General features: G+C 41.5%; 2 non-coding genes and 1 pseudogene across 2 annotated transcripts; 1 reads left to right on the top strand and 2 right to left on the bottom strand.

Annotated features, from left to right (window-relative positions):
- Positions 1-3,276: 3,276 nt before the first annotated feature.
- On the bottom strand, positions 3,277-3,383 carry LOC122095089. The gene has a single exon (XR_006145030.1). It is a non-coding gene; the product is annotated as a U6 spliceosomal RNA (small nuclear RNA).
- A 79,292-nt stretch (positions 3,384-82,675) lies between these two features.
- LOC122095052 lies at positions 82,676-134,040 on the bottom strand (annotated as a pseudogene).
- Positions 104,091-104,253, top strand: LOC122095075. Its single transcript, XR_006145023.1, has one exon. It is a non-coding gene; the product is annotated as a U1 spliceosomal RNA (small nuclear RNA).
- Positions 134,041-144,179: the final 10,139 nt, after the last annotated feature.

Here is a 144,179-nt window from a genome sequence, read left to right as displayed (position 1 = left end):
TTAAGGGACGTTGCATTTAGTTCTTTCCCATGTTTGATTCATGAAAAAGAAATCCTGAAGTGTATCTGTAAAACAAAAAGCTCGAGTTACCCAAAGAGAAATAATCACATGATTAGTGGGTCAGATGATATTTCATCTTTGCATTTCTTTAGAAAAATGCATACTACTTTCTACAACGAGAATATTAACCTGTATTTTGACCAAGAGAGTACAAAATTTCCTTTTCTCCACACTCTCACAACATTATTACCTTCTGAGTTTTTTAAAGGGCAGGTTTTTACTATGAGCAGTACCCCAGACTGGCCTTAGAATCAAATCCTCTTACTCCAACCCCCTAAATGCTTGGAATTACAAGCCTTTACCACCACACCTGGCTTCTTTGATTTTTTTGATAAGAGTTATAATAATTATGAAGTAGTATCATAGTAATTTTGAGCTGCATTTCTCTAATGACGTCTGTTCAGAAAGCATTAAGCCAGCATAGAAGTGGTATTACACACAACTTTGTGATTTTCAGGGCTTTTTGGAAAGCATGTCTATTCAGAACTTTTGTCCATTTTAAATCAAGTTTCTTATTAATCTCATCTTTAATGTCTCTATACAAAATCAATACTTAATTCAATGTAGTAGAAAGGAAAAATTAAACAACGCCTAACATTTTTCAATTTTCAATAAAATGATATTGCTTAAATCATTTTCTGTTTATGCTTGAGACTATATAACTCAATTTGGGTAGACCTTTTACAAAACTTTATGTACATTATTTATTTTATGTTGATTGCTCTTTCCAAACCCTGCATGTCTAATTTTGGTTCTTTCAGTCTCATGTAGTTGATTTCAAACTGAAGAATAAATGGAAGGAAACAAACAAAAAAATAGAGTTCCTCTCATCTGATGATGCCTCTACAAGAATGAGGAAAGAGTTCATCCTGCTAAGGATCTATGATAGGATTTCAAAAAGATAGTTCATTCTTCTAGGTTTTCCCTATCTTTGTGATGTACCTTAAATTATGTAAACCAAAATATACTGTTCAGATACGATTATGTTTTATCAGTTTTGTACATTTTCATATGGACTTCACATCTGTCTACAACATTCCTTCTTTATAATGTCCCTGATATTTTTACACTATCAAAACATAAGATAACCATTTTGATTTACAGCATGAGAAGTTATCCACCTGGGTTCCTTGGAAGCAGAGCATTGTCAATAGGTAACATTACTTCTGGTTGCTCACTACATGTAATGGTTTCTGTAATACATTTTATTTAGTATTTAAAAAACTGTTGGCTAAACTCAAAGCTCATTCATAGAAGTTTATGTTAAATTTTTCACAAGTTTTATTTCTCTTAATTCTTAAGATAACATTTGCTATAATGCTAATGTTATTACCATTTTAGTGTTGGGAAAATTGTAATTAAAGGCACTAAGTGAATGGCCCAAAGACACACAGTGAGGAAGGAAATGAATCAAAGTTTCCAAAAATCTTTCATCAATTACAGAAAAGGTAGGTAAAATCTCACCATTCTCTTACACTCTAAATTCAATATTCATATTGCCCAAGAAATAATAGCATAGCAATTATTCCCCATGATGATTTTTTCTGTCACAATTTGACTTCAGCACAGACTGTGTTGGCGACATTGCGTTATCATGTACATAATTGAGCTTATAAATTGATTTTCAAAGACAGCCAAATTTCTTCTGTCCTACACTTCCATTTTTCTTTTAAAAAAGTACCAAAACATTTAAATATCATCACTTTCTGTCTTTTAAGAATCCAAAAGAGAAATAAATTCACATTTAATTTAATAAATTCACATTTACTTTTAAAGCAAAGTGCTTTAAAAGTAGGAGATGATAATAACAGGCCCCCATGAAGTAAATTTTCTTCTACTTTTAAAATTATTCTGACAGCCTTGTGCTGGTTGGTCACACCTGTAATCTTGTCTACTTGAGATATCTACTCAGGAGGCTGAGATCTGTGGAGAACAATTGGAAGCCAATCAGGGCAAAAAAATATTTGAGATTATTTTTCAAAAATTTTAATGAACTAGCAAAGAGCCAGGAGTGGAGATGTAGCTCATATAATAGCTCACCAATCTAGAGAGGAAAGGCCTAGCAAGACCTTGAAGCCCTGAATTCAAATTCTGATCACACCAACACGTGTGCACTCATGCACAAACACACAGATTTATTCATAATACCTTCATGTCAGTGTTTTGCATTAATTTATTTTTTAATGATATTATATGGGTAAAATAAGGGAAATGAACTCTTCAATCTCAGAACATTTTTATACATTTTTTTATTTTAACAATACTGCACAGAGGGGTTACATTTACATGAGCAAGGTAATGAGTACATTTCTTAACAAGCATTGTTACCTCCTCCTTTGTTTTTCCCCCACCATCCCTTCTCTCCCACCTCCACAAGTACACTCCACTCCTCCTCTCCCCCTCCCCCTGCCTAAATTGTACAATTCATTTTTCAACATAGTGTCTTGTGCATCTCATTGTTACCAAAGGTCAAACCGTATCCCTATTTAAGCATTTTGTTTTTTCCTTCCCCTCCCCAAATTAAAGAAACGTATATACAAGATGTAGGCACACCAACTTCAAATATAGTGAAAAAAGGGGTTATAGCATGGTTGAGGAACATACAAAGAAACAAAAAAATCACATCATATAGTATTTGTATGTTAGAAATAATAACAAGATAGAACCACTTGTGTCCCTATCTTGGGGTTCATTTAGCTTAACATCATCTTATCTGGTCAAATGCACATAGCTTTTGACATTTTATGATAATCCGGGACATATATTAGTTATTGAAAATAAGAGAAACCATGGGACCTATGTTTCTTTGGAGTTGGCTTATTTCACTTAATAAATTTTTTTCCAAGTCTTTCCATTTCCAAACAAATTGGGCGATATCATTCTTTCTGATGGAAGCATAGAATGCAATTGTATATATTTACCACGTTTTCTTGATCCATTCATCTACTGAGGGGCATAGGGGTTGGTTCCATATCTTAGCTATGGTAAATAATGCTGCAATAAACATAGTTGTGCTGGTAGTTTTAGTATGGTCTTGTTTGTGATCCTTTGGGAAAATGAACAAAAGTGGGGTTGCTGGGTCATAGGGGAGCTTTATGTGGAGTCTTTTGAAGAAACTCCATACTGCTTTCCAAAGTGGTTGAACACGTTTACACTCCCACCAAAAATGGAGTAGGGTTCTCTTGTGGCCACATCCCCTCCAGCATCTGTTGTTGTATAAATATGGATTGCCTCATGAATTTGCGAGTCATCCTTGTTCAGGGGCCATGCTAATCTTCTCTGTATCATTTCAATGTTAGTAAATGGGCTACCAGATTAAGCACAGAACATGTTTTTTTTCCGGGGGGTCCGGTCGTGGGGCCTGTACTCTGGGCCTGGGCGCTGTCCCTCAGCTCTTCAGCTCAAGGCTAGCGATAGCTCTACCACTTGAGCCATAGCGCCACTTCCAGCTTTTTTCTTTTTGTTTATGTGCTGCTGAGAAATTGAACCCAGGGACTCAGGCATGCAAGGCAAGCACTCTACCACTGAGCCACCTTCCCAGCCCAAGAACATTTTTTATATAGAAAGTGTAATTGATTTTCTTAAACTAGACAATTCCACAAAAAGTAAGTTCAAAAGAATTGTCATGAAATTTTAGAATCATGCATTTCTTACATAAGCACACATTTTTGATGTTGGCATCATTTGTGGAGGGGAAGGGAAAAATATTTAAATAGGGATACAGGAAAACCAATTGCAGCAACGAAAGGAACTTTACAACTTTGGCATCTCTACTATGCCATACCTGCAGATTGTAATTTGATTGCTTATTTTGAGGTAGTATCACTATGCTGGGCCTGCTTGGACTGTAGTCCTCCAAACACAAGCAAAACACATTGCACCCAGCAAATGGTTAGAGTTTCTGAAAAGTCTTTTTTTGTTTGGGCTTGCCTGGAAATGCAATGCTCTAATCTCTGTTTTCTAAGTAGATAATATTACAGGATTGAGCCACTTTATCCAATAAAAGTATACAATTTCAAGATATCTTGATATTGCCTATATTTGTGCTTAACATATATAGCTAACCTTAATTTTCTCCCTCTTTTGTTGAGTAATCTGAGTTGAAAATATTGATTTTCTTGATATACATGGCTTTGTTTTGGATGGAATCCCCTCACAATTCAAAAAATCTCCCAAAAAGTTTATGTCAAGAATCACGGAAAAGAAGGCTTCAGGTTGGGAAAAACCCCACTGATCCTTAACTTATAATTGCAGTATATTTATAGTGTTAGTCAATGCTTTTGAAGAATGAGAAGAGAAGGAAGGCAGAAATGTGAAAGATGTCAGGTCTCTGTAGAATTTCTGTAGTTGTCACTTCATGTTATCTTCTTCCTTAAAACTTGATTTATTAAGACCCTCTGGGTGGATATTGGTTGGACTGATTGGTAAACTTACCCAAGAAATGAAGCTGATTTTAGAAGGTGATGATTTGGTAAATAAAGGAATGATGAGAATGAGCACAGATATTGTCACAGAATGAGCCGGCAAGGTTCAATTGCTGAACAGCAAAACAAAGCAGCTTCAAGTCCGATGATCGACATTGAAACATATATAGATAGATGCATATATGTATACATATACACACATATGTGAAAAAGTAAATATCCAGTAGAATACAGAGAAACTTGGTGTGACAAGTATTAAACTATATCAAACTGGTTGTAGGAAAGGTACAGTAAAATATCAATTGTTTAGCATAGATTTTGCATAGATTTGTAAAGGATGAAAATTTTTCCTTCATTTTCTACTTTACAAATATCCTTAGTATGTTTTAAGTTTTTTTTTTTTATATTGTAGTTGGAGCATCTATACAATGTTGAGAATCGGCATTACATAAAGTATGCAACATGAATACGACAGCCTGCATAGGAAAGTTCATTAGATTCTTATTTCCAATTAACCAACAGGAGAAATGGAGTTCCAGGTCAGATTTTATGTAGCGCACTGGCCTTGAACACAAAAGCACCATTCAGGCCGTGAGTTTAAGCTCTAGGATCTACAGAAACAAAAACACAAAATACAACTTGGAGTTAGATATTTTATAATGAAGCATTTTTATATACTTTACCTTGTTAGAAAGACTAGATTTCTGTGTTAGCTTTATAACCTACCATAATAAGTGATATTGTCCATTTAATAAGCAGAAAGGCTTACTCAGATTTATAAGTTTGAAGGTTTGAGTGTATGTTCAATTGGTTTTATGGCTTTGGTGGCCTATGACAAGACAACGTCAAGGTGGGGAGTATGTCAAAAAGAAATGTTTTTGACCTAGAATGATTAAAGAGAAAAGAAGAAAGTAGATGACAGTCCATGTTCTCATAGGTTTCACTCTGAAGAACTTAATCTCCAAAAGAACTATTCAGGTATTCTCCACAGTCTGGGAGGAAATGATAAGTCATTTTTCTTTAACACATAGGTCTTGCTGGGGCATTCTAAATTCAAATGGCAACACCTTCACCAATGATAATGACTTGTCCAGGGGTTGAAGCAACTAGATATGTCTACAAATTCTAATTAGATCTCAGCAGACTAAATATCTTATGGAATTCCTATTAAAATATTTTCTTGCATACTTACTGGGTCTTCATACTACACATGTGTATATCTGTGTATATGTGTGTATGTGTGTGTTTGAATAAACTAATATAGCATTGTAGCAGATAAAATATTAGTGTGGCCTTTTTCTTCTCATACCATGAAAACCTGCCACAATTCCCAATCAAATTCCATCCAAGATCAACATTAATGCTGTTCCAAAAGTTCTGTATGCAAACCCATGTACATCTACTTCATTTAAGACGGCAATGGTGCATGAAAATGTTAAGTCTTCCAATTACATTGTCACCAAGGAAACAACGTACAATATTTCCTTTAAAAATATCTAGATTGGCTGGGCGCTGGTGGCTCACACCTGTAATCCTAGCTACACAGGAGGCTGAGATCTGAGGATTGCGGTTCAAAGCCAGCCGGGGCAGGAGAGACAGTGAGACTCCTATCTCCAATAAACCACCAAAAAACCGGAAGTGGTGCTGTAGCTCAAGTGGTAGAGCACTCGCCTTGAGCTGAAGAGCTGAGGGACAGTGCCCAGGCCCAGAGTTCAAGCCCCACGGCCGACAATATATATATATATATATATATATATATATATATATATATAGAGAGAGAGAGAGAGAGAGAGAGAGAGAGAGAGAGAGAGAGAGAGAGAGAGAGAGAGAGAGAGAGAGATTGTAGAACACTTTAGCCAGAAAATTGAAGGAGTATACTTCATAGGATTTAATTTAAATATTTAGTCACTGAAATGGATATTCAATATCCACAACTTAGAGCCCTTTTAAAATACATAATTGCAAACCTCATCTATTACCATCTTCCGTGAAGACAGTCCTTGCTGAAAACGAACCAAATGTGGTAAACCAATTAAAATGTACGCCATTGTCAAATGCTGTTGTTTTAAATCATGGAAGTGACAGAGCAATTAATGCCAGTGAACAGCTGGTTCTAAGGAGTATGGAAAGTGATTACTTTGTACTCTAGGTGGAAAACTCCACAGATATTTCAGATTGTGCTTCGTTCTAGGCATTTGTGAGATACATTTTGGAAAGCACAATGAATGAAAGCATGTTGTTTTATAAAGATTTGCTGGCTGACAAACCAAGGAATGAAAAGTTATTGAAATATTTCAAATGAGAAGACTGACAATAGGGTGGGTAAGATGTGATATGCAGCTTTAGATACACACTGAAGCAAACCAAAGAATAGGAATTTTTTTCCTTAACTAATGCTTTCTGGGTATATTGTGCTATACACTATAATGATGAAATGATCATTTCTTTGGAAAAGTCAGGAAAAAAAACATTGTCACCTGTTGAATTTCTTTTTAAAGTGAATCTTAAATAAAAAGGATGAAGAAATTTAAATATGTTAATAAAACATTGTCAAGTTTTACTTTAATTTTTCAGTAAAAATTAAAACAAACTAACAGACTATTAGTCCATTAAGATTTATAAGTTTCCTGTCATATTTTATTTTCCTTTTGTTCCTCTTTTTTGGGTGATAAGATTATTTTTTTCAGAAAGGCAACCTAGCCTTAACCATTACCCAAAAAGTTTATGCTGTCATAGAATCAGAGAGTTTTATTTATTAAATTAAGACAAAAGTAGGCTCATTTTATGCCAACTGAAAATATAAACACCAAAAACATTTTTCACTAAAAAACCACTCATAAAAAACCATGAGGATTTGGGGGAAGATGGAAGACGAAAAGCTGGAGGGTAAACAAGCTCTTGCATAGAAAGCAGTTAGTGTGCCATCACAGTACAGAGAATTTGGCAAGAGAGGGAAAATCCAGGCAAGATGACAGACCTGAGCACTTGCCAGTAGCCACAGCTGTGGCATCAGTAGGGACAGCGCCAGTGGCTATAGCCACCATATCTACAGAGAGAGTCCACAACAAAGGCCCCAGATGAGGCCGGTGAGCATATTCTACTCAACACCAGCAAGAACTGACAAGGAGCAGATATCTTCATCCTGCAGATCACAGACCAGAGACGACCCAGGAACCAACAATCCAGCATGAGTAGAATCCTGACATCCTCACTCCTCAGGGAGCAGAGGAGGGAAGGCCTCCCTTCCCCCACCACCAGAGATCTCCATCTATGATACTGTGCTACTCAGGGCTGAGCAGATAGCTCCAACTCAGGCTTTGGAAGAAAACAAAAGAGTCATTTAGCAGGTCATAGGAAGTAGACATGACCTGCCAGGGTCAGCTCCACCCAGGGGAATGTCACCCCACCCAGCCAGTGGTAGCTGGGTGTCCTCAGAGGAGTGATTTCCTTCACAGGGTAAACAAAACTAAAGGCTGCCCCTCATTAGAGTAGCCTAGACAAACAATTGAAGCTCAGTAACCATAAACCCTGAGAATGGGTTCCATGAGTATTTCAGGAGTTGCGCCTCAGGGAAAAGCTATTGTTTCCTAAAAGGCCTCAACCCTACCCAGAACCTAGACTCATCACAGCATCTTCACACTGGAGGAAACAGCCATCTCCCTCTTTTGTGATACTCAAAGCAGATCTCCCTCCCACTGAAATAGCCTGGGAGGAGGATCACAAAATCCTGAGTAAAGCAGAGCATTTTTCTGCCTGCCCAAAAATACTAACTTAAGAAATCAATCAAGCAAAACGAAAACCAAACACCACAAGCACACAAGCATAAGCAAGCATAACCAAGTGACTGGATATGGACACAGGGGAGATACAGTGTCATCCCATTACCCCCACCCAAAAAAAAAAAAAATCAAAGAACTCTATTTTAACCTTTTTTTCAATTTTTATTTTTTTAAGTGTTTGATGTTAATTTTTTCTCATATTTTTTATTTTTGGTGTGTGTGTGTGTGTGTGTGTGTGTGTGTGTGTGTGTGTGTGTGTGTGTGTGTGTGTGTGTGTTTAATCTCTTCTGACCTTTTGGTCCTTTTTTATTGTTTTCATTTTTTTCTCTCTTTCTTCTTTTTTTGTTTGAGTTAATTGCCGTTCTGCTCATCCCCAGATATTTACCTGTGGTCGATTATTAGACCTTATTCCCCATTGTGTTCATACTTAATCCAGAAATTTATTACTCTATTCAAAACGTCTTAGGCTTAACTTCTTTAATAGCAGTATTATCTCTTTATACCAATATAATTTTCAAGTAACTAATTTTAAAACTTTTAACTTTTTAGTTTTTCATGTTTCCTTTCTATCCGTCCTCTCATTTCATCCTTTCCTTTTCTTCTCTCAATATCATTTCTTTAAATTTACATAATTTTTAAGTGTTTCACTTCTTAAATTTAAATTTTTGTTTATCCATTTTTTTCTTTAGTTTTTAAAATCTCTCTCCTATCATTCTGTCCAATCCATTTCCCGCTCAGAAATTAGGACTTGGTTAAATTCACTCTTCTCTTACCTCTCCACATCCCTCTAATCCCATTTTTCTCCACATTTCTCCCTAAACCTAATAATTTCTGGTGTGTCAAATCCTTTTTGCATTTAGTAGCCCCTTAGTTCATGGTTGTTTGATGTTGAATAGATTGTATCTGATGAACTAGATTGTATCTGCAGACATTTTGACTGTGCAACTACAGAACTCCAGTTGATGCTTGCCTTAAAATAGTGTTCTAGCACAAATTGGTTTTACCTTCATACCAAATGGGCAAAACAAGCCAAAAAAACAAGAAAAATGGCAAGTCTGGGTATACGAATTCCCACTCATGATAATCAGGAGACCGATTAGTTAATGAATAATGCAGAGAAGAGTTCCCAAAAAGCTCTACAAACACTCCTTGTAAACATGGTGAATGAATAGATTGAAAACTTGCAAAGGACTCTGTGAGTGTGATAGAGAGCAACAGGGGGCGAACCAATGATTAATACAGGAATCTTATGAACATGAGGAAGCTACTCAAAGATTAATACAGGAATTGCATGAACAGGTAGAGAACAGTGAAAGCGAAATACAGGAATCGCATGAGAAAGCTGAGATCAGTCAAAGAGAAAGACAGGAATTGCATGATTGTGAGGAAGCTAATCAAAGAGTAATACAGGAATTGCGAGAGAGGGATGACAATAGACTAAATCAATAAAGGCATTGATGGAATCTATGAATATACAGTTGAATGAATTCAGAGGGGGGAATGCCCAATGGAGCCCAATAAAAGGAATGGGAGTCCTAGGAAACCATAAGGAATAATCTAAGTGATTTGAGAATAAAAACTGAACACCAAATTAAGGAAGTAAAGTTCATACAAGACCTAAAACAAAGCTCCAACAAAGAATTTGAATCCATCAAAGCCAAACAATTAGAAGGAAAAGAAATAAAAAACAAAGTAGAAAATCTTGACAGTCAGTTAGACCATGCAGAAGATAGAATCTCAGGGATAAAAGACAGCCTAGATATTATAGAGAAAGAATGTATAACTATCCAAGACAAATCCAAGAAATATGATAGATCTATTCAACATTTGGAAGGCACCATCAGAAGGCCTAACCTGAGGATAATGGGTGTAGAGGAGCACCTAGAGACAGAAGTTAATGGTTTAGAAATTTTATGTAACAGAATCTTAGTAGAGAACTTTCCAAACATGCAAAAAGATAAGCCTATGCAGATACAAGACGCTTTTAGAACCACCAAATCAGACTTACAAAAGATACTTAAAGATGTCCTACACATAGAAAACCAATAAGACCACAATAAAGGCCAAGAAACAGCATCCAAGGGAATAAAATTAGAACTCAACACTAAAAGCCACCAAAGAAAAGTCCTGTAACACATGGAGGCTGAACAACACACTGTTGAATCACCAATGGGTCATAGAAGAGATTAGAAAGGAAATGCAAATGTTCGTGATATTCAACAAAAATGAACACATAAATTGCCAGCTTCTCTGGGACACAGGAAATGCAGTTCTCAGAGGCAATTTTGTACCTCTGAGTTTCTACATCAACAAATTAGAGAGATCTGAAAACAACAATTTAATTAGACATCTGAACCTTCATGAAAAAGAGCAACAAAATAAACACCAATCCAGTAGATTGAAAAAATAATTAAATTTAAATCAGAATTAAACTAATTAGAATCCAAAAAAACCTAGAAAGAATCAACAAAACAAAGAGTTGGTTCTTCAAAAAGTTAACAAAAGTTGACAGACCCTTAGCAAATCTTATCAGAAGAAGAAGAGCACACAAGGAAATAAACTCAGAGATGAGAATGGAAACATCACCACAGAAACAACCAAGATACAGAACATTATAAGGGAATACTTCTCAAAGCTTTTGCTAATAAGTTTGAGAATCTGGTAGAAATAGACCTTTTCCTAGCAAATATTGACATGACAAAACTAAACCAAGATGAGTTAAACCAACTTAACAGACCCATATCAAGCATTGAAATAGAAACATCAATAAGAGTACTCTCATCTAAGAAAAACCCTTGACCAGATGGATTTACAGTGAAATTCTACAAGGACTTCAAAGCAGAGCTCACACCAATACTCCTCCAACTTTTCAATGAAATTGAAAGAGAAAGTGCACTACTGAACTCATTCTATGAAGACATCATAACCCTCATCCCAAAACCAGGCAGGGACTCATCAAAGAAACAGAACTATAGACCCATTTCTTTGATGAACATTGATGCAAAACTTCTCAACAAAATTTTGGCCTACCTACTTCAACAATTCATCCAAAAATCATACAACACGATCAAACAGGATTCATTTCAAGGTTGCAAAGCTGGTTAAATATATGCAAATCAATTAATATAATTCATCACATCAACAAGAGCAAGGATAAGAACCACATGATTATCTCAATAAATGCAGAAAAAAGCATTTGACAAGTTCCAAAACCCCTTTATGATAAAGGTTCTGGAAAAATTAGGAATCCAGGGAACATTCTTCAAAACAATAAAGGCTGTATATGACAAACCTACAGCCAGCATTATACTTAATGGTGAAAAACTAAAGCCATTTCCTCTTAAGAACGAAACAAGGATGTCCAATCTCTCCACTTCTCTTCAATTTAGTATTAGAATACCTAGCTACAGCAATAAGACAAGAGGCAATCATTAGAGGATCCAAATAGGTAAAGATCATGTAAAACTCTCCCTCTTTTCAGATGATATGATCTTATATTTAAAGATTCTCACAGAATCCACTCCCAAATCACATGTGGTCTATTTTAGAAAACGTTCCATGTGCTGCTGAGAAAAACGTGTATTCTGATGCTGCTGCGTGAAATGTTCGGTAAATGTCTGTTAAGTCTAGTTGATCTATGCAGCTGTTTAGATCTGCGGTTTCTCTGTTGAGTTTTTGCCGAGTTGATCTATCTAGTGGGGAGAGTGGTGTGTTAAAATCCCCAACAATTAATGTCTTTGGATCTATATGGGATTTGAGGGAAAGTAGTGTTTCTTTGATAAATTTGGGTGCTCCATTGTTTGGCGAATAGATATTTAGAATTGTAATATCCTCCTGAAGGAGAGATCCTTTAATTAGTATGTAGCGACCTTCTTTATCTCTTTTCACGAATTTTAATTTGAAGTCTATTTTATCTGATATTAGGATTTCAACTCCCGCCTGTTTATGGGGGCCGTTTGCTTGGTAGATTTTGTTCCAGCCTTTAACCTTGAAAATGTGTTTGTTTTTACGGGCAAGATGTGACTCCTGCAGGCAGCAGATAGAAGGGTCTTGTTTTTTAATCCAACTAGACAGTCTATGTCTCTTAATTGGAGAGTTCAGTCCGTTAACATTAAGAGATAGGACTGAGAGGTATTTGGGAGTTCCTGCCATGTTATCTACCTTCTTGGGGGCTGCGAAAACTGGGTTCTTCCTATGGTTCTTGGATTCTCAGTTTGGGTGCAGTTTCTTGGCCTTTATTGCGGTCTTGTTGGTTTTCTATGTGTAGGACATCTTTAAGAATCTTTTGTAGGGCTGGTTTGGTGGAGATGTATTGTTTCAATTTTTCTTTGCTATGGAAGGTTTTTATTTGGCCTTCAGTTATGAAGGAGAGTTTAGCTGGGTACAGTATTCTTGGTTGATAGTTGTTTGTTTTTAGGGCATGGCATACATCATTCCAGGCTCTTCTTGCTTTGATTGTCTCTGCTGAGAAATCTGAGGTGATTCTAATTGGTTTCCCTTTATAAGTGATTACCCTTTTCTCCTTGAGAGCTTTAAGGATCTTTTCCTTGTTCTGAGTTGATCCTGTGTGGATTATAATGTGACGGTGGGATGTCCTATTCTGGTCTGGTCTATTTGGGGTTCTAAAGGCTTCTTGTATCTGGACAGGCCTATCTTTTTGCATGTTTGGGAAGTTCTCTGCTAGGATCCTGTTAAACAGATTTCCTAGACCATTAACCTCTGTTTCTAGGTGCTCCTCTACACCCATTATCCTTAGATTAGTCCTTCTGATGGTGTCTTCCAGGTGTTGGATAGATCTATCATATTTCTTGGACTTGTCTTGGATGATTGTATGTTCTTTCTCTATAATATCTAGGCTGTCTTCAATCCCTGAGATTCGATCTTCTGCATGGTCTAACCTGCTGTCAAGACTCTCTACTTTGTTTTTTTTTTCTTTATTTTTTTTTTGTTTTTGGGAAGGAGAGAGAGCTGGGAAAGAGAGGAAAGAGCTAGAAAAGAGCAGAGAGAGGGGTAAGAACAGTAGCACTCACGTGGTATTCAGGTAAGGGGTAGGTTTATTCAGTGGACCTGCTGGGACCAGGCAAGGTTGGCAATCCATGTGGCTGGGAAAGAGAGAGGGAAGAGCTAGAGCAGAGAGAGAGCTAGAAAAGAAGAGCAAGAGCAAGAGCTAGAAAAGAACAGAGCGAGAAAAAGAGCTCTACTTTGTTTATTATCTCTTTTCCTTCTAGTTGGTCAGCTTTGATGGCTTCAAGTTCTTTGTTGAAGCTCTGTTTTAGGTCTTGTATGAATTTCTTTACTTCCTTAATTTGGTGTTCAGTGTTTGTCTTCAAATCACTTAGTTGATTGGTTATGGTTTCTTTGGGCTCCCATTCCTTCTGTTGGGTTCCATTCAGCATTCCCTTTGTGGTCTCCCTGACTTCCTTCAGCTCTTTTTAATGGATTCCATGAATGCCTTTAGTGATCTTTTTGTGTTCTCTACCTGGTCTCTCAATTCCTGTATTACTCTTTGATTAGCTTCCTCCCGTTTGTGGATTCCTGCAGATCTCTTTGAGTGTTCTCAGCCTGCTCACGCCATTCCTCTCTTTCTCTTTGAGTATTCTCAAGTTGTTCACGCAAATCCTGTATCAGTTTTTGAGTAGCTTCCTCACGCTTATGATATTCCTGTATAAACTTCTGGGATGCCTCCTCTCTCTCCCTATCACGCTCATACAGAGTCCTTTGTACGTTGTCAAACTTTTCATTTATCATGTTTGCCAGCAGTGTTTGTAGAGCTGTTTGGGAACTCTCCTCTGGATTATTCATTATCTGTTCTAACCCCTGATTATCAGGATTGGGAATTGAGATACCCGAATTTGCCATTTTTCTTGTGTTTTTCCGGCTTACTCTGCCCATTTGAGATGAAGATAGCACCAGTTTTGTGCTAGATCACTATCTTAAGGCAACCATCAACCAAAGTTTGCATTTGTACAGTCAATAGTCTACAGATACAATCTAGTTCAACAGATACATCTATTCGACATCAAACAACTTTATGTTAAAGGACTTCGAACCGCAGAGAAGAATTTGGAAAACCAGAAATTATTAGGGTTAGGGAGAGATATGGGTAAAAAATAGGAATAGATTGGTGTGGGGAGGCACAGGGAGAGTTAACTATGTCCTAATCACAATGCAGGAAATAGGTTGGGTAGGATGTAAGTAGAGAGAGAGAGAAAAAGAAGAAAGGGAAAGGGGAATGAAAAGAGACCAGAAAATAAAATAGAAACGTAAAAATTAATGTTATTTTAGAGATTAAAAGACCATCTATTTATAGAGGAATATGAATATGTTGAGAGAAAGGGAGGGACATAGAGAAGATGAGAAAAACTTTAAAAAAATGCTTAAAATATTATATAGGTATAAAGAGGTAGTACTGCTATTAATGAATTTAAGTCTCAGAGGTCTTGAATTGAGTAATAAGTTTGTGGATTAAGTGTGTACACAATGGGGGATAGGGTCTACTGGTTAACTACGGGTTTATCTGAGGATGTGCAGGACAAGAGTTAAGTCACATAAAGATGAACAAAGAGGAAAAGATGGAAAGGATAGGAAAGTGAGAAGAAAAGATCAGAAGTTCAGTAGAGCTAGAAAAAAAAACAAAAAGATAATTAAGAATGAAAGAAAAAGAGAAAGAAGACAAGAAAAGAAAAGAAAAGACACATTCACGTATTCCTAAAATAAAAATTATAAGAGGAGAAAAAAAAAAAAGTTAATGGAAAACAATTATTTTTTCAGAAGAGGCAAAAATTAAAGATTAATAAAAGTTTTAGAAAAGCAAAAAAAAAATTTATATATATATAAGGTAACAAAAAAATGAAAAAAAACAAAACAAGAAAAAGAAAAAAAAGAAGAGAAGAAGAAGAAAAAAAAAGTTCTTTGATTTTTTTTTTTTTTTTTTGGGAGGGGTGGGAAGAGTCCTGTATCTCCCTTTTCTCTGTAATCAGAGTCTGGTTGGAGTCTCTGGTCAGCTTGAGGTCCTGTGGCTTGATTGGTTTCTTAAGTCAATTTGTTGGAACAGGCAGAAAAATGCTCTGCTTTACCCAAGATTTTGAGATCCCCCTCCCAGGTTAGTTTACTGGGAGGGTGATCTGCTTTGAGACTCACAAAAGAGGGGGATGCAGTGATGAGGCTAGGTTCTTGGTAGAGTTGAGGCCTTTCAACAAACAGTAGCTTTTCCCTGGGGCTATTTTGTGAAAAAAAAACTCACAGCACCCAGCCTGGAGCCATTCTCAGGGTTTCTGTTTTTCAATTGATTGTGGTGGCTGCTAGAGGGCGGGGCAGCCTCTGGCTCTGGTTACCCGGTGAGGAGAGCCACTCCAATGGCTGGCGCCTGAGCTGGGTGACTTTTCCCTGGATGGAACTGAGTCTGTGAGGTCACTTCGCCATTAAGTTCTTGTGACCTGCTAAATGACTCGTTTTATTCCAAGGCCTGAGCTGGAGCTAGCCGCTCCTCCGAGCTTTGTCGGTATCCAAGATGGAGATCACCGGTGCTGGGGGGGGAGGGGTGGCCTTCCCTCCTCTGCTCCCAGAGAAGGAGTGAGGAAGTGGGGCTTCTACTCACGCGGAGTCTTGGATCCCTGGTCGTCTCTGGTCTGCAAAATGTAGGATGAAGTTGTCCACTCCTTGTCGGTTCTTGCTGGTGTTGAGTAGAATCCGCTCGTCCGCTGCGTCTGGCTCCTTCATCCCGGACCCCAAAATTTTCTTAATAGAGACCCAGAAACACAACAAATCAAAGAAAGGTTAGACAAATGGGATTGTATGAAATTGCAGAGCTTCTGCATGGCAAAGGATAAATCTAGCAAGATCAGTAGAAAACCCAAGGATTGGGAGAAGACCTTCACTAGCCATACAACGGACAAGGGTTTCATATCCAAAATGTACCAGGAATTCACAAAAGTAAATCTAAGAACAAATCCTCAAACAACTTCCCAATAAATAAGTGGGCTAAAGACTTAAAGAGAAACTTCTCTGAAGAAGAAAGAAGGATGGTCAATAGACACATGAAGAAATACTCAACTTCCCTAACCATAAAAGAAATGCAAATCTAAACAATATTGAGATACCACCTCACCACAGTTAGAATGGCTATAATCAAGAACTCTAATAACATCAGAAGCTGGAGGGGATGTGGACAGAAGGGAACCTTACTGCATTGTTGATGGGAGTGTAAATTTGTTCAACCACTTTGGAAAGCAGTATGGATGTTCCCCAAAAGACTCCACATAGCGCTCCCCTATGATCCAGCAATCCCACTTTTGGGCATTTACCCAAATGATCACAAACATGACGATACTAAAGCTTACCAGCACAACTATATTTATTGCAGCCTTATTTACCATAGCTAAGATATGGAACCAACCCAGATGCCCCTCAGTAGATGAATGAATCAAGAAAATGTGGTATACTTACACAATGGAATTCTAGGCCTCCATCAGAAAGAATGGCATTGCCCCATTTGTTAGGAAATGGAAGGCCTTGGAAAAAATTATATTAAGTGAAGTAAGCCAGGCCCAAAAAATATAGGTCCCACGGTTTCCCTTATTTGCAATAACTAGTATATTTGTGAGACAAGCAGAAACGGTCAGATAAGTTGATGTTAGATGAAATGAACCCCAAGATAAGGACTCAAATTTTTTTTTTCCCTCTTGGTATTGTTTCTAGCTTATTTATAAGATGATTTCTTTGTTGCTTTGTATGTCCCTCCCCCATGGTATAATCCCTGTTTTCACTGTATTTGATGTTGGTATAATTTGTGGAGGAGAAGGGAAAAACAAATTCTTTAAATAGGGATACAAGTGGACTCATTGCAACAATCAGATGTATAACACGTTATGTCAGAAAACAAACTTTACAACTTTGGTGCATGGGTTGGTTTTGGGTGGGAGGGGATGGGAAGGGATGGGAAGGGGAAACAAAGTAGGGGGCAACAATGCTTGATAAGAAATGTAATCTTTACTTTTCTCATGTAATTGTAACCCCTCTCTATGTATTTTCACAATAAAAATCATGAAATAATAAAGTAAAAATCCATGTCAATTTTTTGTGTTGTTGTTGTTGGTCGTGTGGCTTGAACTCTGGGCTTTGGCGATATCTCTCAGCTCTTCAGCTCATTGATTCCACTGAATCACTTGAGCTACATTGTTGTTTCTACTTTTCAAGTGGGTTATTGGAGATAAGAGTCTTACAGACTTTTCTGCCCAGGCTGGTTTGGAACCACCATCCTCAATCTCAGACTCCTGAGTAGCTAGGATTACAGGCAGGAGCCCCCAAAGCCCAGATTCAAGTCAATTTGTAAAGAGCAAGCTTATTGAAACTTCTGGCTTTTTCCAATAAACAATCTTACTTTTTAGCATTAGTTTATAACTATGAGTTATTTTTAGATGTAACTGTAAAGTTTTTAATAGAAACAAACATAATTTTTACTATTGCTCATTATCACAAATCCCTTGTAATTGACTTTCCCCAAAGTCAATTATTATATACTAAATATCTATATATATCTATACTACATATCTATACTACATACAGTGTGAAGCAAAAATAGTTTGGACCATTTCATATAAATTATTAGATGGTATTTTAGCATTATAAATTTGCATCTGTGATTTTAAAAGAAGGAAATTGTAAAAGGGTAGTGTGTCCTAATTAATGCAAAATTTATAAGTTCATACAGACAAAATTATTTTCTTTCCACTAAAGGCTTTGAAGTAATACTATTGGAAATAGTGAGGCAAAAGGAGGAAGAATTCCAATCATGTCAAAGAATGTCTCTGTTATTCTGCTACCCCTTCCACTAACAAAACCTACCCGGTACCAGATGTCACAAAACTTCAAGTATCTCTCTTAGAAATCTATTTGGAAAAGTTCTAAATCACTGATTATTTATGTACTTTCTGTTATATGAAACAAAATATAGACATATAACAATTGAAATAAAATGCACACATACGTTGAAGTCACCACAGCTGGAAAAACAACCAACAAAGTAGAACTCCCCCAGGAACAAAAACATGTTGTGTCCGGTTGTTTTGAGTCACAAAATCCTCAAATACATGTTACCCTTGAGTAGATCCATAAAGATAACTGTGTCTCAGAAGTACGGTTGTGTTAATTAGTAATTAAATTCATCTAGATGAACCTAATATAGCAAATCACGTGAATGGATCAAATTGTTTAAAACAAATGTGACTGTATGTGGAGTGAGAGCTGCACATATTTAAAAGAATAAAATAAAAATCATCACATACTTAAAAAATTCAGAAATGCAACCAATAAGTCCAATAGTATCCATATTAAGACCTAAATCCTACTGATTTAACAAGAACAAAATATGCAAATAATAGAATCTGAGCAGTGTACCTGAGTGTACATAATTTCAAACTACTCCAAATTACACGTCGTAGAAGACTGAATGTGGGTTAATTAAAGGAAAACATCAACCCATGATATAAATGACATTAAAAATCTCATGAAAAGAGAGAAGTAGTTTCTGGAAAATACTATTTTAATAAGTGGTGGTCAAAATCTTTCTAGTGCAGACAAAATTGCATACCTATTTAGTTAGATCCAAAAAAGATCCAAGATACTCAAAGTGATTTGAAACTTTGGCAAAATAGCAGGATACAACTGTAACATTATTATGAATGTTGACTCTGGCATGGAATTAATTTCCTCTTTGATCTGACAAATGATTATATGAAAGAACAGAATTTCAAATAAATATCAAGACATAACTAAACATATAATCAGAAAAGTCATCATGCAAGCCGTATTGCAACTGGGATAAAAGAAATACCAGTTATGCTGATTCTGTGTTTACTGTAAATGTTGATTTTTTCATAAATTATTTCCTTTAGCTTGCATTTTTAAAATACTGTGTTAATAATGTATATCTTGGTGACTAATTTTGGATTCCTCCTTCAATTTAGTTCTGAGTTTAATGTCTAACTTCAGTTCCTAACCCATGAAATGATGTTGATTACAAAACAAATCTAATAACCCTGTTTTATTTATTTATTTTTTTGGGGGGGTCCAGTCGTGGGGCCTGAACTCTGGGCCTGGGTGCTATCCCTCAGCTCTTCATCTCAAGGCTAACGCTCTACCACTTGAGCCACAGCACCACTTCCGGCTTTTTTTCCTTTTGCTTATGTGGTGCTGAGGAATCAAACCCAGGGCCTCTTGCATGCAAGGCAAGCGCTCTACCATTGAGCCACCTTCCCATCCCACCGCTGTTTATAATACACAAAATCTCATAAGCCTGACACCAATAAGCATTGGTTATCATTTTGATATCATGGTCTCATGACTGATGAGGCTTACCTGCATGAGTATAGTTGTACCTAGATTCCTCAGCCTAAATTTAGCCACTGTTAAAAAATGTTTATATCTTTATTTGTCACCCATCGGAGATTAAACCTGAGTATAAACCTAAGAAAAATGATAAGGTGAGAATTTATCTTTTCTAGATATAAAGTAAACAAGATTCAGCATAGAGTAACTCACTAGTTTAAAGTCAACTTATTTCTCCAAAACTTTCTAAGCATTTCCTTACAATGTGTATTATTCTCAAGGGAATGAGGAATGTGAGAAGAGGACTAACCTAGCATTATCTTTAAATGCACATAATTTGGATTTACCTCTTTATTTTGCTATAGGCATGTTTGATTTAAAAAACTGTTTGAATAATTGATTTCCAGGTCAGGTATAATATATCCTTGTTGCATATTCCAAAGTACATTCAGAAAATTCTATATAGCAATTAAGTAAAGAAAGTCCGGGCAGAAAATATGGCATCTCTATACTATGTGACACCCAATACTTAGGTATTTCATTATGCCCCCATTTAATGAATGTGATTGTTTAAATCTTCATCAAGTATTAATTAAACTCAATCAGTGTCCTATAAAATAATTGTGTATAATTTTATCCTAGAATCATTCAAGAACTGCCCATTCAATCATGATATACATCACATTCCATTAGTATTCATATGGATAGGAATGAGTTTCTTAGGATCTCCCACCTGCCATTTGGAGGTGGCAGGACCAGGATTCAAACTGTGGGCTCCAGCTCCCACCACTTCAACCTGAGGATAGGGAACTCACTGGTCTGTCCAAGAACATCAGCAAGAGCAGTGATTAGGCAGGTACCAATGGCTCTCAGCAGTCCTCCTTGATACTTACAAGGCTGTGATAGGAGGATCATGGTCAAAATCACCCTAAGCAGAAAAGTCCTTGAGACCCCTTTCTAACTTCAGTGCCAACAAAGCCAGAAGTAGAGCCGTATGGCTCCAATGGCAGAGGGCTAGCCTTGAGCAAAAGCAGGTCATGGACTGTGCCCAGATCCTGAGTTAAAGTTCTGGGACTGGCAAGAAACAGACATACACAACAATCTGTGCAGCCATCAAGCTAAAGCAGGTCACCCTTTTGTCCCCAACTCAATTGGACAGAGTTCCCTGTGAAAGGGGCTAGGGGGCCACTGTCATCTTGACTCCACCCATTCTGCGTGCATCACAGGATTCCAGCCACACCCCCATTATTTCATGGTTCTTTCTGACCAATGGGATACAAGAATTGTTGCCACGCCCACATTCCATGCTGTCTGATAGATGGACTAGGCTCTGTTAGCACACTTGGAGGCTGAGATCCACAGGGGGAAAATCCGTCAACAGGAGCAGCAGGCCCGCTGTAGGCACCCGGGCCACCAGGCAGCTCAGTGCCAGACTAAGCTGGAGCCACAGGCCCTCTCCCCCATGAGCTGTCACCACAATATGTGTGGGGATGGGATGCGGGACATATGGGTATCTAAGAAGAAAATCTGCTTCATCCATGACCTGCCTGATGAGGTGGACTTCCAGAGTCCAGCAAGTGAGCTCCACCATGGATACAGCCAGCTGTCAGCACACATCTGAACCATCGAAGAGTCCCTTTTGGTGTGTAAAGAGCAGATGTTGGTCCTGCATGAGCTGTGCTGGGAGAAAGCCGAGTGTTTGCAGTGGCTGTCCCAGGAGAAGATGGAGGAGAGTGCTGCGGGAGCTGCAGTTGCTCCCAGCAGGGGAAGCCACAGACAGCAGTCTCCAGATGCCGGTACAGGCTGGTCCCCCCCCCCACCAACACTGCTTCAGATGCCTCAGGGCCTGTGGTGGGTGAAATGAGGGAGGAGCAGAAAGGTTTTGAAGAATTGCAACTTGAAGACAGCATGGAAACTGCCAGAGGAGAGGTCAGGGTTGCAGACCCCATAGTGGACTCCCTCAAGGAGCTTATCCTGCCCAAGATGCCCCACATCCAGATCCACCCACAGCTCCCAGGCTCAGGTGAGGAGTGCTCCCTCACTTTCTTCTGTAGATTGATGCAGATAATGACTCTCTATGTGACATACTGACTCTCAAAAGCCTTGGCAGCCACCAGAAGTAAGTGGCCAGGTGCCCTTCTCTCAGGACTCCATCTACCAGGTGATGGGAAAGTTAAACTGGGGGTCGGGTAGGGCATAGGCTGCTGGGAGTTGGCCCAAATTCAAGGGACATCTAATGGCCCATTGGTGGCCAGGAAAGAGGCCCATGTTATGCTTATCGCAATTAATAAATTGTTTACAAAGCAAAAAAAAAACCCTCCAAGAACGATTTATTCTTCTAGTCCTGGGGCTTGAACTCAGGGCCTGTCCACTGTAACTGAGCTCTTTTTTTATTATTGTAAAGATACTATAAAGAGGGTTACAGTTACATGAGTGAAGTAATGAGTACACTTCCTCTTGAACATTGTTACCCCCTCGATTGTTTTCCCCCTACCGTCCCCTCCCTCCCTACCTTCCTTGAGGTTCTTTTTTTTTTTTTGATTGTGATTAAGTGATTACATAATTTCCGGAATTTCACAGTATTGTGGAATAATGATGCTCATTTAAAGTCACAAGTTCATTCTAACTTTCCTGGAGCAATTGTCTATCACAGTCTGTAACATATAACGGTGTTCACATGTTATATACCATATATGTGATCAGCAGCATGGGGATATTTAGTAGTGGTTCAACCAGATGAGTGGGAGTTCTTTGTTTCTTAAGTCCTGTTAGTTTTGTCGTATCACCTAACATTTTGGATTTAGCATCCACTTATCAGGGAGACCATGTACCATTTGTCTCTTCGTTCTTGGCTTATCTTGCTCAACATGATTCCATCTAGCTCCATCCATTTCCCTGCAAATGCCATTATTTTGTCCTTTCTAATGCCTGCATAATATTCCATTGTGTATAGATACAACAATTTTTGGATCCATTCAGCTGAGGTCGAGCATCTGGGTTGTTTCCATATCCTAGCTATTGTAAACAGTGCTGCAATAAACATGGAGGTGCACGTGTCCTTGTATATTGGTTCCTGTTGTTCAGGGTAGATGCCTAGAAGTGGTATGACTGGGTCATAAGGGAGGTCAATCTTTAGCTTTCTAAGGACCCTCCAGACTGCTTTCCAAAGTGGTTGTATAAGTGTACATTCCCACCAGCAGTGTAATAGGGTTCCTCTTTCTCCACATCCCCTCCAGCATTTGTCGTTGGCTGATTTGTGGATGTGGGACATTCTGACTGGGGTAAGGTGGTATCTCAGGGTTGTCTTTATTTGCATTTCCTTCACCACCAGGCATGATGAACATTTCCTCATGTGTTTCTTTGCCATTTTTATTTCTTCATCTGAGAAGTCCCTCTTTAGTTCCCTTGCCCATTTAGAAATTTGTTTGTTAGGTTTGGGAGGGATTAGTTTCTTGAGTTCCCTGTATATACAGGATGTTAACCCCTAGACTGATATATAGCTTAGTTGCGATAGATTTAGCTGTGCAGAAGCTTTTTATTTTAATTTATTCCCATTTGTCGAGTCTCTCTCCAACTTGTTGTGACCCTGGGACTCTGTTCAGGAAGTTCCTTCCTGTGCCTATTAGTTCAAGTATCTCTCCTACTCTGTCCTGAAGTAGTTTCAGAGATTCAGGTTTAATGTTTAATCCATTTTGAGTTGATGTTGGTGCATGGTGATAGGCTGGGGTCCACTTTTAGTTTTCTGCATGTGGCAGCCCAGTTTTCCCAGCACCAGTGGTTGAAGAGGCTGTGTTTCTTCCATTGTATGTCTTTGGCTCCTTTGTCGAATATTAGCTGGCTGTAGGCCTGTGGGTTTATTTCTGGATCTTCTATTTTGTTCCATTGGTCTTCGGGTCTGTTTTTGTGCCAGTACCATACTGTCTTTGTTATTATAGCTCTGTAGTAGAGTTTGAAGTTCGGCATGGATAGCCCTCCCATATTATCTTTATCCCCTAGAATTGATTTGGCTATTCTAGGTCTTTTATTGTTCCATATGAATTTTTGGACTGTTTTCTGTATTTCAGTGATGTACGTCATTGGGATTTTAATAGGAATTGCATTGAATTTGTATATTAGTTTTGGCAGTATTACCATCTTCACTATATTAAGTCGTCCTATCCAAGAGCATGGGAGGTCTTTCCATTTCCTAGTGTCTTCTGCAATTTCTTTCTTTAACTTTTTATAGTTTTCATTAAATAGTTCTTTTACATCTTTGGTTAGGTTAATTCCTAAATATTTTATTTTGGGGGGAAGTTATTGTGAATGGGGTTGCTCCCTTTATTTCCCTCTCTTCTTGTACATTGTCAGTGTACAGGAAGGCAACTGATTTTTGTGGGTTTATTTTGTATCCTGCTATTTTGCCGAAGTGATTTATGATTTCTAAGAGTTTTGGGATGGAGTTTTTGGTATCGTTAAGGTTTAGTATCATGTCATCTGCCAAAAGGGATAGTTTAACTTCTTCTTTCCCTATGCGGATCCCCTTAATGTCTTTTTCTTGCCTTATTGCCCTGGCTAAGGTTTCCAGGACTATATTGAAGAGGAGTGGAGACAGTGAGCCTCCTTGCCTTGTTCCTGATTTTAGGAGAATTGGTTGTAGCATTTCCCCATTAAGTATAATATTGGCTATTGGTCTGTCATAAATGGCTTTTATTGTTTTTAGAAATGTTCCTTCTATTCCTATTTTCTCCAGAGCTTTTAGCATGAATGAATGTTGAATTTTATCAAAGGCCTTTTCTGCATCTGTGGTGATAATCATGTGATTCTTGACCTTGGCTCTGTTGATATGTTGGATTACATTTATTGACTAACGTATGTTAAACCATCCCTGTGTCTCTGGGATGAAGCCTACCTGGTCATAGTGTATAATTTTTTTATGTGTTTCTGGATTCTGTTAGCTAGAATCTTGTTAAGGATCTTTGCATCTGTGTTCATCAAGGAAATTGACCTGTAATTCTCCTTTTTGGTTGTGTCTTTGCCTGGTTTGGGGATGAGTGTGATATTGGCTTCATAGAATGAGTTTGGGATAGCTCCCTCCTTCTCTGTTTCTCTGAAGAGCTTGAGGAGTATGGGTATTAGTTCTTATTTAAAGGTCTTATAGAATTCTGCTGTGAATCCATCTGATCCTGGGCTTTTTTGTTGGAAGACTTTTGATAGCTTCCTGTATGTCGTTACAGGATATTGACTTATTTAATTGGTTAACTTCTTCTTTGCTCAGTTTGGGCAACTTGTATTTCTCTAAAAATGCATCCATTTCTGCCGGGTTTTCTTCCTTTAGAGAGTATAACTTTTGTATTTCTCTAAAAATGCATCCATTTCTGCCAGATTTTCTTCCTTTAGAGAGTGTAACTTTTGAAAGTAGTCTGTTAGAATTGTTTGGATATCATGGGTACGTGTTCTGATGTTTCCGGTGGCATCCCTAATCCTATTAATATGGGTTTCCCCTCTTCTTTTTTTAATTAATCTTGCCAACGGGCCATCAATTTTGTTTATTTTTTCAAAGAACCAGCTTTGTGTTTGATTTATTTTGGTTATGATTTTCTGATTTTCTAATTGGTTAATCTCTGCTCTTAATTTGGTTATCTGGCTTCGTCTAGTAACTTTTGGTCCCATTTTTTCTTGTTTTTCTAGCTGTTTTAATTGCAACATGAGATTATTTACTTGGTCTGTCTCCATTCTCTTGATGTGGGCACTGAGGGCAATAAATTTGCCCCTCAGGATTGCTTTTGCTGTGTCCCACAAGTTTCTTTGTGAGGTGTTTTCATTTACATTGAGTTGTAGGAAATGTTTTACTTCTTCTCTGATCTCTTCCATTACCCAGGCGTTGTTAAGGAGTGTTCTGTTCAATTTCCATGTATTAGAGAAATTTCTGCGGTATGCTTTGTTATTGAAAGCTAGCTTGATTCCACTGTGGTCAGATAGGATACAGGGGATTATGTTGATCCCTTTGTATTTGCTTAAGTTCCTTGCATGTACTATGATATGGTCTATTTTGGAAAACGTTCCATGAGCTGCTGAGAAGAATGTGTACTGTGTTGTTTTTGGGTGAAATACTTGGTAGATGTCAGTTAATTCCGCTTGAAGTATGGCCTCACTTAATTCGGTATCTTCTTTGCCAATCCTCTGGTTGGTAGACGTGTCCTTTGGTGAGAGTGGTGTGTTAAAGTCTCCTAGTATTATCGTATTGGGATCCATTTTATTCTGTAAGTTTGAGAGCATTTGTTTAACATATCTGGGTGCACCAATATTTGGGGCATATAAGTTGATGATGGTTATATCCTCCTCTTGGATTGTTCCCTTTATTAATATGTAGTGTCCGTCCTTGTCTTTCTGTACTGATTTTAATGAAATGTTTATTTTGTCAGATATCAGGATAGCTACACCTGCTTTCTTACTGGGGGCATTTGATTGGTAGATCCTTTTCCACCCCTTCACACTGAGTTTGTATATTTGGCCTAGAGGTGGGACTCCTGAAGGCAACAGATGGATGGGTCTTGTTTTCTGATCCAGTTCTCAGTTCGTTTTCTTTTAATTGGCGAATTCAGCCCATTTATATTAAGAGAAAGTATAGAGAGATGCATTGTTGTCCCTGCCATTCCGTTTTCCTAAGTTTTTCTTCTTTCCTTTCCTCTTGTGCTTGCTCAGTTAGACTTTGAGTAATGCCTGTTTGGGGCAGGTCCCAGTTCCCGGTTGCTTTCTTCAGGTTGTGTCCCCCCTCTTAGAATTCTTTGTAATGCTGGCTTAATGTTTATGTATTCATTTAGTTTTTCTTCGCATTAAAAGTTTTCAGTTCTCCATCGAATGTGAATGCTAGCTTTGCTGGATATATCAGTCTCGGTTGGCAGTTATTGGCTTTCCGGGCTCGTATGGTGCTTTCCCAGGCTTTTCTTGCATTCATTGTTTGTGTGGAAAGATCTGCAGTGATTCTAATTTTTTTCCCGTTGTAGAATAGCTCCTTCTTCATTTTCATGCAGGATTGTTTCCTTATGATTCAGATCTATCATTTTTACTATAATGTGTCTAGAAATGTTTCTCCTGGGATCTTGCTTGTTGGGTGTTCTATACTCTTCTGTAATGTAGGTAAGATGCCCTTTTTTGAGGTGGGGAAATTTTTCATTGATTATCTTGTTGAATAGGTGTTGCTTTCCCTTGCTCTGGAATTCCTCATCTTCGTCCACTCCGATTATATGAAGGTTAAGTTTCTTGGCATTATCTGCTTGCTCTTGAATTTCCTTTTGGTTTAATTTGAGTGATCTTTCCATATCTGTCACTTTTTGGTCCAGTTGGTGTATTCTGTCTTCTGTATCTGACACTCTACCTTCCATTTCATTCACTCTGTTGACCGTGGCTTCTATTGTGGTTTTCATGGAGGAAATGGATCCCTTTATGGATTCAATGTTGGTTCTCATAGTACTGATCTCAGTATGTATTACCTCTAATTTGGCGTTTATCTCACTTCTTACTGAGGTTTGTGCAGCTTCTATTTTTGCATCCAACTCTTGTTTGATATCCTGTATCTCTTTTGATAGTTCATCCTTGTGCTCTTTCAAATTCTGATCAATTTCTCGCTTTATTTCTTGAGTCATTGCCTCCAGCACCCCTTGGATATAGCTTTTGTCTTCCATTCCTGCTTTGCTCCCACTCGGGCTCTCCCCTTCGTGGCTGCTGGCTTTTGAGGTGAGCTTGCTGTCCTGGGTGGTGGTAAACCTTATGATTTTTCTCTGTGATTTTCGCATGGGGGTTCAGGAGACTGCTCTTCAATTTTGTTTTGGTGTGTCTGTCTTTGCTTGGTTGCTGATTCTGTATTGGTAGAGAGAGTCTGTGCCTGATCTGGGTTCTGTTGAGAGCCTATTTCCAGCTGCTGTTCTGACCTACTTAGGATTCTTGGCTCTCTGCTGTAGATTGCTGGCAATTCCCGCCTTTGGAAGGGTTGAGCAGCCTAGACTGCTTGTGTTTGCTCCTACGGGTACTCTTGGGAAGATCAGATGCTCTGGATGCACTCTCCCAAATACTGGAGTCTGCTATGGGCTCCTGATGTGTTTTTGTTTGTTTGTTTGTTTTGGGCTGGTTGTGGGCTTGAACTTTAGGTTTGTGTGCTGTCTCTCAGCTCTTCAGCTCAAGGCTGGCACCCTACCATTTGAGCCACAGCACCACTTCTGACCCTTTTTGCTTTTGTGATGCTGAGGAATCAGATCCAGGGCCTCATACATCCAAGACTATCACTCTACTGCTGAGCCGCCTTATCAGCCTGAGCTCCTGCTTAGTATCAGGTGCTGGCAGCCTGTGTTGCCCAATTCCCAGCCTAGGGTATATGGGTGGAGTTTTGGTGGGGTTTGGGCTTCTCTTGTCCTGAGCCTCCAGGTCTTTTGTTGTCACAGGCGTGCTTCCCGGGGAGTGCTGTTTCCTGATTTTCTCCCCTCTGTTGAGGCATATACTCAGCTTTTGGCTTCAGTTGGGAGGAGTTAGTTGTGTTGTTCAGGCACCGGATCCCCAGGCCTGGTTCAGGACCCCGCCTGGAGAGTGCTCGTTAGACCTGTGCTGATGTGTATACCACCTAGGTTATGCAGCCTGGAGGACACAGTTCAATTTTCTACTGTTGGTAGTCTTGACCCAGGGGCGCTGTTCCTGGCTTGGGCATTTAAGCTCCCTTCCAGGGGCACTCTTGCTCTGGCCTGGCCAGCGGAGTGTGCTCCACAGGCTGGTGGAGTTCTCGAACAGTTCCCAGTTTTAGTGGGTCTTGTGGTCCGGGTGTTGGGGTAAGGAGTCTAGGTCAGCATCTGCGGATTCCCTCCAGCTCTGGTCTCCCTTGAGGGATACACTGTCCCCTGTGGAATACTCACTCTGGAGCTGGTTGTTTCTGTGTGGTGTAGGTCTTCAGTTGCTGTTACAATCCGAGTTCAGTTGGGGTGGTTGTGGGCTGGGCTTGGGCGGTGGTGGCTCTGTGTGATTCTTTTCTGTCTCTGCCTCCATCGAAGCTGTCGGGTCCACAGTGTCCATGCTCAGGCGCGGGTGATCTGCAGGCAGCCCCCTGTGCCTCTGGGATCTGGGCGGCCCCTGCCGGGTCTTTGCGATCGTGATCGGGAGGGTCTATTGCCTCACGTGGCTTTCGCGCGGGTGGTCTGCAGACAGGTCCCTTTGTCGCGCTGCCGGTGCCAGGCGGCCTTGGCCGGATGGAGCCTCTCTGCTTGGGTGGAGACTGAGGGGTGGAGGTGGGATCCTCATGGAGACTCCCGGCTGCTAGGTTTCTCTGTTTGTGGCTATCAGCTCTTCTGCAAACCGGTACCTCAGGCGGCTTCTGCACCGGTGATCTGCAGGCGGCCCCCTGTGTCTCTGGGGCTCCGGCAGCCCCTGCCAGCTCGGCTGGCCACGGCTTGGCACACTGCCGCTCGGCCAGTAAAGGTTGGGGGAGGGGTCTTCGCTCTTCTCTGTTCTGAAATTCTTCTTTTCTTCTCTTTCTTTTTTGTTATTTTCCATCTCCTGTTTTTCTCTGAGTGTTCGTCTTTTTGTTGTTGTCAGTTTCTTGGGGAGATTAAGCGTTGGAACTCAAACTCTCTTTTTGGTTGGGGAGAGCTGTGGAGTTTCCCTACTGCCCCATCACCATCTTGGTCCCCGCCCCCGAGCTCTTTTTGATCAATGCTGGCCCTCTACCAGTTGAGCCCCACCTCTCCTTCAACATTTTCTGTGTGGAATCGAACCCAGGGCTTCAGGCATGGTAGGCGACCACTATAACACTGAGCCACATGTTCCGCTAAGATGATTCTCCCCCCCTCCCAAACCCATATGGCCATTCCTCAGATAAATAGGAAGTAGGGGCTAGGATGAATATGAAGCACAAGTCTGGTTCACAACAAAATACTCCCCCGCCCCCTCTTCCCACACCCTTAGTTGAAGTTTCTCTTCTAACATTGAGGGATGAGAAAGGGAGAGGGGAGTCCTGAGAGAGTACCAACAACAGTGGCCCCCTGAGTCCTACATCCTCTCCCACACGTGGTCCTCCAGATTCTGATCTTACCTGACTCAATGTGGAGTCTACATTGTCTCCCCACCACTGCAAGGGTCAGGATGAACTAAATGTCAGCCCTGGCCTCAGCCCACACCCAGGGTGGAAGCTCCTAGTCCCAGACCCACTTCCACCTCTGACTGCTCCGAGTTAGACCAGACCCACCACTCACCACTATGTTGGCAGTGATGACCTCATGCATGGATTACAGGAAGACGGTCTATGGCAAAGAGCAGAAGCAGCAGGGTGAGAAGGGCAGAAGGAGGTGGGACCTTCCTTGGAGCCCTCCCATCTAGCCAGAGCCATGCTGACCCAAAGCATGGACAAGGCCAAGGGGTGAGACCAGATGGAGGAGCACGGGACTAAAGCAGGTACTGTTTTGTCTTGGAGCACTTGAAAATTCCAATTATATTTGTCCCATGCCAATCCCAAAGCCAACATGCAATGCCTCTCCTTGTTGTTGTTGGCCATGAGCGCTGTCCCTGAGCTCTTTTTCTCAAGGCTGGCACTCTACCACTTGAGCCACAGTGCCACTTTTGTTTACTGATGGTTCATCAAGGATAAGAGTCTCATACATTGTCCTCTCCAGACTCACTTGGCACCATGATCCTCCAGATCTCAGCTTCCTGAGTAGCAACGATGCCAGGCATGAGCTACCAGTGCCCAGTATATGATGCCTTTGGAGGCATCTTGGCAAGTCTGTAAATGAGCCCCAAAGGGCCTGGATAGACCATGACCCACTCAAGGAGCTGGGATGGGGGAAGGCTGACCTCCTAGCAATTCTGTTCCCCCAAAATTAAATATGTCAGGTGGTATATGCATCAAACACCTAGGCCAGCAGCCACCAGGCTTAGTGGGGAAAAAGTAGACAATACCCAAAGATTGTAGTGTAGAAATTTCTGATTTTGTATGCATGAGGTGTGTGTGTGTGTGTGTGTGTGTGTGTGTGTGTGTGTGTGTGTGTGTGTGTGAACTCAGGGCCTAGGCTCTATCCCTGAGTTTTCTTGCTCAAGGCTAGTGCTCTGCCCCTTGAGCCACAGCACCATTTGCTTTTCGATGTTTAATTGTAGGTAAGAGTCTCAAGGACTTTTCTGTCTAGGGTGGTTGAAGCATGATGGGGGCCCCAGGGAAGCAAGAGTAAACACAACTCGTAGGTACAATCTCTATGGTGGGCGACTCCTGCTCCCTGGTGGCCAGACGCTGAACATGCGGCCCCATGCCATCATCCTCAAGAGTTCAATTTGGGGAAGTGACCAGGGCCAAGCTGAGTTTTGCTCACCCTGATTGCTGATGCTAGAGCAGGTCTGTTCCACCCTAGGCCAAGAGAGTTCCAGGAGGCCCGGCTTACCAGGGACACAAGGAAGGGAGAGGTCAGCTCCAGGCTGAGCTAAGAACCTTTGCCCACGGATACCCCAACTTGGTCTTACCACCATAAGACCTGTCAAAGAACAACCCCACAAAACAAAATGGGAGCTGTGCCTCCAAGTGGTAGAGCTCTAGCATTGAACCAAAGAGCTCAGGGACAGGGCCGCCAAGCTTTGAGTTCAAGACTCCCAGCTGACCTTTCCCCATAAAACACAGGTTGGCTAAATGTGAACTAGTAGGATTTGTGAAGTGTTTCTGAAGAATGTTGATACTGAAGAAAGCACCCTAATTCTAATGACAGCTGAACTTGTGACATACAGCTATGTTGTGAGTCCTTCAAAAGGCACAATTTCTGGGTCCTTCCCGCATGGGGGTTTTGTGCTGAGTCCTCAAAATGGTGCTGTTTGCTGAGTCATCCCAAAGGGTGCTATGTGCTGAGTCCCTGAGAAGAGTGGGCTGTCCTGGGTTTTTCAAAGGGTGCTGTGTGCTGAGTCCATCACACAACGTACTGTAAGTTGAGTCCTTCAAAAGGTGTGGTATGCTAATTCATCCCAAAGGGTCGTGCTATGTGCTGAGCCCTTGAGAATAGAGGGATGAGTTGACCTTTTTGAGTGCAGTGTGCTGAGTCCTTTACACAGGGTGCTCTGTACTGTCCTTCAAATGTTGCTGTGTGCTGATTTCTTCCACAGTGTGGTATGTGTTGAGTCCCTCAAAATTATTCTATGTGCTGAGTTTTTTTGTTTTTTGTTTGTTTGTTTTTTGGGGGTCCGGTCATGGGGCCTGAACTCTGGGCCTGGGCGCTCTCCCTCAGCTCTTCAGCTCAAGGCTAGCACTCTACCACTTGAGCCACAGCGCCACTTCTGGCTTTTTGCCTGTTTGCTTATGTGGTGCTGGGGAATCGAACCCAGGGCCACCTGCATGCAAGGCAAGTGCTCTACCACTGACCCACCTTCCCAGTCCATGTACTGAGTTTTTGAAGTGTGCTGTGCACTTGGTATTTTACACAGGGTGCTTCATACTCAGCCCTTCAAAGGTTGCTGTGTGTGGAGTCTTAACATGGTGTGATGTGTGGAGTCTTAACATGATGTCCCTGGGAAACAATGTTACGTGCTGAGTTTTTCAAAGCATACCATGCAGTGAGTCCTTTACACTGTGGGCTATGGACTCCCTCCTTCAAAAGGTGCTGTGTGCTGAGTACTCTACCCAGCGTACTGCATATTGAGTCCTTCAAAGGGAGTTGTGTGATGAGTCCTTTACACAGGGTGCTTTGTGCTGTTTTTGGAAGTGGGTTGTGTGCTGAGTCATCCCAGAGGGTGCTATGTTCTGAGTCCTTGAGAGGTAGTTATCCCCAACAATCACACACACACAAACACAAACACACATACATGCATGAGTGTCACCATGCAACTGCTTGGTGTGTGAAGTGGAGGAGGATGGAGGAGAGTCTCCTCCAGGGATGGGGCTGAGGGGAGATTCAATCCCCCTGGCAGGTACTGGGGTTGGGGGGAGTGCTGAGGTGAGGTAAGGCTGCAATTGCTATGGTCTGGAAGCCTCAGGGCCCAGTCAGGTCTGCAACTGTGGGTGGGGGACGGGGCCCAGGGGAGGAGGGGGCCGGGCCCAGGTGCCCACTTTGGTGGCAGCAATGGCCAGGGACCCAAAGGGTCAGGGTCATGTGTGCAACAGGGATGGGGTGGCCCAGGAGAGGATTGTTTGGCCAAGAGAGAGCAGAAAGAAGAGTGAGCATGAGCTCAAGCACCAGTGGAAATGGCTTCAGTGGTGGTGGCCGCCCAGATCATAGCGTGGGATGCTGAGCCTGCATGGCAGGCACTTTGCTGGGTGCAGCCCCTCAGAGGCACGGCAGCCATGGCGGCATGGAACACAGCAGAGCAGAGGCTACAGAGGTGGAGATGGAGACGGTGGCGGAAGCCACCTTCACAGGGCAGGAGGCCACTGAGGCATTGGTGGCGGCTGAGGAAAAGGAGCAGAGGCTGTACACAGCCCCACCACGCGCCTGCAGATGCCTCCTCCTCCTCCCAGCAGCACCGTGTTTCAAACATGGCGCTGACAGCTCCAAAACTCGGAGCCTCTTGCAGGCACTTAGGGGAGATGGTGTGCCCCTGGATTGCTTGTGGCCCTGACTTGGTCCAGGCCTGTGGTCCTCATACTCGGGGCACGCACCCAGAGTCACAGCCTACAGCTTCTCCCAGCAGCACATGTGAGTGGCTACCCTGCATGCCTGCACCCCACGACCCCTGCACCCTGCAACCCCCCTACTCTACCCTTCCACCCACCTGTGAGGACCCGGACCCGTTCCTCTCACCTCCCCTCTCCATCCACCCCTGGATATCCCCAGCGCCCCACAGTCCACACTGGCTTCGCCACAAATGAACTCCAGGGGTGGGGGGTGGATGTGGGTGTCTACCCAGGGATCCCACCCTCATCCCTAGTGGCCAGTGTCCCAGGAAAAGGGAAGCTGCAGGGATGGGTGGAGAGGGGGCACCACAGAACCCCTGGCCTGGAGCAGTGGGAGCCACACAGCCACGCATCTGCACCCTTCCCTGGTGAGAACCTGGTGGCTTTAGTCAGAGGTGGGAAGCAGCACCTCTACACCTGCTTTCTAAGGTCTTTTCATTTTCACTGGGAGGGGGGTGTTAGATGCAGAACATAGGCTCCTTTGATGTGTGAACCCTTGTCTTCTGTGCTCAGTCACCCTTTCACCTGAGGACATTCCCAGAAGAGCCCACTAGAGAGGTGAGGGCACTGGGGTCAGATAGAAGGTGGATATTTGGCAGAAAAACACACCCTCTCTGACAAACATACACCTGGCCTGTACCCCCAACCCCAGTTGTCAACAGTTCTGACTGGGTGATCACATTTCCCAGCTCTGCCAACCTCTGCTAGTGTTCCCAGGCCATCTAGTCTCCTTGTCCTACCCAAGAATCCACCAAGTCACCCAGAAGTATCTAAGCTGGAAGTAGGGAGTCCATCCATATATATAGCCTTTAGGACCCCAACAAAGTCCCCAACAACGACTCCACCCCAGGCCAGACACTTTTGTGTAGGCACCATGACCCCTACTTTGTTTTCTGTCCAGGCTCTGAGGAGCCACCTGTCTCCAGACTCCTTCACCCAGCGTCCTGGCCTAGGGTTTTGGTGAATGGGAAGTCAAGGCTGGTTGTTGCCAAGGGGAAGGGTCTGGCCCTAGAAAAGGGGGGAGGCAGGGTGGTTCTGCATTATTAGAGCATTGATTCCCTTGGGTGGGAGCCCCTGGTTCTGACAAGGGAACCCCCGTGCTCGAGCTGGTACATGCCCAGATGAGAAACCAACAAACTCAGGAGAGGCACTGCTCTGAGTCTGTATGCTTATGTGTGTGAGTGAAAGAGAGAGAGAGAGAGAGAGAGAGAGAGAGAGAGAGAGAGAGAGAGAAAGAGAGAGAGAGAGAGAGAGAGAGAGAGAGATCATCTTTCTCATGGTACAGCCTGTCTGTGCTCAGGTGAATAATCAGTTGGCAAATTCCAAGTGCTGCATGGATAAGTCTTCTGTCACTAGATTGGATTTTTGTGTTTGTGTTTCTGTGTGTGTGTGTGTGTGTGTGTGTGTGTGTGTGTGTGTGTGTGTGTGTGTGTGTGTGTGTTGGGATAGGAGGGAGATGAGAACAATGAAAATATATTTGTCACCGTGTCTAAAAAGAGCAAGAGCATTTTATTTGTTGTTCTTTAATCATTAATGTCCAGTATGAGCCCAGCCACAATTTTTGTATTCTCTTTCACCATTTCATGGCTCCTTTAGGGAAGGTTTCAGTAGATGTTCCTTTCCACCTCTTTCTTCCCCTTTCTTGCAGCCCACAGTAGCTGCTGGACCTGTGTGGGTCTCCCTTAGGAGGCCTGTGTGAACCGCAGACCAGAGTGGACACCTGCCCATCTGTCTTCAGCCAGAAGGCTCATGAGGCTACTGTGACCACAGCTGCACTCTTCCAGCCAGACAATATGCTCTGGTGTGTATAATTGGAGCTAATTCAAAGTTGGGAATGTGTCTGCCAAACATAAATAGGGAATGAGATGGGGGGGGAGTAGGGCAGTGGCTGTGAAGCTAAGAGGGTCTGGGAAGTGTCAAACGGTGTGACATGGCAGATGGTTCACTGTGACCGAGAATGAGAGGGGAATCTTACCCAGGCGTTGGCAGTGTCTGTGGGCATCAGGGAAGGGGGCTCCGGGCACCCAATGGTGGTGTGGATACCCTCCCTGGGCAGTGCACTGGTGGGCAGTCCTCTCTGGAGTTCTGCAGACTCCAATCTGTGCCCTCCTGGGCTGTTTCCAGCTGGGCAATGGTAAGCAAGTGTGTTCTCCATGCTGGAGCGTGCTTGGGATCAGGACATGGCAGTTAGCTAAGGCTCTCTGAATGCCATTTTCTGTAACCTGCTGTAGGCTGTCTGCAAGGAAAAGGGGTCTACTGACTTTGGAACCTTTTAAGTTTGATTGGGACAAGTGAAATGCCCGATTTTCCAGGGTTGTTTTTCTTGAAGCTGGCAATTTCTACTAATGCCTGGGATTCTGGGATGGTCAAATTAGATGGACCATTTCAGCCACCAAACAATGACGTTCAAAGTGGCACAAGCAGAGTTCCCAAGCCAGATGGTCTCCTGCTATGAAGGTCATGCCTTGACTGCCTTTCTCTGGCAGCTGCTGATTCTCCTCTGGCTCTCTCTAGGGTGACCACTACAGTTGAGGATGTCATGGGGAGCACAGACTGTGACCTCCCCATCCGCAGCCTGCCAGCTGTGAACAGAGACAATACCCAAAACCTGTACTGGACTCTGGGAGATTCAGAGACCCGGGATGCCTCAAGGATCCTTTCTCTGCAACATGAAATTTGGGGACCGGATATGGTGGACCATCCTTTCTGGCCCCAGAGAGTGGAGAAGAGGGCTCTTGAGCCTGGCATTCACTTCACAGCAACCTTGTTCACACCTGAGTAGGGAATTGAGTTCCACAGAGCTGGTCAGTGGCTGGATAGAGATCTTTGAGAAAATAGGCATCCCAGAGACCCCGGAATCCAGTGAGTACATCACGGCTCACATCCTTGGAAACAAAACAGTTAAGTGGGTGGCACCAGGAGGGTGGGAATGGAGGGAGAACAGTGGGAAAGCTACATCAGGCTTTTCCCCCACCCAGGATGCTTACCTGAATTGCATGGGACTTTTCTGTAGTATTGTTGTAGGCAGATGCTCATTTATTTATACAACAAACAGTTACAGTGTGCGCCAGGGCCGGGAGGGAAGGGGGCGGCATAGACAATGAAAGGTTCCAGTGCTGGTTCCACAGCACATGAAGAAATCTTGGTTTGAGTTGGATGCCGGTGCTTCACACCTGACATCCTAGCTACTTAGGAGGCTGAGATGGGAGGATTGAGGCTTAAGGCCCAGGCAGGAAAGCTCGTAAGACTCTTATCGCCAAGTAACTACCAAAAAGAAAACGCCAGAAGTGGATGAGTGGCTCAAGTAAAAAGTGGATGAGTGGCTTTGAGTAAAAAAGGCTCAGGGACAACACCCAGGCTCTGAGTTCAAGGCCTAGGAGTGACACAAAGAGAGGAAAGAGAAAGAGAGGAGGAAACGATGGAGGGAGAAAAGGAGGAAAGGAAGGAAGAAGGGAGCATGCAAGCCTTGGTTTGGAGTCCCTGGATCAAGGGAGCCAAACATTCACAATCTCTGTGGGGTCAGTTTCAGAGCCAAAATCCAGTATGTAGGACCAAGTCACAGACCCCTCTGTGACTTCATGACATCCAGAATCTGTGTGGTCGCTGACTGCAGAGGGAAACAACCTCGGGTAGACCATAGGGTTCAGGGTGGGTCACAGAGTTTCAATCTCCCCTGTCTCACCGAGTTTGTTTTCCTGTCAGATAAGAAGAAAGTGTCCAATGGCTAGGGAGGTATAGAGTGAAAGAGTGTCAAGAGGCGTTGTCAAGGGATAAGCATGAAGATGAAGAGGGAGGACGAACCCAGATCAGGCGTGTCAGGCCATTGGAGCCATGACCTCACCTGACAACCTAGACCATCAGTGATAGAGCTTTCGACACAGCCACATGGCTATTAAAATCCTGGCACTCTGGGTTCACCATTGACCTGGTTGTCGTTGGCTACAGGATGCCTGTGCAGTACATCCTTGGGGACTGGGACTTTTGCTGGCTCAATCTGAAAATGACACCCGCAGTGTTCATTCCTGGTCAAGAGACAGAGGTAGACGTGCCACTGGCACAGGACAGCCAGGAAATGAGGGCGGGAGTCAGACCCGTGTTGCTCTAAGACTTCTTCTAGGGAACTCTAGGGCCCCGTGACTGCCATTCTCAGAGGTAGAGGTGGGTCTCTTTGCTGGCTCAGCCTTTATTCTAGAAGACAGATGTGGGATTCAGAGAGGGCTGACTGAAGGTCGAGGCTGGTTGGAAAACCAGAGGCACTGGGTTCTGAGCAGGGTTGTTTCTTTGAGGATACTCAAAACCCAAGAACATTCCTGGGATGGACCAGCCCGTTTCTCCTTCTCAAGAGAGAGGGACCTAGAGCTCTCCAGTCTGCATCCCTTGGCTGAGAAATCTAGTCATTCCCATATCCTTGGTTGGATAACTAGACCTCAACTGACTGCCCAGTGTCGAGGCAGGACAGGGAGAGATCTTGAGTCCTTGATGAGGTCATGGTCAGTATGAGATTCTACTTGAACGTCCTGTCTTGGTGCATGGTCAGTCCCATCTAAGACTGTCATGATCTAGGACATAGAATCTAGAGAATCAGAGCAGGATGGGGTCTATTCTGTGAGTCTTGAGTATTATGTGTGAACTTTGAGCTCCCGTGTGCTCACCTGCTTTCTTTCTTGGGTGGGTCTATGCTAGAAAAAGCTTATAACTAGGACCTGTGTCCCATCCCTTGTTTTATGCTCAAAGCTATCCCTCTACCATTTGAGCAACAGCTCCACTTGCAACATTTTTGGGTGTTTAATTGGAGATAATAGTTAATGACTTTGCTGCCAAGGGTGGCATGCAACTGCAGTCCTCAGATCTGTCTCCTGAAAGGATAGGATGACAGGCATGGAAAACCATCTTTGGCTGGGTGCCAGTGGCTTATGGCTGTCATCCTAAGTATTCAGGAGCTGAGATCTTAGGATCATGGTTCAAAACCAGCTTGGGCAGGAAAGACCCTCAGACTCTTCTCTCTAATAAAGCACCAGAAAACCCAAAGTGGTGCTGTGGCTCAAGTAGTAGAGTGCTGGATTTGAGCTGAAGAACTCAGGGACAGCACCCAAGCCCAGAGTTCAAGCCCCACAACCAAGTAAAAGAAAGTAAAACATAAGGTTGAGGTATGTTTGTGTGTGTGGGGGGGGGTGGTAGACATTTACCGCCCCGCTGAGTCATCTTGTAGATGGATTGTCCCAAACTCTTAGTCAAGGGCAGGTGATTCTTGACCACAGGTGAAGCTCTGTGTTGGATATCGACCATCGGACCTCAGTCTCCTCACGGGACAATTGTGAAGAAACAAGGGACTAATACAGAGGGATCTCTGGAGCAGGGCCAGGCATAGAGGGAGAATCTGTCAGATATGGTTCTCAACAATTCTGTGAGCTATGACTGGAAGTTACCCTGAATGGGCTCAGATGAGGTCTGCTATTTATCAGGCAACAGGTGTGGGATTATGAAACAAAACATGACTGTCTTTCATCATTACCCTATCCCCATGAGGAAGGGGATCCTTCACTGTATTCACTTTTGCAGCTGAGGAAAACAAGGCATGAAGAAGCCAGGTGACCTACTCATGACCCCAGTTGACAGGAAGCTCGGCCTGACTTCTCTGCCATGCTTCCTAGGATAGTGGGTGTTATTCAGTCCACTTCTTGTCGTGGGACATCCACTTCCTGTCATTCGTGGGGCTTCAATTCTGGGCCTGGATGCTGTCCCTGAGTTCCTCAGGTCAAGGTTAGGGCTCTACCACATAAGCCACAGCATCACTTCCGGTTTTCTGTTGGTACTTTGAGGATGAGTCTCACCGATGTTCCTGCCAGGGGCAACTATGAACCATGATCTTCACATCTCAGCTTCCTGTTTAGTTAGGATTATAGGCCTGAGACACCAGCACATGTCTTAAGTGTAATCTGGACCTCTTTCTCTCCCTTTCTCTCTCTCTCTCCCTCTTTCTCTCTCTCTCCCCCCCCCCTCTTTCTCTCTCAGGAACTGGTTGAATGGGTACTGTAGGAGGTGGGCCAGCATCCCCATGTGGCTGGAACCCAAGGTGGCACTCTCATTCTGGAGGTGGGCTGTGGGTCAGGAGCTTTTTTGCTCAGTCTGTTGAACCAGCTTCATGAGGTAAGCCCCTCTGTGCCCCAGCTAGACTCATTGTAAATCCCGTGAATTCTTCCCCACATCCCTCTGCTACACCGTTGAAGGAAAGTGGATGAGGAGGTGTTGCCTTGTCCCCCTGCGCAGCCCAATCCCGGGCCTCTGACACATACCCCACCTATCTGGCTAGACCCTGGCTATAAGACAATGAAATTTCTCGGTGTCTACTACCCTTTTCTGGGGAGTGTCATTTCGGTTAGGGGAGCGAGGTGAAGAGGAAAAGCCCCAGACGTGACACCTCCCAGGGGACATTTGTTCTTGTGACAGAGCCCAGTCATTGCTGTGGATAAAGAGGAAGCCACCATCAGAATCACCCGGAACAATGCTCAAAGATAGGTAGGCTGTTGAAGTATCAAACTCACTCATGTCTGCTTCCTACTCCCAACAAGGTGGTGCAGTGTGGGTGGCCCAGCTCTGGGCCGAAGGGATTATAAATGGATGGTGGCGGTCAGGAGCTCATGGCTCCTACCCATCATCCTGGCTGTCCTGGAGGCTGAGGTCTGATGGTCATGACTCAGAGCCAACCCGGGCAGGAAAGTCTGTGAGATTCTTATCTACCATAAACCACCTCCCTCCCCAAGCCCACACACAAAAATGCCAGATCTGGTGCTGTGACTCAAGTGGTAGAGACTCAGCCTTGAACAAATGAAGCTCAGGGATAACACCCAGGCCCCAAATCCAAGCCCTAGGACTAACACAATCATAAAATAAATGAACAGTGTACACCTTTTATCTGACTAGCAAGAAAGATGGATTCAGTCTTCTCGCTGGTAGTTGTAGCCAAAGATAAGGGGCTCCCCTTGATGTTTCCCTAAACCTCTTCTTCTCTCCTTTATCTGTCCAGGCTTCAGTTGCAAGACAGAATTCAGATCATCCCCCTGGATGTGACCTTAAGTACCCTCCCCCACCCACCTTCCTTGGGGTCAGGATCCTGGATGCACTCCTTGCTGGGAGGATGAGGCACCACAGAGATGAGGGTAGGTATCCCTGACACTTACACACACACACACACACACACACACACACACACACACACACACACACACACACACACACACACCCCTAGGCCAATTCAGACTAGGCTTTTACAAAGACACTTTATCTCCTTGGATTAACTGACCTAGGTGAGGAATCTGATCCCCTGTAACTGATTATTTTAACTTGGGCTTGTTAGTTGACAGGAGATAAACGGGAGAAAAAAAAAATAAAGCCTTTGGTGCCCATCACCTGGGGCTCAGGCTCATGCCTATCATCCTGTCTACTCAGGAGGCTGAGATCTGAGGATCACAGTTTGAAGCCAGCCATAAGCTGGAAAGCCTGTGAGACTCTACTCTTCATGGAACCACCAAAAATCTAGAAGTGGAGCTGTGGCTCAAGTGGTAGAGCACCACTCTTGAGCAATAAAACTCAGAGAGACAGCTCCCAGATTCACAGTTCAAGCCTACACACACAAAAAAATGGCTCCATCTTTTTCCCCAGAGATTGCCCAGGCCTCGAGCCCACTGTCACGGAGTGTGATACAACACCTATCCCTGGGTGGTGTATCAGGAACTTCCGAACTCGGTGGTGGAATCCAGACCTTCCCCTTCGTGCACTCTCAACCCACACTGGCTGGAAGGCAGAGCGTGACAAGGCCAGCAGCCTACAGAGTGGAGAGGCTCCAGCTCTGCCAAGGTGATCGGAACGGGCTTCTTGGAGGCAGCACTTGAAAAGGGGGTCTTGCTTACCAAGGAGGATCTGATAGGAACCAAAGAGAGCAAAGGTGCTGCAGATGATGGACAACATTGCAGAGTATGTTCATTTCCAGGCAGGGCTGCTGGTGAGAGACTCAGTATAGATGTGTGAGACTTGGTATAGGTGTGTGAGAATTGGTATAGATGTGCGAGACTGTCCCAAGGCAGGCCTGAGGGGATACAGAAGAACAGCTATCCAGGGCTGGGATTGAGTCTTAGAGGTAGAGGGCTCTCCTACCATGCAGAAAAGCACTGGTTCGATTCCTAGGTCCTGCATACACAGAAAAAGCTGGAAGTGGCACTGTGGCTCAGGTGAAAGAGCACTCCCCTGGAGACAAAGAAAGTCGGGGACAGTGCCAGGGCCCCGAGGTCAGGCCCCAGGGCTGTCACTATAAAACAGTTCGCTCAGGGACGTTGGTGACAAGTTGATGGCTATGCCCTGAAGCTCTTAGTAGAGCCATCCATGATTTGTGTTTCCTTTGGCAGAGGGGAGCTGGAGACTCCTTTTGCCCTGGGCACTCCTTTACCTGGCTTTCAGCAACCCTCCCAACGTCTTCCACCGGGACTTGGAGCAGCTGGCCCCAGAAATCCTCAGGTAACGGTTGGGTGGGCAAGGGTGATATAGGGCAGGCCCCAAAACTCCTAGTGGGTCTGATCTGCCCTGGATGAAAAGGAAATCTGGAGGAGGCAGATGGGAGGTTAGAGAGGCCTAGTGATGTGGAGGGGGCCCTTTAATCCACACGGCCCCAGCCAGATTCAGAGCTAACCTTTGCTCTCCCTGAGGGAGGTAGAGGGGGTGTCCAAGTGGTAGCATCTAGAGGACTAGGTGGAAATTCTGAAGGACTAGACACCTTAAGCCATGAGCTGGTTGTTCACACCTGTCATCCCACACCTGTCATCCTGGCCACTCGGGAGGCTGAGATCCAGAGGATCTCATTTCCCAGCACAGGCAGGAAAGTCCCACGAGAACCTCATCTCCAATCTCCAACCAGAAGTGGCATTGTGGCTCAAGTGGTAGAGCACTGGCCTTGAGGAAAAATTGACGTCAGGCACAGTACCCAAGCCCTGAGTTCAAGCCCCTCAACCAAAAAAAAAAAAAAAAAAGAAAGAAAGAAAGACACCCCTTCCTTGCTTGCAAGAGATGGTGAAATAGTGAGGTTGCTGTGGTTGGGAGACCAGATGATGGTCTCACTGTACAGACATTTCTAAGTACTACCCAAATTTGCACCAGTGTGAAGCCATAACAGGGTGGGTGGTGCCTTACCAAGAATTCCAGAGGTCGTGGCCTGTGGCAGGCAGGGAGTGGGTGAATGGGAGCAGGGGTGGGATGGTAGTGTCAATTATATGCTCTCCATCCATGGAAGAATGGTTTTGGATGCTGGTGACAAAGTCTGAATTGAAGGGTTGCACGTGGTTTGTGGCCTGACGAGTTGGGTTTCCCCTGTGTCTAAGAAGGAGGCTGAAGCCGGTTGCTGCCAGTGGCTCACAACTGTCATCGTTGTTACTCAGGAGGCTGAGATCTGAGGATCGCGGTTCAAAGCCAGCTTGGGCAGGGAAATTTCAGAGACTTTAACTCCAGTGAACCACCAGAAAGCCAGAAGTGGTGGTAGAGCGCCCACCTTCAGCTGAAGAGCTGAGGGACTGCGTGCAAGCCCAGAGTTCAATCCCCATGACTAACAACCAAAAATAATGTAGCTGAGTTTTCTGCATAGTGGTGTGTACGTTTAGGAAATGCCAAGATGTGTTATGAGCCATTCCAGATGTGTGAGATGTCCTTAGTTTTGTCTACACTTGGTCTGAGGACGGTGGTACCATCTTCTTAGGGGTGGGATATTCAGGGTGCTCAGGGACTGCTGAGGCCTTGGGCTACCCGTGTGTGTGTGTGTGTGTGTGTGTGTGTGTGTGTGTGTGTGTGTATTTTTCTTTCATCTTTCTCTGTCCCCTTCCTGGGTGCCTGTCTGCCTCTTTCTGACCTTGGATGGTGCCCCTCCTCCACACTGACCTTGCCCTTTAGCCCCCTATCACAGTCTACAATGAGTCCTAAATTGCCAGAGGCCTACATTCCAGCTTTTGTTTGGGACCCAAGTCGGGCCTGTCCAAATATTTGGGCGCCTCCAGGGGATTCTGGGTCAGCATGGTCAGCTGGCATAGGGTCTCCCCTGCCTCTGGGGGAGCTCAGTTATGCGATGTACTGTCCTTTTCCTCACCTGGGTCTCTGGCTGCATGTGACCTCCCTGCATGCTTGCAGTGGAGTGGAGGAGGGAGGGTTTCCGGTGGCCCTAACCAACTCAAGCTTGATAGCTGTCTGAAGGCCGCCCAAGCAAGGAGGATCCGGGGATACATGCGAGGTGAGACCAAGGTGGCTTGGAAGTATCCTTCGGTGTCTAGGAAATGTCAACATACCTTGTCCCAGGAAAGTCTGTCTCCTCCACCACCGCCCTCCACCCCCAGCTTGGCTGCTCATGTCCTTCTAGATGATTCTGGATGCCCAGAATCCAGATGCACACACTTTAGATTCTAGGTCCAGGGAACTAGGGGATGTATGGCCAATACCTCAATGTTCTGGGTCATTAGCCTTGACTTGGCTATGCCCCATTGTTGTACGTTCACTTCTTAATCCAGTGCTGGCCACACACCGGCCACTTGTGGCAGTGCTGTGAAAGTGGCAGGAGTGGAAGTGAGATCCAGGGTGACCAAAATCTGGATTTATGGCCTGATTGGGGGTGAGGTGGGTCAAAGGGTGTCAAAAAAATCTTAGAGCTGGAACTCAGGGCCTAGGCACTGTCCCTAAGCTTCCATTGCTCAAAGCTAACACTCTACCACTTGAACCACAGCTCACCTTTCATCTTTTTTAGTAGTTTAATGGAGACAAGAGTCTCATGGACTTTCCTTCCTGGCCTGGCTTCAAGCGGCCATCCTAAGAGCTTAGCCTCTTAGATAGCTAGGATTGCTTGTGTAAGCCATTGGGACCTGCTAAGGATGTTTTTGTATGTGCTTGTTTTTGTGTGTGTGTGTGTGTGTATGTGTGTGCGTGCGTGTACGTGTGTGCGTGCCTGTGTGTGTGTGTTTGTGTGAATTTACCAGGGCTTGAACTCAGAGCCTAGGTGGTATCTTTTAGCTTGTTTACATAAGGTTGGTGCTCTATCACTTGAACTACAGTACACTTCAGCTCCCAGCAGCCCCTTACTGTGTGGAGAACATAAAGCTCAAACCTGGTCCTATTTCTTTGTCCTCAGGGAGGGTATGATTCCTCTGAAGCCTGGAGGAGTAAGGATGTGGTAGGAGGGGTAACTGTAGATGGGTGCTAGTCTGGGAGAGAGGTACTCTGTCTTTAGCCAAGAAGGATAGCAATAGCTCAAGCTCTCATATCCCTAGCTACTCAGGAGGCTGAGATCTGAGGATTGCCATTCAGAGGCAGAGCTAGAAAAGTGTTTGAGACTCTACTCTCCCAATAATCATCTGAAAGCTGGAAGAAAAGCTATGGCTCAAGTGGTGGAGTGCTAGCCTTGAATGAAAAAATCTGAGGGACAGAGCCCAGGACCTGAGTTCAAGACCTAGTACGAAGATGCGCCCATACACACAGGAAGGTGGTAATGATGAGCTGAGCCAGAACTGGGAGCAGTCCTGAGGCATAGTCATAGTAATCTCTCAAGCCAGATCAAGTGGTTTCTCCCCAAGTCCTTCTTGGGCTGAGGGGTCTGCGCCATGGCAGTAAGTTCCAGGGAACCTGCCCCTCCATCCATGCATGGGGCCACAGGGCCAAGGGAAAGAACACTAAGGATGCTCCTTTGTAATTGGCCCACGATTGCAGACCTTCATTTATCCCCAAGACCTGGTGAGGAAAGAAGGGCTCTGAGCCCTGGGACTCCAGGGATAGAGACTGCTAGAAGCAGCAGTCAGCTGGCTGTGATTTCGTGAGCCCACAAGTCTTTCATGAGCCCAACTCAATACCTGCCCGAGGTGTGCTTGACAGATTAGCACTCTTCTGATACCTGCGTGAGTGGGCATTACCTGCCATGCCATCTTGCAGCTTCTGCCCCTCCTGGCCCAGAACTGTGGTCTGAGACATTGATTTACTGCTCAGATTCACATTGCATCCATGACAGATGCCATTCAGATGATCGGGCCAATGACCTCCATGCCCCAAGGCTCGACACTTCTCTGATAATGTGGCCTGCTCTATAGGAAACGGCCTCCCCTGAGCTACTCTCAAGACTTGTAGAACACCTAGACATTGGGAGAAACTCAAGGGCCCACTGGAAAGTACTCTGCCTAGAGCCAAAGGGTGAGTTCCAAACTGGCCAGGGGAGTTGGTCATGGGAATGGAACTCTGGGCCTGGGCACCGTCCCCTCAGCTCTTCAGCTTACTGCTTGAGCCACAGCACCATTTCCGGTTTTCTGGTGGTTCCTTGGATATCAGCGTCTCCTGGACTTTCCTGACTGGGCTGCCTTTGAACCACGATCCTCAGATCTCAACCTCCTGAGGAGCTTGGGGGACAGGCATGAGCCACCGGCACCCAGCTGCTCTGGCCTTTCACCACAGTGGACTAGGAGCTCCTGAAAGCTTTTCTTTATTATTTTCTATGGCAATACTGGCCTTGAACTCAGGGTCTGGGCTCTGGTCTCTTAACTTTTTCCCTCAAGCCTGGCACTCTACCACTTGAGCCACAGTGCCATTTCTGGCTTTTGGTAGTTCATTGGCAAGAAGAGTCCCACTAACTTTCCTCCCCTGAACTGGCTTTGACCCAAGATCTCTGATCCCAGTCTCCTGAGTAGCTAGGATTTAAAGGGGTAGAGCCACTGGTGGCATTGGACTAAAGGGTTTTCTTAAGCAAGAGTTCTTCCCTGCATTTGCGCTGGCTCCTCAATGCAAAGGAGGCCTGAGGGTCAGGAGCTGTGAAAAATATGCTTCCAGACACAGAAAATGGCTGGGTCCATGGTGAAAAGTCAAGCTAATCTTCCCCCTGGGGCCCATTCTGGGACCCCAACCTCTTCCCTACCTGTGACTCAAATACAAACCTTGACCCAGCCTTGAATGTACTGCTAGACTAGTCTGAAGCCACAAAACCTTCATTCCACCCACATCACCTGCTCTACACCACACCTCAGGACATTTGCCCATGCTGGACCTTCTGCCTGAGGCTCTCTGTCCTTTTCCACATTTTAGAACTCCTGTGGAATTTTGGCACTGCTTTTATCACTTCCTGGAGCAAGTCTTTCCTTCCTTCTTTCTCTAGAGATGGAACTTGTGCAGGCTAACTGGAAAATGCTCTATCTTGGTGTGTGTGTGTGTGTGTGTGTGTGTGTGTGTGTGTGTGTGTGTGTGTGTGTGTGTGTGTGTGTGTGTGTGTGTGTGTACCATTCCTGGGTTTTGAATTCATAGCCTGGACGCTATCCCTGAGCTTTTGTGCTCAAGGCTAGCATCTACTATTTGAATCACAGCTCTACTTCTGGCTTTTTGGGTGTTTAATTGGACAAAAGTTCTCATATAGACTTTCCTGCTTGTAATTGTGATCCTCAGATCTCAGCCTCCTGAGTAGCTGAGATTACAGGGGTGGGCCATCAGCACCTGCCCTCTACCTCTTACCTCTAACCTTGGCCCTCCTGAGTCCCAGAAGAATATGTCTCACCAGGCTCACTTTTTTTTGCCAGACTTGGGGCTTGAACTCAGGGTCTGGGCATTTTCCTGAGCTTCTTTTGTTCAAGGCTAGCCACAGTGCCACTTTTGGCTTTCTCTGTTTCTGTGGTACTGAGGAATCGAACCCAGGGCATCATGCATACTAGGTAAGCACTCTACTGCTAAGCCACATTTGCAGCCCAAGACTGACTTGTAACAGGAGTTATGAGGGTGGGATTTATAGGTTTACCCCATTCGACATAGAAATCACTGACTATTTCATATCTTTGCCAAGATTTGGGACCAGTCTGTGACTCGGCAATGAGGATGGATGAATAAGTGAGAGCTACCAGGCCCTAGAGGTCTAGGCTCACATACTACAGAGGGATAGAGAATATGGATCCAGAACCTTTGACCACTCCTACAGCCTAGGAACTCTGAGGGCTTGTCCCAGCTTGCCCAGGTTGGGTGGGCTGAGCATGGGCAACCTGCTGAATGCCCATCATTCACATATCATCCCTCCATACACAGAGACATGGAGTTATTGCTGCCTTTTTGTTGGAGGAGGGGGCAGGTCTGGGGTTGAACTATGAACCTAGGCCCTGTCCCTGAGCTCCTTTTGCTCAAGGTCAGTACTCTGCAACTTGAGCTACGATCCCACTCATGGTTTTTTGTTTTCTTTTTTTCCTGTGATCTCTTAGAAATAAGTGTCTCCGACTTTCCTGTCCTGGCTGAATTCAAATTGGCATTCTCTACATCTTAACCTCCTGAGGAGCTAGGATTACAGGCAGGAGCCGCTGACACTTGGCTTTCTTTTCTTCTTGTTCTTTTTATAACTGTGACAATCTGAAATCTTCACAGTGTCATTTCAATGGTTTGTATTCGAAGTAAACTACCTTGGAGTTCGATTGCTAGGATTGCCCCCCACAAATGGAGGAAGATCCTGACAAACTCATTCCTATTTGTGTGAATTCTAATAAAATATTATAAAAGTAATCATTAAATTTGCAGTTAATTCATGGTTCTACTTAAGAATGCCACAGAATATTATTGGATTTATATCTTCAATTCTAGCACCATGGTATGATTCCCCTAATGGAAGGATATTGGCTAATTTTTAATTAATGCTTTTGTATGTATTCAACCATGCTACTTCATTAAATGGTGGCATAATATAATAACCAATAATTGGTATAATATATATAATTTAATATTCTCACATTCCACCTCTCTCAGTATATATATGCGTATATATACACATATATACATACATATACATATCTATCAATGTATATATTGGGCACTACTGTGGCTTGATCAAAGGTCTTCAGAACTTCCTGGCAGCTCAGTTTTCTGGAGGCTGGTGTGCTAAGACTGTGACCCCATTTATGGATTGGGCATTGTAGGCCATGGGTTGAAATCCTAGCATGGCCAAAAATTTAATCGTGGAGTAAAAAGCGAACTTTGACACATTTTTTTCCTTCTGTGTGAAAGTCCTGGGTCTCAGTACAATGTATAATCCATATGCAAATATAATCTAGGTGATATGATGTAATAAATGAAGTTTTATATGTGTAATAATACTAAATAAATAAGGGTAGTAAATGTCATGCTCAGTAAACCCATGTATGTAAATAGATCTCATATATGAATATTATTTTTTCCAGTGCTGAGGCTTGAATTCAGGCCCTGAGAACTGGTTTGAATTTCTTGTCTTCAAGGATGGTGAGCTTCCTCTTCACCCACAATGCCACAGAGTTACCCAGACCCTGAGTTCAAATCCCAGGCCTGCCAGAAAAAATGGTGCAAATTCCAAGCCAGGGCCTTATTATTTATTTATTTTTTTTGGCCAAGCACGGGGCTGAACTTAGGTGTTGGCACCTCTGAGACAGCCAGTCCTGGGATCCTAGAACCCGAGTCCAAATCTCGGGGCTGGCAAAAAAAAAAAAATTAGGAGAAGGAGAAGGATAAAACTGAGAAGTTCAAGGAGGTGGTTTTACTATTTTTTTCCTTTGTGTTGTGACCATCCTGGGTCTAAATGACAAGGCCCAGAAAGTGCACATGACCTTGCATTGCTGATGTTTGGTGGGCTATTAGCAAAGCCATAGCCAAAACTGGTAACTTAGCCCTGGAGGTCAAATCCAAGGACTGCCACTAACGAATGGTGGGAGGTTCTAAGAGACTTATTCTGATGATACATCTGTACAAATGGAATGTTATAAAAATAACAATTAAATTAGTAGTTAGTGTATGATTTTCATACTATAAAATTATACACAATTATACTACATTGAGTAATTTTCAATTAATACTTTATTATGTATTCAATCATGATACTTAAAAAAGGAAGAAATAATTTAGTTGCCAATAGTTAGTAGTAATATCGTATATGCAATTTCATAATATACAGACATCTCTCTTGCTTTATACATATACATCTATCTATCTATCTGCCTATCTATTTATCTATCAATCTACACATTTATCTGGTTATACAGTTGTCACTCCTGGGGCTCAGTGGTAGAGTGCTCCCCTAGTACGTATAAAGCTCTGGTTTCTATTTCTTACTACCACATGCACAGAAAAATCTGGAAGTCGTGCTGTCGCTCAAGCAGTCGAGCACTAGCTTTGAACATAAAAGCTTAGGGACTGTGTCTAGACCCTTACTCAAGACCCAAGACTGGCACCAAAAAAAAAAAGAATGTCTGAGCACAATGATATAAGGATAGGACTGTAAATATCACACAGCAAGCTGGGAGTCTGGTCCTGATAGCTGCCATCTAACCTGACTTAGCCAGAGGTAAACCATTTCAACCCAGCTCCATGGAACCAGATGCTGCTGGCTCATTCACCCCTGTCATCCAAAATACTCGGGAGCTGAGATCTGACACTTGTGGGTTTAAAACCCAGTCCTGGCAGGAAGTCTGAGAAACTGAGCTGTGGCTCAAAGTGTTAGAGCTCCAGCCTTGAGCTAAAGATCTTAGGACAGTAGCCCCAACCCTTGAGTGCAATACCCATGGCTAACTCCGCCCTCCAAAAAAAACCCACTCCTCTAAACCATTAGATGTGAACTTTGTGCAGTTTGTGACATGTTTCTGAAAGAATGGTGATACTGATGAAAACACCCTAATTCTAACGATAGCTTGTGGGATACAGCTATGTGGTGAGTCCTTCATGAGGTGTTGTGTGATGAATCCTTCATGGGTGCATTCTTTCATCTGGTCCTTGTAAGAGCTCCACAAGTAAGATGATTGTGCACATGAGAAAGTTGAGGCTCAAATATGTCCCCATGTCAGGGCCAACATTATGTATGTATTGAATTCTAATGAGTTGTCTCCTGGTTTATTTTTTTCGGATGTGAATGTTGAACTCAGGGCCAAGGCACTGATCCTTCCCTGTTGGGCTCATGGCTAGTGCCCTATCATGTGGAGCCAAAGACCCTAGGCATCTGTAGCTGAGGTCTGTCATCCTGCCTACTCAGGAAGCTGAGATCTGAGGATCTGGTCAGATCTGGGTTCAAAACTATCCCAGACACAAAAGGTCCCATGATACTATTATCTCTTACTCACCACTTAGAAACTTGTAGTGGAAGCCAGTGCCGCTGACTCGAGCCTGTCATCCTAGCTACTCAGGAGGCAGAGAGCTGAGGATCACATTCCTAACCAGCCTGGCAGGAAATTCCTTGAGATGGTTATCTCCAGTGAACCACCAGAAATCCTGAAGGGATGCTGTAGCTCAAGTGGTAGAGCTTGAGCTGAAGAGCTCAGAGACATCACCCAGGCCTGCCATGGGAGGTGGCACAAATGAAGGCTTCCTGTCAAAACAGCACCGGGGAGAGAAAGAGCTTGGGGTACAAAGAGGCCTTTTTCTCCTGGAATTCAGAGCCCACCCACATTCATCCTCAAAAATTGCCCCCGGATGAATTATTACAAAGCTGTACAGGAGTGAGACTTTTTGTCTGCCTGTTCCAACAATGAGGCAGACTTACTCCAGCAGCCTGGAGTGCACAGAAACACTCAGGCTACACTGGGAACAGTGAAGGGAGCCCCGGACATGCACTGTCTTGAAAGCACTCTCTATGCTATGAAATCATTCTATTCAAAGCAAATTTCCTAGCTGGGTGCTTTTCTTCATAGAGAATCTGGATGTTCACCAATAGAAATACATGCATACATACACAGACACATGGAATTACTGGCTCTTTTTGTGTGTGGCAGGTCCTAAGGCTTGAACCGTGAGCCTAGACATATTCCCTGAGCTCTTTTTGCTCAAGAAAGCATTTTATTGTGTCTTAAACCATGATTACTCTAGGCTGGGGTTTAGCCTTTACACCCACAGATGATCCAGGGATCCTAGGAACCAAGTTCAATTCCCAGCACTGGCAAAAAAACCATGAAACCAACACAAATGGAGGAGGAAAAAAACCAGGAAGTTTTTTTTTTCTTTTGTCTGGTCGTGAGGCCTGAACTCTGGGCCTGGGCGCTGTCCCTCAGCTCTTCAGCTCAAGGCTAGCGCTCTACCACTTGAGCCACAGCACCACTTCTGGCTTTTTCTTTTTGCTTATGTGGTGCTGAGGAATCGAACCCAGGGCCTCTTGCCTGCAAGGAAAGTGCTCTACCACTGAGCCACCTTCCTAACCCAAAACCAAGAAGTTTTACACAACCGTTTTACCTTTGCTTCCTTTGCACTGTGACCATCCTGGGTCTCAGTGACTCAGCTTGAAGATTGAAAGTGACCTTGCATGGCTGAAGGCTGGCAGGCTGTTAGTGAAGCCCAGCTCACACACCTAGGCCCTGAGTTGTATTCTGGGACTGGCACCTACACACTGTTGAAGATCCTAGGAAACTCGTTCCTATGTATAGGAACACTAATAGAATGTTTGAAATGTACTAATTGAATTACTAATTAGCTGGTCATTCTATAAGTTTGTATGCAATAAATACAGGTCACTGATTAATATTTATGAAGCCTTGTACTGAGATTAATTAATGGAGGCATAATTTTAGACCAAATAATTGGTAGTATTAGAATATATTAAAGTAAGATATAGACATTACTTTGTTTTTTGTAGTTGCCCTTTATTTTATTTTATTTATTTTTTATTGTAAAAATACTGTACAGAGGGATTACAATTACATGGGCAAGATAATGAGTACATTTCTTATCAAGCATTGTAGCCTCCTCCTTGTTTCCCTTTCCCATCCCTTCCCATCCTTCCCCTGTCTCCCCACCCAATCCTCTCCACTCCCCCTGCTGCCCTCCCCGCACCAAACTTGTAAAGTTCGTTTTCTACATAACAACTTGTACATCTCATTGTTGCAATGGGTCCACCACTATCCCTATTTAAATGATTTGTTTTTCCCCTTCCCCTCCACAAATTACACCGAAATCAAATACAGTGAAAGCAGAGGATATTAATTTTTATATAGAGATATACACTAGAATCTACATAAATGTCTATCTGTCTCTGCATACATTTATGGATGCATATACATACGTAAATACACACACACACTGCAATCTACATATCTATGTGTTTATATATTGGCCACTCCTAGGGCTTGATCTCAGGTCCTCAAATTTGCCTGAAAACTTCACTTGCATCTGACTGGGGTGCTAACATTGACCCATTCATGAAGTGGGCCTTCTATGCCCGGAGTTCAAATCACAGAACTGCCAAAAACTTAATCCTGGTGGAAGAAGCCAATTGTCCCACTTATTTTCCTTATCGGTGAAAATCCTGGGTCTCAGGAATGTTGTATAATATATAGGCAAATCTGTGTCCTATGTAATAGGATGTAAAAAAGTTATATGTGTAATCATACACACTAAAATACAAAATAAATAAAGAAAACAAAATAAAACGAATAACTACACTAACTGCAATATGCAGTAAACATGTGTATGTAAATATAAATCATGTATTTAAAATGTATACGAATGCTAGGACTTGAATTCAGGCCCTGGGAACAGTCCTGACTTTCTTGTCTTCCAGCACGGTGAGCTTCCCCTTCCCCCACAATGCTGCAGATTTACCCAGACCCTGAGTTCAAATCCCAGGCCTGGCAGAAAAAAAATAGCATGAATTCCAAGCCAAGGAGCCTCAAAATATTTTAGATATTTGTAATGTATGTATGTGTGTGTGTGTATATGTATGTATGTTTGTATATATGTATATATGTATGTATTTATGTATATATGTATGTATGTATGATGCATTTTTATTTTGTCAAGCACAGGGCTTGAACTCAGGTCGTGGCAACTCTGCCTCAGCTTCGATCACTCTAGGCTAGGGTGCAGCCACTGGACCCACAGCTGAACCTGGGTTCCTGGGCCCCAAAGGCTGACAGGAAAAGAAAAATGACACAAGAAAAAAAAGCCCAGCAACTTGCATATGGCTGCAGGTTTTACATTTGTTTTCTTTGCAAGGTGACCTTCCTGAGTCTGAATGACATGGTTGAAAAGTCTTGGTAACCTAGCATTGCTGAAGGCTGGCAGGCTATCAGGGAAGCCATAGGCCAACACAGCAACATAGGCCCTGGGTGCAAAGCCCGGTCCTGGCCCTTACCAATGGCAGGCAATCCTAAGAGTCTCCTTCCTATTGATAAGAATACAGATGGAAGGTTATGAATGTCAAGGTTGAATTAGTTGTTCCTGAATGATACTACTATAAAATTAGAGTGATTTCAGGAGGCCGATGAATTTTAATGAATATTTTTGGCACATTAAAAGAATACTATTAATTACATGGATGCAATAATTTCAGAACAGTGGTTGATTTAATTAATAATTCATTAAGGATGAAAACAATATTAATTACATGGAAGCATAATAAGTACCCAAGAATTGGTAGAAATGTAGCATATATAACTTAATATTGTATAAACATCTCTGAAACTCTATAAAGATCTATACTTATTTGTGTACAACCATCTGCATGTCAATCTGTTACTATTTTGTCAAACGCTGAGGCTCGATCTCAGGTGCTGGGAACTACTTGTGGGCTCAATATGCACCAGGCTGGCATGCTGGCATTCACCCATGCATGCATTGGGCCTTGAAGGCTGTGAGTTCAGATGCCAGCACTCACAAAAATTGAATTGTGGAGTAAGAAGCCTAATAATAGGTAGTGACACATGATGCATAATTTAATTATATATAGACATCTGTCTCATTCTATAAAATATGTATATATATGTTTATATGTACATATATGATAAACAATAACAGGATATTGAGTAATTATTAATTAATGCTTTATTAATTGTTCAACTGGGACACACCATTAAATGGAGACATAATTTAATATCTAATAATTGGCAGTAATCCCTGAAACTACTGCTACCTCCTTCTTGCCCTCATCACTGGCCTGTCAGTGCCAAAAAAGGCCTCCAGGAGAACCCCTCCATCCCTGCACCAAATGTATCCTGTACTTCCAGTGACTCCTGGTGGTCAGTATGATCTACATGACTACTAGAAGAGCATGAGGATAAATGTTACACACAGATATGAAGAACTAGTACGATGGCTTGACTTTTACCTTCATGGCCTCTGAAAATGGAGGTTTGACCTGCATAAATTTTGCTTCACTATGAATTTTCTATTTACACTCTGAACACCATATACTTTCCTTGTGCTTCATTTATTGGTTTTTGTCTTATACTCTCCAAACAAGTATATTATCATGGGCTGATACCATGTCTCTCGTGATGGCACCAGCAGACTCAAGTGGAAAAGGAAGTGGGACATAGAGTACCCATCCTTTCCACAAGAGTCCACCACAGGTCAGAGGAGCAAATCTTAGGAGAGTGGGCACAGCTGCTGCCTCCCTTTCTGAAGCATGGCTCAAGTTTGGAGAGGGATTTCAGGACATCTGAAATATTGAATTATTGAAATATTGAATTATCTCCAGGACGAAAGAAACAACCACATCTAGTAATTGAGCTCACAATTATACCATGAAGATCCAGTGAAAACGATCACTCAGATGAAGATAGGACACTGTTTAAAATACAGAGAAAGAATAGGATTGGCACTAGAATAGGCAGGAACAATTTGTGTGCAGAAGATAGGGCCAAGGGAGATGAACTGCAGTTGATTGACTAGAAAATGGACAGTGACAGAGAAGAAACCAGTAAAGGCAATGAATGTGAAGATGGAGAGGGTGCCATGGAAATCTCAGATGGTGTTTCTCATGCAAGTAGTTATTCTTTGGCAAGTGATAGTAGGAAACCTGAGCTTCCTAAGGCAAGACCTGGCTTTATTACCTAGCTGGACTAAAAGTGAATCTCCTCCTGCCTCACATTACAGAGTTCTAGGATTACAGTCATGCATTCCACATTCCTGTTTGAAACATTTAACTTTCATGGTAGATTATTTCTTTTTCACCTGTGGCCTTTATAAGCCTTACTTCGACATTTTTGGACCTTGTCATGAACATTTGTCTGGATTATGAGAAAAGAATAAGTATTCCAACAGTTTCCCATACTGAAACTCCCACTCCACGGGTACCTGTCAACTTACTGTGTTCATTTGGCCTGTGTGGAGATTGTCCATTTTGCTCTGGTCCTTAAGAGTTCTGCCTGATTCTCAGCTGTGTACCAGAAGAACACAGAGAAAGAGGGTTTTAGATAGCAATGAGAAAAAGAAATTTATTTCACTGAAACTCTGTTATTTGCCTTATTTTTGCCTGTCATGTTTACCTTGCTCACAGTTTACATTCTTTTTATGGTATAATGAAGTAATAACATTTATTTTCCTCAGCATTTAAGTTTAGTTCCTTGTTTTCATTGAGACAAACTTCTGAGAAAGAACAACTAACCTCATGCTCATTTCCACAAATGGATGTTTTTATTTTCATATTCCCTTGTGAGACAGTAATTCTTGGTGTGGAAAATCAGGAAGTAGAAATAGATTAAAATTTTAAACATGATGCATTTATTTGTGATGTCAGTAGGCTTTGGATTTTTAGTCACTAAAATGTGTGTGACTACTACGTTTACTCTTGCCCACTCTGGTGAGAGCACCCTTAATTACTAAGTTATTAACAAGTAAATGGATTGCCAGACAAACTTTGGAAATTTTTGTTTTCTTGGCAGACCATTAAACAATTCTTTAGAGGAAAAAAATATCATACTATTTCTGCTCTTCATAGAGTCTACTATACTTCAGTTAATTCATCTGTAACCGTTAGCATACAACCGAGTGTATTTGCTTTTGGGTTTATTGGAGCATTCTAGCAGCCACAATAAGGGAAACCATTCAGCTTGTGTTCTCCAGGTCTGTATTACTTCCCATAATATAATGCTTTCCAAGTCTTTCCACATTTTTACAAATGGTAGTCTATCATGCTCTCTGATGGATAAGTGGGATATCTCTCTGTGTTTGTGTGTGAGTGTGTGTGTTTATACATACATTTATATATATATATATATGTATATATGTGTACATATACACACACATATATATGTGTATATATGCATATATGTATATAAATGTGGTATACATATATGTAACCTCATATATACATATATATATATATGTAACCTCATACATGTATACCACATTTTATTCATCCATTCACCATTTGAGGGTTTTCTAGGTACTGGAAAGTGAGAGACATGAGCCTTATCCCTCTGTTTGTGGGAAGACATGAGCTCTTATAGCAACAGTCCTGAGCCTTGTTAGCCTTTTTTATCACCTGAAGTCTTAAAAGCTGATCAACAATTTGCAATTCCTGGGGCCTGAACTCAGTGCCTGTGCACTGACCCTAAGCATTTTTTTGCTTAAAGCTAGCATACCAACACTTGAGCCACAGCAACACTAACGGCTTTTTCTGTGTATGTGGTTACTGAGGAATCAAATCCAAGGCTTCATGAATGCTAGGCAAGCACTCTACCACTGGGCCAACTTCCCAGCCCAAGATTTTATTTTTTAAAAACTAACATGTAAAAGAACCAACTATATGAAAAACTGTATTACAGGAGGCAAGCTCCATGACTAGAACCATGACTTCCCTGGCTAGAAACCTGGGAGACCAGGCCTTTGCCACAAGTCTCCTCTGTGGTCAGCTTCCAATCCCTGAGCATCGTATCATTGGCCTGAAAGGAAGGAGAGTGTTGAGATGTGAAACATGATGCAAGCAGACATAGTGGGCCTCATCCTCCAATGTCAACACTAAGGATGGGTACTCACAAACCCCAGATCCTGTGGCACACGTGCTAGTAGACACTAATTATGAATTGTGTGGAGTCATGATCCAATGGGCAGATGGGCTGGGCTATTATGAGAAAGACATAACCTCATTCAGAATCATATGGACTCCAAAAATGTGAACTAGAAAAGGTCTATTTTGTGTTTGAGGTTATTTTTTTTAACTTCCTTTATCTGCACTCTGTCCTCTAAAGCCAGCTCCCATGTGTGAACTCTTCTTATGCAGTAAAATGAGCCATAAATAAGGCCAAGTAATTGGTAATCTTATGGAAGTAAACTAGGCATAGAATGGCTGTCTGGGGTTCCTTCTCCTATCTGAGTTATGAAAATGACTCGTTCCTGAGACACAGAGCCCATGTACTAATGGGCTAATATATATATATATATATATATATATATATATATATATATATATATATATATATATATATATATATATATATATGAGACAAAAAAGCCAGGACTTTCATGTTCCCAAAATTATTGCCATGTTAACTGAGTCTGACACATGAATTTGCATGTCTGCATGGAGGAAGTGAACATATTTCGTTTTTAAAACATGTAGTATTTTATACAACAATACATGCTTGTACAAATTACACTGACTTTAACTTCATCCCAGGTTGTCATTTTGGTTTTAGAGGAAGGTGTCTGGATTTCACCATTCCAGTAACAGGCTCACATATGCTCATGCAGGGTAAGAAGGGGAGAATGGGTCAAAGTGATGACTTCCTTCTGTGTTTCTCTGGAGGTGCCAAAAACCAGACCCAGAGCTTCAGGGGTTCAGGTAAACAAACTGTAGGTAGAGACTCCCTTCTCAAGAGATGCAATCTTCATGAAAATTGCCCACAGTGATCTAGTGCATACTAGAGTTGCCAGTGCTTGTTTACTTCTACACAGTGTAGAGAACACACAAGTGACTGCTGGAGAGCAAAGATGTGGCTGATTCGCCACAGTTCAAGAGAGGCAAAGGGATGAACACAGTGGCAGGGAACCTGTTCCTCAGCAGAAAGCCTTGCAAGATTCTGAACATCACCCTAAGTGAGGCTGGCATTTGAGCACAGTCTTGGACAGGTCATGAACATCTGAAAAGTGTGGAATGTTCTGCTAAGCCACAGGTTGACTAAGCAGACTCTCCTTGGGGGAAAAGGGTCTTCTATAAGTAAACACTTATCAGAAATCTCGCTAAACCTTATTCTTTATATTAAGTCAGTTCTTCAAGGCAGACAAGTGAGAATGGATAAAGGAGAAGGGCCCTAGGACCACTGAATTTTCCCATCTTAGAGCATCATTTTCTTTCTCAACATACAGTATGGAAGCCACAGCCTAGTCCCACTAGTCAATAGAAGTATATGCTCAACACAGTATATGCCAACATGTTGAGGTCCAGAGAACTTGGTAATAGAGGTTCTGCTCTGTTCTCTCAGTCACTTTTCTTCTCTTTTTTGAGATAATGTCTAATCTAAGTTGGACTTTGGGCTAAGCTCCCTGTGTATGCAGATCATAGGCATGTACCACCATGACTAGCCTCATTACTTCTTTTTGTTTTCTGCCCTTTGAAGGTCAGCCAATAGCTCTAACATGGCTGTCTTCCATTTACATTCTATTCATGCCCATATCTGGTTCTCTCCATCTTGTCTAAGTGGAGCCATCTGTCTCTAGCCAGCACACTGTCATGGTGGTCCATCGTCCTTCTTCCAAGCTAGCTCCATACACATCTGTTTGTTAGTAGGGAGTCTTTCCTGACTTGTGCTTTTCACTTTTCCAAATGGCTGGATGTGCAAGACAATGAAAGGAGTTCCTGAATTTTGCCAAAAGTATGAATGACATGACGGATTCAAGGCTGTTAACCGTTTCCCACTTAAACACACAAGCAGTGGGCCAGGATTGGTGGCTCACACCTATAATCTTAGCTAATAAGTAGGCTTAAATCTGGAGGATTGTGGCTCCGAGACCAGCCTAAGCAGAAAAGTCTTGAGATCCCACCTTCAACATAATCACAAAAGAAGGGCTGGAAGTATGGCTTACAGTGAGCATACAATCTGAGCAAGAGCTGTCATAGTATAGGTCACTTTTTGCTGCTTGTAGCACAGGCTCTTTAGTCCCAGGTCTGAACTAATAATATCTCTTCAATTCCAACTTTGTGTATATGTGTGTATGTGTACAACTTCACATACTCATGCACTTGTTGTGTACACTGATAATATTAATCAAGGTGCACGTGCTTATGTTGCAGAGACTTCAAACCAATTTGAATCTTTCCAAACACAATGAACCATCAAGAATTCTACCATTGTCAACATTCACTACAAAGATTCCACTTCCAAAATGCCATTTGGTTAAATGGTGTTTACCTATCTATATTTACTTAGTCTTTCCTCTAGTTGACCCTCATCCTCCCATACCATTGCACCTCCACACATTCCCCAGATTATGGTTTACAATGATCTTAACATTTTCCTGGAAATAAGGATTCTTTAGTGGTAGAATTAGCATTTAATTGTTAGCAAGTCACCTTCTTCAGTAATAAATCACAATGAGCTTAAAGATCTACCCTTAATCAGGTAGGGATAGGTGGACACAGCATAGTAAAATGGACAAAACAGCATTTCAATGCCAGATGGAACACTATGGGACCTGATCTGATACCATCATGTGCTAAACATGGACCTCCCAGGTGATGGCAGAATACTTCTTGTGCTGGTGGGACTCCTGGATATCAGGAAAATAGTAGGCTGAGACTGAGTCCAACCCTTACTCTTCTCAAATTGCTGGAGAAGTTTCAGAAAAACTCAGTAATCTGAGAAATCTGAGGAAAGTATGCCAGGCTACAGATGAAGAAAGACAGGAGGCTAAAACGTGGCATGGAATTTCTGAGAAGACACATTCGTACTTACTAAGAACTTATGGGCTTATAGAAATGGACTGGATGTGGTCGTGGTCAGACAGTGTGGGCATGCAAGCCAAGGAGGGGATAGGCCACTTCTTTACAGTATCATCCTATAGTGACAACAAGAAGAAAATAACCCCAAATGACACTGCACTGGTCATCTACTTGATGTCAAAGTATTGGGTCTGAACAGTACTGAGTGTTAACCTGGAATGCTGGTCAGAGAGCTGGAAAAGTATGGAGTAGCATGTGAACTGAATGATAAATTGAGGGATGGGTTGATGGAAAGGATTGTCAACTTCAACATCACATTCACATCTACCAGAGATCTCTCATAAAGGGACAGTACAGTCAACCATATGAACCCATTAGCACTGGTCATTCTTGTTTGCTATCCAATCACTTCCTGACTTATCAGACACACACATACACACACACACACACACACACACACACACACACACACACACACACACACACACACACCAAATGGCCATGGTTTGGTGGACACAGAGGGCTAGAATATAAATGTCAGTGAATGCCTGGCATGTTAGCAGAGAGTATCAAGGTTTAGCCAACCTGCACTTTTCATTCCCAAGGTTCTCTGCCTGTTAGGTCCTTGTTGCAAACTCAGTGCTCCAATGGGAACAGATGCTGCCTCCAGGCCTACATATCTTGCTCTCCAGGTCTCAGAAGTCCCCAAAAGGCTGGTCTGGAGGTGTAGGGAACTAATGCAGGAAAAGCCCAAGTGTTGGCGGCTCCAATTCATAGCAATGATTAGGTGCTGCAGAGCTCTGGATTGTGTTGTGCCTCCAAGGGAAGGAGGCACTGTTGGCACATGAGTGCATCAGGGCTTCCTGATCCTCCCTGCCCAACAGCAGCTGTTCTGGCTTGAGCAGCACACAGGGATGGTGTATTAGGCACCCTGGGGACAATACCCACCAGTAGAGGGACGGATAGGGCAATAAATCTACAGAGAACAGTGCCAGTACTGGGGAGTTTTGCTCTTTTATCAACTCCACATTTCACTTTTCAAAAACAACTTAGACTTTAGAGTAAGTTTCAACCAATGGAAAATTTACACAAGTGTGTTTCCCTGACTGCCCTAGCTCTCCCTCGATTCACATATCATAAAACATATTAATCAAAGTCAGAACATTTCCATTGAAGCCATATTAGTCATTAAACACAAACCCCATACCAACCTCAACATTGCCTCTTTCTGCCCTTTGCTCTCCTCCCCTTTGAGGGGCCAAAGTTTCCACCAAACTCCATCTTTGGCCATCATGAGGGGTTCTGCTCATCATTTGCTGTCTTGGTAGGCATAGATTGAGGGATGTCGATGGACTCTTCCTCTTTGGCAGGAGACCACAGAGCAACAGATGCTGTAGCCATCTCAGTGAATCACACTGGAACACCGAGGTCACCATGCTTACCCTTGTTCATAGTACTCATGTTAGAACTCAGAGCATTGTACTTGCTAGGTAAGTGAGCTATACGCCTATTTTGTGCTGGTCATTTTTTAGTTATGGTCTTGCTTCCTATCCAGGTACATGCCTGGGCCTGGACTCACCTATTTTAAGCTTCCTGTTGTAGTGAAGTTGATATTCATTGCTAGCTTAAGAGGAGATGTCACCCAGTTTTTGGCCTGGGCTGGCCCTGAATAATGATCATCCAAATCTCAGTATCTTAAATAGTTAGGATTACACATGTGACTCCCAGATCCAATGTGCCTTCCTTCTCAACCCTACCAACTCAGCAGTGACTGACAGTTTCCTCTCCTCAGTTACTCTTACCTTCTGAAATTTCAGAGAGGAGACACACATTTTCTTCTTCATTGTACTCTAATTGCTCCCAAGATTGCCTGAAATTGTACTATCTCCCCTCATTGTAGGCTCCCCAAGGATATTTCTACACGAGGAGGTAAACTTAGCTGTGAATCACAAAGGGAGATTCTGTTACTTCAGCTGTGGGCTGTCAGTTCCTTCAGCAACTTCCTCAGCTACAGTCATTCTCCATGACACAATGGTCTTCCTGCATTCCCCACCCTGATGGGTACAAGACAGCATTATGCCAATTGGCCAGGTCAAACTACGGGCACTCAGTGGTGGAGCTGGAGGAGTTACACTTGTCCCCCTATCCAATCTGACATCCAGTCCCTCCCTTCAACAGAATTCAATCTCTGTGGATTCTCCTCTCTGCCAACTCCCTCAGTCTGTCTCTAGAACTAAGGAACAAGGTATATGTAATTGAGAAAACACAAACACAATCTCTCATCATGAATGGACTAATTTAAATAGTGAAAAAATGAACCACAAAATTATACTGAACCTCTCTCTCCATTTCCTTTATTTGTGCAAGTTTGCTCCCTAAATGCTTTTGTGTGTTTGTTGGAGAATGTGTATGGGTAAGTGTGCAGGGGACATTATGGATAATAGGACTTGAACTCAGGGCCTTTGGCTCTTAACCTGGCTCTTTTTGTTTAAAGCTGGCATTCTACATTCCAGCTACTGCTCCCTAGTGGCTTTTTCCAAGCTAACTGCAATAAGAATCTCTTGGGTTTCTCTCCCTACACTGGCTTCAAACTGCAATTCTGGTATCAGCCTCCCAAAAGGCTAGTATTACAGGTGTGTGAGAGCCACTAGTGCATGGCCTCTCACTGCCACTTTAAAAGGGCAGCTTTTAAAGTGAAGTAAAAGAACAATTCTTGATATAAAATAGGGTATCAGTGTGATTTAGGTAAATCTGGAGGCTCCTCATGGGAGGAATGGCCTTCTCCTGGGAAGTATTACAGCATTACATGAACCAAGTAGGTTTGATGAAATGTCCCCAGAGAACACACAGGATACCCTGAGTGGAACAACACCCAAAGCACAGGTTCTTAGGACATTGTCTAAAATAAGTTTGTAACCAAGCCCCTTACAGATGTGCCTCCCATAACCTTGGGAAAGATACCAGTAGAGCAGCCATCTGGATCCTGTCCTATTGGGGTACAGGGTGTTTGGAACCAAGCCTTTTCCTTGGTCCAAACCACATCAAAAAGAGGCAATATGGATGTTCCTAGTCCAATGACTGGGCCCTTTATTGCTACAAAATTAAGCTTCTTAAACTGAATGAAAGTATTCACTAAGTTTCTAAAGTTAAAAGAAATACACACGGAACAAATAAAAACATTGCATGTATAATCAGATGAAAAAAATCTATTCTAGATTGGAAGTTTCCAAGCAGAAACTGTGCAAGTCATAAAAACTAAGATTTGTTTTTTTTTTTTTTTAAAAAAACCTCCTCCCAGAAAAGGTAGACTGTGGATCTACCTGCTGCAGGTTGTAAAGGCTTACCTAGAGCCTAGATATCACACATGTGTGGCTGCTGCCCCTGGTTGTGGGTGACATAGCCAGAACTGCTTTCCTATTTACAGTGGCTCTTGGCAACTCTGCCTATTGCATATAGCATTTCCAACTTTCTCTCTTTGAAAAACCAAGGATCATACTGACTTTAGGGAGTTCTTGTGTCCAAGAAAAGGGAAAATTCAGAGTGAACTTGGCACTAAGATTGTCTGGTACTGACTGAAGGGTTATTGACTAAGGGATATAACCTGCCCCTGCAAGGAGACTTTACACATTGAATTAGAAACAGGTATTTTCTAAGGTCTTATAAACTGGACTAAATTAACTTATGGACAAGGAGATAAGCTAATTTAAGACATAAGGTTGGAAAGAAAGATCACAAGCATCTCAATGCCCGTATCCCAGTATGTGTTGGTGGATGATACTGCCACAGGAAACTGAAGAGCAAAGCAGGCATGGGGGAAGGTGGCCTTTGCAGGGGACAAGAACTTGCCATAAAACACAGCCAATGCTGTGCTGGAGTTTATTTTATAGGCTTTGTAGTTCCAGGGAGGTTGATACTATACTATATAGGGAACCTGCTTATTCTTCCCCACCATACAGCTGATTCTGGTTTCAGAGGTAATTTCTTGTTCTGATTTCACACAGTAGAGCAAAGCATAAACTTATACCTACATACATATAAAGTGATTCTTTATAGGTAGTTTGAGCCTGACCATTGAAGAATAAATACAACATTTCTTTTTTTTTTCCTTTAAAAAATTTTTTTAATTGTAAAGGTACTATACAGAGTGGTTACAGTTACATGAGTAAGGTAATGAGTCCATTTCCTATCGAGCATTGTTACCACGTCTTTTGTTTTTCCCCTACCATCCCTTCCCTCCCCAACTCCTCGCCCCACCAAGTTGTAAAGTTCATTTTCAACATGTCTGTATGTCTCATTGTTAAAATGGGTGAACCTGTATCCTTGTTTCAGCATTTTGTTAGTTCTCTTCCCCTCCCCAAATTAGAAAAATGTATATACAAGATGCAGGGCACCAGAATCAAATACAGCAACAACAGGTGTTATACCATGGGGAACGAACATGCAAAAGAAATTTAAAAATCATATAGTACATTAAAAGCAACAGTGACAAAGAAAAATACTATTGTTTCCCTATTGTGGGGTTCATTTCTCTTAGCATCATCTTATATGATCATAAGTACATAACTTTTGACCTTTTTTGCTTGTCTGGTAAGATTATCCTAGAGTATACTAGTTATTGCAAATAAGGGAAACCATGGGACCTATGTTTCTTTGGGCCTGGCCTACTTGACTTATATTCTTTTTCCTTTTTTTTTTTAATTTATTTTATTTTATTTGTGAACATAATGTACAGAGGGGTTACAATTACATGGGCAGGATAATGCGTACATTTCTTACCAAGCATTGCAGCCTCCTCCTTTGTTTATCCTTCACATCCCTTCCCAGCCTCCCCTCTCCCCCCCCAGTCCCAATCCTTCCCCCCCCACGCACCAACATTGTAAAGCTCGTTTTCGACATGACAACTTGTACTTCTCATTGTTGCAACAGGTCCACCTGTATCCTTAAACGACTTGTTTTCCCCATCTCCTCCACAAGTTATACTGACATCAAATATAGTGAAAGCAGGGGTTATATTGTGGGGGAGGGACATACAAAGCAACAAAGAAATAATCTTATAAATGCATTAGAAACACATTCATGAAAGAAAAAAACATTAAAATACATATCTAAAGGCTCATTTTCCTAACATCACATTATCTGACCTTTTCCGCTTGATTCATACATATACTAGATATTGCAAATAAGGGAAACCATGGGGCCGATGTTTCTTTGGGCCTGGCTTACTTCACTTAATATAATTTTTTCCAAGTCTTTCCATTTCCTAACAAATGGAGCAATGTCATTCTTTCTGATGGAGGCATAGAATTCCACTGTGTATATATACCACATTTTCTTGATCCATTCATCTACTGAGGGGCATCTGGGTTGGTTCCAGATCTTAGCAATGGCAAATAATGCTGCAATAAACATAGTTGTGCTGGTAGCTTTAGTGTGGTCTTGTTTGTAAACATTTGGGTAAATGCCCAAAAGTGGGATTGCTGGGTCATAGGGGATGTAAACTTGTTCAACCACTTTGGAAAGCAGTATGGAGGTTCCTTAACTACAACTTTTCATATACAGAGTTCTAAGGCAGGGTGTGACTGACAACAGCTATTGAGGCACTTCCTACTAGTTCCCCATCCTCTGAATACTATCAGATGGAATATAGTGCTGCATCTCCCCTCTCCCCTTCCTCCCCCCACACTTGTGCAAGTCGTGCAGTTAAACTCTGGGCCTTCTGCTTAGTTGGTTGGCACTTGAGTACTTGAATCACACTTTCAGTCCTGTTTGTACTAATCATTGGAGGCTCAATTTTAACAGACTTTTCTAATTGATCTGGTCTCAACACAAGATCCTCTAGATGGCTCTCAGACTTTTGAGTAGCTAGAATTACAGATGTGAGTCACTGCTTCCAGCTAGATTATATTGTAAGGAGGGAGGTTGGGAGGTTTGTAAGGAACACAGGAGAACAGGGCTTGCAGATGGAGATTCCAGCAATTGGTGTGAGGTGTAGTCCATGAGGTGAGGTCGACCTCATCTCAGCCTTGCCAATTGCCCCCAAGGTAAGTAATGTTTTGCATTATACAAGAATTGATTCCTTTAAATGAACAAGCTGCAGTAATATCTAAGGTTTCTAAATGAGATGGCCCAAGGCATTGTGCAAAAGCTCACAATGGGGTTTAATGATAAAGCTGTGGTACATGAACACATAAGAATAAAAAACTGTCCACGATTCCATGCTTCTCCTATCATATATTTGTACTTATATAAAAATTCTGGTCTCAAGCCCAAAGAAACATAGGTCGCATGGTTTCCCTTATTATCAATGACTAGTATATGTCTGAGACAAGCAGAAATGTTCAGAGGAGTTGATGTTAGGCGAAATGAACCCCAAGATAAGGACTCACATATATTTTTTTTTCTTGCTATTGTTTTTAACATATTTATAAGATGATTTCTTTGTGGCTTTTTATGTCCCTCCTCCTCGGTATAACCCCTATTTTCACTGTATTTTATGTTGCTATAATTTGTGGAGGGGAAGGGTAAAAACAAATTGTTTAAACAGGGATACGGGTGGACCCATTGCAACAATGAGATGTACAAGATGTTGTGTCGAAAAACGAACTTTACAACTCTGGCGTGGTATGGGGAGAGAGATTGGAAGGGATGGTAAGGGGAAACAAAGGAGGAGGCAACAATGCTTGATAAGAAATGTACTCATGTGGGCTGGGAAAGTGGATCAGTGGTACAGTGCTTGCCTTGCATGCATGAGGCCCTGGGTTTGATTCCTCAGAACCACAGAAGCAGAAAAAAAAAGCTGGAAGTGATGCTGTGGCTCAAGTGGTAGAGTTCTAGCCTTGAGGTGAAGAGCTGAGGGACAGTGCCCAGGCCCAGAGTTCAGGCCCACGACCGGACCCCCCCCTCCCCCAAAAAAAGAAATGTACTCATTACCTTGCTCATGTAATTGTAACCCTTCTGTACCATATTTTCAAAATTTAAAAAAAAATCTGGTTTTAAAGTCTATGAGGAAAATCAATACCAGGATTTCAATAGGATTTATACATTGTTTTATAACTGCAATTTCAATTTTTGCCTGGAATGATAATAATGTCAAATTAAATTATGTTTCTATTTCAGGGGTCCATGCTGATTTCACTAGCAGCCCTGCTCAGAGGAAGGGTGCCGTGATGATGTGTAAACTCATTTTTAAACATGAGTTGAACAGAAACTCAATTTGTTAAAACACAGCCACCCACAAAGCTTTGTAGAAATGACCTGTCAGGATAGACCTCCCCAGTCCACAAAGCTGCAGTATCATGAACTACAAAAATCCAGCGGCAGTGTGGCTAGTGGTAGGAGATCATGATGGACCTAAAGAGGAAAATGTGTACAGTTTTGTTAAGTATACATACGGTTTTGTTTACTAGCCATGGGGCTTGAACATAGGGCCTGGGCATTGTCTCTGAGCCTCTTTGTGCTGAAGGCTAGTATTATACCAAGTAAGTCCCAACACCACTTCCAGCTTTTTCTGATTAGTTTATTGGAGATGAATCTCATGGACTTCCTTGTCTCGGCTGACTTCAAACTGAAATCCTCAGATTTCAGCCCCCTGAGTAGCTAGGATTACAGGCATGAACCAGCAGGTTCTGGGTTTTTATATGTATCTTTTAAAACTTCAAATTAAAGCCCAACGGGGCGCTGGTGGCTCACGCCTGTAATCCTAGCTACTCAGGAGGCTGAGATCTGAGGATCGCGGTTCAATGCCAGCCCGGGCAGGAGAGACTGTGAGACTCCTATCTCCAATAAACCACCAGAAAACAGGAAGTGGCATTGTAGCTCAAGTGGTAGAGCACTCGCCTTGAGCTGAAGAGCTGAGGGACAGCACCCAGAGTTCAAGCCCCACGACTGACAAAAAAAAAAAAAAGAAATTAAAGCCCATAAAAAGGTGTACATTAAAAGGTGTACAATGCAGTATACTAAATTTGTATTTGTTCCCACTGGATCATCTGTGAACTGAGTTAAAAGCTGTCTTAGATATGAAAGGGAAGGAAAGATTTTCCACAAAGTTAGTTTTTGAAGACATTATTATTCAATAGAATTCCTTCTGAGAAGACACTTGACAAGATCAGATGTTAAGTCAAACCCTCATGGAAGGGTGTAGGAATTGTCTGGGAAAACCAGGCAACAAGATTTGAATTAGGAAGTAGTGTGCTTCCTTCCTCAGCTTACTCAGCTTTATTATCTGATTAAAGGAATGAGTGGGAAGAGGTCAAGTTCTAGGGCCAGTTTATTGGCTTGTTTTGTTCTCTCTCCAAATCCTATAATATCAGAGTGCTGAGTAATAGCCTTTTCCTTTGGAAAGTCCCCACATTATCTCACTCTATCATGAGAAGAGACCTCACTTCTGTGGAGATGAGCTTGCTCTTGGGTCCTTCAGACAGATAGTATGCAGACATCAAAAGTCCAATACTATAAAGGGAACCCAAGATACTCAGTTTTATCAATGATATAAAGGCCATTTCATGACAATGAATCTGCAAACTGGCTATCATCAAGTCCAATAGTGGAAATAGCAGCCCTGGACAATTGACGATGTAACATGTTAGTTGATCTCCATTCTCTCTTCCATTCTGAATATTTATGACAATGAAGATCTTTTCCCCAAAAAGTTTAAGGAATTTGAGTCATGATACCACAGAAACAAGCAAAAAATCTGTACATAGAAAGTTTGTTTTATGTAATGTCCCTCATAGGCATATGAAGTTAATTTAAATTGAGTAAGTGAAAGGTTAAGTGAAACTGCTTTAAATAATTATTTTTTTGATTCTCCCATATTCCATTAAGAAAAATTATCGCTGATAAAATACATTTACTCAAAGCAGCAGCAATGCAGGTTTCACAGAAGCACAATGTTTCTGTTTCCTATAATATCAGCTGAGCCTTCTGTGGGATCCAGGAGAAGGACATGGCTTTGGGAGGCTGGGAGAAGAAATAGGAGTCAGGATCTGATGAATACAAGCATCTAAAATCACCTAAAAGTGCAAGAGATGAGGTTTCTACTTAAATATCTGTATCTATCTTTTCTCTTTCTCTAATCCCAGTACTACAAGCCTCAGCCACTGTCAAGATTAGAGACTGGACACATGAGGAGGAAGCAGACTGGAGAGAAGTAAAATTGGTAAGAAAAGCTCTAAGATGCACAGGAGAGGACTCAGGTGGTCTCACAGAAGATGTACAAAGTCACCACAAAAGACAATGGTTTGTGTGTGTGTGTGTGTGTGTGTGTGTGTGTGTGTGTGTAAAAAGTGAGGCTTAAAGTCATGCAACATATCCTGAACTATGATTTAGCAATGAGCGGTATCCAGACATTGATATGAGGTGCTGATAGTCTAGAGCAGAATTATGTCCACTGATGAAGGTTTATAATTTCAAAGAAGGCAGTGCCTTCTAGCACCACAAAACTCCAATTAGAGAACCCAGAATAATAATGGGATTATAACATTGCAAACCATAGGTATGTTATTCTGGGGAATAACAGAGATGGGGAGGACAGAGATCCAAGGCTAGTCTAGACAAAGTGTTAGCAAGCAGACCTTATCTCCACAAATACTTCTGGCTAAGGAGTTTATTCCTGAAATCCCAGCTCTGTGGGAGGTATATGTGGGGGAAGAGCAAAGCCCAAAAATTACTTAAAATACTTAAAGCAAGAAGCGGGCAGGAGGGTGGTAGAGTGCATGCCTAGCATGTATGAGGTTTTGAGTCCAATCAAACGATAGTACTATCAAAACAACCCAACAGATGTAGGATGAGCTCGTTAGCTGGATTCAGATACTAAGGCAAAGAAGTCATTAACATATGGCTTCTTTCCTCTCTATTAGAAATATTTAGAATTCAGGGAAGCATAAGAGAAGTGTACAGCACAAGTACCATGCAGCTGTACATTATCTATACAGCACTCTTAGCCAACATGCCTGAGCACTTGCTGGGTTTCAGTTATTGGCCTCTGATAAGCAGTCATTTATGTCAGACCCATAGAAAGAGCAGATGAGTTAATTGAGTCAATTGAGTTAAATCACTGACATTGAAGCCTATGCAGGGCTGTGATCTTCAGTGCTAGTACTTGGAAAACTAACCCCAACCCTGATGCAAACACATTGGCTCCGCAAACCTGATTGCATCTGCCATCTTGGTCTATGAAGTAAGTTAAGTCCAGGCCACAATAGAAGACGCTGCCCAGTGCACTGAGATACACCTGCTGTCATCGGCAGTGACTGTTTTCAGGGCACTCTGGACTTTTTTTTATCACCTGGAACTCACCATAAGTTCCAATGATAAGGACCACTTTGGGTATAGAGTACTATAAGAATTTTGCTAGTAGACAACCAAACTACAGAAAACTCATGCTCAGCCTGATGTGCTTTGCTTTGCATAGAACAAAAATAAACAGTCTGTACATTTCTTATTTTCTGGAAGGAGAGACATATGTGCTGGGGACAAACTACACTGTAACTATGAAACAAGAGGAATAGCATAGGAAAAGAAAGACCCCTCTGTACGGTATTTTCACAAAAATAAGAAGAAGAAGAAGAAAGCCTTTGTTTCTCTGCAGGTTACAAGCAATGGGTATTTCTGCAGTTTTAACAGCAGGGGGCACTTTTAACTACTTTACAAGTGAGTCCAGTCAGTCTGTTCGTTGTTGTTTTCGTTATTGTTGTTGCTGATTTAATTTAGGATAGAAACCTAAGTGAGATGGTGAGATGGCACAAAATCATTTTAAATGATCTTGGAAACATTAAAAAAAACCTCACAAGTGAACAGATTAGTCTAAAAATGTACCAAAAATCAAGCCCTGAACTGCTTGGTCTGGGTGAGTGTAGCTAACACACAGACCTTCCGTAGGTAGCCTTCCTTGTCTGGAGCAACCTACTAAAGCTGTGTACAAAGGAAAAGAACCAACACTAGAACTTAAAATTTGGAAATGCCTGGTGCAAGTTGAGATGTATGCAATTCTAGAGGCTTTCTAGCATTGGGGGCTTTTGAACAACAATCTCTTCAACAACAATCTCCCTGACCTTTGCAAGCTGCCTTTTCAGGTACTAGTCAATATGCATGCATAGAAAGCCCCCTTGCTGAGTTCTCTGCAACAACGCTAAGACCACCAGTGTTGTAGGATGATGGGGAAACTCCTCATAGGACAGAATGTGGCCATTGTTATGTTTAGCAAATAATTAACTTGTCAAGCTGGGCACTAGTGCCCATGACTGTAAACCTAGCTACTCAGGAGGCAGAGATCTGAGTATGCCAGTTAAAAATTCGCCTGGGCAAGAAAGGTCTTGAGACACTTATCTCCAAGAAACCACCAGAAAACTGGAAGTGGCACTGTGGCTCAAGTTATAGAGAGCTAGACTTGAGCTGAAGAATGGAGAGACAGCTCCTAGGCCTAGAGTTCAAGTCCCAAGACTGACAAAATAAAGAAAGAAAATAGGAAAAGAAAGAAGGAAGGAAGGAAGGAAGGAAAGAAGAAAGTAAGAAAGAAAGAAAAAAAGAAAGAAAGAGAGAGAAAAAAGAAAGAAAGAAAGAAAGGAAGGGAGGAAGGAAGGAAGGAAGGAAGGAAGGAAGGAAGGAAGGAAGGAAGGAAGGAAGGAAGGAAGGAAGGAAGGAAGGAAGCAAGGAAGGAAGGAAGCAAGGAAGGAAGAAAGAAAGGAAGGGAGGAAATTGAAAGGAAAATACCTGTCACGATGAGAGCTATGGCATAGCTCGAGCCACTGCTGATAAAGACATCCTGACCTGGGAGATGGCTCAAAGACAGAGGCACTGTTAGCTTCTCCTGGTAAGAGTCAAAGCTCCCACTGGAGCCCATACCACTAGAATGGAGCAGATGCCCAGCGCATGCCTGCAGCCCTAAGTCAGTGTGGCCAGAGTGATTAGCAGCCAAGCTACCAAGTCCCCTTTAATTCCTGCCTCCTGGGCACATTGTGGGCCAGCTCAGTAGGAGGTTTCAGAAGAGCATAAAGAGCCATGAAGCAAAGCAGTCATATAGAAATGCAAAGCACATGACTCCCACCTCTGGGTTTACAGAGTTCTTCTCAGATTATTTTGTGGGTAACAAGATGTGGGTGAATCGTCTTGCTTCCTGAAAAATATCTCTGTATAGGTAGGCACTCTTTGCCTCACACTGAAAGGCAACCACTTGTCCAAAGGCTGGTCTCATCTGTGGCCAATAAATTTCCTTTTCCCAGCCATCTCTCCTTTAACAGACATCTGTAGGTTGGCTGAATGGGGATGTACCTGAGAAGGGGTTGAAATCATAGTGGTCCATGATGCCCTATCACCATTTCTCTCCCACTGTCATTTCAGAATTAGACCAGAAGCTGGTTGCAATCACAGCACATATCAACACAAGACTGTCAATACCAGAACCTTGTCAAAGTCTACTTCAAAGATACCTTTCAGTTTCAATCTATGTCTGACAGAATGCCCACCCCCTACTTTTTTGGTCTAGGATATGTACAGCTATAAACTGGGAGACTTTTAGAGAATGAGATTTGAGAAAATGGGTCTCCTGGACAGGATATTCTATAGGTATGACAAGTTGGAAGGAAAAAGGAACAGCATAAGGAAATACCATTAACAAGGCCAAAGTGGTCAAAAGACACGTCTCCAATGCAAGAAAGCCCTTCTGACAAACCTGTTCTTGTTGGGCCATGGCCTGGTATGGTGGTGCCACTTTACACTCTGGTCCCATTAGAGTAACATACATGTCATGGCTTCTTCCTCCCATGGCCTAGGCTGACTATCAGAGGTCCATCCCCTGTTTCTACCTCTGCTTTCTAAAAGGGTACACACATCAAGGGGCTCTCTTCTTTCCCCCTACAAACATTCTACCTGTGTTCCCTCAGGACGTAACTTCTCAATGCCAATCTGGGTGCTGTTTTTCTATGAGTCCTAATGTATCCTCTCCTGAGCGTAACATTACTTGACTTTCCTCTCTTTGGTGCTGGGGACTGAACTGAGAGTCTTGTGCATGCCAGGCATGTACTCTACCACTGAGCTGTATCTTCACCTCTGAACTTTGCTTATCATGCTTGTCAAGAACTCTATTAAGTATTTGATACAATTACTAAGGTACGTGAAAATAAGGGAGATGCTGCACTTTGCAATTGGACAAAAAATCACCTATCTATAGGAATTAATTCAACATTAGCTTGTGTGGCAATGAATGCAAAGCTCTGGCTAAGAGAAAACAAAAGCCATTCCTGAGAAATTCATGGTGATCTACTGGTAAAATTATCAACAGGAGTTTTCTAAGATGTGAGGCATGAGTCATTAATTATGAACCATAACTACTTCTTCAAAATTGTAAAGAAATAAGCCAAAGCCACCAGAAAAGACTCATAAATGGGTACTTAAGAGAAAACAAAAATGTTCTTAGTCAAACACTGGTAGATAGGCTGGGTGGTGCCTCCATCACAGCTTGCCCTCAATCCTTAACCCACTGAGGGATGAAAGTGCCTTGGCCATGCTTGCCTTCAGTTCTGACCCAGCAGCCTTAGAAGATTTGGGGTCATCCGACCTGGTCAGTTCTAGGACTAGAGACCCTGAGGTGTCAACACTTACTCCTTAGGACTCCCACAATGGAAGCTATTTGCACTTTGATCTGCCCTGGGGCAAGGACAGAAAACAACCTGTTTCTAGTCACAGATCACCCTCTGGGACAGTTTACTTTCTAATGAGTGAGGCCAGCTTGGCTTAAAGATCTCTATCCCATCCCTTCCCACCCTCCCCCAACCTCATGCCTGGTAAAGGAAAGCTTATGGAACTTACCATCTCCCAACTTTACTAGCAGCGAGGGACTTCCACCTCATCCAGTAGTACCTTTTCCTTAGAGCTTTCTATAAGTTGCAGTATTCCCATAGGTCCTGTTTCTGAAGAAAAAGGGATTCTTACAGGAAGAATGCTTGGCACAGACAACCTGCCGGGAGCCTCACTGAGGGAAGAGTGAAAGATTCTGGCAAAAAGAATCAGTGACTGATTTGGCTTCCAGTGAAAACAAAAGTCTTCAATCTCTTCCTGGCCATTGTAGGTTCTAAGCAATTGAGATTTCTGTCTCACTCATGTAAAGTAAACATACCCAACAGGCTAGATCCATCCATCCTTTACGTCCTTACAACACCCTGTGGGCCTCAGACAGCTTTCACTGCTGGAAAAATGAACATTAGTATGGGTCATTGGGAGAGGCCATGTCTCCCCTCCTCTGTTTGACTTGGAAGTACTCTGTTAAGCAGTTCTTGATACACTATGGGACTGGTCAGCTTCTCAGCCTCTCATTCCCTCAAACAGCTAGAGTCACTTCTGTACTTAAAGTTGCCAGATGCCTTGAGAAACTATCCTGGCAACCAAGAACTTGCACTCATCCTGTGAGTGCTGCTTCATTGCCAACTGAACTCTAAACACAGGGATCAGTGTTCCTGATATTGTTTCTGGAGAATGTGATTGAAATCCCTCTGATGGATAATGAGACAAAAACCTGTGGCTGTCTGAAGGAGAAGTAGCATCTGGATCTAGTTTTCTTTCTCTTCAAACTGCTTTTTGCTACTGGCATGCTTTTGGGAGATTGAAAACTATAAAACTGGGCCAAGGAGTAAAAACAACAACATTGGCTCTTGTCATCCTCCTCTTCAAAATAGCAGAAACACCATGAATTTAATACTCCTCTTGAGCACCAGTACTATATTGCTAAAATTAAATCCTCCTGGCCAAATTTATATTTCAAATACACTGAAAGAATAAAAAGGATTCTAAAGAAGAATAAGGGCTCAGGGTATAAAATGTATACTTCTTGGGGTTCCGGGAAGATGGCGGAGGAGAAGTTGGAATCTGAACAAGCTCTCCCATAGAAAGCAGTTTTAGAGTTCCAGTGAACAGTCCTAAGCCAGAGAATCACACCAAGTGTGCCATCACAGGACAGAGAGTTAGACAAGAAAGGGAAAGCCAAGGCAAGAAGACACATCTGAGCGCTTGCCAGCAGACACCGCGGTGGCGGCGGCAGCAGGGTCGCGGCGGAGACCGCAGCTGGGGCCACACCTGAGCGCTCACACAGAGAGTCCGGGAGGAAGGAGCCAGACGCAGCGGGCGAGCGGATTCTATCCAACACCAGCAAGAACCGATTAGGAGCGGACATCTTCATCCTGCAGTTTGCAGACCAGAGACGACCCAGGATCCAAGACTCGGCGTGAGTAGAAGCCCGATGCCCTCACTCCTTCTCAGGGAGCAGAGGAGGGAAGGTCACCCCTCCTCCCCCAGCACTGGTGATCTCCATCTTGGATACCGACAAAGCTCGGAGGAGCTGCCACCTCAAACTCAGGCCTTGGAATAAAACGAGTCATTTAGCAGGTCACAAGAACTTAACGGTGAAGAGACCTGCCAGACTCAGCTAAATCCAGCGAAAAGTCACCCAGCTCAGATGCCAGCCATTGGAGTGGCTCTCCTCACTGGGTAACCAGAGCCCGAGGCTGCCCCTCCCTCTAGCAGCCTCAACAATCAATTGAAAAACAGAAACCCTGAGAATGGCTCCAGGCTGTGCGCTGTGAGTTTTTTTTCACAAAATAGCCCCAGGGAAAAGCTACTGATTGTTGAAAGGCCTCAACTCTACCCAGAACCTAGCCTCACCACTGCATCCCCCTCTTTTGTGATTCTCAAAGCAGATCAACCTCCCATTAAACTAATCTGGGAGGGGGATCTCAAAATCTTGGGTAAAGCAGAGCATTTTTCTGCCTGTTCGAACAAACTGACTTAAGAAACCAATCAAGCCACAGGACCTCAAGCTGACCAGAGACTCCAACAAGAGGCTGGTTACAGACAAAAGGGAGATACAGGATTCCTCCCACCCCTCCCAAAAAAATCAAAAAAAACATTAAAGAACTTTTTTTTTTCTTCTTCTTCTTTTCTTTTCTTTCTTTCTTTTTTTTTTTTTTTTTGGTACCTTATATATATAAAAAGTTGTTTTTCCTTTTCTAAAAATTTTATTAATCTTTAATTTTTGCCTTTTTGAAAAAATAATTGTTTTTCAGTAACTTTTTTTTCCTCTTATAAATTTTATTTTAGGAATACGTGAATGTGCGTTTTCCTTTCTTTTCTAGTCTTCTTTCTATTTTTCTTTCTTTCTTAACTATCTTTTTGTTTGTTGTCTAGCTCTACTGAACTTCTGATCTTTTTTTATCCCTTTCTTATCCTTTCCACCTTTTCTTCTCTTTTGATCTTTATGTAACTTAACTCATGTCCTGCACATCCTCAGATAAACCCGGAGTTAACTAGTAGACCCTATCCCCAATTGTGTACACACTTAATCCACAAATTTATTATTCAATTCAAAACCTCTGAGACTTAAATTCCTTAATAGCAGTACTACCTCTTTATACCTATATAATATTTTAAGCATTTTTTTAAGTTTTTCACTTCTCCTCTATGTCCCTTCCCTTCTCTTAATATACTCACATTCCTCTCTAAATAGATGGTCTTTTATACTCCATAATAACATTAACTTTTACGTTTCTATTTTTTTCTGGTCTCTTTTCATTTCCCTTTCCCTTTCTTCTTTCTCTCTCTCTCTCTACTTGCATCCTACCCAACCTATTTCCTGCATTGGGATTAGGACATAGTTAATTCTCCCTCTGCCTCCCCACACCAATCTATTCCTATTTTTTACCCACATCTCTGCCTAACCCTAATAATTTCTGGTTTTCCAAATTCTTCTCTGTGGTTCGAAGCCCATTAACATATAGTTGTTTGATGTTGAATAGATGTATCTGTTGAACTAGATTGTATCTGTAGACTATTGACTGTACAAATGCAAACTTTGATTGATGGTTGCCTTAAGATAGTGTTCTAGCACAAAACTGGTGCTATTTTCATCTCAAATGGGCAGAGTAAGCCGGAAAAACACAAGAAAAATGGCAAATCCGGATATCTCAATTCCCAATCTTGATAATCAGGGGTCAGAACAGATAATGAATAATCCAGAGGAGAGTTCCCAAATAGCTCTACAAACACTGCTGGCAAACATGAAAAATGGGAAGTTTGACAACTCACAAAGGACTCTGTATGAGCATGAAAGGGAGAGAGAGGAGGCATCCCAAAAGCTTATACAGGAATATCATAAGCGTGAGGAAGCTCCTCAAAAACTGATACAGGATTTGTATGAACAACTTGAGAATATTCAAAGAGAAAGGGAGGAATGGCATGAGCAGGCTGAGAACACTCAAAGAGAACTGCAGGAATCCCACCAATGGGAGGAGAGAGAATTACAGGAATCCCACGAATGGGAGGAAGCTAATCAAAGAGTAATACAGGAATTGAGAGACCAGGTAGAGAATACACAAAGATCACTAAAGGCATTCATGGAATCCATTAACAAAGAGCTGAAGGAAGTCAGGGAGACCACAAAGGGAATGCTGAATGGAACCCAACAGAAGGAATGGGAGTCCAAAGAAACCATAAACAATCAACTAAGTGATTTGAGAACAAACACTGAACACCAAATTAAGCAAGTAAAGAAATTCATACAAGACCTAAAACAGAGCTTCAACAAAGAACTTGAAGCCATCAAAGCTGACCAATTAGAAGGAAAAGAGATAAAAAACAAAGTAGAGAGTCTTGACAGCAGGTTAGACCATGCAAAAGATCGAATCTCAGGGATTGAAGACAGCCTAGATATTATAGAGAAAGAACATACAACCATCCAAGACAAGTCCAAGAAATATGATAGATCTATCCAACACCTGGAAGACACCATCAGAAGGCCTAATCTAAGGATAATGGGTGTAGAAGAACACCTAGAAACAGAAGTTAATGGTCTAGGAAATTTGTTTAACAGGATCCTAGCAGAGAACTTCCCAAACATGCAAAAAAATAGGCCTATTCAGATAAAAGAAGCCTTTAGAACCCCAAATAGTCCAGACCAGAATAGGACATCCCACCGTCACATTATAATCCACACAGGATCAACTCAGAACAAGGAAAAGATCCTTAAAGCTCTCAAGGAGAAAAGGGTAATCACCTATAAAGGGAAACCAATTAGAATCACCTCAGATTTCTCAGCAGAGACAATCAAAGCAAGAAAAGCCTGGAATGATGTATGCCATGCCCTAAAAACAAACAACTATCAACCAAGAATACTGTACCCAGCTAAACTCTCCTTCATAACTGAAGGCCAAATAAAAACCTTCCATAGCAAAGAAAAATTGAAACAATACATCTCCACCAAAACAGCCCTACAAACGATTCTTAAAGATCTCCTACACATAGAAAACCAACAAGACCGCAATAAAGGCCAAGAAACTGCACCCAAATTGAAAATCCAAGAACCATAGGAAGAACCCAGTTTTCGCAGCCCCCAAGAAAGTAGATAACATGGCAGGAACTCCCAAATACCTCTCAGTCCTATCTCTTAACATTAACGGACTGAACTCTCCAATTAAGCGACATAGACTGTCTAGTTGGATTAAAAAGCAAGACCCTTCTATCTGCTGCCTGCAGGAATCACATCTTGCCCGTAAAAACAAACACATTTTCAAGGTTAAAGGCTGGAACAAAATCTACCAAGCAAACGGCCCCATAAACAGGCGGGAGTTGCAATCCTAATCTCAGATAAAATAAACTTCAAATTACAATTCGTGAGAAGAGATAAAGAAGGTCGCTACATACTAATTAAAGGATCTCTCCTTCAGGAGGATATTACAATTCTAAATATCTATTCGCCAAACAATGGAGCACCCAAATTTATCAAAGAAACACTACTTTCCCTCAAATCCCATATAGATCCAAAGACATTAATTGTTGGGGATTTTAACACACCACTCTCCCCACTCGATAGATCAACTCGGCAAAAACTCAACAGAGAAACCGCAGATCTAAACAGCTGCATAGTTCAACTGGACTTAACAGACATCTACCGAACATTTCACCCAGCAGCATCAGAATACACATTTTTCTCAGCAGCACATGGAACGTTTTCTAAAATAGACCACATTTTAGGCCACAAAGCAAACTTGACTAAATTCAGAAACATTGAAGTTATACCTTGCATCCTCTCTGACCACAAGGGAATAAAATTAGATCTCAACACCAAAAGCCACCAAAGAAAGTCCGGCATCACATGGAAGCTGAACAACACACTGCTGAATCATGAGTGGGTCATGGAAGAGATTAGAAAGGAAATTCAAATGTTCATGCTATTCAACAAAAATGAACACACAAATTGCCAGCTCCTCTGGGACATAGCAAAGGCAGTACTCAGAGGCAAGTTTATAGCTCTGAGCTCCTACATTAACAAATTGGAGAGATCTGAAACTAACAATTTAATGACACATCTAAACCTCCTTGAAAAAGAGCAGCCAGATAAACCCCAATCCAGTAGGCGGAAAGAAATAATCAAAATTAAATCAGAATTAAATGAATTAGAATCCAAATAAACTATAGAAAGAATCAACAAAACAAAGAGTTTTTTCTTCAAAAAACTTAACAAAATTGACAGACCCTTAGCAAATCTTATCAGAAAAAGAAGAGAACACACCCAAATTAATAAACTCAGAGATGAGAATGGAAACATCACCACGGAAACAACCAAGATTCAGAACAGTATAAGGGAATACATCTCAAAACTTTATGCTAATAAGTTTGAGAACTTGACAGAAATGGACCTTTTCCTAGCAAATATTGACATGCCAAAACTAAACCAAGATGAGTTAAACGATCTTAACAGGCCCATATCAAGCATTGAAATAGAAACAGCAATAAGAGACTTCCCAGCTAAGAAAAGTCAGGGACCAGATGGTTTTACAGAGGAATTTTACAAGGCCTTCAAAGCAGAGCTCACACCAATACTCCTCCAACTCTTCAATGAAATTGAAAGAGAAAGTTCACTACCAAACACATTCTATGAAGCCATCATAACCATCATCCCAAAACCAGGCAGGGACTCATCAAAGAAAGAGAACTATAGACCCATTTCTTTGATGAATATTGATGCAAAACTTCTCAACCAAATCTTGGCCATTCGACTTCAACAATTCATCCAAAAAATCATACACCACGATCAAACAGGATTCATTTCAGGGACGCAAAGCTGGTTCAATATACACAAATCAATTAATATTATTCATCACATCAACAGGAGCAAGGATAAGAACCACATGGTTATCTCAATAGAGGCAGAAAAAGCATTCGACAAGATCCAACACCCCTTTATGATGAAGGTTTTGGAAAAATTAGGAATCCATGGAACATTCCTCAATACAATAAAGGCTGTACATGACAAACCTACAGCCAGCATTATACTCAATGGTGAAAAACTAAAGCCATTTCCTCTTAACTCAGGAACAAGACAAGGATGCCCACTCTCTCCACTTCTCTTCAATCTAGTATTAGAATGCCTAGCTACAGCAATAAGACAAGATGCAGACATAAAGGGGATCCAAATAGGGAAAAAAGAAATAAAACTCTCCCTCTTTGCAGATGCCATGATCTTGTATTTAAAGAACCCCATAGACTCCACTCCCAAATTACTCAAGCTGATTCAAAACTTCGGCAAAGTAGCAGGTTATAAAATTAACCCCCAAAAATCAATGGCTTTTCTGTATGCCAACAATGAGAAAAGTGTGGCTGAAATTAGGAAAGCAACTCCATTTTTAATAGCCCCACAAAAAATAAAATACCTAGGAATTAACTTAACCAAAGAAGTGAAGGACCTCTATGATGAAAACTTTAAAATCTTGAAAAAGGAAATCATCACAGAACTAAAAAAATGGCAAAGCCTCCCATGCTCCTGGATTGGAAAGATTAACATCGTGAAGATGGCAATACTTCCCAAAGCTATCTACAAATTCAACGCAATACCTATCAAAATTCCAACCTCATTCTTCAAGGAAATAGAAGAGGCAATCCAAAAATTCATATGGAATAATAAAAGACCCCGAACACCAAAAACGCTCCTCAACGGAAAGAACACTGCTGGAGGAATATCAATACCAAATTTCAAACTCTAGTATTAAGCCATAGTAATCAGAACAGCTTGGTATTGGCACAAGAACAGACCTCAGGACCAATGGAATAGAATTGAAAACCCAGAAATGAACCTACAGGCCTATAGCCATCTAATCTTCGATAAGGGAGCTAAAACAATAGAATGGAAGAAAGACAGCCTCTTCAGTAAATGGTGCTGGCAAAATTGGTTAACTACATGTAGAAAACTAAAGCTAGATCCTTATATATCACCCTGCACCAGAATCAACTCCAAATGCATCAAAGACCTTGAAGTCAAAGCAGACACTCTGACAACATTACAGGATGGAATAGGAGAAACCCTAGGTCTCCTTGGCTCAGGCCGAAAATTTCTGAATAGAGACCCGGAAACACAACAAATCAAAGAAAGGTTGGACAAATGGGATTGCATGAATTTGCAGAGCTTCTGCAGGGCAAATGACATAGCTAGCAAGATCAATAGAAAGCCCACGGATTGGGAGAAGAACTTTACTAGCCATACAACGGACAAGGGTCTCATATCTAAAATACACTGGGAACTCAAAAAATTAACCCCCCCAACAACAAATCCTCAAAGAAACAACTGCCCAATAAATAAGTGGGTGAAAGACTTAAAGAGAAACTTCTCTGAAGAAGAAAGAAGGATGGCCAATAGACACATGAAGAAATGTTCAACATCCCTAGCCATAAAAGAAATGCAAATCAAAATAACATTGAGATATCACCTCACCCCAGCTAGAACGGCAAAAATCAAGAACTCTAACAACAACAGATGCTGGAGGGGATGTGGACAGAAAGGAACCTTACTTCATTGTTGGTGGGAATGTAAAGTTTTTCAACCACTTTGGAAAGCAGTATGGAAGTTCCTCAAAATACTGCACATAGAACTCCCCTATGACCTAGCAATCCCACTTTTGGGCATTTACCCAAATGTTTACAAACAAGACCACACTAAAGCTACCAGCACAACAATGTTTATTGCAGCATTATTTACCATAGCTAAGATATGGAACGAACCCAGATGCCCCTCAGTAGATGAATGGATCAAGAAAATGTGGTATATATACACAATGGAATTCTATGCCTCCATCAGAAAGAATGACATTGCCCCATTTGTTAGGAAATGGAAAAACTTGGAAAAAATTATATTGAGTGAAGTAAGCCAGTCCCAAAGAAACATAGGTCCCATGGTTTCCCTTATTTGCAATATCTAGTATATGTATGAGTCAAGCTGAAAAGGTCAGATAATGTGATGTCAGGAAAATGAACCCTTAGATATGTATTTTAATGTTTTTTTCTTTCATGCATGTGTTTCTAACGCATTTATAAGATTATCTCTTTGTTGCTTTGTATGTCCCTCCCCCACAGTATAACCCCTGCTTTCACTATATTTGATGTCAGTATAACTTGTGGAGATGGGGAAAAACCAGTTGTTTAAGGATACAGGTGGACCAGTTACAACAATGAGAAGTACAAGTTGTCATGTCCAAAACGAGCTTTACAACGTTGGTGTGGGGGGGGAAGGGGGGGAAGTAGAAAGATTGGGATTGGTGGGGATGGGGGAGGCTGGGAAGGGATGTGAAGGGTAAACCAAAGGAGGAGGCTGCAATGCTTGGTAAGAAATGTACGCATTATCCTGCCCATGTAATTGTAACCCCTCTGTACAGTTTGTTCACAAATAAAATAAAATTAAATTAAAAGAAAATGTATACTTCTTTATTTATATAAATAGGGTTTTTAAACAATAATATTTTTACATTCACCGTCAGTGAATTCCTGACAGGGAAGACTGAGCATGATGATACATAGCAAGGTCCCACTGCAGGACAACAGTAGCTCAGTTAAGCACCATTCATTTGAGAAGCAGTAGGCAGGCTCTGGCATTCCTGTTGCACTGCTGACAATGGGAAGTCTTAGTCCTTTTCCTCCACAAGACTTCTTCAAATTCCCCCTGTTCATCAGCAGTGGCATCTTGGCACTGCTGATACTTGGACACCAGGTCGTTGATGTTGCTCTCAGCCTCAGTGAACTCCGTCTCGTCCATGCCCTCGCCCGTGTACCAGTGCAAGAATGCCTTGTGCCGCAACGTGGCACTGAACTGCTCTGAGGTGTGCTTAAAGGGTTCCTGGATGATCGTGTTGTTGCCAATGAATGTGGCCAACATCGTGAGGCCATGCGGGGGGATGTCACACACAGGTGTGAAAGCAGATGTCATACAGGGCCTAGTTGTCGATGCAGAAAGTTTCATCTGCATTTTCCACCAACTGGTGGACAGACAAGATGATATTGTAGGGTTAGGTGAGGATGATAGGGTTAGGTGGATAAAGGCTCAGCCCAGAACTGGGAACTAGAGTGTTTGGATGTTAGGGAGGAGGGGTGCCTGTTAGCCATCTCCTATGGACTATGATGACATACCAAATATGAAGTTGTCTGGTCTGAAACTCTGGCCAAATGGTTCCGATCTCACTGAGTCTAAGGTGCCAGTGTCCAACATCTTGGGCAAGGGATGACCCTGAAGGTGTTCATGATTCTATCTGGGAACTCCTCTCGGATCTTGTTGAGAATCAGGGTGCGCATGCCTGACCTGGTGCCACCTCCCAGGGAGTTGGCCTGCTACAAACCCTGGAGACAGCCACACCTTTCCACCTCACCATTTCCAGCACTGATTCCAGCAGCTCGGCTCCCTCTGTGTAGTGGCTGTTGGCCCTGTTCTGGCCTATCAGACACAAAGACATGATGAGACACATACTCCAGGAATAATGACTGTGCTATTTGCATTGTGAAGGCTATAGGCTCTTCTGAGCAACTTTTGCTATTATTTTAGATACACTTTGGTGGAATAAAGAAAATGTTTTCTTTTTTGGGGTCCAGTCGTGGGCCTGAATTCTGGACCTGGGCGCTGACCCTCAGTTCTTCAGCTCAAGGCTAGCGCTCTACCACTTAATTCCTGAAGTCGTTCCCTGTTATTGCCAGGCATTTGAAATCGCCATCAGCGCTGAAACCTTGTTGGAAGCTTTCCTTGTTCGCTGTTCATTCCCTTCAGAGGCTGCTTGCAGACTGGCATTTATCTGTGCTGATTGAGTGGCCAGGGACATGATATGACTGAAATAAGTGGTTTAGGTGAGGATGATATCTAGATGGATAAAGGCTCAGCTCACCACTGGAAACTGGAGTGCCTGGATGTTAGGGAACAGGGGTGCCTGTTAGCCATCTTCCATGGACCATGATGACATACTAAATATGAAGTTTCTGGTCTGAAACTCTATGGTTCCGATCTTACTGAGTCTAAGGTGCCAGGCTCTAGGTCCACCATGATGGCCCGAGGAACATATTTGTTGGCTGTGGGAACAAGAGTTGACTTAGGCCTATACTTGACAAGGAACTTAGGGGCAGAGCTTATGATTCTAAGTGGCTCTCAGCATTCATTACAGAAATTACAACATTTCAGACATGGAAACAGAAAAGATATCTTGAGCATGAACCCCCATGCAAGAGGCTTCAGCAACTTTAAGGACGTTGGCAGTTGTCTATTTTCATGAATATTCATTCCTTTGCTTTGGGCATGGTGGCTGAAATCTCAGCTACTCAGGAGGCAAAGATGAGCATCAGGCTTTGAGTCTAATGGGGCAAAAGAAAGATGACAATATTTTTTTGGTTCATCATGGGGCTTGAACTCTGGGCCTGGGCACTGTCCCTCAGCTCTTCAGCTCAAGGCTAGCACTCTATCACTTGAGGCACAGTCCCACTTTCGGTTTTCTGAGTTGTTTATTGGAGATAAAGGTCTCAGGGACTTTCCTGCCCAGGCTGGATTTGAACCATGATTCTCATTTCTCAGCCTCCTGAGTAGCTAGGATTACTGGTGTAAGTCACCATTGCCTATCAGCAAGAACCTTTCTCTTTTTTTGTTAATTTTGTTTTTATTGGAAAGGTGCTGTATAGAGGAGTTACAGTTACCAGAGTAAGGAAATGAGAACATTTATTGTCGAGCATTGTTACACACTCCTTTGTTGTTCTCCCACTATCCCTTCCCTTCCCCAATTACCTTTCTCAAGTAAGTAGCTAAGTGCTGAGCACCAGTGCTTCATGCCTATAATCCTAGCTACTCTGAAGTTAGAGATCAGAGGATCGCTGTTCAAAGCCAGTCTGGGCAGGGTAAGTCTGTGAGACTCTTATCTTCAATAAACTAACAGAAAACCAGAAATGGAACTGTGGCTTAAGTGGTAGAGCTGCTTGCCTTGAGCTGAAGAGTTGGGGCACAGTGTATAGGCCCAGAGTTTAAGCCCCACTGCCAACAAAAAACAAACAAACAAACAAACAAACAAAAGAGCCAGGTGTAGCTCTTCAGCAAGTAGATGTAGGGGGAATTCAAGTATAATGCTTTCCTGGGAAAAATACATAAAATACATATTTCTTGTGTTATAATGTTTCAATAATTGTTATCAAATAGCACATTTCCCTGTATTCAAATACTCAGAGCAACCTTGGACAATTACTTGCAATTTGCCATTTAACCTGATTTGTCAAAAGGGACATCAGTTAAAATGATATAAACATCAGTTTGAGATTGTCCCCTTTCCTAAACAATCACATGAAGAAAACTGGCCATCCTATCCTGCCTGATACACAGGATCTAATAAAGACACAACATAAAATACTGTTCATACGAGTGACACAATCCCACACAACGACTGTTAACCAAGGAACCACAAGATTAAAGTCATATATCTTACTTAAACTATATTAACACAAAATACCAAGGTGAGGACACCCCAAAATGTAGATCCATAAAACTCCAATACATTAAATAGCTTTGTCCTTTTGTTTGCAATTTTTCATTGGTTTATTACACAGGAGAACCAATTATCTACGATTCTGTTTGTATACAATAATGTAGAATGGAAACTCTTTATATAAAATTAAATGAATTTCACATTGACTGTTACAAAAACTGAAAATCTACTCTGTAGACTTCAGTTAGGTTGTTTGTATTAGGAAAGACAATATGAATCATTTAAAAGCAATGTTTACACATTATTATTGGGTTTTTCTACATCACAGCAATGTTTTTTACTTTAAAAACTTTAAAAAGAATTGGTTGTTGGCTAAGTATTCATATTCAAAATGCTCAAGACCAGAACTGTTATAGATTTCAGGGTGAGACACTTTATGCTTTGTGATTTGGACTATTCATATATATATTAGTGACTGAACATCCCTCTTTAAAATTTTAAAATTTTCAATTTCAAAATGATTTTTAGAAATTTAATCTGTATTTTAAAGAGGGCAATGCAACTGGGCTCTGGTTCCTGAAGGGTGTAATTCTAGCTACTCAAAAGTCTGAGATCTAAGGATTGCAGATTGAAGCCAGCTGGGGCAGGAAATTCTGGGAGACTCTCCTCTCCAAGAAACTACCTGAAATATTTGGTGCCATGCCACCTCCTGCGGAATCTGCATGAGCTATCACCTTAGACAAAGACCTTCAAGGAAGCATGCCTGCAGGAAGAGTGTGTTGGTTCAAAGCTTCCCATACACTCGGCTGCACCTTTATATCCTCTACCTTTATTCTTACTTTATTCTTACCTATATTCTTCTTGGCTGTACATTCATTGCCTTTATTCTCGTTTTGGCTATTTTTCTATTGATCCACGAACAAAGCATGTTGTTTCTTTCCAGCCCAATAGAGATAGCTTCTCTAAATAGTAAAGACTAGGACCAAAGATTAAATGTGGGCGATGCCCCCAATCAATCTATCGTCTGATGTGATGCTACCTCCAAAACTCCTACAACTTCACAAGTGGTTTTGTGGCTCACGCATAGTAAATATAAAAACAAAATTTCCAGATATGTTACAACAAGCAGAATTAATGAATTAAACTAAGCTAGAAGGAGTTATCCCAGAAGCTCAGAGAGTTCTAAAAAAAGGAACCCCTGATAATAAAAGGAAAAGAAAGATTCCCCCAACAGTTATGATTAAGTTTAGTCCAGCTTACATTATAGGGGATAGATGGTGGTTTCCCACAAAATATAAAGTTAGTGACATCACATTTCCTGAACCGACTGATGAACCATTGCCTTATACAGGAGCTGATAAAGATGTAAATAGATAGATTAATGTAAAAGACAGAAAGGTATTTTGGAACTCATTAGATTTTGTGCAAAGATTAGGTAGATCTAGACCATTATTGTGTTTATTATTAAAATGACAATAAGATAGTTTAAATTAATAATTAGAAATTTATGTGAACAAATATTGGGATTAAAATTATAGAAAATGGAGAATGTTTGACTCAACCTGGAAGTGGTTTTTAGGATAGTTTCAAAGGGACTTAAAAATATATGAAAAAAATAAAAAGAGTACAATATAAGTACAACCCTGTCTTAGGTTTGTTAATTAGTAAACATAAAAAGGCTGAATAGATGACGCATTCTATTTACCTATATGCTAGACTTATTTCGCATCACTTAGCTTAAACAGTTGGTGGGATAGTCATCAATTTTCATGTAATCCATCAATGCTTTGCTTTTCTTAAAAATTGATTACGTGCTTAAATAAACAAAAAAATCTATGTCACAATCTCACACTGTATAAAAATGTTAATTCTCCTCAATAAAGATACACTCAGATTCAACTCTTTTGAGTCTGTGTTTGTCACTTCGTAGACTCCTTGCCCACCTGTACCGAGATCTTTGTCCCACCGGTCCCAGTGCTCCGGCCAAGCTGGTCTTTCGCAAGTTGGTACTGGAGATGTGGCTTAAGTGGTAGAACGTTAGCCTTTAGCAAAAGAAGCTCATGGCCACTGCCCAGGCCTTGAGCTTAGAAGGATGACTAGCACACAACAAAATGGAATTGAATGGTATTTAAATTATATTTTATCAATTGTTTTAGAATACATATTTAGGCAGTCTCATTTTTAATGATGTAAAACAGGCTCATGCCTGTAATCATCACTACTCAGGAGGCTGAGGTCGGAGGATCACAGTACAAAGCCAGCCAGGGCAGGAAAAGACGGCGAGACACTATCTCCAATAAACCACCAGAAAACCAGAAGTGACGCTGTTGCTTAAGTGGTAGAGCTGCTTGTCTTGAGTTGAAAAGATGAGGGAAAATGCCTATGCCCAGAGTTGAAGCCCCATGACCAAAAAAAAAAAAAAAAAAAAATCCAGGTGTGGCTAGTCAGCAAGTATAGGTAGGGGGAATTCAGTAAAAGGATTTCCTGAGGAAATTCACAAGAGTATACTCAAAAATTAAAACAAGATATATGGTGGAGTGGCTCAGGTGGATCCAGCACTTGGCTTACAAGATCGAGGCCCCAAATTCGAACTACAATACCACCCTAAGAAAGGCAGGAACTCCTTCCTTGTCATTAGTATTCCCCGGGGACCTATTCCGCCACGGTATTGGAAGCCAGAGGGAGACACTCACCAGCTGCCTCATTGTAATACACCTCGACTCTCTGCAGCTGTACGCTACTTTCTCCATAGTAGTTGCCAGAGCCGTCAATGTTGTGCTCATCGCTTAGATTTCCCAAAACTGAGATGGAAATAGAAGTGTATTATGGCATAGAATGTTAGCTGTCCAAACAATGGATTTTAAAATAACAATAAGAAACCCAAGTCCTGTTGACACAAATATTTTTGGAAAAAAAATTAGATTTTCTAAATTTAAAAAAGCACAAAAATTGATGGTATTTTAGTTTTGTTAATCTCTTTGCTATCTGGCTGAATAGACACCATCTAGGTTCTCCTATGAGTATTCCATCTTATGGGATACCATATTCTGTTTGGATTCTATGATGAGAACCTGGCCTTACATGGATATGAAATTGCCAAAGCAGTAACTTGAAGACTCAGCTAGAAGGGTCTCCAGAACCACAAGGGTCCTCAGAGCATACACCGACAACCACTGATTTAGAAAACACCCAACTTAAGAGAGCATGAAAACTCAGAGAAATTTGCATTAAGGTGGAAGAACTGTTCTCAATTATCAGTTACTCATCAGTTGACAAAAACGGAATCCTCTGTATCTGTCAGCTCAAAGACACTGCACTCCTTTCATTCAAACCTGACCAAAAATGCATTAGTCTATTCCCAGGAAAGTAAGTACAATGACTTGAGTCTAAGGTAAGACTAAGACATGCAAGGGATTTGAAACCACCCCAGCCTTGCTTAAAAAAACACACCCATCTGGGCCACACAAATTAGGGAAATTGGGGAAGCTATCTGGTGGACTTGATTTCCAGGAAGTTAGGGACTACTATGAAGCCCCACCTACCTCAGCCTAGACATGACCACCACCACCTCCACCCTACAACACCATCCTCTTCCTCCTCATCCCCCTAAATTTGAGAATAGGATCCTAGGCCAGTGCCATGCTCCCCTTTGCGCCAATCTGGCTGCCACAGTGGCCTGCCTGTATGTACACGATCTCCCTCAGGGTGTAGGGCTGCAGAGCAGTTGGATGTGTGTCTTCAGCATTGGTGCACACAGAGGCAAACAGGTAGGGCTGGGGAGCAGGAATCTAACACAGCCAACTCAGATCCCCATTTAAAACTCTGGTTGTTACAGGGGCAGAGGCAGTGGGGTGGACTTGGTAGGCAGAGCCAGCAGGTGCTCCAACTCAGTCTCACTACTGCTGGGTAATCAGAGAAAGCTACCAGTTACCACTTAGCTTTGGCATCCAGCTGTCAGCCTCAAATCAATTAGCACAGTTGCCACTCTATTTGGAACCTCTTGTCACACTGCCACCCACCTCCCCACCCTGACTCACAAAAGAAGCTGAACCCTGGGATCCAGGAAGCAAGAGAAGGGGCTTCCTCTACACAAGGTACTTGTTCCAGAAGCCAACAACAAGCCTACATTCAATTTTTGATTGGAGGCCCTAGAACTGAAGGGGCACTTTCAGCTGTGATCCCAAGAGCAAGCACAAACTGTTGGATTCCGTGACTGATCCACTTTCCATTCTGGGAAGAGTCAGGGGTTTAGGGCCTTGCCTTCATACTCAGGTTTTCTTTTCTTTTCTCTTAAAAGTAGCTTGCTTTATTACTTAATCCATAGGTCTACTACAGTCTACTTTTTGTTTCATTTGGCTTCTGCTCCGAGCGTGAGAACTCAGCTCCTGTTCTGTGTGTGTGTGTGTGTGTGTGTGTGTGTGTGTGTGTGTGTGTGTTTGGCCGGAGTTAGGCAGGTTGGTGTTAGGGCTTGAAATTAAGGCCTGGTGACTCTTTCTGAGATGTTTACTATTATTGAGATTAGGTGATTACCTAAATTTCTCTTATTTCAGAATATTGTAGAACAGTGATATTTAGTTGAAGTCACAAACATATTTTAACCTTCACAATGCAAATTGCCATTATCATGGTCGATAAATTTGTGAATTCTATAAGCTTTGACAATTCAATTCTATAAGCTTTGATAATACAATAATTTCTTCCAGGTGATATTTACATTTCTTTCCTTTTGCTTACTGTAAGATGTTCTGTCTTTCACACTCATTCTTCTCCTCTCTTTCTGAGGTTTTATTGATTTACTTATTTAACTGAAGGGTAGATGGCTCTACTACTTGAGCCACAGCTAAATTTCTGCCTTTTTTTAAGTGGTTAATATGAGGCAAGAATTGCATGGGTAGTCCAGGGCAGTACAGAGAGGCTTGAAATCTGAGGAACAGAGTTCAAAGTCAGCTTGGGAAGGAAAGTCAATGAGACTTTTATCTCCAGTCAACCTAATAGGCGGAAGATAGTAGAGCTGTAGCCATGAGCAAAACGCTTCAAATTTAAGTCCCTCTATTGAACACACTGAAGAAAGTTTCATGGACTTTTCTGACCAGGATGGCTTTGAACCATGATCTACAGATTTCAGTGTCCTTAGAATTCATAATAATAAGTGTGAGTCAACATTTACAAATCTTTAATTACCTCTTCTTTCACCTTTTCAGTTATTTATTATTTCTCTCTTTCTTTTTGGTATTTGTTCTTAGGTTCTAGTTCTTATGCTGTTTTTTTTTCTTTCTCTTGAAACTACCATGCTCTACAACTTTGACCACAGGTGAACTGTTTTTCTTTTTTGTAGCTCTCTTTCTAGGGCTTAAACTCAGGTCACAGTGACTGAGTTTTATTTTTTTAAATTGAGTGGTTGTTGTTATGTCTTGAAATTAAGTCACGATGACTTTCCTTGAGGTTTATTTATTTTTACATTAATAGAAGCTGGTTTCACTACTTGAGCCACAGCTCAACTTTTGCATTTTTTGTGGTTAATAGGAGATTAGAATATCAAGAGCAAGTCAAGAGCATTACAGAGAGGACTGAAATCTGAGAATCATGGCTCAATGCCAGTCTTGGGCAAGAAAGTCAATGAGACAATTATCTCTAATAACCATCAAGAGGTAGGAAGAAGTAGACCTCTAGCCATGAGCAAAACATAGCAAGTTCAAGACCCCATACTGAACACAGTAAAATATGTCTCCTGTACTTTCCTACCTGCGCTGGCTTTGAACCACAACCCTCAGATTTCAGTAATCTGAGCAGGTAGAATTACAGTTTTGATTTAGAAAGCCTTAATATGCTCCTTTTTGCACCTTTTCATTTATTTGGTTGTCCCTTCCCACTTTTTCAAAGCTCATGTCTTTTATTATTAGGTCCTACCCATTTATGCTTAGCATTTATTAAATTAATCATTTTACTGATTTTGTCAGTTGTGGGGCTTGAACTCAGTGCCTAGGCACTGTCCCTCAGGGACACAGCAGGCATACTGCTACTTTCAGACACAGTGCCACTTCTACTTAGTTGGAAAAACAGTCACCAGGGGACTTTTTAGACTAGGCTGGCTTCCAAATGTGACTCACAGATCTAAGCTTCCTGAGTAGCAAGTATTATAGGCATGAGCCAGAGGCACCTGGTTTTTTTTTTTTTTTTTTTTTTTTTTACATCAATACTACCAGGCTCTACATGTAGGCCACACTACTTCACTGTCAATGAGATTTTTGGCCTTTTGTTTTTTGCTCAAAGCTAGCAGGAACAAAAACTCAACTCCTGAAGGGTTTTATTTTTGGCAGTGGGGAGGCTTGGATTCAAGGCCTATTGACTCTTGCTGAGGGTTGTTTTGTTTTGGGTATTTTGTTTTTCATTTCAAAGCTAGCAGGCTCTACTGGTTGAGCCTCAGCTCAACTTCCGCCTCTATTTTTCTTTTAGTGGTTAATAGCAGATAAGAGTCCCATGGGAACCAAAGCACTACACAGTATCCTAAAATCTAAGGATTACAGTTTGAAGCCAGCCTGGGTTGGAAATTCCATCAGTCTCATCTCCAATGAACCACATGAGACAGGAAGTAGTATTTTTTTTTTTTTTTTTTGGGTCCGGTCCTGGGCCTGAACTCTGGGCCTGGGTGCTGTCCCTCAGCTCTTCAGCTCAAGGCTAGCACTCTACCACTTGAGACACAGCGCCACTTCCGGCTTTTTTCTTTTTGCTTATGTGGTGCTGAGGAATCGAACCCAGTGCCTCAGGCATGCAAGGCAAGCGCTCTACCACTGAGCCACCTTCCCAGCCCCAGGAAGTAGTATTTTTAAACTTGAGTAAAAACCCTTAACTTCAAGCCCATGTCTAGCACACTCAAAAAGAAGTTAGTTGGACTTTCCTGCATAGGCTGGATTTGAACTCTGATCTTTACATTTCAGCTTGTATTAAAGATATGAGTCTATATTTAAAAAAAAACTAATTGGCCCTTTTTCTTCACATACATTTATTCATTTGTTTGTTCCCTGTCTTGTTTTTAGGGCCTCACCAATCTTGCTGAAGGATAGCATGCTCTAAAACTTTAGTAACAGTTGCAATTTGGTTCATTTTTTGGCTTTGGTGGTTAGTAGGAGGTAAGTATAGACACTCCCACAGTGTCCTGAATTATACTGATTATGATTCAATGTCAGGGGACAAGGAACATTCATGAGACTCTTATCTCAAATTAACCTCCAAAAGATTGGAAATGGTCAAACAAAAACTTGTGCTTCATATCACAGAAAGGAACACACACACACTCATACCCGGGCACGCACATTCACACACACACACACACACACACACACACACACACACACACACACACACACACACAATGGGATTTCCTCTCCTGGCTGGCTTGGAATAGGAATGCTCAATTTCAGTGTTTTGAGTAGCTAGAATTACAAGTGTGAGCCACCAGTTTCTTGTTAATTTTATCATTTTTAAGTCTCTTTGTGCTCTCTTCCACTTTTTAAAAAAATTATTGTGGTTGTCTTAGTGCTAGATCTGTTTTTCACTTAGCTTTATTTTTTACTTTTTTTCTTAGCTTTTTCTTAGCTTTTTTATGTTCAATTTTGCTGCTCTACCACTTCAGCAACAGTTCCAATTCTTTTTGCTGATTAGTTGGAGATAAGAGGCTCATTGACTTCCTGCCCAAGCTGGCTGTGAACCACAGTCCTCAGATTTGAGGATACTGTGTAGTGCCCTTGGCTTGCTGTGGGACACTTCTGTCCTATTTACCACCAAAAAATAAAGAGAACCTGCTAGCCTTGAATTAAAAAAATACTTGGATGTCTAATTCTGGTACTAATAAATTGTACACACTGCTTGATCTATTCAAACAAAACAAAACAAACAACCAAAAACAACTTATGCGCAGTGACCAGGTAATAAGGATTCCTGACTGATAACCTGAACTCATTTCTCAAAGCCGTTTTTAGATATATATGGTCATTTCTGTCAGCTGAGGAGAGATTAAAGAACAAGGCTTTACAGGCCAGTTGCTCAGGACTTGGAAATCAGGATCCATTGGCAAAGCTTTTCAGAGAATGACTAAAAACTCACTCTTCACAATTCCAAATGGTTTTTTCCTCTGTGCAAAGGAAAGAGAGATGAAAAGGAAGAAATATGGGAAACTAAGAACCCTCAAACAAGGTAAGTTTTGTTAACTTTATTAGATAAAGTAAAACATAGTTGTATAGTGTGCAATCCAGAAAAGGACATGTCACTTCTGTGTGGATCCAAGTGAATTTATTTAATTAATCAATGGTAAGGAGTAAAACCCACTATTGTATTTACAGAAAGGAGGTACATGGCAGGCAAGTCAGTTCACTAACCTCAAGGATTTTGAACACAAAGGAGTGAAAGTGTTTGACTCTAGCCGGGCGCTGGTGGCTCACGCCTGTAATCCTAGCTACTCAGGAGGCTGAGATCTGAGAATCGCGGTTCAAAGCCAGCCCGGGCAGGAGAAACCGTGAGACTCCTATCTCCAATAAACCACCAGAAAACCGGAAGTGGCGCTGTAGCTCAAGTGGTAGAGCGCTCGCCTTGAGCTGAAGAGCTGAGGGACAGCGCCCAGGCCCAGAGTTCAAGCCCCACGACCGACAAAAAAAAAAAAGAAAGTGTTTGACTCTGTTTGGGCAACAGGAAGGAACAGAGCTGAGGAGGACTGAGATGTGCAGACGTTCCCCAAGAAAGATCTCACTGACATCAAGTCTTCAGATGCATGCTGTTTGTCAGTGGCTCATGCTTGTAATCCTACTCAGAAGGCTTAGATCTGAGGATTGTGGTTTGAAGCCATCTGGGATAAGAAAGTTTGTAAGTCTTTTATGTTTTACAACTCAAGAATATTCGTATTTGTTGCTAATTGCAACCCAAGGCAGTGCAATGGGATACCAAGCTGAAGAAAATTAGAAAATACACAAACAGGTATAGAGAAAAAGAAAAAAAAATCAATCAGGACCCGGAGTCCCAAGGCTCACTGGCACCTGGGCCCCAGGTCACACAAGCAATCATATTTGTTTGAATTCACACTGGGAAGGTTACCATGGATATAAGCAAAAATGAAGCTTCTATATTGCAATCAGAGCCACCACAATGAGTGAGAAACACTGGTTCCCTTTTTGTTTTGAGAAAGGAGAATGCAATCCAGAGAAAATCCAGACATTTGGTCTATTTTATCTAGCTTCCTAGGTTAAGTTGTCAATTCTTTTACCTCCCAGGGTTCAAGGCCTTTGAAGCACTATGGAAGGAGCCAATAGCTTAACCCTCTCCAGAGCTGTTTTTTTTTTAATTGTGAAAATACCATACAGAGGAGTTACAATTACATTGGCAAGATAGTGAGTACATTTCTTATCAAGCATTGTTGCCTCCTCCTTTGTTTCCCCTTACTATCCCTTCCCCCCTCTCACCCCCCCTTCCCCCTCCCCCTACCTAAGTTGTAAAGTTCGTTTTTCGAAGTAACATCTTATACATTTCATTGTTGTAATGGGTTCACCTGTAACCCTATTTATATATTGATTGATTGATTGATTTTTTTTATTGTGAAAATACCATACAAAGGAGTTACAATTGCATGGGCAAGATAATGAGTACATTTCTTATCAAGCATTGTTGCCTCCTCCTTTGTTTTCCCTTCCCATCTCTTCCCATCTCCCACCCCTCCCCCCGCCCCTTCTACACCCACCCCAAAGTTGTAAAGTTCGTTTTTCGACATACCATGTTGTACATCTCATTGATGCAATGGGTCCACCTGTATCCCTATTTAAACAATTTGCTTTTTCCCTTCCCTTCCACAAATTATACCAATATCAAAGACAGTGAAAACAGGGCTAATACCATGGGGGAGGTACATACAATGCAACAAAGAAATCATTTTATAAATATGTTGGAAACAATCACAAGAAAGAAAAAAAAAACATTTGAATCCTTATCTTGGGGTTCATTTCACCTAACATCAACTTGTCTGACAGTTTCTGTTTGTCTCAGACATATACTAGTTATTTCAAATAAGGGAAACCATGGGACCTATATTTCTTTAGGCCTGGCTTACTTCACAGAGCTGTTTTTTAACCTTTCCATGGTCAGCTCTCAGCTTTCTGAGTACTATTGAGGTGGAGTTCCAACCTCTCAAACCTTTTCCAGGTTCAACAGCTCAGCTTGAGTCTCCTACATCTATTTACATTAATAGTATGGTTTACAAACAGTAAAAAGAGAAAAATAATATTAGACATTTAAACAGAAATAACTGACTGCATTCTTTTATCCAGGACAAAAAATTTAGCACTGCTGCTTTAAGTCACTAATAACACTTTTTTTAGATATAATTTCATGGCTTTCATAAAACCTCCTCTATAGTCCTTAGAGTGTCTTTTTACCTCCCATTTTTATTTATTGCATTTGCATAGTAGTATATCATCCTTAAAATCATATCATCTCATAATTAAAGTTTATCTTGTAAGTAAATACTTGTGAGAATCCAATAAAATATCAAAAAAGTTGAAAGTGGAGCTGTGGCTTAAGAGCTATAGTACAAGCCTTGAGCAAAAGAGGCTCAGGGGCACTGTACAGGCCCAAAGTTGAATTCCTAGTGTCCACACATACACACACCCCCACCCCAGATCCCACACACAATCAGATGATAATGTCTATCAAGTTCTTCCTTAGGATGATCTTGGTGATGTCAGCAACTGTATCAAGTTTCTATCTCTCTTCCATGCATTTGTGGTAGTAGACAGCAGAGTCGCTGTAGTATAACACGTGTCTAAGACAGCAAAGGCTGTCATGTAACATATCCAACACAATGTCCAGCTCTCTTGATGGTAGATCTGCACATCTTGGGACTTGATGGGACCCATGTACTCCAACTCGGTTTCCCATCCTCTGTGCCACCTGCTGCAATGATTCATTATCCATACCAAATAGGTTTCATAACCTTTCCCAAATTATCTGAATACTGGATGCCAGAGACCTCACGGAGACACTCTGTGGCTATTCCCCTCCCTGACAGGCCATTTTACCTTTTATGCGCTCCTCACAAATGTGGGCAATGGTCTCTGAGAGACTTCGTGCCTGATCTTGGAGAGATTTAGTTTCATTGTGTCCATAAGCTTTGGGAAATCATGCAGTGAAGGGTCCAGGTTAGGAACATAGCTCCTCCTTCTGGAGGTTTTCCTGTATGTTCTCTTGGCCATTGAACAGAAGTGGGGTCTCTGAAAGGAACTTGTATGGTGTTCTTTGTCTGGCTTGGTCCATATAATATAGAACCACTTTCCCATCCCTTCAATTATTTAGACATGCTCTATGTGATTTGTGCTGCACTGCTCGCAATGCAGTAACAATGTAGAGATCACAACTGGATGTTGTGTGGCTAGCTGTCCATACTTGGACATGAGTCCCCTGACCGGTAGGGCCCATAACTCCATGCTGGGAAAGTGAGAGGAAGATTAACTGGCTTATATCCGTGTAGTCTGAATGACCCCAGGAGGCATTGAGGCCTCCTCTTCATGTCCACGGCCCCTCAGCATATTGATAAAAATGACACACCATGTCCAGTCATCACCAAAATGCTCACCTGGTCCTGGGCATTATCACCACCATCTCACCCACTTCTCGCAAATTCAGTTAAAATGCTGCTGTCCATGAGTAAAGAGCAGAGGACAAGGAAGCAGGTACCCTAGGGAAAGTGAATACTGGACCTCTTCCACGGTGAGAAGACAATGCAACCTGCAACTATAGAATAGCGAAGGAGTTAAGATGGTTGTGCACACAGCCTGTGCAGAAAAAATGCCAGACCTAGTATGCCCTGTTCAGAGTTTCAGTCCATAATCATCTATAACAAAGACATCTCAGGTACAGATAAACCAAGTTCATAGTGTCTTTCCTTCTTTTAGTCTGTGCCATTCTGGGGTTTGCACTCAGGAAATGGACACTATCCCTGAAGTTTATGTTTTTTTCCCTCAAGGCTACTGCTTTACCAGTGGAGCCACAACTCTACTTCTAGATTTTTTTTGTACATAATTGGAGATAAAAGTCATACAGGCTTTCCTACCCAAGTTGGCTTCAATCACTGATCCTCAGCCTCATGAATAGCTAGGATTACAGGCTTGGCCACTGAGTCTGGTAGCAACACTCTTCCTTTTTTATTTCCTTTTCTTTATTTTTTTGTCAGTTATGGGCCTGAATTCTGGGCTTGGGCACTGTCCCTTATCTCTTCAGATCAAGGCTAGTGCTGTACCACTTGAGCCACAGCATGTCTTCCAGCTTTCTTTCATCTTATGTGGTACTGAGGAATTGAATCCAGGGCCTTATGCATGCAAGGCAAGCACTCTACCACTGAGCCACCTTCCCAGCCTCATCTTTCATTTTCTTAAAAAAATATTAATAGGAATATGATGTTCAGGGGGGTAACAGTTAAGCCAGTGAAATTAAACAGTTGTCAGGTAATGAATACATTTTTGGGAGACAATTACACCCCTTCCCTTGCTCTAAGTTTATCTCTCCCACTGTGGGTTTTTTGTGGTTAATTGGAGATAAGAGTCTTTCAGACTTTGCTGCCCAGGGTGACTTTGAACTACAATCCTCAGACATCAGTCTGCTGATGAGTTAGGATTAGAAGCTTGAGATTTAAAGACAGGACGACTCTTCTGAAGGTTGTTCTATATTGCCTATAGGGCTGTGGGCCTGAATGGACTTAGGCAGTGAATGCCAGGCAGGTCTCTCATCTGGAAGCATGTGTCCTACTTAAGACTGACTGGCTCTCAGAACAGATAGGTGATGCTTTCAGAGCAAGAAACAGTGTGTACTAGCTCAACAGAAGTCTTCACTGTATTTGTCTTATTCAACAACTACTGGGTTGCTTATATTATCAACACTTTTTCTTTCTTAAGAACATATGTATTGTAAGATTGCAGTACCTACAGATTTGTAATGGCCTAGGAATATATATGTGTTATCAGATTTAACATTCAAACTACATAAGTGTTCCAAATCATGTTTTATTTATCTTAAAGTAGTTCTTGAATATTACTCTTTATTAGTAATGATATTATTAATATAAGTATTAAAGTTCTTCAAACATGTTTCTCTTATTAGATGAATCCTTACAGTGACATTGAAAGCATCTTCTTGATTAGCAATGGAGAAGATACTTGGTGAATACAAAGAATGAGCATGAGAAGTGTGAAAAACAGAACTAAGAGACTTACAAGTGTGACTGGGAAACATCTTCCACAGAGAAGAATCCCAGACTTTTGAAGGTATGTCAGTGTGAGAATAGGTCTTTAACCAGTTCACGTGACCACATGGGTGAGTCTCAATGTTGCCACTTAGATATTATTTTGATTCCTATATGAAAGACTCATGTCCAATGGGCTTTCACAACCCCAGATTTATGAATGTTTGCTGTCTTCTTTCCTTCAATATTACTTCATACTTTAGTATTGCGTGCATTTTTTCTTTTAAAACATGAAAACAACACCATCTTTTGGACTGAGGTGTTTCCTGTCTCCCTAAGAATAGCTCTGGTATTTAAGAGGATTCCTGACAGGTTCCAGTGCCTCACTTCTTTAATACTAGCTACTCATGAGGCTGGGATTTGAATATCACAGTCGAAGCCTGCCTTGGTAGGAGAGTCCATCAGAATCTCATCTCCAATCAACTACCAAAAAAGCCAGAAGTGGAGCTGTGGATGAAGTGGTAGAGAAGCAAAAAAGGCATAAGGGCAGGCTGCACTCAGCCTGAGCCTGAGCCCCTGCCCAGCCTTCAGGCACACACACAAACACACACACACACACACACACACGTGTCTTCCTGCCAGGCTTGTCCATGGAGTCCCACAAAATTGTTGGAGACCTCTCTTCAAATGGACTCACCCTTGTATTCACTCCATTAATGTGGAAATTGACTCTCAGTAACCTATATCTATTGATTCAGGTTGTGTATTTTGCATCCCACTTCCTCTGCTTGTTTTCTGAGGTGAGTCTTGTTGCTCAATACAGCTGTCCATACACTTCAAGATGCTGCTTATGGTCTCGGGGCCTGCATTCACACTCCAAATGGAAAAATAAAATATAACCTGAGACACTCTGCTTACTTTGAGGACCATCTATCCAGGCAAGGGCAACTCCCTATGAATGGCATATTGGAAGCCAGGCTCAGGGTGTTCAAAACAAACAGAAGTGAAGTGTGGAGGGCTTGAGTTGTTCTGAAGAAAAGCAGAGAATGGAGGAAGACAGAGAAACTGGGAAAAGACAATTTACCTTCCCATGTTTCCTTGCAGTTCCTGAACCACAGTATAACCTTTGCTAATTGCTCTGCTGTGTGTGTGTGTGTGTGTGTGTGTGTGTGTGTGTGTGTGTGTGTCTTTGTGAATGTTTGCATGTGCACAGTGGCTCTGGGCCTTGAATTCAAGGGCTGGGCACTGGGAAGTCAGGATGGGCACTGGGAAGTCAGGATGAATGTGAGCAAGTATATCATATGAGTGTGTGGAAGTAACTCCATCAAACCTCTCAGTGTGTGCAACTAGTATATACAAATGAAAGTGAAAAAAATGATTAAACAATGATCAAACAACTCCTTCCTAAGCTATTTAGAGATAACTTTAAAAAGTATCAGAAAGCATTGTTGGTAGGGGATATGAAAACAGCTGTAGTTAAAACTATGGGATTATTCAAGCCAGGTGCTGGTGGCTCATACTTGTACGCCTACTCAGGAAGCTGAGAACTAAGGATCATTATTTGAAACCTTCCTAGGCTGGAAAGTTATGACACTGTATATAAGATATACTACTCAGAAAAAGCTCAAAGTGGTGCTCTGGTGCTCAAGCGGTAGAATGCCCTAAGTTCAAACCACAGGACTGGCAGAAAAAAGAAATAGTCCAAACTTAAGATGTCTAGGGAGTTTTAGACTAAATATCCTATAAAAACAAATTACTATATCTTGGGGCTCATTTGTTGTTGTTGTTGTTTTAGATATGTTAGGTAAGTGTTTGGTTTTCTTTGTATATTATTCCCCTTATGGTATATTCCCTTTTGTCACTGTACTTGACTTTCATACCCTGCATCTTGTATATACATTTTTCTAATTTTGGGAGGGGAAGGGAAATAAAAAACGCTAAAACAAGGACACAGGATGACCTGTTGCAACAATGATAGCCATAAGACAGTATGTTGGAAATGAACTTTACAACTTCGGGTCGGGAGGGGAAGATTGCGGGAGGTGGAGGAGGTAAGGGATAATGGAAGAAAAACAAGGGAAGGGGTAACAATGCTTGACCAGAAATGTACTCATTGCCTTATTTATGTAACTCTAGCCCCTCTATAGACTCTTTACAATAAAATAAAATTTAAAAAATGAAAAATAACTAGTTATAACTAAAGTATGAAAGAAAAAAAAAACCTTTCACCCACTGGCCTGTGGCATCAGTAATTAGAAATACAGTCAATACAAATAAATTGCAATACCCCTACAGATTCATGCCCATGGCTACTTCACCTTCCTTGTCCCCATGGGAAAGTCAGGAGAAATCATTACAAGCTTCCTATCCTATGACAGTCTACTCAATACCTGTACCAAGATTGTCATCTGTAGGACATCAGATAGAAAAAGTCAATATTCCTTCCAAAAGGTTTTCAAATGAGCCTCATAAACCATAGCCTCCTACTGTCCTGATTTAAATCTTATTTCCCTGCCCAAGCTACAAATACATATAAACTTGTGGAGGGCTCTAGAGAGATGGACAAAGACTTATAAAACATGTACTATGTTTCACACCTGTAGATAACTAAAACTAGATCCTTATATAGCACCCTGCAACAGAATCAACTCCAAATGGATCAAAGACCTTGGAGTCAAAGCAGATAGCCTGAAAACAATACAGGAAGGAAGAGGAGAACCTCTAGGTTCCTTGGCACATGCTGAAAGTTTCTTAATAAAGACCCAGAAACACATCAAATCATAGAAAGGTTGGACAAATGGGATTGCATGAAACTGAAGAGCTTCTGCATGGCAAAGGACATAGCTAGCAAGATCAATAGAAAGCCCAAGTACTGGGAGAAGATCTTCACTAGCCATACAATGGACAAGGGTCTCATATCTAAAATATATTTAGAACTCAAAAACTTAAATTCCCCAAGAACAAATCTTCAAAGAAACAACTGCCCCATAAATAAGTGGGCTAAAGACTTTAAGAGAAAGGTCTCTGAAGAGGAACTAAGAATGGCCAATAGACACATGAAGGAATCCTCAACTTCTCTAGCCATAAAAGAAATGCAAATCAAGACAATGTTGAGATTCCACCTCATCCCAATTAAAATGGCTATAATCAAGAACTCTAATAATAACAGATGCTGGATGGGATGTGGTCAAAAAGGAACCTTACTGCATTGTTGGTGGGAGTGTAAACTTGTTCATCCACTTTGGAAAGCAGTATGGATATTCTTCAAAAGACTCCATATAGAGCTTCCCTATGACCCAACAATCCCACTTTTGGGCATTTACCCAAATGATCACAAACAAGGCTACATTAAAGCTACCAGCACAACTGTTTATTGCAGCATTATTTACCATAGCTAAGATATGGAACCAACCCAGATGTCCCTCAGTAGATGAATGGATCAAGAAAATGTGATACATATATATATATATATATATATATATATATATATATATATGTATATATATATGTATACATACATACATATACACACACACATATATATATACATATGTGTGTGTGTGTGTGTATATATATATATATATATAATAGAATTCTATGCCTCCATCAGAATTACCTCACCCCACTTGTTAGGAAATAGAAAGACTTGGAAAATATTATATTAAGTGAAGTAGACCAGACCCCAAAAAACGTAGGTCCTATAGTTTCCCTTTTTTGCAATAACTAGTATATGTCTAGACAAGAAGGAAAGATCAAAAGCAATGTACATATGACCATATAGGATGATGTTAAGTGAAATAAACCCCAATACCGGAGTTCCAGTGCTTTTTTCTTCCTTGCTATTGTTTTTAACATATTTATAATGTACTATGTGATTTATTTTTGTTTCTCTGGTATGTTCTTCCTCCAGGGTATTACCCCTGTTTTCACTGTATTTGTTTCTGGTGACCTGCATCTTGTATGTACATAACAAGATACTTAAATAAGGATACAGTTTAACCCACTGTAACAATGAGATGTACAAAATACTGTGTTGTAAACAAACTTTACAACATTGGTGGGGGGTGGGAGGCGTTGGGAAGGTGGGGAGGGAAGGGATGTTTGGGGAAAAGAAAGGAGGTGGTGACAATGCTCGCTAGGAAATGTACTCACTACTTTACTCAAGTAACTGTAAAACTTCTGTACAATATTTTTACACTAAAACATTTTATAAACAGCTTAAAGAACATACAATATGTTTTAATAAATTGGATGAGGATTCATAAAAGGCATGTTTTGAATTTTCTTTATTTTTAAAATAGAATGAGGGCTGGGAAGGTTGTTTAGGGGTAGAGTGATTGTCTTGCATGCGTGAGGCCCTGAGTTTGATTACTCATCACCACATAAGTAGGAAAAAGCCAGAAGTGGTGCTGTGGGTCAAATGGTAAAGCACTATTCTTCATCTAAAGAGCTGAAGGACAGTGACCAGGCCCAGATTTCAGTGTTCAGGCCCCATGACTGACAAAATGAAAGAAAGAGGAGTTGAGATAGTGTCCAGGGCCGAAGTTCAAGCCCTGAAAAAGTACCCCCTCACCAAACACAAAATCATACACAGGGCTGGGATTCAGCTTAGCAGCTTACCATGCATGAGTTTTGATCCCTAAAACAAGGAAAGGGAGAGATTGGGTGAGGGAAGAGAGAGGGAGGGAGAGAAGGAGAGGGAGAAATAACTCCATATAGAAAAGAGGGTAGCTCTGCATAATAAATGATATTCATTAGGGTACATGGTCAGGCAAACATTTTCTGTAAAGGAACAAAGTACGTCCAGGCCTTGGGAGCCACATGATATGCCGTAAGTATTACATTCTTCTGTGGCAGTGTGACAGAGGACACAGACAGAATGAATGCATTAAAACTTTACTAACATTCATTGAAATTTGAATTCTATTTTTATTTGAAATATGGCTAGTGTAATTGTGTGTCTGAACTTTTAATTTTATGTAATTTTGCTTACTGTAAGAATTGTCACTTACAGCTTTGTGGCTGGCTACTCAACTGAGTAGAACAAGTCTGGCCTCTAATGAAGTCTTAGAGCACCTCCAAAGTAATCCAGGAATACAAGCAACAGAAGTCACTCATCTTTTTGGTAGTCACAGTAAGAAACAGTAAAACAAGAAAATAAATAAACCTACAATTAAAAACACCAAAGGAGCTTTAAGCAAAATTCAGCAAAATTTATCTAGTATTTAAAGCTTAATCCTCAGATTTCAGCATTCTGAGTAGCTAGGATTACAAATGTGAACTACTCTCATGTATTTGTTAGTTTTTTAAATACCAAGTCAGCATTGTCACTTACCTGGCAGGGGAGATACCATGATCACGAAGGTGGTTTTCCCAGGGCAAGGCTTATCTATTGCACACCAGATGTGCTGACCCCGCGATTTCCCCAAATGTGGGAAATTCGACTGCATAATTTGTGGTAGTGGGGGACTGTGTTAGTGCTCTTTTCTGGATAGATAGATAGATAGATGGATGGATAGATAGATAAATAGCATTGTATTTTATACTGCCCTCGTCTCCTTTCCTGCACTCAGCAGTCACTTGGTCCTAAGGATACTGTAAAGGATGAGGTACCTCTAGGCTTACTTTGTAGTTTCTAGGAACTACAAGGAGTAGAGAAATCAGCTACAACTCACCATGAGAAAATAAATGAGGAAGTTGGGTGCAGGTGGCTTACACATGTAATCCTAACTACTCAAGAGGCTGAGATCTGAGGATTGCAGTTCAAAGCCAGCCCAGGTAGGAAAGCTCATGAGATTCTTATCTTCAATTAACCACCAGAAAACCAGAAGTGGGCTCTGGCTCAAGTGGTAGAGCACTTCACTTGAGCTGAAGAGCTCAGGGACAGCACCCAGAGTTCAAGTCCCATGACTTACAAATAAAAAGAAAGAAAACAAATGAGTAACCAGAGCCAATGGCTCATACCTGTAATTCTAGCGAGTCAGAAGGCTGAAATCTGAGGATAAAGGTTCAACACGAGCCTAGGAAGGAAAATCTATGAGATTCTTATTTCCAATTAACCACTGAAAACCATAAGTTACAATATAACTCAAAGCGGTAGAGCACTAGCCTTGAGCAAAAAGATCAAGGACAGGATCCAGGAACTGAGTTCAAGCCCCACAACCGACCAAAAAAAAAAAAAGAAAAGAAAAAGGAATGAGAAGCCACCTTAATAAAATAGCTAAGCAAGTACAATATACAGAATACCTCCTCCCTTCCTTATTTTCTTCCTTCTATTCCTTCACATCCTTTCCCCCTTTCTATCCTAGAACTTAAACTCAGGGCCTCATGCATTTTAGGTAGGTACTCTACCTGATGATCCATACATCTGCTTTTTTTGGCTTTAGTCATTTTTCTTTCTTTCTTTCTTTTTGGAGGGCGGTACAGTCATGGGGCCTGAACTTTGGGCCTGGGAACTGTCCTTCAGCTCTTCAGCTCAAGGCTAGCATTCTACCACTTGAACCACAGCGCCACTTCCGGCTTTTTTCTTTTTGCTTATGTGGTGCTGAGGAATCGAACCCAGGCCCTCAGGCATGCAAAACAAGCGCTCTACCACTGAGCTACCTTCCCAGCCCTCATTTTTCTTTTGTTGGTTATGTGACTTGAACTCTGTGCCTGGGTGTTGTCCCAGAGCTCTTCAGCTCAAGGCAAGGGCTCTACTGTTTGAACCTGTGTATCTAAGATTACAGGCATGTGCCACCTGTGCCCGGCTTGGCTTAGTCATTTTTGTGGTAGGGTTTTATGTCTGTGATCAGGCCGGTATGGACGACAATCCTTCTTTTTACCTAAGAAGCACAATGCATTGGGTTCAGATGTTGATTGAGATCTAATATTTTTAATGTTTTTCCTGGGCTAACATCAAATCATAATCCTCTCTGTATCAGTCAAGACCCAGCAGCAAGCATTACATCCCTGGCTCAAATTTCTGATGACTAAAACATCTGAACAAAGTTTTAATAATTTTAAATGTTGAATTTGGGGACAATGGGTGCTCTTACTTGCCTAATTGCAAATTGCACCAAAAATCCCAAATATTAACTTTTGATTTCCTAGAGTACATTAAATAAGCATATAAACTTTAAAAAGCAATTAACTACACCGTTATATGTTACAGACTGTGATAGACAATTTGCTCCAGGAAAGTTAGAATGAACTTGTGACTTTAAATGAGCATCATTATTCCACAATACTGTGAAATTCCGGAAATTATGTAATCACTTAATCACAATAAAAAAAAAAAAGAACCTCGGGGAAGGGAGGGAGGGAGGGGATGGTAGGGGGAAAACAATGGAGGGGGTAACAATGTTCAAGAGGAAGTGTACTCATTAACTCACTCATGTAACTGTAACCCTCTGTATAGTATCTTTACAACAACAAAAAAGCAATTAACTAAAGAAAAAAGCTAAACAGAATACATCCTTACCATTGTAACTTTGGACTTAACCCCTTGTCAATCATTGCTTACATCATAGTTGTTTGTCTGGGCAGTATATTCCATACACGGATCATGCCACCCCCAAGGTTGAGGGCTAAACAGCCTATATCCACTGGAGTGAAAGCCAGGCTCTAGGCAAACACACCAAAGGAAGGCAGGGTCCAGCAGCATTGTAGGTGGCAATGTCCCAACATATGACCTGAAGTTTTAGGGCAGCTTAAATAGAGATTTTTCTTTAGGAATAATACTCTATTAAGCCATACCTCTTCTTATGGGTTTATCACTGCTTAATTGGAGACAAATCTCATGGACTTTCCTGCTTGGGCTGGCCTGAAATCATGTTCCTCAGATCTCAGCCTTCTAAGCAGCAAGGATTATAGGCATGAGCTACCAATGTTTAAATTCATTATTCCTTTAATAAAAATCAAAATGGCTACAGTATGGTTTAACAGAGAGCTTGAATCCTTCTCTGAACCTTATAAATTTTCTGATTAGAAGCAGAATGACAAACTGACATGTGGGAAACAATCTACCATATTAAACCATTTTTCAGAAGAGTATCTGGCTCATCAGTTTGGCTCTTGTCCTAATGGGGACTTTTCTGCCTAAACACAAGCCTTACATCTAAGCCTCCTAAGTAAGATTATAGGCATGAGCCACCTGTCCCTGACACCATTCACATTTCTGTACAAGTGAGTAAAGCTCAGTGATATAGTGTCTACCTCTTTAACCAAAAGCAGGTAAGAAACCAAAATTGAATTTGAAATTCAGTTTAATATGAGTCTATATTCTTAACAACTGGGTTGTATATTATTTGATCTTTGCACAAGTCTCTTAGTAGATATAGCACACATGTCATGATTTTTCTATTTCAAATGGTCCATGAGAGATAGCTGGGCATGGTATGGTAAGCCTGTAGTTCCATCACTTGGGAGGCTGAAGCAGAAGCAGTATAAGTTCAAGGCCATTTTGGCTATGTAGTGAGATGCCATTTCAGAAGGGCAGAAAGTAAATGGCTCCTGAATATATAAGCCTTGGCAATTACTTTCCCATCTTCTGTGTCTACAAAGAGAAGCCTAAGATTCTCCAAGGCCAAACAGAAAACATGACCCAAAGACTAAACATGACCCAAAGACTAACACCAAAACAACTGGATACCAGATGTGTTTACTCATTCTTGGGCCAATAGTGTCACCCAAAGACACTCTTCAACAGTTGGGTCTATGTTCCCTCCTCTTCTCTTCAGAAAGGGTCATTTCAAAATCATCATTCCTAGAAATTAAAAGACATCAGTGATATTAGGATTTCCATTCCAGCATATTTACAAGTCAGTGAACACTTAAGACATTGGCAACTATAAAATTAAGTGACTAGCAAGTGGAACATGGCACCTGAAGACACTAATAGTTCATAGTATATGGTCTGTGAATTAGAACTTATTAAATTTGCTACCATAGCTGCAACAGGTGCAGTAACAGTTGAGAGAGGGCAGCAGCAACCTTGGCTCCAGCCCCTTGACCTCCGGAGTGGATCATGGAACCTAGCAGCCCTTCACAAAGGCCAGGAGAGAAGGGAGCTGCCATGGAATGCTAGGATCATGCCTCTGGTGTAGCATGAGACCATCACTTCTGCTTCCTGGCTATATAAGTAGGGGCCGCATGCTGTGTCACCTCACTCCTGTTTCCAGTTTGGGGGAAGGTAAGGGGGTCCCTGTGCCCCTGTCACCTCACTCCTGCTTCTGGTCTGGGTGGGTAGGAACCGTGTGCCTGCACCACCTCACTCCCACTTATGGTCTGGGTGAGTGTGGGCTGCATGCCCATTTCACTCTCTCCTGCTTCCACTCTAGATGAGTGGGGGGAGCGTGCATGTGTCATCTCACTCCTGCTTCTGGTCTGTGTGAGTTGGGGAGTAGAAGCCGTGGTGCCTGTGTCACCTCACCACTGACTCTGGTCTGGGTGGGTAGGGGCCATGTCCCTGCATCACCTCACTACTGCTTCCTGGCTGGATAAGTCTGGGCTTGGTGCCCTTGGCACCTCACTCTGGCATCCGGTCTGGGTGAGTGGGGACTGCTTGCCTGTGTCACCTCACTCTGATTCCAGTTTAGGTGAATAGAGGAGTAGGGGCCATGTGCCTGCACCACGTCACTCCTGCTTCCCGTCTGGGTTGGTCTGACTGGGGGTGAGCCAATTACTATTTTCAGATGCTGTTTACCAACATGGACTGCAGCCCATGCCAGAGGTTAGACTTTTCCAGTTATCATAACAAAGCATGACATTAAGGGATTAGGATGGCATCTTGCTAGGTTTGAGAACGTTGTTATTAAGTTGTGTGTGTGTGCATGTGCACTTGTCTTGGGCCTTGAACTCAGGGCCTGAGGTCTATCCCTGAGGTATTTGGCCAAGGTAGAGCTCTACTTCTTGAGCCACAACTTAACATATGGCATTTTTTTGTGGTTAATTGGGAGTAAAAGTCTCCCAGATTTTCCTGACTGGGCTGGCCTTGAACCACTACCCTTATATCTCAGACTTTTCAGGAGCTAGGATTTACAGGTGTAGGGTGCCTCAGTATTTGCTTGTTTGCCATCCAGAGAGAACTGTGCTTGGCAAGTGTTCTGGAGGAAAAAGAATTGAAATCTTCCAATGAGCAGTGGTGAAAATACTCAGGTGCTAGCCCGGCATTGGTGGACCAGGCCTCTAATCCTACCAATTCAGGAATGTGAAATCTGAGGATTGCAGTTAGAAATCAGTGTGTGGAGGACAGAGTCCTTGAGACTCTTTATCTCCAACAAACTACCACAAACCTGGAAGTGGCACTGTAGCTAAGTGGTAGAGCACCAACCTTGAGCGAAAATGCACAGGGACAACACTCAGGCCATGAGTTCAAGTCCAATGACCACAAAAACAAAACAAAACAAGAAAATAAATTTGGCTAAAAGTGGACCCCAGCCTATCACTATGCACCAACATCAACACAAAATGGATTAAAGACCTTAACATTAAACCTGAATCTCTGAAACTACTTCAGGACAGAGTAGGAGAGACACTTGAACTAATAGGCACAGGAAGGAACTTCCTGAACAAAGTCCCAGGGTCACAACAAGTTGGAGAGAGACTCGACAAATGGGACTACCTTAAAATAAAAAGCTTCTGCACAGCTAAATCTATCGCAACTAAGGTAGAAAGACAACCAATGAATTGGGAAAAAGTATTTACCAGCAATATATCAGACAAGGGGTTAACATCCTGTATATATAGGGAACTCAAGAAACTAATCCCTCCCAAACCTAACAAACCAATTACTAAATGGGCAAGGGAACTAAAGAGGGACTTCTCAAATGAAGAAATAAAAATGGCAAAGAAACACATGAGGAAATGTTCATCATCCCTGGTGGTGAAGGAAATGCAAATAAAGACAACCCTGAGATACCACCTTACCCAGTCAGAATGTCCCACATCCACAAATCAGCCAACGACAAATGCTGGAGGGGATGTGGAGAAAGAGGAACCCTATTACACTGCTGGTGGGAATGTACACTTATACAACCACTTTGGAAAGCAGTCTGGAGGGTCCTTAGAAAGCTAAATATTGACCTCCCTTACGACCCAGTCATACCACTTCTAGGCATCTACCCTGAACAACAGGAACCAATATACAAGGACACGTGCACCTCCATGTTTATCGCAGCACTGTTCACAATAGCTAGGATATGGAAACAACCCAGATGCCCCACCACAGATGAATGGATCCAAAAATGTGGTATCTATACACAATGGAATATTATGCAGCCATTAGAAATGACAAAATAATGGCATTTGCAGGGAAATGGATGGAACTAGAAGGAATCATGTTGAGCGAGGTAAGCCAAGAATGAAGAGACAAACGGTACATGGTCTCCCTGATAAGCCGATGCTAAATCCAAAATGTTATGTGATACGACAAAACTAACAGGACTTAAGAAACAAAGAACTCCCACTCATCTGGTTGAACCACTACTAAATATCCCCATGCTGCTGATCACATATATGGTATATAACATGTGAACACTGTTATATGTTACAGACTGTGATAAACAATTTACTCCAGGAAAGTTAGAATGAACTTGTGACTTTAAATGAACATCATTATTCCACAATACTGTGAAATTCCGGAAATTATGTAATCACTTAATCACAATAAAAAAAAAAAAGAATCTTGGGGAAGGTAGGGAGGGAGGGGATGGTAGGGGAAAAACAATGGAGGGGGTAACAATGTTCAAGAGGAAGTGTACTCATTACCTCACTCATGTAACTGTAACCCTCTGTATAGTATCTTTACAATAAAAAAAAAGAAAAGAAATTTGGGTTCTTCAGTAGAAGTTTATCATTATAAATATCACTTTCCCATTATATTTAACTCTGTCATAGATGTATGAATCTTAGGGGAATAAGAAACTTGGCTAAAAAACATAGAAAGCATTGGTTTTGTGTGTGTGTGTGTGTGTGTTTGCCAGTCCTGAGGCTTTAACCACTAGGACATTAATCTCTTGATTGGCTTCCTTCCATCAAGGCTGGTACTCTGCCACTTGGTCCACAGCTCTACTCCTAGATTTTTTAATTGTTAATTGGAGATAACAGTTTTACACACTTTTCTGCCTTTGGTGGCTGATCCTGGAATGTGATTATTTTGAATCATGCTGTAAAAAATGTGTGTGCAGATAGCTCTACTGTAAGGCTGACTTACATTTCTTCAGGTGTATATGTAGGATTTCTTGTGTGGAACTTCCACACTGATTTCTGTTGGGGCTACACGGATTCACTTAATTGCCATCATTGTGTAGGGTATCTTTCCCCACCTCCTTGCAAGTATTTCTGTTTTCTTTTTTAATAGGCATTCTGATTAGGCAAACATGAACTTCAACATAGATTTGATTTGCATTTCCTTGATTACTAAAGGTGTTGAATATTTTCATGTATAACTTAGACACCTATATCATTTTTGGGGAACTATCTAGTCAATTCACTTGCCTATTTATTGATAAGATTATTTGTTCTTAGGGTGTTTCATTTTTTGTCTGTACATTCTAGATATTACGATTTCTTCTGTTACTCAAAAGGCAGGAGTTTAGGCTTATTTTACTTAATCTTAACAAAAGAAGCCTTGTGAGTTTCAAATTATTTAAATGATGATTGATTTAAAAATGAGAAGTACGTGGCTCACAGAGTAGAGTGCCTGTCAACAAGTACAAGTTTGAACTCAGACTACAATGTCTACAAAAAAAAGAGATAGATTCTATTATTTTAGAACAATAAAGCTAATAAGCTACATTTTCTCAAAATATGTAATTCTAAATATTTCACTATTCTTTGTGGTAAAACTATTGCAAATTTTAGCACAAACTAACAATTTTAGGTTCTATTTTTTCCTTGGTAATCATTCAAGCCAGCAAAACTGAAGAAAATACAAGTTTGGCTAGGTGCTGGTGGCTCATGTCTGTATTTCTATCTACTCAGGAGGCTGAGCCCTGAAGATTGCAGTTCAAAGCCAGCCTGGGCAGGAAACTCCATGAAGCTTATCTAAAAATAACTACCAGAAAACTAGAAGTAGTGCTGTGGCTCAAGTGGTAGAATGCTTTCCGTGAGCTGAATAGCTAAGGGACTGCCCCTAGGTAGTTCAAGGCCCACGACCGACAAAAAACAACAACAAAAAAAACAACTTTGTATAAAGAGTAAGAATCTCCAAGTTTTTATTCAAGTTTTTTAATTCTTGTGGCAAATGTTTTCATTGAGCAGAAAATGGACAGATTATATCAGTTATTGTGATAAACTTGCTACTATGTGGTTGCTTTTCTCCCATTTATAATTTCATCCATCTAACCTTGTTGAAGATGAAAAATCCATCAAGGACAAGACATACTATTTGGAAAAACTGGTAAGTTGAAATGACTATTACTTTCTAGTTTGGCAAAGAAGCTGTGATTTTCCTTCCCTCCCCAGGATTTGAACAATGAAAAAAAAAATTGTGTTGATTTTTCCAAAAAGTAAGGAATACAGCTCATATTCAAATAATTAGAAGATAATGAAATGAATGTTTAGGATACATAATATGCTTAATTTGGAACCTTTCTCTCAAGAAACTTCCAAGAAACATAGCACACATTGGTTATAGATATTGATATCAAAAAGCCCACTGCAGGTGCTTCATACCTATAATTGGCTACTCAGAAAGATGAGATCTGGGATTGTGATTGGTGCCAGCCTGGAAAAGCAATAATTGCATGCATGATGACCCCTGCTTTTTGATCATATGTCTCTTCCTCCCATCCTCAATGTGAAGCTCTCTCCCCAGATCACCATCCTTCTGATTCATTGATATTATCATTGGGATTTCTGGTTTTCTCCTTCAGCATGAAATTTGCATGGAGAAGGCCATTCGCAGCTGTATTGAAATGTTTATCCAGTTGCCTACAACAGTGTCTGGTCCTTAGTGCTTAGTAGCCTTGTGTAGAGATGAGCCTGCTCTCTTCATGTAATCTCAGAATTCACTCAGGAAAGCTCATCAAGCTGAGGTCTTGTAGCTAATAGTCATTTCTTCTAATTATTTTTCCTCCTTGTGTATCTAAGTCCACATAAGAGTGAGATCAGTGGCTGACACCTATCCGTTGTGATGGAAAAAGGCTGTGACATAGAAGTTTATTGTGAAGCTGCAGGGAGACCCCACCACCGAAGCACCCAAAATGGCCGGTTCCCACATCCACAAATACATTTAACAGGGGGGTTCCGGGAAGATGGTGGAGGAGAAGCTGGAATCTGAACAAGCTCTCGAATAGAAAGCAGTTTTAGAGTTCCAGTCAACAGTCCTAAGCCAGAGAATCACACCAAGTGTGCCATCACAGGACAGAGAGTTAGACAAGAGAGGGAAAGCCAAGGCAAGAAAACACATCTGAGCTCTTGCCAGCAGCTGCCGCCGCCGTGGCGGCAGGGTCACGGCGGAGACCGCAGCTGGGGCCATACCTGAGCGATCACACAGAGTCCGGGAGGAAGGTGCCAGACGCAGTGGGCGAACGGATTCTATCCAACACCAGCAAGAACCGACTAGGAGCGGACATCTTCATCCTGCAGTTTGCAGACCAGAGACCACCCAGGATCCAAGACTTGGCGTGAGTAGAAGCCCAACGTCCTCACTCCTTCTCAGGGAGCAGAGGAGGGAAGGCCACCTCTCCCCCCCCAGCACCGGTGATCTCCATCTTGGATACCGACAAAGCTCGGAGGAGCTACCAGCTCCAACTCAGGCCTTGGAATAAAATGAGTCATTTAGCAGGTCACAAGAACTTAACGGCGAAGTGACCTGCCAGACTCAGCTCCATCCAGGGAAAAGTCACCCAGCTCAGACGCCAGCCATTGGAGTGGCTCTCCTCACCGGGTAACCAGAGCCAGAGGCTGCACCTCCCTCTAGCAGCCTCAACAATCAATTGAAAAACAGAAACCCTGAGAATGGCTTCAGGCTGGGCTCTGTGAGTTTTTTCACAAAGTAGCCCTAGGGAAAAGCTACTGATTGTTGAAAGGCCTCAACTCTACCCAGAACCTAGCCTCACCACTTCATCCCCCTCTTTTGTAATTCTCAAAGCAGATCACCCTCCCATTAAACTAATCTGGGAGGGGGATCTCAAAATCTTGGGTAAAGCAGAGCATTTTTCTGCCTGTTCGAACAAACTGACTTAAACCAATAAAGCCACAGGACCTCAAGCTGACCTGAGACTCCAACAAGAGGCTGGTTACAGACAAAAGGGAGATACAGAATTCTTCCCACCCCTCCCAAAAAAATCAAAAAAAAAAATCAAAGAACTTTTTTTTTTTCCTTCTTCTTCTTTTCTTTTTTCTTTTTTTTCTTTCCTTTTGGTAACTTACATATATATAAATTTATTTTTCCTTTTCTAAAAATTTTATTAATCTTTAATTTTTGCCTCTTTTGAAAAAATAATTGTTTTCCAGTAACACTTTTTTTCCTCTTATAATTTTTATTTTAGGAATACGTGAATGTGTGTTTTCCTTTCTTTTCTTGTCTTCTTTCTCTTTATCTTTCTTTCTTAACTATCTTTTTATTTTTTGTCTAGCTCTACTGAACTTCTGCTCTTTTTTTCTCCCTTTCTTATCCTTTCCACCTTTTCCTCTCTTTTGACTTTCTTTATGTGACTTAACTCTGGTCCTGCACATCCTCAGATAAACCCATAGTTAACTAGTAGACCCTATCCCCCATAGTGTACACACTTAATCCACAAATTTATTACTCAATTCAAAACCTTTGAGACTTAAATTCCTTAATAGCAGTACTACCTCTTTATACCTATATAATATTTAAGCATTTTTTTAAGTTTTTCACTTCTCTTCTATGTCCCTTCCCTTCTCTTAATATACTCACATTCCTCTCTAAATAGATGGTCTTTTATACTCCATAATAATATTAACTTTTACTTTTCTATTTTTTTCTGGTCTCTTTACATTTCCATTTCTCTTTCTTCTTTTTCTCTCTCTCTCTACTTGCATCCTACCCAACCTATTTCCTGCATTGGGATTAGGACATAGTTAACTCTCCCTGTGCCTCCCCACACCAATCTATTCCTATTTTTTACCCACATCTCTGCCTAACCCTAATAATTTCTGGTTTTCCAAATTCTTCTCTGTGGTTCGAAGCCCATTAACATATAGTTGTTTGATGTTGAATAGATGTATCTGTTGAACTAGATTGTATCTGTAGACTATTGACTGTACAAATGCAAACTTTGATTGATGGTTGCCTTAAGATAGTGTTCTAGCACAAAACTGGTGCTATTTTCATCTCAAATGGGCAGAGTAAGCCGGAAAAACACAAGAAAAATGGCAAATCCGGATATCTCAATTCCCAATCTTGATAATCAGGGGTCAGAACAGATAATGATTAATCCAGAGGAGAGTTCCCAAATAGCTCTACAAACACTGCTGGCAAACATGAAAAATTGGAAGTTTGACAACTTACAAAAGACGCTGTATGAGCGTGAAAGGGAGAGAGAGGAGGCATCCCAAAAGCTTATGCAGGAATATCATAAGCGTGAGGAAGCTCTTCAAAAACTGATACAGGATTTGCGTGAACAACTTGAGAATACTCAAAGAGAAAGGGAGGAATGGCATGAGCAGGCTGAGAACACTCAAAGAGAATTGCAGGAATCCCACGAATGGGAGGAGAGAGAACTACAGGAATCCCACGAACGGGAGGAAGCTAATCAAAGAGTAATACAGAAATTGAGAGACCAGGTAGAGAGTACACAAAGATCACTAAAGGCATTCATGGAATACATTAACAAAGAGCTGAAGGAAGTCAGGGAGACTACAAAGGGAATGCTGAATGGAACCCAACAGAAGGAATGGGAGTCCAAAGAAACCATAAACAATCAACTAAATGATTTGAGAACAAACACTGAACACCAAATTAAGCAAGTAAAGAAATTCATACAAGACCTAAAACAGAGCTTCAACAAAGAACTTGAAGCCATCAAAGCTGACCAATTAGAAGGAAAAGAGATAAAAAACAAAGTAGAGAGTCTTGACAGCAGGTTAGACCATGCAGAAGATCGAATCTCAGGGATTGAAGACAGCCTAGATATTATAGAGAAAGAACATACAACCATCCAAGACAAGTCCAAGAAATATGATAGATCCATCCAACACCTGGAAGACACCATCAGAAGGCCTAATCTAAGGATAATGGGTGTAGCAGAACACCTAGAAACAGAAGTTAATGGTCTAGGAAATTTGTTTAACAGGATCCTAGCAGAGAACTTCCCAAACATGCAAAAAAATAGGCCTATTCAGATACAAGAAACTTTTAGAACTCCAAATAGACCAGACCAGAATAGGACATCCCACCATCACATTATAATCCACACAGGATCAACTCAGAACAAGGAAAAGATCCTTAAAGCTGTCAAGGAGAAAAGGGTAATCACCTATAAAGGGAAACCAATTAGAATCACCTCAGATTTCTCAGCAGAGACATTCAAAGCAAGAAGAGCCTGGAATGATGTATGCCATGCCCTAAAAACAAACAACTATCATCCAAGAATACTGTACCCAGCTAAACTCTCCTTCATAACTGAAGGCCAAATAAAAACCTTCCATAGCAAAGAAAAATTGAAACAATACATCTCCACCAAAACAGCCCTACAAAAGATTCTTAAAGATGTCCTACACATAGAAAACCAACAAGACCGCAATAAAGGCCAAGAAACTGCACCCAAATTAAGAATCTAAGAACCATAGGAAGAACCCAGTTTTCGCAGCCCCCAAGAAGGTGGATAACATGGCAGGAACTCCCAAATACCTCTCAGTCCTATCTCTTAACGTTAACGGACTGAACTCTCCAATTAAGCGACATAGACTGTCTAGTTGGATTAAAAAGCAAGACCCTTCTATCTGCTGCCTGCAGGAGTCACACCTTGCCCGTAAAAACAAACACATTTTCAATGTTAAAGGCTGGAACAAAATCTACCAAGCAAACAGCCCCCATATACAAGCGGGAGTTGCAATCCTAATATCAGATAAAATAGACTTCAAATTAAAATTCGTGAGAAGAGATAAAGAAGGTCACTACGTACTAATTAAAGGATCTCTACTTCAGGAGGATATTACAAACTAAATATCTATTCGCCAAACAATGGAGCACACAAATTTATCAACGAAACACTACTTTCCCTCAAATCCCATATAGATCCAAAGACATTAATTGTTGGGGATTTTAACACACCACTCTCCCCACTGGATAGATCAACTCGGCAAAAACTGAACAGAGAAACCGCAGATCTAAACAGCTGCATAGATCAACTAGACTTAACAGACATCTACCGAACATTTCACCCAGCAGCATCAGATTACACGTTTTTCTCAGCAGCACATGGAACGTTTTCTAAAATAGACCACATTTTAGGCCATAAAAGAAACTTGTCTAAATTCAGAAACATTGAAGTTATACCTTGCATCCTCTCTGACCACAAGGGAATAAAATTAGAACTCAGCACCAAAAGCCACCAAAGAAAGTGCGGAATCACATTGAGGCTGAACAACACACTGCTGAATCATGAGTGGGTCATGGAAGAGATTAGAAAGGAAATTCAGATGTTCATGCTATTCAACAAAAATGAACACACAAATTACCAGCTCCTCTGGGACACAGCAAAGGCAGTACTCAGAGGCAAGTTTATAGCTCTGAGCTCCTACATTAACAAATTGGAGAGATCTGAAACTAACAATTTAATGACACATCTAAACCTCCTTCAAAAAGAGCAGCAAGATAAACCCCAATCCAATAGACGGAAAGAAATCATCAAAATTAAATCAGAATGAAATGAATTTGAATCCAAAAAAACTATAGAAAGAATCAACAAAACAAAGAGTTGGTTCTTTGAAAAACTTTACAAAATTGACAGACCCTTAGCAAATCTTATCAGAAAAAGAAGAGAACACACCCAAATTAATAAACTCAGAGATGAGAATGGAAACATCACCACAGAAACAACCAAGATTCAGAACATTATAAGGGAATACTTCTCAAAACTCTATGCTAATAAGTTTGAGAACTTGACAGAAATGGACCTTTTCCTAGCAAATATTGACATGCCAAAACTAAACCAAGATGAGTTAAACCATCTTAACAGGCCCATATCAAGCACTGCAATAGAAACAGCAATAAGAGACCTCCCAGCTAAGAAAAGTCAAGGACCAGATGGTTTTACAGAGGAATTTTACAAGGCCTTCAAAGCAGAGCTCACACCAATACTCCTCCAACTCTTCAATGAAATTGAAAGAGAAAGTTCACTACCGAGCACATTGTATGAAGCCATCATAACCCTCATGCCAAAACCAGGCAGGGACTCATCAAAGAAAGAGAACTATAGATCCATTTCTTTTATGAATATTGATGCAAAACTTCTCAACACAATTTTGGCCAATCGACTTCAACAATTCATCCAAAAAATCATACACCACGATCAAACAGGATTCATTTCAGGGATGCAAAGCTGGTTCAATATACGCAAATCAATTAATATTATTCATCACATCAAAAGGAGCAAGAATAAGAACCACATGGTTATCTCCAAAGACGCAGAAAAAGCATTTGACAAGATCCAACACCCCTTCATGATGAAGGTTTTGGAAAAATTAGGAATCCATGGAACATTCCTCAATACAATAAAGGCTGTATATGACAAACCTACAGCCAGCATTATTCCCAGTGGTGAAAAACTAAAGCCATTTCCTCTTAACTCAGGAAGAAGACAAGGATACCCACTCTCTCCACTTCTCTTCAATCTAGTATTAGAATGCCTAGCTACAGCAATAAGACAAGATGCAGACATAAAGGGGATCCAAATAGGGAAAGAAGAAATAAAATTTTCCCTCTTTGCAGATGACATGATCTTGTATTTAAAGTACCCCATAGACTCCACTGCCAAATTACTCAAGCTGATTCAAAACTTTGGCAAAGTATCAGGTTATAAAATTAACCCCCCAAAATCAATGGCTTTTCTGTATGCCAACAATGAGAAAAGTGTGGCTGAAATTAGGAAAGCAACTCCATTAGTAATAGCCCCACAAAAAATAAAATACCTAGGAATTAACTTAACCAAAGAAGTGAAGGACCTCTATGATGAAAACTTTAAAATCTTGAAAAAGGAAATCAACACAGAACTTAAAAAATGGCAAAGCCTCCCATGCTCCTGGATTGGAAAGATTAACATCGTTAAAATGGCAATACTTCCTTAGGCTATCTACAAATTCAACGCAATACCTATCAAAATTCCAACCTCATTCTTCAAGGAAATAGAAGAGGCAATCCAAAAATTCATATGGAACAATAAAAGACCCCGAATGCCAAAAACACTCCTCAATGGAAAGAACACTGCTGGAGGAATATCAATACCAAATTTCAAACTCTACTATAAAGCCATAGTAATCAAAACAGCTTGGTATTGGCACAAGAGCAGACCTCAGGACCAATGGAATAGAATTGAAAACCCAGAAATGAACCTACAGACCTATAGCCATCTAATCTTCCGTAAGGGAGCTAAAACAATAGAATGGAAGAAAGACAGCCTCTTCAGTATATGGTGCTGGCAAAATTGGTTAACTACATGTAGAAAACTAAAGCTAGATCCTTATATATCACCCTGCACCAGAATCAACTCCAAATGGATTAAAGACCTTGAACTCAAAGCAGACACTCTGAAAACATTACAGGATGGAATAGGAGAAACCCTAGGTCTCCTTGGCTCAGGCCGAAAATTTCTGAATAGAGACCCGGAAACACAACAAATCAAAGAAAGGTTGGACAAATGGGATTGCATGAATTTGCAGAGCTTCTGCAGGGCAAATGACATAGCTAGCAAGATGAATAGAAAGCCCACGGATTGGGAGAAGATCTTTACTAGCCAAACAATGGACAAGGGTCTCATATCTAAAATATACTTGGAACTCAAAAAATTAAACCACCCGACAACAAATCCTCAAAGAAACAACTGCCCAATAAATAAGTGGGCGAAAGAATTAAAGAGAAACTTCTCTGAAGAAGAAAGAAGGATGGCCAATAGACACATGAAGAAATGTTCAACATCCCGAGCCATAAAAGAAATGCAAATCAAAAGAACATTGAGATATCACCTCACCCCAGTTAGATCGGCAAAAATCAAGAACTCTAACAACAACAGATGCTGGAGGGGATGTGGACAGAAAGGAACCTTACTTCATTGTCGGTGGGAGTGTAAACTTGTTCAACCACTTTGGAAAGCAGTATGGAGGTTCCTCAAAAGACTTCACATAGAACTCCCCTATGACCCAGCAATCCCACTTTTGGGCATTTACCCAAATGTTTACTAACAAGACCACACTAAAGCTACCAGCACAACTATGTTTATTGCAGCATTATTTACCATTGCTAAGATCTTGAACCAACCCAGATGCCCCTCAGTAGATGAATGGATCAAGAAAATGTGGTATATATACACAATGGAATTCTATGCCTCCATCAGAAAGAATGACATTGCCCCATTTGTTAGGAAATGGAAAAACTTTGGAAAAATTATATTAAGTGAAGTAAGCCAGGCACAAAGAAACATAGGTCCCATGTTTTCCCTTATTTGCAATATCTAGTATATGTATGAGTCAAGTGGAAAAGGTCAGATAATGTGATGTCAGGAAAATGAACCCTTAGATATGTATTTTAATGCTTTTTTCTTTCATGCACGTGTTTCTAACGCTTTTATAAGATTATCTCTTTGTTGCTTTGTATGTCCCTCCCCCACAGTATAACCCCTGCTTTCACTATATTTGATGTCAGTATAACTTGTGGAGGAGATGAGGAAAAACCAGTTGTTTAAGGATACAGGTGGGCCTGTTGCAACAATGAGAAGTACAAGTTGTCCTGTCCAAAACGAGCTTTACAACGTCGGTGCGGGGTGGGGGGAAGGGGGGGAAGGAGAAGGATTGGGATTGGGGGGGAGGGGGGAGGCAGGGAAGGGATGTGAAGGGTAAACCAAAGGAGGAGGCTGCAATGCTTGGTAAGAAATGTACGCATTATCCTGCCCATGTAATTGTAACCCCTCTGTACAGTATGTTCACAAATAAAATAAAATTAAATTAAAAAAAAAACAAATACATTTAACAAACCATCATTCACTCTCTGCTGGGTTCAGACTCATTATTTTTCTTTCCTATTTAAATGAAAGAAAAATTCAAGACATGCCTTTTTTGATTTGTCACTGAATTATTGAAATGTCTCTCCAAACAACAAAAAAATAAGAATGCCATTTATTGGAATGTAAATATGAGGCATGAAAAAAACAAGCATAAAAGTTCCTAGGGAAAACATTAAAAGGGGCAGCTGCTACAAAAGTTGGTTTTTAAAACCAGGACTGGTGTCTCACACCAATAATCCTAGTATTATATAAGCTAATGAAAGTTTTTTTTGTGTGCCAGTCCAAGATCTTGAACTTGAGACCGGGGCTCTGAGTTTTTGGGCTCTGAGTTTTTTGCTCAAGTCTAGCAAGTTACTCCTTCAGTCATATCTTCATTTCTAGTATATTTGGTAGTGTAGTGGAGATAAGAATTTCCCAGATTTTTCTGCCTGTACTCGCTTCAAACTGTGATCCTTGATGTCAGCCTCCTGAGTGGGATAACAGGCATGAGCCACCAGGACCCAGGTAAAAGTTACTTTTGTGAGATACAAAAATTTAGTTATGTAAGATATAAAAAGCAACATAAACAAATGAAACATTAGAACAAAACTGAAACAGATTATATAGAAGACATAAAAAGACAAACACCAAAGACCTGAGTTAAAGCCTAAGGACCACCACAAAAGAAATAAAGAATTGTAGAACAAGAGAAGGAATAGCCAGTGACAGAGTTTTAATCAATCATTGGTGGCTTACACATGTTGTATTAACTACATAGGGGACTAAAGTCAGAAAAGACCATTTAAAGGCAATCCCAAGAAAGAAAACCCATTGGCCATTTTTCTGTGTGTGCCAGTCATGGGAGTTGAATTTGTTCTACTTTACTCAAGGCTGGAGTTCTATCAATCTCAGCTTATTGGTGGGATCACTACCAACTAACTGGAGATAAAGAGAATCATGGAATTTCCTTTGCAGGCTGGCTTCAAAACTGTGATCCTCACATTTCAGCTTCCTGAGGTATTCTGTGCTTTGCACGAGACTCTTACCTCCAATGAACCAAAAAAAATAAAGAAAAGAAAAAGAAACAGCTGGAGGTTGAGCTGTGGCTTCAATGGCAGAAATGAGACTGATTTCTGGGTCAGCACCCACATCTTGAGATCAAGCTCCAGGACCAGTACAAACAAGAATAAAATAAATAAATGTAAAGAAAGGTGGAAGAAGAAAAGGGAGAGCCAATTTCAGAAGATAAAATCAAAACTGAGGTAGCTTACACTTGTTATTATAGTTACTCAAGGGTCATACATCTGAAACTCACAGTGTTCAAGGCCAGCCAAGACAGGTGAGTCCATGGACTCATCTTTAATTAGACAACTACAGTTTTTTAAAAAATCCACAAATTGTGCTGTGGCTCACGTATTAGAGTGCTAGTATTTTTTTGTTGTTTGTTTTGGGGAGATAAGTTGACTTTTTTTATTGTGAAAATAATTTACAGAGGGGTTATAATTACATGGGCAAGATAATGAGTCCATTTCTCATCAAGCATTGTAGCCTCCTCCTTTGTTTCACCAAAAATATACTGGGACGGGGCTTGGAAGTTGGCAAAGTGGTAGAGTGCTGCCTTGCATGCATGAGGCCCTGGGTTCAATTCCTCAGCAACAAATAAGCAGAAAAAGCCAGAAGTGGCACTGTGGAACAACTGCTAGGGCTCTAGCCTCAAGCTGAAGGGCTGAGGGACAGTGCCCAAGCCCAGAGTTCAGGCCCCACGACTGGCAAAAAAAAGTACTGTGATAATACCCATATGGAAATAAAAAATAGAAATTAAAAAATGTATTGGAAAATCCAATTAAAATTTCAAAATGAGCCATGAGTTTTTGTTTCATGTGCGTAATCCTAGATACTAAGATAGATGAAATCTGAGGGTTATGGTGTCTCATCATCAAATCACTAGCAAAACAAACAAGAAAACAAAAGTGAAGCTGTGATTGGAGTTGTAAAGCACCAGCCTTGAGTAAGAAAGCTATAAAACAGTACCCTGAGTGCCTCAGAGATCCAGCCTCTGGATCACAAAAAAATGATAAGAAACATAGAACCTGGGGCTGGTCATTCATGCCTGTAATTCTAGAATCCAGGAGGCAGAAATATGGGGATCCAGTGTAAAGGCCAAACTTAGCAGGAAAGCCCAGAAGACAGTCCTTTGTGGAGATTCCTGGGGCTGGAACTGTACTACTCCCAGATTTTTGGCAGTTAATTGGAGGTAAGGATCTTAGACTTTCCTGCTCAGGGTGGCTTTTAACCATGATGGTCAGACTTCAGCCTCCTGAAACAGGCCAGGACTTGAATGAGTTCTAGCTCCAGGACCATTATACACAAAACAATGAAATGAATAAATGTAAAGAAGGGTAGAAGAAGAGAAGAACCAATAACCGTAGCTTCGATGTGCCAATCAGCCAATCATTGGTGACTCATAACTGTAATTCTAGTTACTCAAGAGGCTAAAATCTGAGGATAATATTTAAAGATGTTTTTCTCAAGGCTCTACTATTCTCAGCTTTTTAGTGGTTATAATTGGAGATATCATGGTCTTTCCTGCCTAGGCTGGTACAAACTTTGATCCTCAGCCTCATGAATCTGGACTAGCTCTACTCATTTCAAATTAACCTCCAAAACAGAAAATAAAAGATAAACCCTGGAATTGAGCTGTGGTCAAGTGACAGAACTGGGAAATAGTATCTGGTACAGAACCCAGACCCTGAGTTCAAGCCACAGGACAGACACAGAAGAAATAAAAGAAAAGGAGGATAGAAGTACAAAACCTCTATCAGTGATAGAGGTTGAAATGAATCAAACATTGGTTGCTCACACATGTTATACGAGGTACTCAGGAGGATGAAATCTAAGGATCACAATTCATGACCAGCCAAGGCAGGAGAGTCCATGAGACTCATGAGACTCATCTATCTAATTTGCCACCAAAAATAAGCTACAAAGCTGTACTTTGGCTCATGCAGTTGAATGGTAGTCTTAAACCGAAAAGCTTGGAGCAGCACCTAAGCCCTAAGTTGAAATCCTAGACACACATTTCAAAAAAACCAAAAAACCCCAAACTAAAAATGATGGGAAAACCGAAAGCCAGTTTCAAAATGAGCATGGGTTTTGGTTCATATGTGTATTCCTAGCTATTCAAGGTTCAAAGCTAGACTGGGCAAAAAAGTACATGAAACTCTTACACCCAACTACCCAGTATAGATATCATTGTAGTTGTAAAACACTGTATTTGTTGAAAAAGCTAAAAAAAAAAAAAAAAACTTGTTTGCTGACCCAGAGATCAATTCCTGGTGCTAAAAAATGTGTAGGAGAAGAGAAGAAAGTCCAATTGTAAATTGAAACATAAGCTTGGTGCTTGTTGATCATGGCTGTAGTCCACTCAGGAGGCAGAAATTTGAGGATCAACTTTCAAGGCCAGGTCAAGAAGCAAAGTCCAGGAGACTTTGTGTGTATGTGTGTATATGTGTGTATGTTCGTGTGTGTGTATGTGTTTGTATCTGTGATGTGTGTGTTTGTGTACCATACTTTGCTAGTGCCCTAGCATTCCCAGATTTTGGGTGGTGAATTGGAGATAAGAGTGTCATCAATTTCCTGCCGAGGCTGGTTTCAAAGGAAACATTGTCCTCAGATTTCAGCCACCTGATTCAGCTGGAATTTGAGCTATGGCTTAAGTGGCAGAACCAGGCAAATATATTCTGGTACTCCACCTAAACCCTGAGTTCAAGCCCCAGGACATTCACAGAAGAAATAAAGAAGAGTAGAAGTAACCAAGGAAGAGTGAGTGACAAAGGCTTAAATGAATCAAGCATTAGTGGCTCATACATGTTCTACTAGCTATTCAAGTGGTTTATGTCCAGCCCTGGCAGGAGAGTCCATGAAAATCTTGTCTGTAATTAATCACCCCCACAAAAACAGGGCCAAAAAGTTATAGTGTGTCTCATGTAATAGAGGATAGCCTTGAATAAAAACTTCTGGGACAAGGGCTGGGAAGGTGGCTCAGTGGTAGAGCGCTTACCTTGCATGCTCAAGGCCCTGGGTTCGATTCCTCAGCACCACATAAGCAAAAGGAAAAAAGCCGGAAGTGGCACTGTGGCTCAAGTGGTAGAGCACTACCCTTGAGCTGAAGAGCTGAGGGACAGTGCCCAGGCCCAGAGTTCAGGCCCCACGACCGGACCCAAAAAAAAAAAAACTTCTGGGACAGAATATGAGCCCCAATTTGTAGACCCAGTAACAGCACACACATGCAAAAAAAAGAAAAAAGTAAACAACAGTAGATAGTGACAGCACATATTAAAGTTTTAAAATGACACAAGGGTTGTTGGTCCTGTGTATAATCCTAACTGCACAAAAGGCTGACATCTGAGAATTGTGGTATCAAGTCATCCTGGGCATAAACATGCTTGAGGTGCTTATCCAAACTACCTAGCACAAAGCCCTGAGCTGAAGCTGAGGTTGTAAAGTAGCAGCCTTTATTTAAAAAGGTAAGAAGCAGTCCTCAGAACCAGATATCAAGCTGCAGGACCACTAAAAATTACAAATAAAAAACAATAAATAAAAAGGACAGTGGAAGAAGAGAGACTGAAATCTGAGGATCAGAGTTCAAAGCTAACACAAGCAAGAAAATCCATGAGACTGTGTTTGTGCATCTCTGTGCCATCCTGCGGCTTGTGTGTGCCATCCTTGAACTTCTGCTGGTTTGTTCAAGGATAGTGCCCTACCACTCCCAGCTATTCAGTGGTTAATTGGAGGTCATAGTCTCATGGACTTTCCTTCCCAGGCTAGCTTGATTTATGCTAGGCTTTGTCTCAGACTCTTATCTCCAATTAATTTTCAAAAAGAAAAGAAAAAAAAAACCTGGGAATTGAGTTATGGCTCAAGTGGCAGAATTGGGCAATCACTTTCTGGGACAGCAACCAGGAGCTGAGTTCAAGCCCCAGGACTATCACAGAATTATTAAAGAAAAGGAGGGTAGAAGTGCAGAAGGAAGATCCAATGACAGAGGTCTAAATAAATCAAGCATTGGTAGCTCACTGATTTTCTATCAGCTACTCAGGAGGATGAAAGCTTAGGATCACAGTTGAAGGCTAGCCCAGGTAGGAGAATCCCTGAGATTCTTATGACTCATTTGTCATAAAAAATATGCCACTAGCTGTGCTCTGGCACATGTGGTAGAGTGCTAGTCTTAAACAGAAAGCTCTGGGACAGCACACAGACCTTGGTGCTGATGCCCTAGCACAGACACTTACAAAGAAAGAAAAAAAGCACAAATTATAAAAGATGGGAGAACGAGAAAATTATAGTTTCAAAATGAGCCATGAGTTATTGGTGTATGTGTGTATTCCATGGTACTCAGAAAGATGAAATATGAGGATCACAGCTAAAAGCCAGCCTGGGCAGGAAAGTGATTGAAATTCTTTTCTCCAACTACCCAGTAAAAGCTGGAAATGAAGGTGTGATAGTAGTTGTAAAGTACTGAAATTTAGTGAAAAAAAACTGGGAAACAGTTCCCCGGTCCATAATTCAGCCTAAAGTCGACCAAAAACAAAACTGAAAAAAGAGAAGAAATGACCATTTGGGACTTAAAAATAAGCCTGGGGCTGGTTGTTCTTGCTTATTATTATAGCTATTCGGGGAGCTGAAGTCTGAAGATACGTTTTAAAACCAGCCCAAACAGGAAAGTCTATGGGGCTTTTTTACTGTGTGTGCCAACCTGGGGCTTGAATTTGAGTAGTTAGTTGATGGAAATAGTCTCATGGACTTTCCTATGCAGGATAGCTTCAACTTCAATCCCCAGATTTCAGCCTCCTGTGTCTTGCTGGGCTTTACATGAGACTCTTCAATTAACCACCAAAAGGAAGAAAAATAAAACATGGTGATTGAGCTGTGGCTTCAATGGCAGAAATGAGAAAATAATTTCTGGGACAGCACCCAGATCTTGATATTAACTTCAGGACCAACATACACACAAACATTAAAATAAATAAATGTAGAGAAGTTGGGAGAAGAAAGGGCTAATTTCAGAGTTTAAAATGAGCCAAGCATAGGTGGCACACATCTGTGATGGTAGCCACTTGGGAGGCTCAAATCTGAAGATCACAGTTGAAAGCCAGCCCAGGTAGGAGAATTCATTGACTCAACTGTAAGTAGCTATTTAAAACAAAACAAAAACTAATAGCCACAAGTTATGCTGTGGTTCATGTCTTAGTGTGCTAGTCTTGAATAAAAACTTCTGGGACTGCAACTGGGCTGATTTTTAGACCCAGGACCAACATACACAAGAAAATAAAAATACAAATGAAAAGGTGTAAGAATTGCTGGGAATGTGGCTTAGTGACAGAGTGCTTGCCTACCATGTTTGAATCCCTGGGTTTGTATCCTCAGTACCTCATAAATAAAAAAGGCTGGCAGTGGCACAGTGGCTCAAGTAGTAGAGTTCTTACCTTGAGTAACAGAAGTTCAGGGACAGTGCCCAAGGCCTAAATTCAAGCCCCAGAATTAGGAAAAAGAAGAAAAACGGTGTGAGAAAATCCAATTAAAGTTTCAAAATGATCCATGCATGAATGTTTGGTCGATATGTGCAATCCTACTGACTCACAAGAATGAAATCTAAAGTTTGTTGTTCATAACCAGCCTGGACAGGGAAGTTCATAAGTCTCCAACTAACCAGCAGAAAACGCCAGAAATGAAGCTGTGATTGTAGTTGTAAAGCACCAGCCTTGAACTAATAACTTATTGAAACAGTGCCCTGGATCACAGATCCAGCCTCAGGATCTCAACAAGAAAATTAAATGCTTGGAAGTAGAGAACCTAGGACTGTTGGCTCATGTCTGTAATTCTAGAAATGCAGGAGACTGAAATATAAGATCCTGTGTAAAGGCAAACCCAATCAAAAAATTCCAGGAGACTGTTTTGTGTGTGGTGGCCACACTGGGGATAGGTTCTTGTTGATTAAAGGGAGATAAGAGTTTCTTGGACTTTCCTGCTCAGGCTGCTTTCAAACTATGATGGACAGATTTCAGCCTCCTGAATCAGGCCAGGCCTTGCATGAGCTCGAGCTCCAGCACCAACACACACAAAAGGAAAGAAATAAATGAAAAGAAGGGTAGAAGAAGAGAAGAAAAACTAAATAACAAAGCTTTTGATGAGACAATCATTGGTGGCTCATATCTATAATTCTATATACTCAGGCTGAAATTTGAGGATACTCTTTAAAGCTTAGCTCATGTACAGGTGTTCATAAGACGTGTGTGTGTGTGTGTGTGTGTGTGTGTGTGTGTGTGTGTGTTTGCCAATCCTGGTGCTTGAACTTGCACTATTTTGCTCAATGATTTACAACTCTGATTTTAGTGGTTATTTGGAGAAAAGAGAGTCATGAACTCTCCTCAATTTTCAGCCTCCTGAATCTGGCCTAGCTCTCCATGATTCTTTTCTCTCCAATTAACCTCCCCTGCAAAGCCAAATGTTATGGTTGGTCCCATGTGTGCTCTGAGACAACATCTGAGCTTCATTTTCTACTCCCAGGACAAGCAAAAATGGAAAAAGAAAAAGAAGGTGGAAACAAGCACATATTAAAGTTTTAAAATGACCCAAATGTTGATGGCCCTGTGTGTCATCCTTACTACACAAGAGGCTGACAACTGAGCATTGCAGGGTCAAGTCAACCTAGGAAGGAAGGTGCTTGAGATTCTCATCTGTAGCTACACACTACAAAGTCTTGAGCTGTGGCTAAGGTGGTAAAGCACCAGCCTTGAGTTTAAAAGCTAACATATAGGCCTTAGAGTCAGAGGTCAAACCACAGAACCAATAAAATTTTCAAAGAAGAGAGGATGAAGAGAGGCTGAAATCTGAGAAGCATGGGTCAAAGCTAGCCCATGCCAGAAAGCCCATGAAGCCTTCTCTGTATGTGCATCTGTGTGCTATCTTGTGGCTTGAATTTATGTTGTTTTTTTCAAGGATAGAGCTCTACCATTCCCAGCTTTTCAGTGATTAATTGGAGCTAAGAGTCTCATTGGCTTTCTGCCCTGGTTGGCTTTGAACCATGATCCTTAGAATTCAGCCAACTGATTCATGCTAGGCTTTGCATAAAACTCATCTCCTATTAACTACCAAGAATTTAAAAAAAAAACCTGGAGTTGAGCTATAACCCAAGATGCAAACTGGGCAATCACTTTCTAGTACAGCACCCAGGCCTCTACTTCTAGCACGAAGACAAACAAGCATAGCCAAAAGTTATGCTTTGGCTCATGTGATAAGCCACTAGTCTTGAAGAAAATCTCTGGCATTGTATTAGGTCCTGATTTGTAGTCCCAGGACTAGAACATATACAAAAATAAAAAACAAGGAAAATTTAAAAATAAAAAGTGAAAAAACATATTAATATTTTTAAATGATCAATGGGTTTGTGCTTCATGTGTATAATCGGAGAACCTCAGGAAGCTGAAATCTGAGGATCATGGTTTGAAGCTAGACTACCCAGAAAAGTACATTTGAAACTTATGTCCAATAAACCAAAAAAAGCTAGAAGTGGAGCTGTGGTTGAAATTGTAGAACATCATCCTTGAGTCAAAATGCTAAGAAACAGAAGGGCACTGCTGGCTCTAGCCTGTAATCCTACTACTCAGGAGGCTGAGATATGAAGATCACGGTTCAAAGTCAGCCTGGCCAGGAAAGTTCATGAGACACTTATTTCCAATTAACTACCAGAAAACCTGAAGTGGCTTTGTGGGTGAACTGGCAGAGCATTTGCCTTAAGCTGAAGAGCACAAAGACAGCACCTAGGCTGAGAGTTCCACCCCTACCGCCCTTCAAAATAACTAAGAAACAGCAATGTGGCCCAAAGATCATGTCTACTGGACAAAATAAACAGTGTTTTGAAGTTGAAAGCAAGAAAGAGATCATTAAAAATATTAAAATAAGCCGTGTACCACGGCTCACGCCTGTAATCCTGGCTACTCAGGAGGCTGATATTGAGGATCGCAGTTCCAAGCCACCCCGGGCAGGAAAGTCCATGAGACTCTTATCTCCAATAAACCACCAGAAAACTGGAAGTGGTTCTATGACTCAAGCAGTAGAGTGCTTGCCTAAGCCCAGATTTTAATCCCCATGAAACTACCACAAAAAAAATTAAAATAAGTCAGCAGTTGGTTGCTCATGCCTGTATATCCTAACTACCCAGGAGGCTGAAATCTAAGGGCAGCAGTTCAAAGCCAGCCCAAGCAAGAAAGTCCATGATACTTGTTTGTGTAATTACCAGTACTAAGGCTTGAAATTGCCCTGTTTTACTCAAGGCTAGAGTTCTACTACCCACTGCTTTTTGGTGATTAATTGGAGATAAGAATCTCAGATTTTGCTGCTCAGACTGGCTTCAAACAAAGATCCTCAGATTTTAGCCTCCTTAGTTGTGCTGGGCTTTGCATGAGACTTTTCAAAAGACTGAATGTGGAAGTTGAGCTGTGGTTCAATTAGCAGAACTGAGAAAAATCTCTGAGACAGTGGCCACTCCCTACATGCAGGAAAAAAAAAACGATAAAAGCTTTCTAAAATAAATAAAAGTAGTTGTAATATAGAAAAAATTAAAAACCATGTTTAATATGCTATAAAGGAAAACTATGTTTATTTTAATGCGGCAAACGAGAACATAGTACAAAGTTTCAAAATGACATACTGAGAGTAAGGGAAAAAGGAAAAATTTTAAAAATCATGTAAATATTAAATACAAACCGACATGACCAAAATATAATGTGATCAAAAACTTATCTCTCTTTTATCTCTCACTTGTAATTGCTTACAAATAGTTGTCCCTCCAGTTTCAGCAGATACCACAGTGATTTAGACATGACCTCTCTATGCAGCCTTGACTGTGTAAGGATCTTCCTGTCTTAGCCCCGGGTTAGAACTGCAAGCATTGCTCTCATTTTAATATACGAGGTTTCCTTTAAAATTAATATTCAAATAATGGATTTTCTCTAATGCATGACTAAACATCAGAGATCCACCAGAGATCCTCTGAGTAATACAATCAAAACAGCGGAAAAGGAAGGAGGATTTAGCAGTTTTTTGGATGTGCTGGGGGTTGAATGCAGGGCCTCATGCTTGCTAGGGACATTAATTATATCCACACTACTTTGTAACCATTACCTCTATTTGTGAACTATCTTTTCGGTACTGATGGAATCCACACAATCATAGAGTAATAATCACCCCAATGACCTGCTCCAGAAATTTTAATCTTCCAGTTTCTCTTATGAAATGTTTTAGTCAATATGTTTCACATAAATAGTAGATTATTTTTGGTGTCCATCCGTGACAGACATATATTAAATTGCAGCCCTTTTGTGGATGTCATAATCCATTCATGCATATCTCATATTTTATAAACCTGTTCATCTGATAGACACTCCAGGTTTTTTCTTTTCAGTTATTTTTGTAATGCAATGAGCAATAGAATTGCTGGGTAATGTGGTCATGCTATGTTTTGTTAGAATAATGTGACAAATTCTACCATAATTGTTATATCACTTTTCATCACCACAGAAATGTACAAATGGTCAATAAAATGTACAAGAGTATTTCAAATCTTCCACAGTTGTGCCCTAAAGGATCATTTTTCTTACTTTTTTACTTGTTTTTATTTAGGTCATGCAGGCCTGGAACTATGAAGCATTGACTAGAGCTGAAGTGAGAACTATACCAAATGCCACTGACCCAGCCTCCAAAAACATTTAATCTGGTAGTCATTTTTTTCTAGAGATGAATTTTTGTGATTATTTGCATTTTTACTCTTTTTATTTTATTTTATTTTATTTTATTTGAGAACATACTGTACAGAGGGGTTACAATTACATGGGCAGGATAATGCATACATTTCTTACCAAGCATTGCAGCCTCCTCCTTTGTTTACCCTTCACCTCCCTTCCCAGCCTCCCCCCTCCCCCCACCCAATCATACCCCCCCTCCCCCCCCACCGACATTGTAAAGCTGGTTTTGACATGACATTTTGTACTTCTCATTGTTGCAACAGGTCCACCTGAATCCTTAAACGACTTGTTTGTCCCCATCTCCTCCACATGTTATACTGACATCAAATATAGTGAAAGCGGGGGTTACACTGTGGGGGAGGGACATACAAAGCAACCAAGAAATAATCTTATAAATGCGTTAGAACACATGCATGAAAGAAACAAAAACATTAAAATACATATTTGAGGGTTCGTTTTCCTAACATTAAATTCTCTGACTTTTTCCGCTTGACTCATACCTATACTAGATATTGCAAATAAGGGAAACCATGGGATCTATGTTTCTTTGGGCCTGGCTTACTTCACTTAATATAATTTTTTTCCAAGCCTTTCCATTTCCTAACAAATGGGGAAATGTCATTCTTTCTGATGGAGGCATCAAATCAAAGAAAGGTTGGACAAATGGGATTGTATAAGGTTGCAGAGCTTCTGCAGGGCAAATGACATAGCTAGCAAGATCAATAGAAAGCCCATGGACTGGAAGAAGATCTTTACTAGCCATACAACGGACAAGGGTCTCATATCTAAAATATACTTGGAACTCAAAAAATTAAACCACCCAACAACAAATCCTCAAAGAAAGAACTGCCCAATAAGTAAGTGGGTGAAAGACTTAAAGAGAAGCTTCTCTGAAGAAGAAAGACGGATGGCCAATAGACACATGAAGAAATGTTCAACATCCCTAGCCATAAAAGAAATGCAAATCAAAACAACATTGAGATATCACCTCACTCCAGTTAGAACGGCAAAAATCAAGAACTCTAACAACAACAGATGCTGGAGGGGATGTGGACAGAAGGGAACCTTACTTCATTGTTGGTGGGAATGTAAACTTGTTCAACCACTTTGGAAAGCAGTATGGAGGTTCCTCAAAAGACTCCACATAGAGCTCCCCAATGACCCAGCAATCCCACTTTTGGGCATTTACCCAAATGATCACAAACAAGGCCTCACTAAAGCTACCAGCACAACTATGTTTATTGCAGCATTATTTACCATAGCTAAGATATGGAACCAACCCAGATGCCCCTCAGTAGATGAATGGATCAAGAAGATGTGGTATATATACACAATGGAATTCTATGCCTCCATCAGAAAGAATGCATTTTTACTCTTAAAATAATGTTTTGAATTTTAAAATGACATATAAATGTACACCTCTGTGAACCTTCTTTTTAATAAGAAGAAAAATTATATTTACAAAAAATATGAAAGGACAAAAAAGCTTCCCAGCAGGAAAATACATTACAATCACAGTCTGATTCTGACCCAAGCAAAATAATACAATAAGAGCTCATCTAAAGTAAAATGAATAACAAGGGCTGGGGGCAGGGGTCAAGGGGTAGAGCACTTGCTTGCCCAGCATGAGCCTCAGAATCAAAACTACAGTACTGCCAAGGGATAAAATAAAGTATTAAAACTTAAGGAAACGGAAGGGGGGACCAAGATGGTGACAGGGCAGCAAGGAAATGCCACAGCTCTCCCCAGCCAAAAAGACAGTTCGAGTTCCAACGCTTAACCTCCCCAAGAGATGGAAAACAACAAAAAGATGAACACTCAGAGAAAAACAGGAGGTGGAAAATAACAAAAAAGAAAGAGAGGAAAAGAAGAATTACAGAACAGAGAAGAGCGAAGACCCCTCCTCCAACCATTACTGGCTGTGCGGCAGCACGCCAAGCAATGGACACCCAGCCCGGCGGGGGCTACCGGAGTCCCAGAGACACAGGGGGCTGCCTGCAGATCACCCATGCAGAAGCCACCTGAGGTACTGGTTTGCAGACCCGCTGATCGTCACAAACAGAGAAACCTACCAGCCCGGAGTCTCCATGAAGATCCCACCTTCACCCCTCAGTCTCCACCCTAGCAGAGAGGCTCCATCCCACCGAAGCCTCCCGGCACCGGCAGCACATGAAGCCGTCACCAGTGGGCCCTGCATGGGCTGCCGGAGTCCCAGAGACACAGGAAGCTGTCTGCAGGTAACCCACGCAGAAGCCGTCTGAGGTACTGGTGTCAGACCCACTGATTGTGATGACCCAGCAGGGGCTGCCGGGGTCACAGAGACACATTGGGCGGTCTGCAAATTACCCGAGCAGTATCCGCCTGAGGTACAGGTGTCAGACCCGCCGATTGCAATGATCCGCTGGGGGCTGCCGGGATCCCAGAGAAACAGGGGGATGCCTGCAGATCACCCACGCAGAAGTCGCCTGAGGTACCAGTGTCAGACACACCAATTGTGACGAGGACAAGGGAGGGCTCCCAGAGACACAGGGAGCTGTCTACAGATAACTTGCTCAGAAGCCACCTGAGGTACCGGTGTAAGACCTGCCAATAAACAGAAAAAAATCCCAAGCCCAGAACTCGGCCCCACGACGGGATCCCCAGAGCTACACGGGACTCCCACAGAACAGCAAAGCAAAAGACCTACAAGGAACTGGTGCTGATCCGGAGAGTGCAAACCCCAGCCCTCAGAACCTGTAAGGAGGACCAGCCCCCACCCCTTGCCTGCAGCGTGGGCACTGTGGAACCGACAGCGTCAACAGAGGCAGAGACAGAAGAGAATCACACAGAGCCACCACCGTTCAGCCCAGCCCACAACCACCCCAACTGAACTCAAATTGCAACAGCAACTGATGACATACACCACACAGAAACAGGGTGAGTACCCCACAGGGGAGAGTGTATCCCTCAAGGGAGACCAGAGCTGGAGAGAATCCCCAGACCCAGACCCAGACTCCCTACACCCGGACCACAGGACCCACTAAAACTGGGAACTGTTCGAGAGCTCCACTAGCCCATGGAGCACACTCCACTGGCCAGGCTAGAGCAAGAGTGCCCCTGGAAGGGAACTTAAATGCCCAAGCCAGGAACAGTGCCCCTGGGTCAAGACAACCAACAGTAGAAGAAATTTGAACTGTGTACCCCAGGCTGCATAACCTAAGTGGTATACACAGCAGCACAGGCCCAACCGGTGTGCCCCAGGTGGGGGCTGGGACCAGGCCTGGGGATCCGGCATCTGAACAACACAACCAACTCCTCCCAACTGAAGTCAAAAGCTGAGCATATGCCTCAGCAGAGGGGAGAAAAAAAGGGAACTGCACCCCCTGGGAAGCACGCCTGTGACAACAAAAGACCTGGAGGCTCAGGACAAGAGAACCCAAACCCCACCAAAACCCAACCTATATACTCTAGGCTGGGAATTGGGCAACACAGGCAGCCAGCACCTGATAGTAGGCAGGAGCTCAGGCTGGTAAGGTGGCTCAGCAGTAGAGTGATAGTCTTGGGTGCATGAGGTCCTGAATCTGATTCCTCAGCATCACATAAGCAGAAAGGGTCAGAAGTGGTGCTGTGGCTCAAATGGTAGGGTGCCAGCCTTGAGCTGAAGAGCTGAGGAACAGCACCTAAACCCAGAGTTCAAGCCCACAACTGGCCAAAAAAAAAAGGAGCCGATAGCAGACTCCAGCATCTGGGAGAGTGCATTCAGAGCATACAATCTTGCCAAGAGCACCCGTAGGAGCAAGCAGGAGCAGTCTAGGCTGCTCAATCCTTCCAAAGGCGGGAATTGCCAGCAATATACAGCAGAGAGCCGAGAATCCTCTGTAGGTCAGACCAGCAGCTAGAGGTAGGCCCCAAATAGAACCCAGATCAGGCACAGACTCTCTCTACCAATACAGAATCAGCAACCAAGCAAAGACAGACACACCAAAACAAGATTGCAGATTAGTCTCCAATAATCCCTGAAGCCCCATGCAAAAATCACAGAGAAAAATTACAAGGTTTATCAACACTGAGGATAGCAAGCTATCCTCAATAGCCAGCAGCCAGGCAGGGGAGATCCCCAGTGGGAGCAAAGCAGGAATGGAAGACAAAAGCTACATCTAAGGGATGCTGTAGGCAATGACTCAAGCAATAAAGCAAGAAATAGACCAGAAATTGAAAGAGCACAAGGATGAACTATCAAAAGAGATAATGGATATCAAACAGGAGATGCAGCAAAAATAGAGGCTGCAAATAAATGCCAAATTAGAGGCAGTACATACCTCATAAAGAGGTGAGATCAGTACAGTGAAAACAAACATCAAATCCATAAATGAGTCCATTTCCTCCATGCAAACCACAATAAAAACCACAGTTAACAGAGTGAACGAAATGTAGAGTGTAAGATACAGAAGACAGAATACACCAACTGGACCAAAAAGTGACAGATATGGAAAAATCACTCAAATTTATCCAAAGGGAAATTTAAGAACAAGCAGATAATGCCAAGAAATTTAATCTTCGTATAACTGGAGTGGACGAAGGTGAGGAATTTCAGAGCAAGGGAATGCAACACTAATTTGACAAGATAATCGGTGAAATTTTTCCCCACCTCAAAAAAAACATCTTACCTACATAACAGAAGCACATAGAACACCCAACAAGCAAGATCCCAGGAGAAACACTTCTAGACACATTATAGTAAAAATGATAAATCTGAATAATAAGGAAACAATCTTGCATGCAGCAAAAATGAAGAAGGAGCTATCCTACAATGGGAAAAAAATTAGAATCACTGCAGATCCCTCCACACAAACACTGAAAGCAGGAAAGGCCTGGGAAAGCACCATACGAGCCCTGAGAGCCAATAACTGCCAACCCAGACTGATATACCTGGCAAAGCTAGCATTCACATTCGATGGAGAACTGAAAATTTTTAATAGCAAAGAAAAACTAAATGAATATATAAACATTAAGCCAGCATTACAAAGAATACTAAGAGGGGGGACACCACCTGAAGAAAGCAACCAGGAACGGGGACCTGCACCCAGACAGGCATTAATCAAAGTCTAACTGAGCAAGCACAGGAGGAAATGAAAGAAGAAAATCTTAGGAAAATGGAAAGACAAGGATAACAACGCATCTCTCTATACTTTTTCATAATATTAAATGGGCTTAATTCGCCAATCAGAAAAGAACTGCACACTGGATCAGAAAACATGACCTATACATCTGTTGCCTTCAGGAGACCCACCTCTCAGCCAAACATACAAACAAATTCAAGTAAAGGGTTGGAAAAGGATCTACCAATCAAATGCCCCCAGTAAGAAATCGGGTATAGCTATCCTGATATCTGACAAAATAAACTTTTCATTAAAATCAGTACAGAAAGACAAGGACGGACACTACATATTAACACAGGGAACAATACAAGAGGAGGATATTACCATCATCAACTTATATGCCCCAAATATTGGTGTACCCAGATATGTTAAACAAATACCCTCAAACTTACAGAATAAAATAGATCCCAATACGATAATACTAGGAGACTTTAACACACCACTCTCACCAAAGGACAGGTCTACCAACCAGAGGATTGGCAAAGAAGATACCGAATTAAGTGAGGCCATACTTCAAGCGGAATTAACTGACATCTACCAAGTATTTCACCCAAAAACAATAAAATAAACATTCTTCTCAGCAGCTCATGGAACTTTTTCCAAAATAGACCATATCATAGTTCATGCAAGGAACTTAAGCAAATACAAAGGGATCGACATAATCCCCTGTATCCTATCTGACCACAGTGGAATCAAGCTAGTTCTCAATAACAAAGCATACCGCAGAAATTTCTCTAATACATGGAAATTGAACAGCACACTTCTTAGCAATGCCTGGGTAACGGAAGAGATCAGAGAAGAAATAAAACATTTCCTACAACTCAATGAAAATGAAAACACATCGCAAAGAAACTTGTGGGACACAGCAAAAGCAGTCCTGAGAGGCAAATTTATTGCCCGAAGTGCCCACATCAAGAAAATGGAGACAGATCAAGTAAATAATCTCATGTTGCAATTAAAACAGCTAGAAAAACAAGAAAAAATGGAACCTAAAGTTACTAGATGGAGCCAGATAACCAAATTAAGAGCAGAGATTAACCAATTAGAAAAGCAGAAAATTATAGCCAAAATTAACCAAATAAAAAGCTGGTTCTTTGAAAAAATAAATTAAATTGATGGAACTTTGGCAAGATTAATTTAAAAAAGAAGAGAGAAAACCTATATTAACAGGATTAGGTATGCCCCGGGAAAAATTACAACTCGTACCCAAGATATCCAAACAATCCAAACACACTACTTTCAAAAGTTATACTCTCTAAAGGAAGAAAACCCGGCAGAAATGGATGCATTTTTAGAGAAATACAAGTTGCCCAAACTGAGCAAAGAAGAAGTTAACCAATTAAATAAGCCAATATCCTACAACTAGATACAGGAAACTATCAAAAGTCTTTCTACAAAAAAATGCCCAGGACCAGATGGATTCACAGCAGAATTCTATAAGACCTTTAAAGAACTAATACCCATATTCCTCAAGCTCTTCAGAGAAACAGAGAAGGAGGGAGCTATCCCAAACTCATTCTACAATGCCAATATCACACTCATCCCCAAACCAGGCAAAGACCCAACCAAAAAGGAGAATTACAGGCTAATTTCCTTGATGAACACAGATGCAAAGATCCTTAACAAGATTCTAGCTAACAGAATCCAGAAACACAAAAAAATAATCATACACTATGACCAGGTAGGCTTCATCCCAGAGACACAGGGATGGTTTAACATATGTTAGTCAATAAATGTAATCCAACATATTAACAGAGCCAAGGTCAAGAATCACATGATTATCACCACAGATGCAGAAAAGGCCTTTGATAAAATTCAACGTTCATTCATGCTAAAAGCTCTGGAGAAAATAGGAATAGAAGGAACATTTCTAAAAACAATAAAAGCCATTTGTGACAGACCAATAGCCAATTATACGTAATGAGGAAAAGCTAAAACCAATCCTCCTAAAATCAGGAACAAGGCAAGGTGCCCACTGTCTCCACTCCTCTTCAATATAGTCCTGGAAACCTTAGCTAGGGCAATAAGGCAAGAAAAAGACATTAAAGATCTGCATAGGGAAAGAAGTTAAACTATCCCTTTTTGCAGATGACATGATACTATACCTTCATGATCCCAAAAACTCCATCCCCAAACTCTTAGAAATCATAAAACACTTCGGCAAAATAGCAGGATACAAAATAAACCCACAAAAATCAGTTGCCTTCCTGTACACTGACAATGTACAAGAAGAGAGGGAAATAAAGGGAGCAATCCCATTCACAATAACCTCCCCCAAAATAAAATATTTAGGAATTAGCCTAACCAAAGATGTAAAAGAACTATTTAATTAAAACTATAAAAAGTTAAAGAAAGAAATTGCAGAAGACACTAGGAAATGGAAAGACCTCCCATGCCCTTGGATAGGCCGACTTAATATAGTGTAGATTGTAATACTGCCAAAATTAATATACAAATTCAATGCAATTCCTATTAAAATCCCAATGATGTACATCACTGAAATTCAGAAAACAGTCCAAAAATTCATATGGAACAACAAAAGACCTAGAATAGCCAAAACAATTCTAGGGAATAAAGACAACATGGGAGGGATATCCATGCTGAACTTCAAACTCTACTACAGAGCTATAATAACAAAGACAGAATGGTACCGGCACAAAAACAGATCCGAAGACCAAAGGAATAGAATAGAAGATCCAGAAATAAATCCACAGGCCTACAGCCAGCTGATATTCAACAAAGGATCCAAAGACATACAATGGAAGAAACACAGCCTCTTCAATCACTGGTGCTGGGAAAACTGGGCGGCCATATGGAGAAAACTAAAAGTGGACCCCCGCCTATACCATGGACCAACATCAACTCAAAATGGATCAAAGACCTTAACATTAAACCTGAATCTCTGAAACTACTGCAGGACAGAGTAGAAGAGACACTTGAACTAATAGTCACAGGAAGGAACTTCCTGAACAGAGTCCCAGGGTCACAACAAATTGGAGAGATACTCGACAAATTGGACAACCTTAAAATAAAAAGCTTCTGCACAGCTAAATCTAGAAAGACCAAGCTAGAAAGACAACCAACTAATTGGGAAAAAATATTTACCAGCAATACATCAGACAAGGGGTTATCATCCAGTATATACAGGGAACTCCCAAACCTAACAAACCAAATATTAAATGGGCAAGGGAACTAAAGAGGGACTTCTCAGATGAAGAAATAAAAATGGCAAAGAAACACATGAGGAAATGTTCATCATCCCTGGTGGTGAAGGAAATGCAAATAAAGACAACCCTGAAATACCAGCTTACCCCAGTCAGAATATCCCACATGCACAAATCAGCTTACAATAAATGCTGGAGGGGATGTGGAGAAAGAGGAACCCTATTACACTGCTGGTGGGAATGTACACTTATACAACCACTTTGGAAAGCAGTCTGGAGGGTCCTTAGAAAGCTAAAGATTGACCTCCTTTATGACCCAGTCATACCACTTCTAGGCATCTACCCTGAACAACAATAACCAATATACAAGGACACTTGCACCTCCATGTTTATTGCAGCACTGTTCACAATAGCTAAGATATGGAAACAACCCACATGCCCCACCACAGATAAGTGGATCCAAAAATTGTGTTATCTATACACAATGAAATATTATGCAGCCATTAGAATTGACAAAATAATGGCATTTGCAGGGAAATGGATGGAACTAGAAGGAATCATGTTGAGCGAGGTAAGCCAACAGCAGACAAACAGTACATGGTCTAACAATATTGATTGTTCCTTGCTTACATAGTCCTTCCTCCTCCTCCTCCTCCTGCTCTAGCTCCTTCTCCTCCTCCTCCTCTTCCTACTTCACTTCTATTCTTATTTTTTGGTTGGTTGTGGGGGTTTAGCTTTTTTTTCAAGGCACTGTTCTAATACTTGAACCATACTTCTTTTTCCGTTTTTTTTTATGGTTAATTGTAGATAAGAGATTCATGGACTTGTCTGCACACGCTGGCTTCAAACTGCATTCCACAGATCTCAGCCTCCTAAGTAGCTAGGATTACAGGCTTGAGCACTGTTTCCCACTATTACTGTAAATAGGTCTTTAAGAAAAGATTGCCCTACTAAAATCCCAACTTTTAGCTCAGTGCTTATAACTAAAGCACCAGGTTAGGAGAGCAGACTCAGGACACACTCCCTGGACTGACAGACCTAGATCTTCCTCTTAGAACACTCATGCCACAGAACATGGGGAAATGAAGGCATCCATGTCATTAAGGAGATACATGGATTGCACAAGCAGGTCAGGTGTACATACAACTGGCACTTAGTAGGCACTGTATAAGATTCAGCTGCAATTACTAGTAAAAATAAACAGTATCACATCCACTTGATCTTGTGATATATCTAGTTTGTCATATATTAATTTGTTAAAGTTTTATGTTCGTTTTGCCTGTCCTGGGGCTTGAACTCTGGATCTGGGTGCTGTCCCTGAGCTTTTGTGACAAGACTAGTGCTCTACAACTTGAGCCACAACTCCATTTTTGGCTTTTTGTGGTTAATCGGAGATAAGAATCTCATGGCCATTCGTGCCTGGGCTAGCTTTGAATCTTAAACCTCAGATCTCAGCCTCTTGAGTAACTAGGATTACAGGAATTCGTCACAAGCACCTAGCCCTTTATATAATTTTAACACATTAAAGAATATTTGCCTTGAGCAAAGACACACAAACAAGAAATTCACTCATCGACAATAAATAATTACAGAATGAAAGGTGATTTCAAGGCACTGAAGCTGCTCTTCGTTGGCTTCACCAAGATGTAATTGAAAGGAGTAACTACTGAGAGTTGAACTCTCAACTGAATTAAATTCTAAGTCTATCTGAAGATTTTGGCGCCCAACGTTTAATGTAGGGCCTGGGCACTGTCCATAAGCTTTTCAGTTTAAGACTTGAGCCATGTCTCCACTTGGAGCCTTTTTGGTGGTTGGTTGGAAAAGAGAGTCTCATAGACTTTCTGCCATGGGCTGGCTTTGAACTACAATCCTTAGATGTCAGCCTCCTGAATAGCTACGACTATAGGCATAAGCCACTGGTATTTGGCAATTTTACGTTATATTTAATGAAACTCTTGAAACTCAAAACATTTTACATTTTGTGTAGTTTAGATTCACTGTGTATCCATTGGTGATAATAACCACTGGAATATATATAATGTTACATATATATTTTCTACATTATAGGGATGTGTGTATTTACTTATTATAATTACTACAGATCATTTTCACATCTTGAGTTATTTGATGTTTGCAAAATTGATCACATCAAGCAGTGTCTTAAATAACTCATGCTAATGCAGTCTGATTGTATTTCATGAATGTATTTAAGATTACAACCTCCTAGCAGAAAAATGATAAGTAAAATATGTGAGACCTCTTATTATAAGGTCTACAGTAAATTCAGAAACAAGTGACCAGATAATATCAGCAAGAGACAACTTATCTCCATTTCAGCAATCCTAAAGCTGTTCTTAGTCCTGAAGCAAATAGCATTGGTTTACTTACAGTTATTATGGTCCTTTGTGATTTGGAAATTAAGATGCAGTGCTCATAGGACAAGCCCTAAGAACTTGTATGCTAACCTTGCTGGAAGGAGAATAGGAATAAAGTGGGGAAGTGGTCTGAGTCCAGAAGTCCAATGGAAAGACAATAACTTCTTAAGTGGATGGTTTTATGGAGGTATAGTGGCAGCTTAAAGGTACCAGAGACAACATTGGCTTACCACTGTGCTTCACAAAGTATGGTCTCTTGTATAGGTATTAATGTTGTTGAATAAAGAATCTTCAGTCTGGGATGTAGCTCAGTGGCAAAGTGATTGTCTAGCAAGCACAATGTCCTGGGTTCAATTGCCACTACCAAAAAAGAACAGACCCCAAAAAAGAATCTTCTTTTTTGGCACTGGTAGTTCACACCTGTAATCCTACCTACTTAGGAGGCTGAGATCTGAGGATCAAGGTTTGAATCATGAGGCTATTATCTCCAATCAACCAGCAGAAAGCTAATAGTAGAGGTGTGGATCGAGTGGTAGAATGTAAAACTTGACAAAAAAGCCAAGGAAGAATGAGAGGACTTGAGTTCAAGCCTCAGTACCAGCACATGTTGACTCACACCTGTAATCCTAGCTACTCAGGAAGCTGACATCTGAGGATCCAGATTTGAAGCAGGCTGGTCAGAAAAGTCCCTGTGAGATTCTTATCTCCAATTAGACCTTAAAAACTGGAAGCGGAGTTGTGGCTCAAGTGGTAGAACACTAACCTTGAGCACAAAGAGGCCCAGGGACAGTGCTCAGGCTCTATGATCAAGCCCCAAAACAGAAGCAAAAACAAATCTTCAGAAAATTTAAGATAACTCTATCTCTATTAAGCCTGACTGAAAAGTATGTGATCGATGATGAATGACACTAATAACATTTAATAATAAGTCTTTTCATGAGGATTTATTCTGTGATGGCACTGTGCTGATCACTGTAAATAAATGATCTCATTCCAACTTCAAAGTAGCCCTTGGAGGTAGGGACTGTGATGTCTCCATTTTACAGATGAGAAAACCAGGCCCAGAAATATGTGTCCAAAATCACAGAGTTAATGGGTGCAGGATCAGGGCTCAAATCTTGATCTGGGTACAAAGTACATTTTCTCCTTAAGTTGTGGTAAAAATATTAGTTATTTTTCACAATGTGAGAATGTGTAGGTCAGTGACATTTAGCAATTCACAATTTTGTGCTACTATTGCATGATTTCTGGAGTATTTTTATTTCCCCTAAAGAAGACCTATTAAGGAGTAATTCTCCAAAATTATATTGCCCTAGCTCCTGGTAGCACTAATCTACTCTGTCCCTACAGATTTGCCTATTCTACAGATATTTTATATCAGTGGAATCATACAATAAATGGCCTTTTATCTCTGGCTTCTTTTAGTTAGTACAGTGTTTGCAAAGTTAGCTTATATCATTGCATGCAATCAAAACCTTTGTCCAACCAGGCTCACTCCTGTAATACTACTCAGAAGGCTGAGATCTGAAGAACACAGTTCAAAGCCAGCCCAGGCAGTAAAGTCTATGAGATTCTTATCTCTGATTAACCACCAGAAACCAGGAGTGCCAGTATGGTTCAAACTGGTAGAGCACTAATCTTGAGGGAAAAAAAGCTCAGGGCAGCACTCAGACAGAATAACATCTAAGGTTCATAACAGAAGCAGCTGGTGCCTCCTCAACCACACAATAACTGCCAAGTATAGGGCTGTTGAATAGCTAAGTGAATGGGTAACCTTCACAGAAGTGTG

This window comes from Dipodomys spectabilis, unplaced genomic scaffold (assembly GCF_019054845.1).
Source record: "Dipodomys spectabilis isolate Male_0828 unplaced genomic scaffold, ASM1905484v1 ptg000333l, whole genome shotgun sequence".
In the NCBI taxonomy this organism is placed as follows: Eukaryota; Metazoa; Chordata; class Mammalia; order Rodentia; family Heteromyidae; genus Dipodomys; species Dipodomys spectabilis.
Note: the sequence above shows the minus strand (reverse complement) of the source record. Positions and strands in the feature narration are given on the sequence as shown.